Source organism: Musa acuminata, chromosome BXJ2-4 (assembly GCF_036884655.1).
Source record: "Musa acuminata AAA Group cultivar baxijiao chromosome BXJ2-4, Cavendish_Baxijiao_AAA, whole genome shotgun sequence".
Taxonomy (NCBI): domain Eukaryota; kingdom Viridiplantae; phylum Streptophyta; class Magnoliopsida; order Zingiberales; family Musaceae; genus Musa; species Musa acuminata.
The window spans coordinates 40,439,217-40,580,370 of record NC_088341.1 but is presented as its reverse complement, the minus strand read 5'-3'; the positions used below and the strand labels follow the sequence as shown (position 1 = coordinate 40,580,370).

The window sequence follows — 141,154 nt, the reverse complement described above, 5'->3', positions numbered from 1 at the left end:
TTCTAAATCGTAGAGCTACGAGGTGCTCAGAGTAACGAGTAAGAATACTTTCTCATCAATTAGATTAATACTTTAGAGCGAACAAACCCAAATTGAAAAAAAAAAAAATCAAGGTGTCGTCAGCAATTATATATCTCATCGATGATGCAAAACTATGATGAACAATACGCCTATATGGCAACCCTCACAAAAGTTAATTGCTTTATATTGGTTTGTCCGTCGTGCACAACGATGATATATTACTAACGCCTTCCATCTCTACACAAAGTTAAGGCCGAGACTAAACTTTGCCCACATACATAGTTTGAGCATTGCGGACAAATATATTTTGGGCATTACACACGTAAGGCAATCCCTGCAACAAACATGACACTTTGGGTGGGAGCGCTCCACATCTCTATCCGGGCTCTCTATTCGGGCTCGCTCGGATAAATGAGTTGAATTGGGAGCCACCTCCGTCGACAGCATCCAATAAAACAAAACTTATTTACAAGGCAAAGAGATCAACAGTAATTATAGGTGTCAATTTTGTTTCAATTCATCAAGATACTTCACTTGAGAAAACAACTGCTGCCGAAAACATAAGAGAAACATAAAAACGTAAGAAGCGAAACAAGAAATATCACACTACACTTTGAGCCGGTATCCACGACAACGACGCGCTCGTGGAGCCTCAGATGTCAAGGCCAAGTAGTTCTATTATTCATGGCAGATATCCAACAGAAATCAGCAGGCATCTAAATCCCTGCATGGAGGCGGTTTGGGTTCCCGGAGCAATGTGGTGTTCCCTCCGGCTGGTCCACATCTAATCCGATCAGGATTTTGAGTTCCAGCCTGCGCAAGAATAAAAAATCGGTAAGAAACATGTATAGAGTTCAGTAAATGATTAATCTACATCCTCGACCACTTACTGGTAGTTTTTCTCCCTTTCTCAACATCTCCACAATCTCAACAACTCGTTTTGGTGTCACATCTTCCTGAAGAAAGCCGAAAGAAACCACAATTTTAAAATTATTCCTCATATACGTAATTCCCTAGATCACCTAATAATAACATTTACCGCAGTCGAGTAGAAAAACCACAATTTTTTTCAGGTGAAAAAAGAAACATTTACTGCAGTCAAGATAAAGTATATAAACCATCGGGCTTGAATTTTAATCTGATATAGATCAAGTTGGAACTCAGAAATATACTATTTATCATGCTGTTGCAGAAAATTCATACACAGAAAGGTAAAGAATTAAGGTTTTGTGCAGCACCTTAAGAAAAAACAGAGAGCCACAATTTAGCTGTGGTCAGAACTCTAGATACTAGTCTTGCTCAGACAAAAGATCTTCATGCTGGCAGAATTTGATAACATGAAATTTTTAGATTAACAAAAGTGTAACCATTCAGCATCTGTGCCACCTACAGTATTTTTCTTTGCTGCAATCTTCAGCATTTTCCAACTTACTGCCTGTGTGCTTGCTAATATAAACACACTTTAAAATGATTGCACAAAACTGGCAAGATTTTCTTATTGCTTTGCGCATTAATTTTTTTAAGATATAAATACTGTGTGACAGAAGTGACTTCCTAAAGTGCAAGAATTTCATAAGAACGGTAAATAAATGACAAGAGCTGGCAATATATCATGTTAATCAGAATAAGAAGAATGGAGATACTATAGTAGAGGAGGAGAAAGAAAGAGAAGGTGAGAAGGAGAAGGCAAAGTGAGGAAGCTGAGTGGGAGGCCTCCTGTTGACAACTATTTTTGGCTGTCAACAGTAAGCTGGAATTATTAAAAATAAATAAAAATAAAGTTTTGAACTAGACCGGATGAAATTGCCCTAAATACCAACCGATACATACTAGTCCGACCAGTTTTTTGAACTATGCTTTCATTGGCTAATAAAAATGCATCTATTAGATATGAAACTCATCACTTCAACCTTTCACTTACTTTTAGTAACTTGAATAGTTTCTTAAAGAACAAATCTTAAAGTATAAATGTTTGATTAGTTTTAATCCCTATTAACCTACTAAATTGATTGTATACTTCTTCATATTTACTTGCTTAAATATTATTTTATTCAAATTACACATTGTAATCATCAAGGTTGGAGTCATGAAAATAGTTAACAGAAGAAGAATGTGTATATTGATCCTCCCCAAACCCACCTATGGCGGGAGTCGTATGCACCGATCCATCAGCCACCTATATTTAAGTTGCACCATATATTTTACATCTTGATTGCCAGAATAGCAGCCACTTTTTAGAACATTTAGTACATTTCTGTACAGTGTGCACCAAGTAGGTGCATGCTATTCTATCTAAAAACAGGTATACAGAGGTACAAACCTCTATGAGATACATGCATTTCCTATTTTTCTATAGAATGCCTTCTGGATCCAACCCAATGCAAATCAGCCTAGGCTGACAAGTACGTTTCCATTCAGCAAGGACTGTGATGTACCAACATGGCTATAAATTTCATTTGGGAATGACAATTATGATTTTCGTTCAGTAAATATCTCATTCCTTTCTGAAGGAACATTATTAAAAGTATGACCCCATACATGATAAATATGGTGGTGAGAAGAAAATGTTATTGGTTGCTTTTAATCTAGAAAATAAGACAATTTACACAGTGTAATTAAAGAAAGATTTAATGGCCTAAGCTACTCAATCACTTGAAAGACAAACACTACTCTATTTGACCTTTAGCTTGCCCTAAGTGGTAGTTTCAGTGAGGATGCAATAGAAGTAGAAACATCACACAGTAATTGTTCAAAATGAGTTAATGAAGTCAGTAGAATGTTTATAAGGAAGGTCGAAGAGAACTGACATAGTAATTATATGAGTATCCTTCTGAGCCATTACTGTAGTCAGCTACAACAATCATAGGAGCATTCACGCAGCAGCCCTGTGAGGATTCAGAGTTAGAATATGTAAGGACCAAAACATGGGAGCACTTAAGATTACTCATGATTTCTATCACAAAAAAAAACATTTGACCAAAACCACTAATCCACTTAAGAGGTTTTATGATATGAAGCAGGTCTGCAGCAGTATATTAAACATCAGCAGAAATTAAATCCAAAAGCATCCAGCAATTGAATACCTACCATGCACTCCATTTCGCCGACTGAAAACATTCCATCCTTTGTCACTTCTGTAAATATGACAAACAAAATTTTGATTTATATTTCCTGAATGTGCATGAAATAGAGAACTATGAACACTCACCATTGCGCTTGACTCCCAAGTGCTTTAATAGGGCATCTTCAATTTCACGAGATCCACGAATCATACAGGGTGTTGTTCCACAAACCAAAAGGTGATATTTACCAACCTGAAATGCACAAATAATTCAACTATATGCATGAAGCAAGTAAAAAAGAGAAAGACAACATGATTACTAACCTACAGTTATATCAAACAACTTGAATCAGGGAAGAACCAGAAAAACTTATAAACTCACATACCTTTGTCCTATTGAACATTGAATAAAATGTAGCAACTTCATACACACGAATAGGAGCAACTTCCATAATCTTAGCCACCTGAAATATCACAAATTGCATGCATTAAAAGAATCATATACAAAAAAGAACAAAATTGAAAATAATATTGTTCTAGCTGACTGGCAGGTGTGAAGCAGATAACATAAGAGAAGATGTAAATCACATATCCAGATGGATATGACGAGATATATATATCACTTTTCCATGAGAAACTATCCTAGTACCAAGGCTTCAAAGTCATTAAAAGATTAGAATACTCTACCTAGCTTGCTGGACTATGATCATACATCGACTTAACCACTTCAAACACCCAAATCATTCAGAAAAAAAATCTTAAATTGCCACAACCTTAAAAAAAATGGGTCATTTGGAGCATATATTTGTGCTTATTGCACTTTCTTTAGTAATTTGTCGGCTCTCAGTTTGTCAGATAGTCCAACCTGAGACTTATGAAATACTTCATGTCTGGATCCAAGTCTGTGTCTTGTTAATGGGTGCATGAAGGCTAAACAGAAGACTACTTTTCAGAATCTAATCCGATAAAGGTCTGATCTAACATAAGTTGGTAAAAGATCCCCACTTACAAAGAGAAAACAACAAGAATGGCAAATTTCTAAGTGAAAACAATAGGAAAATAAAGATGCAAAAGCTTATTGTCCGAGAGTATCACCGAGATGATTTAGATAGAAAGAGAGAATGGAAAAAGGTTACGAATACAGGTCAGACTGTTACTAACCTCACGGTGTTACCAATCCAACCACTATTCGATGTTTAAACTTTTATTATTTATCCACTGATACTCAGTGGTACAGGTTAGTATACTGGCATCATTCTGACTTATTAAACCAGAATTTGAAAGAAAATGAAGAAAACAAAGATAGAGAGAGAAGCAGGACTCACCAGCTAAACCAATCAACCACTTTTTGTCGAAAGTAGTTCAGTTACGAATAGCTAAATGCCCTTTATGTATAAACATTTAAACTAATTTTAACTAAATTAGGGCCATAAAATAACTTTTAGAAAATTCTAAATCCCAACATAGACCATCAAGTTCCAAACTTGTGTCTTAGCAACTTCATGAATTTCACAATCCAACCTCTACGTAAAATGTGACTTAAAATGAAAAGGTCTGGGTACAGGTGGTTTTTCTTGGTCCAAAAGAGGTCTGGGTTGCAGGCCACGACATGCTATCTAATATACACCATAGATTGCAAACCATTCAACAAACACCACTGGTTTGTGTGTCCTACTCAATTATCAATCTTTTTTTTCTTTATTTGCATTTATTTTTCCTTTTCCCCTCCTCAATCTGCATCAACTGGTCCAGATGATATGCCAGTAAGACAGTCTAAGGAGTGATAAAGATGGTTGTAGTACCAGTATGGAAATCCCTAAATAAATACAAATCGAGTGGGCCTCCAAATACTCCTAAGTAACCAACAGAATACTTTGGTTTGTTCAAGCCATCAATTTGTTCATAAATTAGACTTGTGTCAAAGATCTCAGCCAAGAACACAATTACAAATTAGCCCACACAAAATGTGCAAATCATTTAGTGCTCTGAAATGACTTGAGCACCGAATCCTGGGACAAATATGACTTATATCTGAGGCTTGTTACCCAATTGAAGCTACCCAACAATGGATCCATTAACCAGTTGCTGTGTTGATATTGAGCAATTGCAAGAGATGGTTGCTATTACTTTTATCAGAAAACATGTATTTGAGAGCTTTTTAGACTGCAATCAGAAATATCAGGGATAACAAACCAATATAAAATTTGAAGTCGAGAACAAAAATTAGATATGTTAGACATATTAATCCCAGGAATGTGCCTAGCAACAAACATGTAAAACTGATTACAATGGGCATAAAATGTCTCTTCCTCCATTGCAATCTTCTGTTCCTTTCAGAATTGCTTGACCCATGTTTGAAAATCCTCAATCTACATGAGACCAAACATGTGGAGCGTGGATCAGAATTATCTCCTCACTCTCTCATCTTTGCTGACAAGAGACTGATAGGATCCCTTATTGCTTCCATCATGAGATCTAAGCAAACTAAGAACCCTTGCATCCAACTTAATTTGACATAATATCCTCATAGAACCTGGCCCCTTTAGTTTGACTCAGGGTTTAATAAATTAGAAAAGGACAGATGACCAAAAAAAAGACACCTAATAGGAATAGGGTTCTAAAACAAGATAATAAAGGTTATGAAATATTAGAGAAATTAAGAGTTATGAGTGCATATGAAGAGGTACCAAAACTAGAAACTGAACAATTTGCAAGTAATTTAGGATTAAACCTAAGACCATATGCATAAAATGGTGTTTTCTGTGAATTGTCTAGAACCTAGTTCCTGATCTACTTCTAATGACAAATGTGGTAATCAATAGGAAAATGGTAAACCAATTGAGATTGTTTACATGGCAGCCAACAATCAGTCCAGTTGAAACCATATGTTATGAATATTCTAAGAAAAGATGCCATCGATGAAAAAAGACAGATGATACAGGAGGTCCCTGTAAACCAGAACAACATAAACTACATATTAGATTACAGAATTGATCAATTGCTCCTCCTTCCTTGATTGATCTTTTCCCTTTTGTTTGACTCTCTTGTGCCTCCCACTATCAGATTTCTTATTTTCATTGCTGCTTATCATAAATAGCAATTTATACCCATATCTGTATGTGGGATATAGTGCAGATTACAAGTGAAAGAGTGAATAGAGCTGATCATTGGATTGTTTTACAGAACTGAATGAACTAAATCCTGCATAAATTCAAACCCAAAAGCTTTCTCATGAGCTGGAAACAGAGAAAAATGTCTGTCCTATTCAATTATCAAGTAGTAACAATCAGTTCAAATTGAATCAGTTCTCAGAAGCTAGTAAATATTTTTATAGCTCTCTCAAATAAGCATAGAGAATTATTTTCAATCTAGAAAGAGAGCGAAAATGTACAATAAAGATATGATCCCTTCACTCAAGTCATATCCAAAAAAAACTACAGATAAATGTCATATTGCCAAAAATTTAATGTGCTTCACAATCATTGTAATGTGAATGATCTGACTTTAATCAATAGAAGAGTTAAGGTGAATATTGAGTAATTTACTGATAAGCTAACCTATGGCCCATAGTTAAGATATATCTGGGGTAACATCCAGAAGTTGGCCTCTCATTGGCTCCCTACATCTTGAAGACTTTCCAGGGTCCTTCCAGACCAACGACTTTGGTCCAAGCATTTCTATAGGTGTAGTCACGCACTCCAATCATCCTCTTAAATAAACAAAAGGTTTAGGAGGGGTACCAGATGAGTGTAAGCTATGACACTAGATTACAAGTAAAGGTTCTACTGAAGTATTAAAATTGACCTTTTACAGGCTCTTCATAGTGTCTACATTGTGTAGAAGAGGTGGGAGACTTGAGATCCACATCAAGGGAGGTATTTCAATTCTAGCAAATCAAATGCAGCTCCCTGGATCCTTGGTTAACCTTGTTCCATCCTCTTCATAGAATCAAATTTGATCGGCTCAACTCTTCTTCTTCCACAAAAACAGAAAAAATGAGGATTTCAGGATTCAGGTATTTCCTCCCAATTTACAAGGTCTTCTAATTTCATAGTTTAATTTTGTACATCAAATATTTCCTAACCTAGCCAGCCCCCTCTTTAACAATTAGCAGATTTTACTAAAATGCAAATCTGTATTCAAACTTGTATGAGATCTTTTGACAGATATGGCACAGAGAAAGAGGAAAAACATGGCTATAATAGATTCATGTATTAATAGCACTTACCACAAGTAAACAAAATATTTAACAGCCTGAACAACACCGCATCAAGATATGTAAGTTAAGGTATGTAAAGCTACGAACTTAACAAAGCCCTATAGACGGGTAAGGAATCATTTCGACCATACAGCATTCATTGCAGAAACTGGTAACCATCCACCATGTTGCTGCTGGGCCAGGTCCAGTAGCGGAATAACAGCAGATTGCTTGTAGTTTGAAGGATAGTGGGAGAGTATCTCTTTGACCTAGAGTTACACATGGGCAAGATAATCAACCATTTGATAGCTTAAAATACCAAAAATGACAGCATGGACTTGTCTAAATGAGTAAGTATTCTTAAAACTGAATAACAAATCACAATTATAAAGCTCCACAGAGGTGACCTGAGGCATTAAACAGCGTATCTCAACAAGACATATCCATTTATGCTTTTTCAGGAAAAGAAGATGATAGATAAAACTCTCGAGCGGCCATAAGTGTACATGATCATGATAAGCAATTCTACAGTACACAAAACAATAGGGAAACCTACAAATAATAATAACAAAGATGTGAATTCCACTCGAGATCATTTTTATTCGCGAAAAATGCTACCCAAATCACCACATTTGTTCAAAGAAGGAACAACAACTCCAAGAAGCGAACCAAGAAAACGAAGAATTGAAATCAAGAACAGCAACCCAAGTAACGGACAAAAACGGCGTACCCTTTTCATATTTGCTTCGCTGAACTCCCATGGCATGTCAGGATTGTTATCCGGCGAATCAATGTGCTGACAAAACGATAACAAAAGGATCACAACTTGGACAAGTTTAAGTCAAACCCAACGGGATCCGAAGAAAAAGAAAACAAATTTATCGAATATTCAAGCGTTTCGAGGGGGCTCACGTAGTTGAGGGCCGTGGACAAGGATCTGGCGGCGACAGCGGGCGAAGCGAGCTGGAAGGCGGAAAAGAGATGAGAGATCGAGCAAATGAACGATGTGGAAGATGAAATCGGAGAAGAATCCCCTTACCGCGAGCGAAGGGCGCAGCGCTCGGCGGATCTCCAAGAGTCGCTTGGTCGCCAGGCGCGCCGCCGGCGAGAACATGGTGGGCGATCGAGAACCAGGTACGAATGAGGTGATCCGAGAGACACAGAGAGATCAAGAACCGAGGCGAAAATAAACTCACCCCGCCCCGTACCTGCGAACGCTACCTCCTTGTCGATTCACACGTGAGCTTCCACACACATCCCACCCGGGCCCAAGTTTTAATCCACCAAAAGCAGGGGAAACTTTCGGGGTATTTTGCTTATATGTAACCCAGATAATTGCAATGCATCCCACGTGGGCCCTCTGTGGGATCCACTTCATGGCAAATGGAAACATGACACGCAGATTACCGGTGATATACAATACAATATATATTTTTATCAAATAATAATATAAATAAAAATTTACGTACGTGAGAATTCAACGCAACACATACAACTCCAAGATTCCAACTTTAATCACTAAGTCAATCTTATATTTATTTTTTATATATTTAAAAAAGTATTATTGAAATAATAAAAATAAATAAATATAATATTTGATCGAATGTTCAAAACTCTAATTGAAATTTGTCTCTTGCATCAATACTGATTATTTTTAAGTTTTTATTGTTAGACGTTATATGTTTTCTTATGTGGATGTATAAGTATAAAAAATTAAAAATAAGATTATTAATTTATAGATTTATTAGATATATTTATATTTATTTGGTTATGATTAGTTATATTTGTATTTAAATATTATCATGATGCATAAATTTATAATTATTATTATTTATAGATTTTGGGATTGTTGATTACTTTTGATAAATTTTTTTTAATAATATTAATTAATTAAAAAAATATAAAGAAGTCATAAGGGGATGAGATAGGGAGAAGCATATGAAGTTAATACGGAAAGCTTTATTACTGGGAACAGAATTCATTATTACTGGGAGCATTATTTGATATAGATCAATGCAGCCATATATACCAGTAAATTACTGTAAATATGTTGATTGTTGATATGGAGGGGCACCAAATGAATCAGAGAGGTGGCTGATGAGGGAAATAATGGCGACAAGACTGGGGCTAACGTCACCTGTCCCAGATGACGCATCACGCCTCAGTACCTGGTCAAACGGACTGAAACGTCGACCGAGGCACATTAAACATTCTGCCCAGGCTCGGTCTCGCACGCCACGCCAACGCCAATGCCAATGTCAGACCCAACCTGCCCCTGCAATGGGGCACATCAGGCACAGTAAGCTTCCTTATAAATACCCTCGCATGCTAAAGGGGAGAGGAGGACGAACTCACACACAGCACTTGTATGGAGGCATCTCTTCCTTCAAAACCCTCTCCACATCGCTAACTTGGCCGTCGGAGGGGTTGGGTCGAGCGCCTCGGCCCGACCTTTGTGCAGGTGCCAGAGGGGGTCGACTCTTCCAAGCGTTGTGGCGGAGCTTCCTGTCGCCCCGACCTGCCGACCCGACCCGACCTACCGACCCGACCCGACCTGCCGACCTGACGTCCTGACCCGAACCACCGTGCTCGGCCGCCGGAAGACCCTGAGGGACGTCGCCCGAGACCCCCGACATTCGGACCCCCGAACCGAGCCGCGACGGCCCCGAGGCCACGGCTTAAACAGATGCCCCCGCCGCATCAGTGGCATATCAAAATAACATGGTTGTTGGATAGAATCTTTTAAGGTTTTTTATTGACAGACCACATAGAAGTAGTTAAAATCTAATATTCCACAAATTATATTGATGAGTTGAGGTCTTGAGAAGAAGCTTCACATTATTCCATGAGAAGTATGTGAGGAATTTGATTACATGTCCTGAATTAGTTCCATGCTCATGCTGGCTGCTTATTATATTATTTTGATGAAAGATAGATACAAAGCTACTGTGCCTGTGTTGTGTTGTATTTGTGAATACATCATATAATTTTTTGGGGACCTATTTTTCCTCCAAGTTTGATAGACATTTTTTAGTTCTTGCTGGTTAAAGTCACCATCAAAATACTTTTTATCATGGACAGATTAATTAAACACATACCCTCATGTATTCAACACATTAATGGCAATTATATGAACCTTGAAGTGGTAAAGAAAAAAGGCAAAATTCTTGCTTGAAAGTTTCTGCACAATTATCTGTAAATCTGAATACAAGACTTAAGTCAGCCATAAAAAGCTAATGGAAGAGTGCTAGGAGGAACCAAATGGATCACATTTCTGCTTGACTTGCATGAATTCAGAGAATTAGTAGGAGTATCTTGTGCATGTATCTCTTTTCCTTTGATAAATGCATATATGTTGTGTTGGTTTCTGTTTATACAAGTGACAGAATGCTATCATTTTTAGGATTTGGCTTCTCTACTTGAGCTTGTAGTAATTTGCAGAACAACAACCAAAGCCAAAATATAGTTAGGATAGTGAAACAATGATATGTTAACTAAACATGCTTATGTTTTTAACAGAGCAACAAAAGCAAGCTAACCAAAGTTTATTTCAATTAAAGACTTCCTAGACTACTAAAGAATCATAATTCAGCAAGAGTCAATGTAGAGAAGGGGAGCTTTTGGCAGTCATCAGTTGTTTTGATGCAGGTTCTGGGAGCTCTGTGTTCATGGGTCCCCTGTTCCACCAGCAATTATAGCTTACTCAGATTCAGCATGCTTTGGGTGCATAATTTTGACATAGTGAAGTGGACATCTCTACTTGTGTTCAATGTTTTTGCAAAGTAAAAACCTTCTTTTTTTGTTTTTGTCCAAAAGAACTAATATGTCACTTTGGATTATTCATTCAGGTCAGTGATGTCTTTCTTGACTATTGTGATCACATCAGTCCACAAATTTCCTCAAGTAAATCCACATGAATCATCACCTAAGCATCCAGTTTGATCAAATGCCTCTTATTTAAGTTTCTGGAAATTAAATGTGTATGTTCATGGAATATAGTGGGTTCCAGCCACCGTCTATGTGGTTAAATGGAGGACACATCCTTCTCATTCATGTGCATGACATATAAGTTGTCTGAAATTTGATTCCCTGTCTTCCATTCACAGAATATGTGTGTTGGAACTTGTCTGCCACTGAGCCTTCCCTTCACTTTCACATCCATTATCATAGTGTCAAAAGGATTTAAGGGAGAACACAGTTGCTTGACCTTAGATTTACTGGTTCCATCATTTAAATTGGTTCCTAAACTGGTGCATAATCTGCAAATCTCTGTTATTTAAGATATAGTTTTGTGTAATTTAACAGGATGTGGTTTAGAGGGTCTGTTTCTTAACCATTCTGTTGCATATCATCTCATTTCAAAGGAGACAGTTCATGTATGTATGATTTAGATATAAAATTTATGGAAAAATCAAAGATAAAGACACTGGAATTGTAGGGGAGAGAGAGAGAGAGAGAGAGAGAGAGAGAGAGAGAGAGAGAGAGAGATTGCAAACATGATTGGTCTCTTTTTCATCATCAGATGATGAGACGTGAAACAGTTGGCTATAACTTCACATTCAGGACATGAAGCAAGCAAAATTCTTCTGTACAATCTCATGCTGAAATAAAAAAATCCCTACAGGATAATTGTGACACCAAATCTTGTAGATGTTCTCTTCATGTGTTGCACTTTTCTTCTCTCTCTGGCTTTTAAGCTGTAGGATTGTAAGATGAGCTGTTTGACAGATGCATTCCCAGGCTTCTTTATATTTTTTTTGTTCTTCCTTTTCTTAGCAGACTCATGAACTTGGAAATAAATTCCAAGCAAAAAATAGTATACTCTCATGAAGTAAGATCTCTCATCTCCATTCCTTCTTTCTTGATCTGGATCTCTTGTTAATGTTGTCGTGATTCTAATCCTCTTGCTTCAGATCCTTTCATTATCCTTAGCCTTTTGCAGGAAGAGATGAACATCCTGCAGACATCAAACCAAATGGATGAGAAACAAGTCACACATGTCAAAGGTCTTGGCATGCTGAAGGAGATCAGATACTTACTCCCATGGAACATCACCAACCAACATCAAGTCTCCATCTTTATCCTCATAGGTGATGGCATACTCAGATCCACTGCCTCCTTCTCTCCTTGACAACTCTCCTGCAACAGATAAAAGATGTCGATCATGCATGCTATATACTGATGTGTTACTTGTGTTGTTCTACCTCATATTTATGTCCCCTTACCTAAAGAGAAACATTTGAACATGTTGTTCAGGCCCTCTCTGAGTTCCTTGTAACCCTTGTAAACCCTGAGATCAATCTTCCTCAAGTAAGGTACTCCATCCATGCTGACCTTCACGTATAACCCGGCGGCGGCCTCCGCCTCGGCCTCCACCTTCCTCGCCGGGAAGCTGTTCTTCCGGTACGACCGGATCGGTGGCCATCCCACTACCTGTGCCCTGCCATGTCAACAAGCAGCCGTCAGCAAAGCCTAGACCACATCACATCCTCCTCCAGTCTCCGCGAAGAACCACCCCTGCAAAACCTACTTTGCCGCCGAGGTTCGTCGGAGCTCGTCGTGGCTTTCCTCGTCGCCTTCGGGAAGTGCTCGCTTGGCGCTCCTTGTTGCCGTCGACGTGCCCGGCAAACCGAGCCGCAGCTCCGTGTCACCGAGGCCGTCGCTTCCCTTGATGTCTTCCATTTCCCTTAACCTTGCTGGAAACTCTACGGGGCCTGTGTGGAGTTGCTGAGAAGAGGAGTCGGTCTGTGTTTGCTCTTAAGGTCATGGAGGTAGACAGATTTATAGTGCAATATGAAAGCAATGGCAAGCTTTCTTGCACGAGACATGGGGGTATCGACAGCGACCGCGGTCGGTTGGACGGAGGACATGCATGAGGACGACCGGGCCCGGATCGTGCGGCCAGGATTGCTCCAACGGCGGTGCGGGAAAGATCTCGTCCGTCGAATTGCTTGGTTCATAACATAATGGAGGAGCACATGAGACGCTAGGAAATTGTCGGTAGGCAAAATAACATGTAATTATTGGTATAAAGCTAAAAGACTTGCACATAGAAGTGCTTTGTTTTGTTATGTGTGGTTGATAGGGTTAAGCATCTCCTAAATCAAATCATCAGTTTCTTTTCTTCCTTTCTGCTTTTCTAAACATGTTAAGAGAATCTTTTGTGTCAATTAACTAGAAAATAGTACAAGATTATGCCCCATTTGCTAGTTAGTTTCCCATCACTATGATGCATTAGGTCACAGCTATTTAACATATTCTAAGCAAGTTGTGTTTATGAATGCTAAGTGTATGCAAGGAGGTGATTAAGATATTGATTTAGCAGATGTGGATTGTCTACTACTATCAAGAGCTTATAGTGATCTTCATCTATGTCCATTTTGCACCCTATGTACACAATACGTCCACGTAAAATGTCTGGATTTTTTATGGATTTAGTATGTCTACGTCGAAAACACAATCGCACGACTATAGCAGTGGACAGATGGACACCATACCATACTCGGTAGTTCAATACAATGGAGTGGAAGCTACCTAGGAAGCTGCATCAAGTCGATGCAGGCAATTGACCATCCTCCAGTTCATCTGAAAGAGATGTATATATGCATGTGTTCAACCACATTTGATCTCTCTCTCTCTCTCTCTTGCTTTTCTGCCTTGGAAGTCAATATCATCGATCTCATGCTATCAATACCACTGTACTCCATGAGAGGTTGGATGAGCAGGAGATGGAGGAACCATGCACACGGCCGAGAGGAGGACCAAAAGCTAGTGAATGGTAAATAACGTTGACACCATCAGAAGGATGCTAAAATCAACTCAGTTTGAGTACCACAGAGAGATACCTTAAGCTAAGTAAAGATCGAACTCTATCATATGTGCGCAAGGTTGAGCTCTTACATCGAGTTTACCAGGTGACTTGTCGCATAGGTTGGATAGAGGAACCCCTTAGTCGAGCAAGTCAAATTCGAATTGGCCTCTATAAACCTTATCAAGAGTATGAGAGGTCAAAACGTCAAAATAAAGCCGGATGTTGAGATGTAAACACCGTATGCACTGTTTCGACTTTGCATTCGATGTCACTTCAGTGTCGACATCGTTGTATTCACATCATGTGGGATCGATTTGCCGTTCGATTCTGTGTTCATTTTGCAGCAGCAAATGCTAGCCATATTTACAAGGATCTAAACGAAGTTGCAATATTAAATGATAAATCTATTAAATGACAAATGTTAGCCATATTTACATGGATCTGAACACGTTGCATGCCATAGAATGATGCAACGTGTAACCATGCATGCCTCAAACGGGAGCAACGCGTATCCTGTGCTACTGACCAACCATAGAGGAGAGGAGATATATACAAGTGAGGTATAGGAACAATTGAGAGGAGGCATGCAGCATCATGTCAACATGCACGTGATCTGTCCCATGCACGTGTGCTGTCCATGGAGCTTTCGTTGAGGGTTCAAGTAGTGCTGTTAAAGTGCAAAGTCTTTGTCCTATAAACTATCTTATTTATTTGATGTCCATGTTGAAGCTCAAATTATTGCTCTTATCTGTTCATGCGTGACTCTTTATGTGTCCATATATTATGTCTACATATATATGTATCAGCACACCGCATGTTCGTGTGTTTTCGTATGTCGGCACATAAATGTCTTTGCGTGTCATGCATACATGGAAACGAGATGGCAGCCAACATCTTCCTATAAGCACCAAATCTTTAGCTATAGCTTAGCTGTTGAGACTACTCAGAAGAGAGAGAGAGAGAGAGAGAGAGAGAGGTTAGATGTTGACAAAATGAATGTCATTAATTCTAGTCTTGTTGGATCTAATACGTGATTTGTGGCTAAAGTAGCATATGGATGCAATGTCTTCACCTATGAGGAGAGCCGTGGACACGACGACGAAGTTAAGTTGTTCATGTGTTAATAAGGAATTAGGAACTTCAACCAAAACAGCTCAACTTGGGGTGTTTTGATCTATACTCTAGCTGTTGTTTGCCCTTCAAGCAACAAACGTAGTTATTTTATGGGGATTGTATGACCCAAAAGCACACACCAACCTTACATAACTAGAAAATTGCTACCATCCGCTTACATAATAGCTCTATTCCATCCACCATCACAAGTACTTCATGAAAAGCCAAACTTGTCGTCCCATTAAAACACTCAAGACATTCCTCCTCGTGCCAATTTGATACAACTTATATGTGAATTGTACAAAAGCAATGATGCAAATTATGTTTGCATCGAGTCGTTTCTTTGATCGTTTGCAAGTAGATCACTTGCAAACGATTTACAAGTCTTTTTAAATTGAGATGAACGAGTTGATGGTCAGCTTGTGTCTACTAGAACGAGGCAATAGAATCAACGATGTGTATGTCTAACTAGAAGAGATCGATCATGATGTTTCAAAGTCATGGTTAAATAAAATATTAGGCATTTGCCTAGCAAAATTAACTCTTGATAGCATATTTCAAGCATACTTCGATAGTTATTGCTTCATCATAGATGACACGTTTGTTTGTTCATATTGTCAATAAAAATATCAGTGAAAAAGCATAAGTAATTGGTCTTCATTAAACATAGTATTATTGTAAATCAGATTTATTTTTATTATTGACCCGTTTATGCCCCTACACACAGTAAACATCCACCGTCCACTATTCTCGGCCGTTCTCAGCCGTTCGTTGGTCGGGACGCGTGGACTAGTTGATCGGCAAGGCAGCGCGGGCCCGTCCGCCCCCGAGCGGGACGAGGGCGCGTTCCCGGAACCAGTGCGCCTCGCTTGTCTGCCCTCGTGCAACACGTGTCGGCTTTTTTTCTTTGCCGTGGTTTGGACGTACGACCCACCATAGCAGCTCGGCTATTGTTGCTGCTTTCCCTCATTATCTGTAGATATATACGACTCTATTGGAAGGTTGGGAGAGAAGGAGTGGGTTGCGATGGCGACTGGTTCATTGGCTGGGGAGAAGGATGAGCGCAGCTTGGGCTTCCAGGAGACCGAGCTGCGCCTGGGATTGCCGGGTGGCGGCAGTGGAGGAGAAGGCGATGTCGGGAAGAACTCCGGGAAGAGGGCGTTCGCGGAGACCATTGACTTGAAGCTCAAGCTTCAGGCAGCGGGAGACACGAAAGACATGGCGGCGGAGGCGGCGGCCTTGAAGATGAAGAGATCTCCGAGCCAGATGAGCATTGCGGCTTCCGCCACCGACCCTGAGAAGCCTCCTGCTCCGAAGTATGTTCACCATTTTCTTTCTTCCTCTTTCTTTTTTTTTTTATGATGATTTAAATTTACATATTTGACCCCCCAAAAAAAATCTACAAATTTGTTTTTAACTTAATTTTTGTTCCTATATTCTCCAAATTACTACAATCTGTTATGCTACTTTTGGTCCAGTCATTTTCAGTAAGTACATTGAAGCATGGTAGATATGTTATTCAATGAACAAAGTATGTTATCACAATGATTAATTGTACATGGCTGTTCTTTGTGAGCATATAAGCTTTCTATGGTATTTTTGCTGCAGAATTTGTACTCACTTCAGCTTTGCCATAAGCAAAAACATACAACTTTTTGTGCAAAATGACAAACAGAGAGGCAATATCTGAGACCATTTAAGACCTACAGATCCAACCACCACAAAACATGCTTTGATGTTATTATCTTCTTGGCAAAGTTGTTCATTCTAAACAACTTCTCCACAGGGAAAGATCATCTTGATCTTTCCACCAGGAACTGCTAGGAATTCTTGAACCACTCAAGGAACTTGTTGTGTGCCATATTACTGTCAGGGCACAGGTTGTGGGTTGGCCACCGGTTAGATCACATAGGAGGAGCATGCTGGCTGTCCAATCTGAGAAACCGAGTAAAGAAGATGGAGAAAGACCTGCAGGCAGCTTGGCGGCCTTTGTCAAGGTTAGCGTGGATGGGGCACCTTATCTACGTAAAATTGACCTAAAAATGTACAGAAGCTATCAAGAGCTCTCCATGGCCTTGCAGAAGATGTTCAGCTCCTTCACCAGTGGTATGTATGTATGGATATTATCTTTTCCTTTTCGTCTCTCACATAATCTATATGCCTCAGAGCTAGACATTTAACTGCGTCAGTAACGTCTGCCTGTTTCAACCTCGAAAAGAAGGCCAAAACAAGGATGCACCCTTCTATATTGAGTTTGGACTCATATTACCTATTGTGTCTTTCCCAGTTTCATCGAGCTGTGGGTCTCGAGGAACGAATGGGGGAGAGTCCATGACCGAGGGGAAGCTGGTGGATCTCATAACCGGTTCTGAATTCGTGTCGACCTACGAAGACAAAGATGGCGACTGGATGCTTGTTGGTGATGTTCCGTGGGAGTAAGTTCCTTCATTTGTTTCTCATGGCCATCAAACGATCAACCTCCAGCTTTATCTAGTAATTCCTCATGATCTTCTCCAAACCGATCCCAGGATGTTTGTCGAATCATGCAAGCGTTTGCGTTTGATGAAAGGATCGGAAGCTGTTGGATTTGGTCAGTATATCTCCACGTTTCATTGCACCACCTCGTAGCTCAACTTCCCTACCTCTCCAACACAATCGATCACTTTTCTCCTCGCTTACTGCAGCACCAAGAGGCATGGAGAAATGTAAGAACAGAAGCTGAGGAATCAAGAGATGTGGTCTCTGATCCTTCATCAAAGTCAAAGTGCCAACAGAAGGCGTTGTCGCTGGATCTGCAGCAAGCATCATGTGTCCGTGTGTTTCTGTATTGCTATTATGTCTCAGAATATGCTCCGTAAATTTGTTGCTGTCGAGGATTGCATTTTATTTGCTCAATGAAGTTGTTTATTAGTGCGCTGTTCATTACATGAGATTCTTCGATTAGACTATTATTAGATTCTCAAAATTTTATGTGGTAAGTGTAAAAAGCCAAATCTTCCAACCAATCTATTTGAGCTAATGCTTAATTTTTCTCCCCATCATAAATAAACTTGCTAAGGCATGTTGGAAATTACTTAGGGGAAGCAAATCTTGAAACTAAGAGAACAATTAAGAAAAAAACAATAAAAAAAAATAAACTCAGAAATAATCAAGATGAGATTTTTCAAGGATAAAAGGTAAAATTTTAATCATACGAGAATATATTATAATTTTTTTAGTTAAATCAATCCAAATTCAGAACTTTTGTATATCGCTCATATAAATCTTCGAAAATTTTATCATTTTTTAGATATGATAGTGAGAAATCTTATAAATGCTCAAAGTATTACTCCATATAATTTCCCATCAAAGCTTAGAGATTTAATATTTAAGAAATGGCCACATCTTGATTTGTTGAATTTATCTACATATTTTTCATGTTTAAATTCCTTATCATCCAGTGACGTTAATTCAATAAATATTTATCAATCTCAACAAATATTACTTATACATCACATTAAATTGTTAGCCGTTGATCCAAAAACATTAGTCGCTGATTAACCTCTAATTTGTGTTTCCAATCAAGCAATTAACGACTAATCTAAAATAAATTGAAAAGAAACCATGAACGACTCAGAATTGGATGAATGAAGAGCAAAATAATTAGAATTTGTTTTTACATTGAGATTAGATTATGATATTTTATTTTTCTTTATTTTTCAATAGAAAGAGATCATAAATATGTTATTTATTAGTTTCTAGTTTTATGCGACGCAGGGGGCATCACCCATCCTGTGTCTCGATAATTGCAGCAAACAATACAAAGAAGGCTTCCGATGGCTTGAAGTGTCGGTCAGTGTCAGTCTGACCAATAGGAAAGCCATAAAACCTGTATTGTCGAACCACCCAAACACACGTCATCACGTATATATCTCCAAGCACGCGTCACACTGGAGATACCGTATCAAATTCCTACGTGAAGCAAGTACCCATAAGTACGTGTAGAATTCGCTTACAGCATTTTTGATTCGGAAACTTATGGGTGGGCCCGAGTAGACATCGAATCCTAGAAGAGGGTATCTTCATGGGTATGTGTAAGAGAGAACCGAAAAACGACGTCACGTCAGCCAAAAGGTACACAAATAAAGATATTTCTCGAACCAGAATTCGGTTCCTCTCCCGCCGTAACCCAACCCACCTCGTTCTGCCCACCTTCTCCTTTCTCCATGTATTGATCGTAAAGAAAGGAAATCGGAACTCTAACCTTGGAAATCTATGTGATCCCCTTCGCTGGTCGTCACCGCCGGCCGGAAACATCGTCCACGCGATGGGTCGAGACGGGAGGCCTGCGGCGGCGGCGACGGGGGCGAGAAGCTGGATCTCTATGGATTGCACCGGACGCGGAATTGTCTTGGACGTCGACAAGCACGAGATCATGCGGCGCGCGCAGATCCACGCCCGGGATATGAGAATCATCGACCCGCTGCTTTCCTATCCCTCCGCCATCCTGGGGAGGGAGAAGGCCATCGTCCTCAATCTCGAGGTTTCCACTCAAACCTCCTCCCGAATATTTATGTTATTTATGTTCGACGCTAATGCGATTGTTTGTTTCTCTTATCTTTGAGAAAATCAGCATATTAAAGCGATCATCACCGCGGAAGAGGTACGCTTTCCTGCTTAAAGCTGGGATTTTTACGGTTGTTTTATGTGGTTTCGATATAACATCGAAACTGGGTTCGATTTTGTGTGACATAAGCAGCCGAAATCATTAGAAATTGCTTGTTTTAACGGCGCAGATATTGCTAAGAGACCCTTCCGAAGAGAATGTAACCCCAGTTGTGGAGGAGCTTCATAGGCGTCTACCGCCTAGTGTTGCTCATCAAGCAGAGGGCGAAGGGAGAGGCCAGCATGAAGCAGAATCTGCCGAAGAAGCTGGTGGGCAAATATATCCTTCATATTACTCTTATAGCTTTTACCCACTTCGTTGGGCAAAGTTTATTGGGCTCGATAATTGCACAGGAATGTGCTTTAGGAATTGCTACAAAGATTTTGTGATGCTATTTTAGATTTAGAACCATCCAAAACATATGCAATATATGTTCTGTTCTAGGCTAATTTTGCTTCTGATCCTTATCATTGTCTGTTCCATCGAAGGTTAATTCTGATGGTGTTGCTTGCCAGCCTGTGACTTGACTTTAAGATGAAACAGATGGCGTTCTCATTTTGATTGACAGGCCACCCTAAGGCATCCCATGAATGCATATATACATGAGGGCATATATGCCCAACAATTAAGGAATTCCAAATTATCCTTTTCCTCTAAGGATCATGAGTTAAAATTTTGACGACACTTCTTTGGCTTAGTTTCTGAATATGCTTTCTTTGCTTTTTATTGAAGTAAACTGAAACATAACATGTTAATCTTTTGCACAAAGCATACAAAAAATAAAACCTAGATTGGTTACCAGATTTTGACATGCCATAGAATTATCCTGAAAAAATATGGTTACATACATTGCATACACATTTCATGATTTTGATTAGGTATGACTAATGGTTATCTAAGTAATGTTCTGCAATTCTGTGTGCCCAATGATAAATTTCAAAATGTACATGTTGATCATGGCTTAATAACTATCAAAGGTTTTCAAATTAGATTTATGCTTTTGAGATGTGGAGGATTACAATGTTCTCCCAAAAACAAAGCCTATTATCAACCAAAGATTTCTAAGATGCTCAAGCAAGCTCCTTACTTTTATAAGTAAACAAGTCAATTAGCTATTACTTGTTCTGAGCACAATGTTATGCAGCGTCTCCATTTGAGTTCCGTGCTCTAGAAGTTGCTTTGGAAGCTATATGCAGCTCACTTGATGCACGTACAACGGAATTGGAAATTGATGCTTATCCAGCATTAGATGAGTTGACTGCCAAGGTATGTATGCTAATATCAATTGCTCAGTAACTTGAACAAACAATTGTTATTTGTTCATCTTGTGATTCCACTGCCATACTGTGTGAGAAAATTAAAATTTGCCTTATTGCATCAGTTATCATAGTGAACAAACTTACAGAAGCACTGGTTCCTGTCGACAAGCGCATGATTCTTTTATGACATGGAAATAAATTATTAATTAAAGCATCACACACAATTTAAAAGTCATGTCCTCACCAACTCTAATTAAGCAATAAAAAGTTACAAATAGGAGATTTGGTTAGAAGTTGTATATAGAGTAACTAAAAAGCTTGGTTTGCCATTTACTTCCTGAAATTCCCCTCGACTCTTTTTTATTCATTAGTTGTTGAACTATAGCTAGGGAGTTCTTACAAATGTATTGTTACCTATGACATTTTAAATGTATATAATAAATTGTGTTTAACTTGAAAATCAATTAGGCAAAGGGTGAGCCTTGGTGCCATATTAAGATTGTTTTTTAGGAACTTAGTCACCAATGTTCGAGTCATATAACAGTCCCTTTGCTTGTGTGGAGAAGTATTGTGTATATCGATCCTCCCATGGCAGAAGCCTTGTATTTTGCATACCCTTTTTATGAAAATCAATTAGCCAGTCTTACGCAAAATATGATCACCATGTAGCATGAAATTTTGATCAAAATAATTGTACACATTTTTATATAGGTTGTGTAAATTGATCCTCCCCAAAACCTATATTAATGAGTATTTCATGCATTGGCTGACTTTATTTTAATGATTCAGGAAATTCTTTATTTCTTACTGTTAAATTGTTTTACAGCTTTCCCTTCCTTTTTTTGTTAAATTTCTTTTCACCCTCCCTGTTTTTCCAACATTCACATCAATATGGAGCAACTAGGATTTTATGAGTCTTAGCCAATGTTGCTTCTTTGTGCTATAACCTTTTTCCCTAAACAAAAAGGAGAAATTTCACTTATTAGTATATTACTATTGTGATTAGTATTTGATGCTGCCTTCATCTCAGTAAGCTTATTAATAAAGTTTAGCAGGTTCTGGGTCCAACTAATTCCTCCACTTCTTAAATAGATTATGTGGGTAAAAAAGAACACTTGAGCTGGTGATTAGTTTTTTTTTTTTTTTTTTTAAGGAAAGGATCGTAACTGGATTACTTAAAGTGCCACAACAGCAAATATTTTTGATTTGTAGAATTAAAACTAGTACTGCATAGACAAAGTAAACAGTACCTAGCCACTTATTTAACTTAAAAATATTCTCTAAATAGTAAATATCCTAAACCTGATTTGATAAATTCAAATTGATTCAACTGAAGAAAATGATTCATGCTAATTAATTTGACTACTTACCTAAACAATTGCACCGAATATAATTAAGACAAGATGTACTTTAAACAGGGTCTGCCGTACCGAACCATACTGCCCGGTACGGGCGGTATGTACCGGTCCGAGTACACCGTAGCAGTGAACTATAGCACTGTAGCAGTGCTACAGTACTCGGCACACCTGGGTGTACCGCTCGGTATACCGTACCGTACCGATACCGAGCCCAAATCGAAATACCGATACGGTACGGTATTGCGAACCTTGACTTTAAACAACTTGGTTAGACTTAATTATAGGGACTCAATTTCAAATTTTGATTTGCTTTTGGTTGAGAAACTTTTCTGGCCATTTATTTCAACCACACTGCCCTCTAAATAGGTTGTTTTCCTTTTTTTCTATATGATCTGAATACAATTATGCTTAGTTGTACTCATCATTTTTTATTTTCCTCATCTTTATTTCCTTTATACTTTGTTTACAGCATCCTTGAATGGACTGATCTTAGCAAATTATATAATTTAAGAACAAAAATATAAGTTTTGGAGTTCATCATTATTGATATGATAATGTGCTTCTTTTCATAATTATCACATATTCTTAGAAATAATAACAAGCATCACTTTTTGTTTCTGTATTAGTTCTTTATATGATGCTTTGACCCTGTCTTTTGTGTAATGATCTATAAACACCCCATACAGATATGTAGCCGCAATTTAGATAGGGTCCGCAAGCTGAAGAGTGCTATGACAAGGTTGATTGCTCGTGTCCAGAAGGTGCATATATCACCTCCTTTTATCCATGCAGTTCCAAGTTTTGGTTCACTAAGAAAATCACTTTTTAATGTCCTTTATGACATGCATCTCTTGATACTTATGGTTATGTTTACTTATTGTGCATCACCAGGATACAGTACATAGTTCTCATTTTGCAGTCCAAAGTTTTATTTTTCCTTGAGATAATATATTTAACTGTTTGAATCATGTTTCTTTCCTTTTTGAACAAAATATGAACATTAAGAGCAACTTTTTCTTGAATTTCTTGTTGATGTTACAATGCTGTATCAGAAACTGACTTTTCAATACTTATAATCTAGTGTCTATCTCCTCAAATTGCAGCTAATGCATTATTATGGCATTAGCATTGCCACAGTTTGAACTTAAACGAAGCTTTTCCTAGTTATAATTGCCATGTCACTATGCATGCAATAAGACTATTTAGAACATGTCCACAAGATCTCCTGAATCTAAATCCAGAAGCCCATGCCAATTATATCCATCAGATGGTAAAATAAAAATCTATATGTTGGTCAAGATGTAATAAGTCATATTTTGTTGTTCATTTTGGTCTCAACTCGAAATCAATGCAAGTGCTAGAACTAAGAAAATCAGTATGTTCTCTTCTGCCATCATGATCTACCTGACATTGTCCTCAAGCTGAACTTTGTATAACTTTTATAACTTTAAATAACTCTTGTTGTTGCCTTTTCTTTTGTATAGATGTAATATTAGAAAACCATAGTGACAAAAAATGCTGCTTCCATCAACACGGGACTGTCTCATCTATACATCTATTATTAGAGCAACTGGCATGACAGATATATATATTTTTTAAATCAGTTAGTGCTGTGCTTTTCTTCCATTTCTTTATTTAAATAACAAGCATAATGACAGGCAAGGCTCCAAGTGGAAGTTACAAATTGCATGAAACTATTTTAACAATTTATCTTTTAACTTATTATTATTTCTTGTTTCAATTGTTCATTGATTACTTGCAGGTAAGAGATGAACTTGAACGGCTGTTGGATGATGACAATGACATGGCTGATCTTTACCTATCAAGAAAGATGGCCACAGAATCTCCATGTTTGGTTGACTCGGCTGTTTCTGACTTAGCACCCAACTCACCAGTTTTGGTTTCAAAAACATCTAGAGTAAGCAGGACAAGTGTAGCAACACTTCATGGGAACGAGTATAATGTGGAAGAACTAGAGATGTTACTGGAGGTTATAATAAAAGTTCTATCACACCTGTTTTTATATGCATTTTTGAAAAATCAAGCTTCTCCACTAACACAAATTTAAAATGTGCAATCATCTATTGCTGCAGGCATATTTTATACAGATTGATGGCTCTTTGAACAGATTGAACACGGTAAGGATTTCTTCAAATGTGGAATATAAATTCAGAATGAACTATGGATTCTCTGTCTGCAAGGAAGTATTGACTTGTGAGTTTAAGCGTGTAAAATTTAGGCAGATATATTGGTAAAGTTGGCAGTAGAGTCTTGTATGACTAAACTGACTCATGGAAATTGGATTTGATATTATGATTTCCTCTATTATTACTTTTCTTCCTTGATGTGTTTATATCATTCTGACTAATATCTGCAAACTATCATTCTACGACGGGGATGAATTATGTTAGATTTATTCCAAGTTGAAGTGGGATGATTTATATTCTTCAACTAGATTTTCATTCCTTGGATATTCCTTATGAATCATGAAGCTAATTTACTTTATATGTCCAAAATACAAAGCATATTTGAGGTTCCTTATATATTAGGGTCTTCCTAGATGCCATCATATTGAAGTTGAACTTGAGTGAGTACAAAATGCATGGTTGTGCCTGCAGAAAATTCTTGTATTTACAGATTGAAACTTCGTGTGTATTTTTAGGAAGTTATATTTGCAATATGTACATTTCTCAGAGTTACATCTACTTGCTCTCACCCTTGTATCACCTTCCTTTGGTGGAAGCCTCATGGGCTAACACCCTGAAATTTATGATAAAATAATTTGTTTTAATAAAAACATCCTTTAAAATTTATAGGGATACAGATGAAAGATGTCTCCTTATATTCTACTCTGTTCCTATATATGGTGTGTATTCAAGTTTCAACTAGCCTAAAATGGTGAAGAACTAATAAGGAATCATATTCTTAAACATAAGCCAAATATTGTATTTTCATTACTTTATATTGAATCTTTATTATTCTTTTAAGAATCACCTTTCACAGTTGATCCTTTAAAAGTGGCTCCATGTTTTAACCAAAAAAGAACCGAAGTATCTGTTTCTTTTTGCTACATGACAAGGGATTTTTCAGATTTCCTCAGTTTTGTCTCAAATCTGGTGTTTAAATGAAAAAAATTTGTCATTTGTTGTTATTGTCTCTTAGCTTTTTCTTAAGAATCTTTTTTATGTTTCTGATATTTTCTTTTATTTTTTTCATGTAGCTACGTGAATATGTTGATGACACAGAGGACTATATCAATTTTCAGGTAGCTTACAGATTTATAGAACATCTCATGAACCTAAAGTACTATACTTTGGTTTTTCTTTTTTTCCTATAACTTCTGATTTCGAGTTTTAACTCTTGCAGCTTGACAACCATCGGAATCAGCTGATCCAGGTTATAGCTTCTTTTGATATCTTCGGGTTATTGAATTTTTCTGGCCTCACTAAACACAGTTTTCATTTTCTCTTAAGAATTCGTTTTTTGGCTTGTTTAATCATGTGTTATTTACCTTGCTACTTTGTTTGTATCTTCTTCTAACTTATTATTACCTTGCTTATTTGTTCTGCAGTTAGAACTATTTTTAAGTGCTTGCACTGTTAGTTTAACATTCTATTCATTGGTGGGTGGGATTTTTGGCATGAACATCCCATATTCATGGAATGACAACCATGGATACGTCTTCAGTTGGGTAGGCATCTTTGACTAGCATATACAATCTTACTAACTGATATATGAACCTTTTGAAGTCTTACAAATATTTTTCTCGTCGTCAAACAGGTGGTTGGTATTGGAGGACTATTATCTGGACTTATACTTGTTGTTGTTCTAGTTTATGCCCGTTACAAAGGCCTTATTGGAGCTTGATTCCATAGGTAACCATCTACCAGATATGCATGATTGAGGTGTTTAGTTATCAGCTCTTCCTAGCAAAATTTAAAAGTAAAAGTTTATTACCAAATTATATTGCTTTTGAATTCAGCAGTATTTAAGATAGAAGCACTCTAGTAGGATCTTAAAATGAGTGAGTTAACTTTATGTATCTTCTTTTGAGCTCAAAGATGAGTTTTCGAGCTGTTCAATCAATGAACTAAGTTTTATTATTGCCTAGCTAATGCATCATTGGTCCAAATAAGCTCAAAAAACATACATAAAGAAAAAAAACAATCTATCTGGTACATCCAATTGTTTATTATATTGATTAAAAATAATTCTTGCTTATTAGTCGATATAGATAATCTTTATCTCTAAGAGATGAATGAATCTAGATTAGCCAGTGTGGTAACATTAACTTGAGGCATATAATTGTGAAGACAGCCTTTACATGAAATGCTTGTGAACCTCCTTCTGGTTTGAAGTTTGAACTTAAATAAGCTCCCTTGAGCTTTTCTCAATCATAGATGAGATCATTTTAGATTTAGCTATCCTTTATAAGTTTCTTCATGAATAATATTTCAAATTTAATTTATTTTATCAAGCTCAGTTCATTATACAACTAATCATATTTAAACAAGCCAATGTGTTAAATCGGTGAGATTGTGTTATTAGTTTCATAACCAGACATCCTTGTGAAATTTCCTTAAAAAATGTTCATTATATATTTTTTAAAGAATTTCTTTAATACCACTTTAAGATCAACGAGGCTGCTGCTGATGCTCTCATCGATTCAATCTCTGGTTGCAGGGTTCTGGAAATTGGTTGTTTCACTAGTTTGCTGACTAATGCTAGTGTTGCAGAAAACCATGGAGTACGGAAAGCTTTCGTTAAATGGAAATCGTGTGACTTTCTCATTAATGAGTTGCAATCATCTTCAAATATGTGCACTCGAAATTAATCTTTGCGTTGCTTAAACTTTTCGACTTTTCTTTGAGTTATTGACCTGATGGACCTTGATCAAATTGTAGTTTGGTTTTATTGTTTGAATAATCTAGCTATAGATTGTTCATGAGATTGAAGACTTCGTACAAACCAAAAACGTTGAGGTCAATTGATAATATATATGTTTAATTGTCAACTTAATTAGATTGTTAAGTTGTCCTCGGTGATTGATATTGGTTGTCAAGTGGGCAACATAGAATTATCTATTGAAAGATAATTTCTCACTTTTGTGATAAATTTTGGTATAAGGTATTCATCTTTGCCTTGCGGTATTTTGTTCTATTATCTTGTACAAATTTTAATTTATATGTGGGACGATAATCATAAGATTATAATAAAACTATTCTTATACGAGTGTGTAAAAAGGATGAGACAAAACTAAGTCGATAATAAATTATATTAAATATGATGTTTCAATATGATATATATTCACTTGGTTTTACGAGTGATATCGTCAAACATTACATGTATACTCCTATTCTTTTTTTTAATAAAAATATAAACTTTTATTACTTAATTGTTGATGCACAAAAAAAAATTAAAGCATCAAAATAAAGTATCCAATGATTATGAAGAGCAAAATAATATTCTAACTCGATCCTCTCGTATAGAATCATTGTAATTCAATTTAACCCATCCATTGAAAGAAGGTGTCCATTGAATTTGATAGAATTTATCCCTCCAATAATTCCATCAGCAATTTTCCCGGTAACCTCACCGTCCCACTCATTATTCTGACCTCTACACTAAAAACACATTTGCCCGGTGTGGTAAAAGTCGGAGTTCCCAACACCACCTTAGTCTTGGAGGAAACCACCAGCCCACCACCACATTTCCGGGTTCCTCTCTCTCACTCTCTGTCTCTTGTTTCCTTGTCGTTTCGAAATTTACTCCTCCCGCGCAAACACGATTCGCTCCCTTTCCCCTCCCCGCCACTCTCACTCCTCTTTATAAGCTTCCCTTTTTTTTGCCTCTTCCATCAATTCCTGTCCGATCGGTCCAATCCTGGAGCTCGTAGCCTCGTTTCATCCTCCCAGTGTGAGTTGTTCTCTCTCTAATTAGATCTGATTTCGCATTCGTCTCCAAGCTGAGCTACGCCTGTACCTGGGATTTTGTTATCGTGTGCGAGAGCTAATTAGGGTTCCTCTCGGAGAGGTTTTTAGGGTTTGATAATCTTTTTTTTTTGTCGGTTCGGCCCAAAAAAAAAACAGACATGTGTTTATTGTATAAGAACATATAAAAGACCATGCGGTGGCTTTAGTTTTGTCTTTACCATAAGATCATGGTTAAAACACAACAAGAAAAGATGGCAGTGTGTTTAATAGTTGGCCTTCCCTTTGTGTTTCTGCGAAAGCTTCGTGAATGTTGGTTGTGTATGCTAACATGGATCGGGAAAGTTATGTGCCCGGTAAAAGGGTTTTACGATTAACTTCTTGCAACCAGTAATCCATTGGAAAGCTAACATATACAGTTTGAAAAATGTTATCTCTCACGTCAACTGTAAGTTTGTTTACCTTTGGATTTTTTCCTTGTTAGCTTATAAGCTTAGTTTCAGCTTAGAAAAACATATAATCTGAAAAATATAATCATAAGTTTAAATTATCTTAGTGTTAACTTTGTAGTTTACCAAAGCAATCCATCCTAGTAAATTCGTTGATTTATTTGTTTTATCTAGACTGGTCACAATTTAATATTTAGGATTGCCTTTTTGCCTGGAAGCAAATAATTACTCATAATGTTTACTATCTGTTGTTTTCATGGCATGGTTTTTTCAAATGTTTCACTGAAACGATTTCATAAATGTCTCACATGCATATTAAAGCTTTTGCAATTTGTTATTTTGCTAATAGAAGTTATATATCTAGCTTTTGTATATTTGCAATTTCCTCATGGCTTCAAGCAATTGATGGGTTCTCATTGGATGATTTTTACTGCACATGTTATTTAAATCTGCATTGGATTTCGTGAAAGTTTTTCACATATCAAGTAAATCATGTATCAAATATCTGAAGGACCCCACCCTCTTTGTTATATATTTAACAAAAACACCATCTATACATTTATTCATTGTGCATAAAACATACACCTGAAATAAAAAAAAAATTTCTGAGCTATGTTTCTGAAACTTATCTCTTCTATACAGGGATGTGCATTTTTTGTTCTTTTATTCCTTATATCTAATGTACTTTGTTTATGTTTCCAGATTGAGGGTTTCGAAAAAAGCAACTGAACAGCTGGGTTATGGCAAGGGAACTGATAGGCTTAGATTCCACAGGTTCGTGTCTGAAATATTTTTTGTTCTAAGTTTTCTATGTGCATTAATGTGATGAATTTCCAAATGAAAATTCTAGGCTGTAGATGGTTTAACTTTTTCTAGGTCTTCATGTTGAAAGCATGGACATCTTGATATATTATTATTTGTGTTAGTACAAAAATGCTATTTTGTGACAGTGACTTGTTTAGTCCAAATGAATTGCATTTGGTTGCTTTAGATTTCATCTTCTGTTTACTGTATATCTGTTGCCATGTCATCAAATAGTTTGCCCCATACATTCTGCATACGACAATGCTATGCCCTCAATAGAGCTAATGGCTCTATTGAGTCCATGCTGTTGTTTTTTAAAAGTTGGTATAACTTTGAATGCAAGGGGGAAAAAAAACAAAGTAAAAGGTGTGAAACATGGGATTTATATGAATTTCATATTTGTTTATTCTTAGTTTACTGCTTTTTATCTAATTTGTTACTCGTTTCCAATCATGTGACCTTTTTTTGACCTTTGTTCCTGAATTCTTGCTTATGTCATTACTGACATCCATATCTAGCTGAAAGCATGATTGCTTATTAGCTTATCCTACCAAATAAACTTTGTTGTCATTCAAACGATTACACTAAGCCAAGATCATTACATATGCCAGTAAATTGCATGATTTGCATTTGCTAGGATTGTAATTTCATTGTATATGTTTGAGACCATGAGTGGCCAAACTCAAATTATTACCTCATCTGCTGTGCATGCAAGTTTAGAACTAGGTTTAGCTATGAATAATTTCAGCAAAAACAAAATGCTGTTTCCTCTAAAATCCATCTGGCTTCTGTATTCATGGATCAAAATATGAAAAATCTTGTAATGCATTGGACCATAAGTTGTTTCTTTGGATGCTCCATGTGTCATTAAACTCCAGCTTAAAGCCATGTTGGGCTAATTAAACTGCATACAGCCACAATTTCCAGAATTTGGTTCATAAAACATGATCCAAGCAAGTTCTCGCTTCAAATGTGGTATTGGTGCCATTTTTTTTGCCCACAACTTTATAGATCATACTACGTTCCTATCATTTCTATTCAAGTCCATTTTAACCTTCTTCTCCAAGGAAAGATTGGAATTGGGTGCATCCCAGTATTTAAAGATCTCAAAATCAGTTTGGCATATTTAATCTTTTGCACATGGTTACATTGGAATTGGATCCATTCTATCAGAACTTTTTGTTCTCTCATGAAGTTTTGACTTTTATACAATGACTAATGGAGTGGGTGGACATACAACTTAAGTGAAAAACGGTTCTCAACTGTGGGCATGGTTCTTTTAAAGTTAGCTAAGCATCCCACTAAAAGGGGAGGTGAATCTAGTACACGAGGTTCTTGTCGATGTGGGGTCTGGGAAGAGTAAATGTACCCAGCCTATGTCTAAGAATAGATGTTTTTTTTTCATAAATTAAACCCTTGTCACATGGGACACAGAAGGGCAGCCTTCCTGTTTAAGATCTACTCTCTAAGCATCCCACTTTATAATGCAATCAGACATTCTATTTTATCTGAAAGAAAAGCAACAAACAGACACAGTGGGTTTTCATGCATGATATACTGCTGATATGATGCATACTTGTACTCTTTGTTACTACACTTATCATAGCCCCTGATTAACACCTTTTAGGATCTACTGTATGTCATTATTGTTCTGTCTGGCCCTTGCATTTCCTTTATCATGCAATCAAATAAAAATTTTACAGAATACTACTTACCAGTATCTTGTATATTTTTCATCTTTACATACTCCATACTCTTTCTAACAATGTTTTCAGACATTAATTGGAGGAGTATGTTGTTTAATATGAATTTAACTTTATCTTTTAGGATTATTTTTCTAATCACCAAAAGCTTAATTCTTTTCATTCTTTTTTGTTAGAAGTTTCAGCAATTGTTGATTATTCCATGTAATGTGTTCCATTTTTATTCTTCTACTACATCATATCCTTTATTTGAGATTCACTCTTTGCAAGAGGTATAATACTGATTAAATAACATTTCATTCTGTTAACAATATATGTTGTCTCTAATTTTCTCAAGGTTACTAATAGTAAATTTTTTTCCACCCCTCCATTTATCATTTTACTTCTACAGTTGGTATCTGTGAAGTGGTATTTAAAATTAACTTTTTATCCTTTGAGTCCCTTGAAATAAAGGGTTACTTCTGTTTTCAGAAATGAAAAAGAATGGGAAAGGAAGACCACCAAAAAGGAAAGTAACAAATGATGCTAAAATGGTTAAAGCAGCGGTGGCAAGTGAAAAGCCTCATAACAACCTTGAAAATGGTAAAGTCACTTGCAAGAGGCCAAAGCGAGCTGCGGCATGTTCAAACTTCAAAGAGGAAACTGTCAGGATATCTGAAAAATCCATATTTGTTGAAACCAAGAAAGTTCGAATAGAGGAGGACGAGGAAGTTGCCATTGACCTGACTAGACTTGGTGCAGAAGATCTTCCACCATGTAGAAGGCTTGTTGATTTCACCTTTCATGATGCTGATGGCAATGCACAGCCGTTTGAAATGTCAGAAATAGATGACTGTTTCATCACAGCTATCATCATGCCCATGGATGATAATATGGAAAAAGATAAAGAAAGGGGAATAAAATGTGAAGGATTTGGGCGGATAGAATCTTGGTCAATTTCAGGTTATGATGAAGGGTCGCCAATTATTTGGGTCTCAACAGAAAACGCAGACTATGAGTGTGTGAAACCTGCAAGCAGTTACAAAAAGTTTTATGATCTTTTCTATGAGAAGGCGCGCACATGCATTGAAGTTTACAGGAAATTAGCCAGATCTGTTGGTGGAAATCCAAATCTGAGCCTTGAAGAGTTGCTTGCTGCAGTAATCCGTTCTATGAGTGGAACCAAGAATTTTCCTGGTGGATTAAGTAGTAGAGAGTTTGTAATCTCTCTTGGTGACTTTGTGTACAACCAGCTAACTGGATTAGATGAGACTTCAGCCAATAATGATGTTCATCTAGCCACACTGCCAGCTCTTATGGCTTTAAGAGATGAGTGTAGAAGTAGATCAGAGTCATGCAAGCTGGCTCCAAGAATGCCAAATGGGAACTTGCAAATTAACGAAGGAGAAAAATTGGATGCTACTGAAGATGATGATGAGAAACTGGCAACAATTTTGCAGGAAGAAGAGGATTGGAAGGCTATGAAGCAGCAAAGAGGCCGTCATGCTATGAATTCTCAAAAGAATATATATGTAAAGATAAGTGAGGCAGAGATTGCTAACGACTATCCCTTGCCTGCATATTACAGACCTTCCACAAATGAAATGGATGAATATATCTTTTTTGAGAGTGAGAGCCATGTGTCATATTCTGACCTCCCCAGAAGGATCCTTGACAACTGGGCTTTGTATAACTCTGACTCAAGGCTTATCACTTTGGAGCTCTTGCCAATGAAGCCTTGTGCAGAAGTTGATGTAACGGTTTTTGGGTCTGGGCAAATGAGAGAGGATGATGGTTGTGGGTACTTTTTGGATGAGGGCCTTGGTCAATCTTCTTCTAGTGCAACTAACCCTTCACATAATGAAGGGGTTCCAACCTATCTGAGTGCAATTAAGGAGTGGATGATTGAGTTTGGGTCTTCAATGATTTTTATCTCAATCCGAACAGATGTAGCTTGGTAATTCCTGCTTTCTTAACACTCGTTGCTTATCTTCAATTGTATTTTGCTCTTGCTGTGGCTAATCAATTTCCTGAATTATGAGGAGATTAAATGGAAATTAGCTATGTGTGCTAATTTTATGTATCATGACAGGCTGCCTTTTGTATCTCAGCAAAAATTTACCAGTACTTGTTGTCTAATTACAGGTACAGGTTAGGGAAGCCAACACAGCAATATGTTCCTTGGTATGAACCAGTCCTTAAAACAGCCAGGCTTGCAATTGCTATAATCACTTTGTTAAAAGAACAAACCAGGGTATCAAAGCTTTCCTTTGTTGATGTTATCAAGAAGGTGTCAGTGTTTGACAAAAGTCATCCTGCTTATATATCATCAAATTTGGCATTGGTTGAGCGATTCATTGTAGTGCATGGGCAAATTATTCTGCAACAGTTTGCTGAATATCCGGATGAGAAAATTAGGAAGTGTGCTTTTGTATCTGGACTTTCAGACAAGATGGAACAAAAATGTCATACAAAACTCATTATGAAGAAACGATCTGTGGTGAGAAAGGAAGCAAACTTGAATCCTTGTGCGGCAATCGGACCTGTTATATCCAACAGAAAAGTCATGCGTGCTACTACAACAAGGTTCATCAGTAAGATCTGGGGAGACTACTACTTGAATTATTTCCCTGAGGATTCCCATGATGGAGATCCCTGTGAATCTATAGTTCCTGAAGAGGAGCAGGAGGATAATGATGATGAAGAAGTGGATGAGGAGATGACGTTGGTTCAGGTGGAAAAGGCTCCAATACCACATTCATCCTCACGCTCATGTCATTCTAAATCTAGTTACAAGGAAATACGATGGGAAGGGAAGTCGATTGGTCAAATGGATTCTGGAGAAGCTCTTTACCACAATGCGGTTGTTCGTGGACAAATTATTGCCGTTGGTGGTGCAGTAACTACAGAAGTTGATGAGGCAGATGTGCCAGCTATATTATTTGTGGAGTCCATGTTTGAGAAACATGATGGCATTAAAATGGTTCATGGAAGAATGATGCACAGAGGATCTCAAACCATTCTTGGAAATGCAGCTGATGAGAGAGAGGTGTTTCTAGCTAATGACTGTATGGAAATTGAACTAGGAAATGTCAAAGAATCTATAGTGGTGGATATCCGTTTGCGGTCCTGGGGACATAAATACAGAAAAGATTATGCCAATGCTGATAAGATTGATAGGGCAAAAGCAGAGGAGAATAAAAGGAAGGGGTTGCCTATGGAATATTATTGTAAAAGCTTATATTACCCTGAGAAAGGTGGCTTCTTTGCTCTTCCTTATAGCAGTTTGGGCCTTGGAAGTGGTTTTTGCAACTCCTGCAAAGAGAGGACTTTGCAGGTAGATGAATTCATATTAAGTTCTGAGACCAGTTTTGTTTATAAGAAGATTGAGTACAGTGTTCAAGATTTTATGTATGTCCAACCTCAGATTTTTGCTGAGGGAAAGGAGGAGGATCATGGAACTTTTAAGGCTGGTAGAAATGTAGGACTAAAAGCCTATGTAGTATGTCAAATTCTGGAAATTCAGGCTCCTACAGGGTCCAAGAAGCCTACTACAGAATCAACAAAGGTGAAAGTGAGAAGATTTTACAGACCAGAAGATGTTTCATCATCAAAAGCCTACAGTTCTGATATTAGAGAAGTAAGTCTATCCATGATAATCTTATTTTTTTAATAAAATTATGCGATGCATGGACAGGTGATATGGACAGCATAATATAGATGTGCCAAATTCAGTAATCTTGAAAGAAAGGACAGTAACATGGAAATGGCATGATGATTAATGAATATATTTTCTTTTACATTGTTACGTCTTTATCCATGAGGAAGTATTTTGTTTAACATGGATTGTTTATGTTGATACTAATGTGCTATTTATGACACATCACAATTATTATTTTCAGAAAAGTAGTTCTTCTAACACATAAAAACATTGGCCTTTATTTTCATTACTGTTAAAGGTCCAAATTTCAAGCACATTTCTAGCGCTTGAAAAATCTTCTATTGCCTCATGATAGGGTACATATATGTGTATTTGCTGAAGCATCTGGTATGTGTTGGGAGGTGCACAACTAGTATTGATGCCTAATATAAGCACTACACAGGTGTTGGAAGAAGTATAAAGTAAAAATTTTTTTTTTCTGGTGTATTTGCTGAAGCATATGATACATGTTAGGAGATACCCAACTAGTATTGATGGCAAATACAAGCACTACACATGTTGGAAGAACTATGAAGTCTATTTTTTTTGAGCTAATTATAGATTATGTTGTATTTTCAAAAGTTATATTGGGATCTATATACTTATGAAGGTGAAACATTTAATCTCGTTTCTTTTCATGTTATTGACTTTACTGACAAAAATATCATATGATTTACTACTGAGCATGTGTTGATTTTGCCTCACTTTGGTTTATCGCTGAGCGTGTGTGATATTTCTGTCAGCAAAGTCAACGACATGAGGAGAAATAAAGTAACATGTTTTACTTTTGTAATTATAGGGATCTCAATATAACTTTTGAAAGTATAGGGTTTTGGGATACTAAAGGTAGTTAATTACAGAGGTTAATCTATAATTAGTTTATTTTTTTAGATATTCTCGTTTGTACAAATTAATATAGCATGTCGAGGAGCTATATATATTAGCAGCTGATTTTCATCTTGACAAAGCTTATTTTACCAATGTATTTCTCATGGGTGGTGAATTCAGGTGTATTACAGTGAGGAGATACTCACTGTTCCTGTGGAAATGATCAAAGGAAAATGTGAAGTGCGAAAAAAGATTGACCTACCAAACTTGGAACTTCCTGTGGTCCTTGATCATGTATTCTTTTGTGAATATTCTTATGATCCTGTTAAAGGAACACTCAAACAGGTAGCATGTTTTCTTCCATCTTGATATATTTCCTTCATGGCCTTATTTTCACTCATCCTTCTCTAGTTGACTGAATGTGTTCTGCAATCAGTTACCTGCCAAGACAAAGCTAACATCATTGGCAAGAAAGGCAGATCCATATACTTCTAGAAAGAAAAAGGGTAAGGAGAAGTGTGAAGACAATCAGCAAAATTTTTCTGACAAACGGAAGGATGAACCTTGTGAAAACCGTTTGGCAACTCTCGACATTTTTGCTGGTTGTGGTGGCTTGTCAGAAGGATTGCAGCAATCTGGTAAGCCTTTCAGTCAAGTTCAGAAAGCAAGGAATACATGAAACAAATTATCAAATTATATTTAAATTTGCAGGTGTTTCATATACAAAGTGGGCAATTGAATATGAACAGCCTGCTGGTGAAGCATTTAGTGAAAATCATCTGGAAACCTTGATGTTTGTAGATAATTGCAATGTTATTCTCAGGCAAGCTTTTGCTGTCTAACAACTCTGTGCCTCTGTAATTTGCGAAAGGTTAATAGATGGTCCATCAATGGTCATGCAGGGCTATTATGGAGAAGTGTGGGGATGCAGATGAATGCATCTCAACATCTGAAGCTGCTGAATTAGCTGCTGCATTTGATGAGGAGAAGCTTAAGAATCTGCCAGTGCCGGGTGAAGTAGATTTCATCAATGGAGGGCCTCCATGTCAGGTCTAAATTTTCTGAATTTATTGACAACCATCTTGTTTTAGCTCTGGGAAGATGATGCTCTCGCTACCATGATTGGGTTGATAATGTAAAGTTAATTTTCCTTTTCTTTTCAGGGATTCTCTGGGATGAACAGATTTAATCAAAGCACTTGGAGTAAAGTTCAATGTGAAATGATTTTGGCCTTCCTATCATTTGCTGAATATTTCAGGCCAAAGTTTTTTCTTTTGGAGAATGTGAGGAATTTTGTGTCTTTCAATAAAGGGCAGACATTCAGACTGACTCTTGCTTCCCTTCTAGCAATGGGTTATCAGGTACAAGTCTTTTTCTTGTTATCTTGGTAACTATTACTTACAAAAGATTAATTTCATATTCTTAATTCTTGAATGTCGACATGGTTTCCTTATTTTGATCCGAACTGATGTTTCAAAATCTACTGCTGGCTTTTGTATTCTTTGCCGCTGTGCTTCTTTAGGTAAGGTTTGGAATTCTGGAAGCTGGAGCCTATGGTGTCTCCCAATCAAGAAAAAGGGCATTTATTTGGGCTGCTTCCCCAGAAGAGATTCTTCCAGAATGGCCAGAACCTATGCATGTATTTGCTGGACCGGAACTGAAAATATCGATGCCCATGAATGTGCAGTATGCTGCTGTTCGGAGCACTGCTGGAGGAGCTCCATTCCGTTCAATTACTGTAAGGGACACAATTGGGGATCTTCCTCCAGTTGAGAATGGGGCTTCCAAATCTACCATTAATGTAATTTTTTGGCCTCTAACCTTTTGTGTTATTTATGGATATAATCTTTTAAATTTTTTTCTCATTTTTTCTGAGGTTGTTGAGATAGTAATATCCTTTGGTGTTCTTTTAGTATGGGAGCGAGCCCATGTCATGGTTTCAAAAGAAAATCAGAGGAAGCATGTTGTCCTTGAATGACCATATATCAAAAGAGATGAATGAATTGAACTTGATTAGATGCCAACGTATACCAAAGCGTCCAGGTGCAGACTGGCGTGACCTGCCAGATGAAAAGGTAAACCTAAATTTGTATTTTGTTTATTACTTACTATGCTAGTTATGTGTATATATCTGATCAGTATAATGTATTATCATGAATAAGGTCAAATTGTCAACTGGACAAATGGTGGATCTGATACCTTGGTGCCTGCCAAACACAGCAAAAAGGCACAATCAGTGGAAGGGACTATATGGAAGGCTGGATTGGGATGGAAACTTCCCTACTTCCATCACAGATCCCCAACCTATGGGCAAGGTGGGCATGTGCTTTCACCCTGAACAAGATAGGATTCTTACAGTCCGTGAGTGTGCAAGATCTCAAGTAAGCTCCTAATTTCCTTTCGTTGGACTTAATATGGTACATAATTCTTCTTCCATTTAAGCTGTTAGACAATATTCTCATTTTCTTCAGATATGCAATTCACCATTTAAGTTGTTAGACAATATTCCCATTTAAGTTACCCAAAGAACTCTGTTGCTACAATAAGATCAGCACATCAAAGAATTAGCATCTTTAAGGTGTTTGTCTGACCATTGATGTTAGTTTGACCATGCCCATCAATTTCATGCATGCAGGGGTTTCCGGATAGCTATCGCTTTTCTGGTAACATACAGAACAAGCATAGGCAAATTGGAAATGCTGTGCCACCTCCACTAGCCTATGCGCTTGGAACTAAACTTAAGGAAGCTATTGAAGCAAAGCTATCTTCAGTTTAAACAAATATGGGGCTTTTAATCAACATGCCTCTCTACAATCTACTTACATGTCTCTTGACGTCGTCTGCCATGGTAAAGCAAATTTGGATTGACCTCTATTTCATTTGGCTTCTGACACATGAAACCAAAGTGTCACTGAATCCCTAGAAGCACCATATTAAACTTCAAATTCCCGTGATGTTCCTTTTGATGAAAACAGTTGAGATTGAATCCCTGAGAACTGTTGCAATCTTTTGGAACAGACCTGCAAAAGAGAGCAGAGGCCTTTTGCAAAGTTTCTTGGCAGTAAACATTGGTTGAATCTATGAAAGAAGTATGTGCGCGGCCCAGGTTCCTTCTCAGGTACATTAAGAAGTTGCCCCATTTTTGTGAGAACTGCTTAATTTCTCTAGATTGATACAAGAACAACACGACTATTAACAACTGTTGTTGTTTGCTGTATGCAAATTTTAATGTAATTGAGGTCTTTTTGTTTAGAACTTGATCTCACCCTGATGTGCCTGCCATACAATGTCATGGTGATTGTAAATATTGTCATTGCTTTTTCGATCAGTCATTATGTAATAGCAACAATAGCAAGTTAATTATGACAATTTGTATGTTTGGTGTTGGATATGGTAATTATTTATTAGAGCACATTAAAGTATAAACCATAAAAATTTTCATTTAAATGATGACATCTATACAATCACTTCAAATTTTTGTGCTAATAAGTTACAACCTTCCTCCGAACCTTCGCATCTCCAGAGTAAAAATTCTTTGTGGCCACTTAATGGATTAACACAAGATTATACTCAATGGAAAGCTACTTTTCATAACTACAAGACGATCTAAACGTTGTTACAATCAAGAAATCACAGCTCAAGTTATACTCATTCAAAATGAGGGAAGAAGCACTCACCACTTCATCACGACTTGCCGCTCCAAACTCTTGAGCTTTACGCTTGCGTCAAAGTCTCAGCCATTTGGACCGTCGATGCTCGACGATCTAAGGGTCCAAATTTGAATGGAGGAGCGCTAACAATCCGCGTGTGGCATCCGCGGACCAATCAGCTTTCAGCATTCTCCCCCTTCTTTCCACTATTTAAACGCACTCCCCGTCCGCCGCTTCTCATCTCGTTGCAGACCCTTTCTCCGCTCTATTTTCATCTCGTCGAGTTCGCGACACCCTAGCGATGAAGTCCGAGAAGCCCGTCGTCGACTCCGCTCAGGCGGGTGCCAAACCAGCGAAGACGAAGAAGGCGAAAATCACCACAGCGCCTAAAGCCCAGAAGCCTGCCGCGCACCCTCCCTATGCTGAGGTGAGAATCCCATCCGTTTCCTGCACTAATTCTCTTCGACCTGGTGGTTTCCGTGGATCTGAGATCTTGTTATCTTGTGGCCCTTTAGATGATCAAGGAAGCCATTTCGGTCCTCAAGGAGAGGAGCGGATCGAGCCTGCACGCAATCGGGAAGTTCATCGAGGACAAGCACAAGGCACACCTCCCGTCCAACTTCCGCAAGATGGTCCTCCTCCAACTCAAGAGGCTCGCCGCTGCCGGGAAGCTCACCAAGGTGAAGGGGTCCTACAAGCTCTCAACCGTGTCCGCTCCGGTGAAGACCAGGCCCGCGGCCGCCCCAAAGAAGCCGGTCATCGCTCCGGCCAAGCACAAGTCTAAATCGAAGCCTGCCGTCGTCGCCAAGCCCAAGGCGAAGACGGCCGCTGTGAAGCCTAAGGTGGCGGCGAAGCGCAAGTCCCCCGCGAAGCCGAATCTCAAGTCGGCGGCACGGCCCGCAAAGGCCGCAGCGAAGCATGCCCCCGGGAGGGTGGCGGCGGGTTCAACGAAGTCCGGCAACGCGAAGGCGCCGAAGGCCGTGAACTCGGCGGTCAAGAAACCGACCGCCAAGAAGGCGAAGAAGTAGATATCAATCTGTATATATTCTCATAATTTTATGGGGTTTCTTCAAATCAAATTATCCTGCAATGATTGGGTGGTTAATAGAGGGTGAAGAGGTGGATGTCACTTTGACAACTTCTTTAATATCAGTCCCGTAACCTATTGCTTCTTTAGAAAAATAAGAATGATTATGCAGCCACCGAATCTTATCCCATCCCTCCCTAAACCCTAAATCCTAGGAGAATGATTATTTTACTTTATTGTGACGGATCCAAAGTTGATGTTAATATAGGTATTAACTTCAATTTATTGCCTCTAATTACCACTTGCAAGCCGAATGTATAGCACTAACCACTAGGACACGCTTTACTTAAGAAGTTATGTTAGGAACACTTAGATCCAACTTCTTTATATGTTTTCGTATTGAGTTATCATATATATATATATATATATATATATATATATATATATATATATGATCTAAAGTATTTAAATATTTTTGATCTCGTTCGATTCAATTCACCAATAAGATCATTTCAACTACAAAATAATGGGTTGTTAAATGGATGGAAGCTGAATTTATTGGTGGTTGCGGAGTCAATTGATCGATTGGGCAATAGGTCGCAAGAGAGGATGATACGTCGAAGAATCGGACGAAGCGTCGAGGGACTAATGACATGCTGGACAACATGATTAATGCTTAGTATTAATTGTCTAGATCGAAGTATATTTTTACATGTGCAGGATTAACTACAATAGCAAGGCATAAAGTAAAATGAAGTCCTGGAGTCAAGGACGCGATTTTGTTGGGAGTTCAAGAGTTTATCGGAAGTCCATACGTTTGTCGGAAGTTCTACAGGAACCAGTCGAGAAGTCCAGGAGCTTACCAAAGAAGCTCATCGGAACTCGCCAAGAAGATCATCGTGAAGTCCAAGAGCTTGTCGGGAGTCCGCTGGAACATTGCTGAGAGATTGTCGGAAGTTCGCCGAAAGAAACTAGACTTACGGACTTGTTTAGCTTAGAATATGTCTTAAGAATCATAGTTAGTATGTAATTAGGTTTGGATTTGGGTCAACCCAATTAGGGGTCAGTTGGGCCCATATAAGGACTGTGTTGGGCCCAATGAAAGACCCAAACAGTGACCTAAGAGGTGGCACTGTTGTGGCACAATCTCCGAGACTGTGTCAGGCGGTAGTACTGCCCACACAGCCTCCGAGAGGCTACAAGTGGTGGTACCGCTAGTTGGGCAATGGTAGATGCTGAATGAATGGGGATTGTAGATGTTGAATGAATGGCTTAGAAAAGATTCAATGAGATCTTTTACTGAAAGTATTTCAGTACAACCTACCGATCAACCAAAATGGAAGAATTTATTAACCTTAAATAAGAATGTCAATCGGTGATAGATTACAATAAAATGTTATAGGAGTTATCCTGAATGAATGAGGATTTTCACCTCATAGATTATAATAAAAAGTTTGAGGAGTTATCCTGAATGAATGAGGATTTTCACCTCATAGATTATAATAAAAAGTTTGAGGAGTTATCCTGAATGAATGGGATTTACAAGAAGGTGCTAGTCATAGGTGCCCAGCAAGCCAATCACGTGAGTGATGGCACGTGTGACTTGATACAGAATCTTTTTGCTTATTATATTATGGCGTATATCACTTTATAACTATTGCATAAATGCATATATATTGTGATGTCCTTGGATTTGTGCAATGGGAATCGGATCGTGATGAGATCACGATAATGAGATCGATTCACCTTTAAATACATATCCTAAATAATCCCGGTCATAGGTTACTCGAAAGGAACATCGTGATAACCGGATAGACTGGTGTGCTGTATACCCGTCCATATGATGGATGCAGCTGGTCTCATAGCTGCTCGTGTAGGGACACTAGGGATACAGTACAGGTGCTCATTGGAGAATGAGTTCACTGATTGATCCGCTTACGGAATGCTGGATGGTTGATGATGCCTTATTGTCAGACAACGATTCCGTAGTCCTAGTGGTGTATCTGGTTCTTAGACTTGAGACACCAAGGATGTCCTGTATGAGTGCTCCACTCTTTGATACCAGACTTATAGGTTTGGCTGTTCCCAGATCTAGTACAGCTGGTCATTGGGAGTGGTAGTCGACCTTACGAGGGCTATTGAGTGTCGATAGAGGATCATCCACTCTCGGTATCATGAGAGGAATATCCTATGTGTTCTTGCTCAGACAAATCCCTGGCCAGGGTCATTCGGGTTGAGAGAGAAAGAGTTCTCCGGGAGAATCCGATTAGAGCGAGACTCGAGTAGAAACCGTATGGGTCTGACAGCACCATGCTCGATATACGGTCTTTGGGATATTAGATGGATGAGGGACTATAGGTACATGGTAACTGAGGACAAACAGGTCCAATGGATTGGATTCCCCTGTATCGTCTGGGGACTACGGCGTAGTGGCCTAGTACTTCCGTAGTCGATGAGTCGAGTGAATTATTACAGAGATAATAATTCACTAAGTTAGAAGGAGTTCTGACAGGTATGACTCACGGCCAGCTCGATATTGGGCCTAGAGGGTCATACACATATGGTAGGCATTGCGATGAGTAGAGGTTCGGATATGAGATATCCGACGGAGCCCTTGTCTTATTGGATGCAGATCCAATACCCACTAGGGAAAGGACCCATTAGGGTTTTGACACGGGATCTCTATAAATAGGAGGGATTCACAGCCTCATAGGCTAGAGTCTTTGCTTGCCCTTCCTATTCTCCTCTCCCTCTCCACCTCAGAGTAGGCCTGGAGTTTTGAGGAGCGTCGTCGCAACCCTGCTGTGTGGATCACCGCTAGAGAGGAGGACGCTTGACCTCCTTCACCCTCTCCTAAGGATCTGCAAGGAAACAGGGATATACGATCTCCCTAGGTAACACAATCTCTATACGCAGTTTTGTGTTTTTGCGGATTTTTGCGCACCAATCTTCGCACGACGACGAACATCTTTTTGGGGAATCAGGGATTTTTGTTTTCTTGTTCTTCCGCTGCGCATATGATGTCGCACCCAATGATTTCCCAACAGTGGTATCAGAGCCAGGTTGTTCGTGCGAATGATTGGTTTTGAACTGCGTGTATTGTGTTTAGAAAGAAAATTGACGTCAAAATCGTTGACGCAAAAGCGAGGAAGGGCAGCAACAGTTGCTACCCTCGATCTGCATGCCTGCAGCCACCTGCAGCGGCAGCCGCAGTCGCAGCCAGGCAGCACAGCGCCGGCGCATGCGCAAGCGCTGTGCCTGCAGCAGCCGGTCGGCGGCCTGCTTGCAGCAGGCTTGCGGCCGGCGGGGCTGGCAGCGCGGGCTGAGGCACCGCAGGGCAGCGGCGCCTGTGGCCGCTGCTCCCACGGGCAAAAACCCCGCAGGGGCGGCCGCCAGCGAGGCAGCACCGCCTGCGGGCGCTGCTTCGCCGGCAGAACTGCCCGCGGAGGCGGCGACGCCCGCAGGCGAGGGCAGTGCCCTCGCCCCGCCGCACAGGCCGCCGCCGGCAGGGTGGCGGCGGCGGCAGCAGCGAAAAGGGGAAAGGGCATTAGGGTTTTCTGGGAAAAAGACAGTTTTGCCCCTCGGAATTTGAGAAATTCCAGTTTCTGTCTTTTGTCCAAATTACGAAAATACCCTTAGGAATTGAGAAATTCCCTACATGTCCCTGATTTCAGAAAAATATTAATTAATTAAAAGGTTTAGTTGATTATTATTTTTTATTATTATCTAGTAGTCCTACATGATCATCTGATGTGATTGCTTATACACATACTAGATATGTATATATATTTGCATGCGATGTAGATATATATTAAATATGTATATGTGTGACATGTCATATTAGGAGACCAAATTATAGAAACATCTCTCGATAATATTAAGTCGGTAAACGTGAGGCAATTAGATTGACCCACGTGGCCTTCCATCGTTATGAGTAGGAACCGAATCCCGGTGTAGGTTGAGTTGGTCGAGTCCCTCGAGACTCACCTATATCGCGATTCGCTATCTTGCTTACGACATAGAGATGTCACCGGTGACCTGAGGACATGGTATGCTTGGTCGAGTCCCTCGAGGGTATATCATCAAATCAGACTCATCTTGTAACGAAGGTGTTGACTTAACCGAGCATCATGGTTGGTCGAGTCCCTCGAGGCCATGGTGATTCGGAGGCCGAACAGGACGGGAATCACAAGGAGTTGTGATCGGCAAGAGTTGTCTACCTTTTAGGCTTAGTGTGATTGGTCGAGTCCCTCGAGGTTACACTAAGACGCTGATTGGATCCTGATCCCCACTAGAAGTCTGCCGGAGACTTCCGTTTCATGTGCTGAGGGTGTCGCGTGACTCGTTAGTAAAATAGTGGGAGCATATTAAGATAGAAGTCCATATCTTGATAGTTTATTTCTTGCAAAATCTGCATGTTATTCATTTTGCTACATCTTTATTTTCAGAAAATGTCGCTTTCAAATCCCTTACGTGGCATACTTGATGTCAACCGCCTCACTGGTCCAAATTATACGGATTGGCTCCGTAACTTGAGAATTGTTCTCACAGCGGAGAAAATCGTGTACGTCCTTGATACAGTGATGCCTACGCCCGAAGAAGGGGCAAACGAGGATGAGATCGCTCGCTACGTGAAGTACATTGATGACTCCACTCTTGCTCAGTGCTATATGTTGGGCTCTATGACTCCAGAGTTACAAAGACAACATGAAAAGATGGATGCCAGATCCATTCTCCTACATGTCCGTAAATTGTTTGAGGAACAGGGAAGGACTCAACGATATGAGATATCCAAGAGCCTTTTCCGCGCTAGGATGACTGAGGGGACACCGGTTCAGAACCATGTCCTAAAGATGATTGAGTGGATAGAGAAACTCACAGGTCTAGGAATGGTCCTAGAGGATAACTTGTGTGTGGACATTGTGCTTCAGTCCCTACCAGATTCCTTTTCACAGTTCATAATGAATTTTAATATGAACAAGCTTGAGGTGACTCTCCCAGAGCTCCTCAATATGTTGAGGGAGGCAGAGAGTACTATTAAGAAAGAGAAGCCAGTTCTCTACACTGGTGAGACCAGAAAGAAAAGGAAAGCAGAAAGGTCCCTTAAGAAGGGAAAGGGCAAGGGCAAACAAGGTAAAGCAAAGGTTGCTAAGAAAGACCCAACAAAGGACAAAGGCCAGTGCTTCCACTGTGGTAAAGATGGGCACTGGAAGAGAAACTGCAAAGAGTACCTTGCAGAAAGGGCGAAACAAAAGCTTGATGAAGCTTCAGGTACATTCATGATCAGTCTCCATTTGTCAGACTCTTATGATAACACATGGGTATTAGATACCGGTAGTGCTTATCATATATGCAATTCATTGCAGGTTCTGGCAAGGCCTAGGAGACTAGAGAGAGGCGAGATGGACCTAAAGATGGGTAATGGAGCAAAAGTTGCTGTATTAGCTGTTGGCGAGGTCGCTCTACATCTGCCTAGTGGAGCTTTTATTGCATTAGATGCATGTTATTTTGTTCCTTCTATTATCAAAAACATTATTTCCATTTCATGTTTAACAGTTAGTGGATATAAATTTGTTTTTGAGAACAATGGTTGTTCGATATTATTAGATGATAAGATCATCACGAAAGGAACATTGCATAATGGTTTATTTATGTTAGACACCACTCCACATATCATGAATGTAAATGTGTCTAAGAGGAAACGAGATGAGGTGAACAATGCATACCTGTGGCATTGTAGGCTAGGTCACATCCATGGAAGAAGGATTCAAAAGTTGCTAAATGATGGATATTTAGATCCATTCGACTATGTGTCATATGCAACTTGTGAGCCTTGCATTCGTGGAAAACTGACCAACTCTCCATTTAGTGGAACTGGAGAGAGAGCCACTGAGTTGTTGGAACTCATACATAGTGATGTATGTGGACCCATGTCAACTCATGCCATTGGAGGTTACTCCTACTTCATTACATTTACTGATGATTTCTCAAGGTATGGATATGTGTACTTAATGAAGTACAAGTTCGAGGCCTTTGAGAAATTCAGAGAGTATAAGAATGAGGTGGAGAACCAGACTGGAAAGAGTATCAAAACTCTTCGATCAGATCGAGGAGGTGAGTACTTAAGTACAGAGTTTACTTACTTCCTCAAGGACCATGGGATATTATCCCAATGGACACCTCCTTATACACCTCAGCTCAATGGTGTCTCTGAAAGGAGAAATCGTACATTATTAGATATGGTACGGTCCATGATGAGTTTCGCTGACCTACCCATCTCATTCTGGGGATATGCCTTAGAAACCGCAGCTTACCTTCTGAACAGAGTTCCAACTAAGTCGGTAGTGTCTACACCATATGAGATATGGAAAGGGAAGAAGCCTGATCTTAAGGTTGTTAAGATTTGGGGCTGTTCTGCCCATGTTAAAAGACACAACCCCGATAAGTTAGAATCAAGGACAGAGCGATGCAAATTTGTGGGATACCCCAAGGAAACTTGTGGGTATTATTTCTATCATCTCGAGGACCAAAAGGTCTTTGTAGCTAAGAGAGCAGTGTTCCTTGAGAAGGAACACATTCTTGGCGGAGACAGTGGGAGAATGATAGAGTTGAGCGAAGTTAGGGAACCAAGCTCAAGCACCACTCTACAGCCCGAGTCTGTTCAGGTACCTAATACACAAGTATCAACTTTACGCAGGTCTGATAGAGTATCCCATCCTCCTGAGAGATATGTGGGACATATTAGAGCAGAGGATGTAGAGGATATTGATCCTCAGACCTACGAGGAGGCTATTATGAGTATAGACTCCGGGAAGTGGAAAGAAGCCATGAATTCTGAGATGGATTCTATGTACTCCAATAAGGTTTGGAACCTAGTTGATGCACCCGAAGGTATTGTACCCATCGGTTGCAAGTGGATCTTTAAGAAAAAGATCGGAGTAGATGGAAAGGTAGAGACCTATAAAGCAAGGCTAGTGGCTAAGGGGTATCGTCAAAGGCAAGGTGTTGACTACGACGAAACTTTCTCACCCGTAGCAATGCTAAAATCCATCAGAATTCTATTGGCTATTGCAGCACACTATGATTATGAGATCTGGCAGATGGATGTGAAAACCGCATTCCTCAACGGGAACCTAGAGGAGGAGGTGTATATGATGCAACCTGAGGGATTCGTGTCCAAGAACTGCCCAGATAAGGTGTGTAGGTTGCTTAGATCCATTTATGGACTAAAGCAAGCTTCCCGAAGTTGGAACATAAGATTTGATGAGGCAATTAGATCTTATGACTTCGTTAAGAACGAAGATGAGCCTTGTGTATACAGAAAGGTAAGAGGGAGCGCTATTAGCTTTTTGGTGTTATATGTGGATGACATCCTCATCATTGGGAATGATGTAGAAATGCTATCCACAGTAAAGGCTTGGTTATCTAGACACTTCTCCATGAAGGACTTAGGAGAAGCATCCTATATCTTGGGGATTAGAATCTATAGAGATAGATCCAAGAGGATGCTTGGCTTGTCCCAGTCCAGGTACATAGAAACTATTGTCAAAAGGTTTGGCATGGAAAATTCCAAGAGAGGTCTCATACCGATGAGACATGGGATATCGCTTTCTACGAGTATGTCCCCAAAGACTCTAGAAGAAAGGGCGAACATGGATATGATACCTTATGCCTCAGCAATAGGGTCTATCATGTATGCCATGCTATGTACTAGGCCTGATATAGCGCATGCTCTGAGTGTCACGAGCAGGTATCAGGCGGATCCAGGCTTGGAGCACTGGAAAGCAGTAAAGTGTATCCTTAAGTACTTGAGAAGGACTAAGGATCTTTTACTAGTATATGGAGGTAATAGCCTTAAGGTTGAAGGCTACACTGACTCAAGTTTTCAGTCTGATGTCGATGATAGCAAGTCGAATTCAGGGTATGTGTACACCTTGAATGGAGGAGCAGTGTGCTGGAAGAGTTCCAAGCAAGATACCACTGCTGACTCGACCACAGAGGCGGAGTACATTGCCGCATTAGATGCAGCAAAGGAGGGAGTTTGGGAGTCGATACAGATAGCGACAAGTCGACTTCCTTATATTGCGACAACTATGGGGTGATTACTCAAATAAGGGAACCCGGGTCTCATCAGAAGTGTTCTGAGGAGGTTCCAGCTTATAAGAGAGATCGTAACCCGAGGAGATGTAGTAGTGGAAAGAGTTCCATCCGAAGATAACATTGCAGATCCACTGACAAAGTCGTTGTCTCAGATTGTCTTTGAGCGTCACAGGGGTCTGATGGGGATCAGACACATAGGTGATTGGCTTTAGGTCAAGTGGGAGATTGCTAGTCATAGGTGCCCAGCAAGCCAATCACGTGAGTGATGGCACGTGTGACTTGATACAGAATCTTTTTGCTTATTATATTATGGCGTATATCACTTTATAACTATTGCATAAATGCATATATATTGTGATGTCCTTGGATTTGTGCAATGGGAATCGGATCGTGATGAGATCACGATAATGAGATCGATTCACCTTTAAATACATATCCTAAATAATCCCGGTCATAGGTTACTCGAAAGGAACATCGTGATAACCGGATAGACTGGTGTGCTGTATACCCGTCCATATGATGGATGCAGCTGGTCTCATAGCTGCTCGTGTAGGGACACTAGGGATACAGTACAGGTGCTCATTGGAGAATGAGTTCACTGATTGATCCGCTTACGGAATGCTGGATGGTTGATGATGCCTTATTGTCAGACAACGATTCCGTAGTCCTAGTGGTGTATCTGGTTCTTAGACTTGAGACACCAAGGATGTCCTGTATGAGTGCTCCACTCTTTGATACCAGACTTATAGGTTTGGCTGTTCCCAGATCTAGTACAGCTGGTCATTGGGAGTGGTAGTCGACCTTACGAGGGCTATTGAGTGTCGATAGAGGATCATCCACTCTCGGTATCATGAGAGGAATATCCTATGTGTTCTTGCTCAGACAAATCCCTGGCCAGGGTCATTCGGGTTGAGAGAGAAAGAGTTCTCCGGGAGAATCCGATTAGAGCGAGACTCGAGTAGAAACCGTATGGGTCTGACAGCACCATGCTCGATATACGGTCTTTGGGATATTAGATGGATGAGGGACTATAGGTACATGGTAACTGAGGACAAACAGGTCCAATGGATTGGATTCCCCTGTATCGTCTGGGGACTACGGCGTAGTGGCCTAGTACTTCCGTAGTCGATGAGTCGAGTGAATTATTACAGAGATAATAATTCACTAAGTTAGAAGGAGTTCTGACAGGTATGACTCACGGCCAGCTCGATATTGGGCCTAGAGGGTCACATACATATGGTAGGCATTGCGATGAGTAGAGGTTCGGATATGAGATATCCGACGGAGCCCTTGTCTTATTGGATGCAGATCCAATACCCACTAGGGAAAGGACCCATTAGGGTTTTGACACGGGATCTCTATAAATAGGAGGGATTCACAGCCTCATAGGCTAGAGTCTTTGCTTGCCCTTCCTATTCTCCTCTCCCTCTCCACCTCAGAGTAGGCCTGGAGTTTTGAGGAGCGTCGTCGCAACCCTGCTGTGTGGATCACCGCTAGAGAGGAGGACGCTTGACCTCCTTCACCCTCTCCTAAGGATCTGCAAGGAAACAGGGATATACGATCTCCCTAGGTAACACAATCTCTATACGCAGTTTTGTGTTTTTGCGGATTTTTGCGCACCAATCTTCGCACGACGACGAACATCTTTTTGGGGAATCAGGGATTTTTGTTTTCTTGTTCTTCCGCTGCGCATATGATGTCGCACCCAATGATTTCCCAACAGAAGGGGGATTGTAGATACTGAATGAATGGCTTAGAAAAGATTCAAGTTCTTGGACTACACAATGATTTTCTTGGCGAGTTCTGATGAGCTTCTTTGGCAATCTCCAGGACTTCTCGGCTGGTTCGTGCAGAACTTTCGATGAACGTCTGGACTTCCGATGAACTCTCGAACTCCCAATGAAATTACTTCCTTGACTCCGGGACTTCATTTTACTTTATATTTTGCTATTGTAGTTAATCTTGCAAATGTAAAAATATACTTCGATTTAGACAATTAATACTAAGCATTAATCATATTGTCCAGCATGTCATTGGTCCCTCGACGTTTCGTCCGATTCTTCGGCGCATCGTCCTCTCTTGCGACCTATTACCCAATCAATCAATTGACTCCGCAACAACCAATTATTTTAGTGAGATCTTTTACCGAAAGTATTTCAGTATAACCTACCGATCAACCAAAATGATAGAATTTATTAACCTTAAATAAAAATGTTAATAAGTGATAGTTTACAATAAAAAGTTTGAGGAGTTATCTTGATTTTCACCCATATGATTAGCACTAATGTCTTGAGGATAGATCAATTTCTATAAGGACTCAGAGCAAAAATTTATTAGGATGTGAAGATAACAATGAATGCATTAGATATTTCCTATCCTGTATAGACGAAAGAATATAAAATAAAATCTTTAAGTTTTAAAGATTTATTCGTCATTATGCGAAGATTGATACGCAAAAATGTATGGGTTTGCTAGCAACCAATTATAAAGTGGTGAAATTGGGTTCCTTCTAAACATATAGCGATGACTTTATTGTGTTTGCCAGCAATGGGTGAACTATCATGCATAGTACAGCTGTTGCGGTTTGTCAAAGTTTCATGACTGCGAGAGATATGGGATGAAGAAAATTCACATTGAAGTAGATGCCCAATTCTTGATACAAAACAAGGAGACTCCTTCAACTATCTCTAATCTATTGTATGCATCATATACAAATAAGGAGGCTAATTACTTGATTAATTGGCTATCAAATATTACTAGCGTAAGTTCACAAGAAATTATTTTCATATAATTTTATCTTTTTGAAGTTTATGAGTCTCGAAAAACAGTGACATGAGTTTAAGTTCTTAGTTCTCTTACTCCTTGATTAATATGAGAGTGTTACGTTATGTTTTAAACTTATTTGATTGAAGAGAAATAGTTGCACGTGTATAACTTTATAATCTACTTTGTTTTCTTAAAAAAAAAGTTTGAAAATAACTAAAATATTTTTTAACTCTTTATTTATTATAAAAAATACTTCAACTGAGCATTTGAGTAATATATATTATAAGAATAAAATAGAGCAAAACTTGCATGCATATTAAGCTACGACGATCTTATCATTTTCTTTTATTATATAACAAATATTTTATAATATTATGTATAAGTTTTATATGTTTAACAAAATATATGATTAATTTTTTAATATAAAAATATTAATTTTATAATTCAATCGAATTGACCCACTGATTCGACTAATGATTGGAATTACATCCTCCCTCCCTTTGCCAAAAGAATGAGAAAGCAGGGCAAGCAACTAAATAAAAGATAAAAGTCTTCGATCACAGACCCAATCAATCCTTCATGCAAATCTAAAATGTTCCTTATCAAAAATAGAGGCCATATCCCAATCGATCTATATTCCATGTCACTGTAGATGGACATGAAAATAATATTGCAACAACCTCCCAAGAAGGTCACCAGTCGCTTGTCAAAAGGAAAAAGGAAAGGTCAGAGAATAAAAGATCAAGTTAATGGGGGAAGACAAGACATCACTGTTTAAAGTTGACCTTTGTCCTTGTTGTTTGGTGAAACATACACTTTCTTCCACCTCACTACTTTATCTATATAGGTTGATGAGCAGATGAGAGTAGCAATGCCTCTCACTTATTTAAGGATAAAGACATCAATCTCTCTCTATCTCTCTTTTTTCCTCAGAAAATTAAATTAACTGATATATGGACTCAAATTTAAAATCTATCAACTAAATAACAACATGCTAATAATATAATAAAAAAATTATAAATCTGAGTGTTGTGTAATTGAGAAAAAAAATGCCATTATTGCACAAACAACATGTATGTACTAAAAATATAAAAATTACTTTAGGTATTTTGTAGATGTATATAACATAAATAAGTTGATTGTAATTGTATACACATTTATATCTAAAAAATATAATGGCAAAATATGTTATTTCCAGGACTGCAGCCACACACACACACAAATATATATATATATATATATATATATATATATATATATATATATATATATATATATATATATATATATATATATATGGCTGTGTGTGTAAAAGTCCCAAAATGAGAAAAATAAGTCTCGAGGGGGTAAATTGCAAAATTTACAGGATGACGCGACATCGGATAAGAAAAGGGTGTTTTGGTAAATGTGCGGAGAGATGAGCAGTTCCGCCGCGACGATGGCGATGCGGTGGCGACGGGTTAAGAAATAGGCTTGGTTCGGTTCGGCGTCGTGCGATCAAGCGGATTAGTCGTGGGAGATCCCGTCACCGACGGTGAGCGCCGCTGCTCTTCGCGCTGGCCCGCCTCCGTTAGCTGACGGTGTTAACCTCGGGGGCAGTTATATATTAGGGGAGCGGTCGATGTCGGCTCCGAAGTGGCCGAAGGGGAGGAGAGCGCGGACGAAGGCAGTGGTGGGAAGGGCCCTCAGGGCGAGCTTAAGATCTCCCGGATCGGTGCTTGGAAAGGGATCCGTAAGTAAACCCAATCGATCTCCTCCGTCTCGATCCTGTTCCGATTCGTGTGTGGTGGATTGCTTGGGGGATTTTATTGGGAGAGTCGGATCTGCGGTGGGTCTGAGATCTGATGTTCTTGTCCGAATTTTCTGTTGATTTTTGTCTCCATTTTGAGTTTCATCCACTTTTGGTTGGACGCGAAAAGGGTTTCGGATATGTTTTGGAGTAAATATATGGCATTTGTTGATGTTCATGGAATGTGGTTTCTGCTGTTAGATTGATTCGTTCGTTCTGATGCACACTTCTCTGTAGTTTCTCATTGGCTTGCATTGTATTGTTTTGTTTGGGGATTCCTTCAGTAAAATATTGATTCGAGTGAAATAGGGTAATGAGTTTGGCCATTGCCTCTCGTCTTGAAGAATCCTATAGTGGGCTATTACTTTTGTGTGATTTGGTCCCATTTGCGTTGTCATTTGGTGTACTTTCTTTCAGAAGAATTGCTTGTGTGAGTGGTTTGGTACCTCTTATTAGGTAAATGTAAATGCATTTATTGGGTGTCTTTAATGGATGGTTGAATGGGTATCTTTGATGATTGATTGTTCTATTTCCCCTAGCCAAAAGCAAGTTACTTGTATCAGAATGTTGCTCTCCTGTTGAATGCTTTGGATGGTGAGGTTTTTAATGAAACATGAGCATCATCATGCTTGGTAGATTTGTTTAGAATTTCCCTGCAATATCTATCTGTTCTCTGCATGATGTTGCTGGGATCTCAAGAGAAAGAGTTTTTTGGTCATAATGAACTTAAACATCTAACTTAACCACCTCATAAATCCACAAGTATAGGATTCTATACAATCATAAAATTAACATTTATCGCATGTTCATATCATTACACAAATTAAACTTAACATTTTAAAATCCTAAACATGAGAGGTCATAAGTTCAGATTTATCATCAATATTTCATTAGACACCAAGTGTACGTATACAACAAAAACATATCATCCACTAAAGATTTGCCCCAAAAACATATATATATATATATATATATATATATATATATATATATATATATATATATATATATATATATATATATATATATATATGGTTTTATAGATTACCCAGACAACTCAGGATAAAGATAATGCATGTCATTTGCCATCTTATAATTTGATATCATTGGCAAATTGCTTTAAGTTTTTTTTTTTTCTTGTATACTCTTGGCAGTCTTGAAAGTCCTTTTTGCTGTTCCACATATTGTACATTTTGAGTAACCATTTTCTATTTTCCATATTCTCTTGCTGCTTTATAAGTTATCCAGATAGTTTGCCATAAATATTTTGGACCTTGTCTGCCGTGTTATTCTGATAGAACTAGCATGTTACTTTATATTAAAATATTTCTTTCTAAGTATTCTGGACACAATTGGAAGTTCTCTTCAATGTTCCACATGTTGCAGATTCTGGGAAGGACATTTTCCTTCTTTAGCTGTATTCTCTTTCTGCTAAACGTGGAAAAAAGCTATTACTTCCATGGTTGCCTAGATTTTAGGATAGAGTGATGATACACAGAGCTGGAATATTCAAGAGCAATATTTCCCTTAGTCTCATTACATTGTGGAAAGCTACAAGCCTTCAAATATATAGAAATACCTGTTTAGTCAACATTATTTATAAATATTATCTGCATTCAGCAGACATCACAATCTAGCGGAAGATGACCAATCACTCTTATCTGAAGTATTTGCTTGACTGTTTCCGCATATTTCTATCACTCTTTAATTACAGTTTCTTCATTTTGTTTTTGTTTGTAGAAGCGACCAAAGAAATGCCACACTAAATTGCACGTGCAATTCTACTTTGGAAGACTATAACGCTTTGATTTCATATACACTTCTTTATTAATATTACAGATGAGATGTTATTTTATGTTCATATGATTGGTAATTATCTGGTTTATCTTTTGGCTATTAGAATCATATATGTTGTTTGATCTTTCTACCAATCACTTGTCAATGCAGAAATTTAATTTGTATGGTTCACTTTTTGCAGTCCAATGGGTAAGGAAATTACAGAAGTATCAATTGATGAACAAACAGATTTTGTCATGAGTGCACACAATGGTAAAATTATTCAAATTAGCCCTCGCAAACCTTCCACGGTTGCTGGGTCAGATGAAGCTACAGATAACAATCAGGATTATGCAAATTTTCATGTGGTGCATGTAGTACCTCGTATTAGAAATTTGAGTTTGGATCATGACATGACAGAAAAGAAGTATGGTGACCAGAAATCATTAAAACAGAGGTCAGCAGCATCCAATTCTGCTAATGTAACTGTACGATCTAACCACACTGTTCCTCAGCCATTTGCTCTTGCAACTGAAAAGCGTGCTTCTGGGGGGGCTCGTGCTTTTGTTGCTGAAGCTCCTACCAACGGAGACAGACATCCTAATGAAGATGTGCAAACAGCAAACAACCAAAAGAAGGTTCAGGTCTTTTCTTGTTGCTTTCTATGCCTTATTTTTTCTTCAACTATTGTCATAACATGCTTCGATAGTCAATATAATGTATCATTTCACAGTTTTGTTTGCAAAATTTACTATGAAAACTATAAAGCTTTTATTGCTCTTGGGTCTAATATTCCATATATCTACTATTTAGGTGTTATATGCATGTCATGTGCAATTTATCGTTTTTGTCTGATTAGATAGATTTTCTTCTATATTTGACTTGTTCTAATTAGTCTTCATGTAAAACCGCATATTGTTTTTCTTTTCTGTCAAGATTGCATTATGTCTCCTAAAGCCCCTTGCTTAGTTGCTGATTCTTAGAAGTTCAAAGGCACCATAATTCAGACTACAAATGCATCAAATTAAGTACTATATCTTCATGATTTATCTTGTACAACATCCTCAATAATATTGTAGGTGAAACCTTTCTATATTGGTTTGCGAAATAGCTGTTCTTGATAGCATTTAAATTGTTGTGTGAAGATACTTTAGCACATCCTAAGATTGGGTCATGGAACTTTTTCTTATAGTAGTTCTGCAATATGATTACAGAGTAACTTGACATTCACATCTAGAAGGCCGTTGCATCCCAATGAATTGATGCACCCAGATGAAGAGGATTCTTGCTCTGTTAACTCTCTGTATCCTTTTTGCAACTTCTGTTTTTTGAAATTTAATTGCGTTCTTTGCACAAAAAGTTATACTCACTTTTCCTGAGCTACTTGTAGTACCATACCATCTGTAAAAAATTTGAAAGTCAGTAAAACGGTGGCACTTGCTCCTTCATTCAGATGCAGTGAACGTGCAGAGAAGCGGAAGGAGGTACTTTATTTACTTTATTATTTAAGAATTACTGAACCTTGTATACTCTTTGACCTTTAAATGTAATTTTATTTTCCTCCTACCGTGTAGTTCTACTCGAAATTAGAAGATAAACACCAGGCTCTGGAAGCAGAGAAACTCGAATGTGAAGCTAGGACGAGGGTATGCATTGGTCCAGCTATTATTCTCGAGAGTAATGGTTCAAAAGAAATAAGCTTTGTTGTTAATATATTTCCATTTTGGAGTATCATGGTTAGCCATGAATTTTCTCTGCCCATGGAATCATTGCACAGCATGTATAACTTTCATGTCTTGGTAGTTTACCTTGCAACTTGTAGACCTTTTAATTTCTCTTGTTTGAATCATACATAACTAGTAGCATTTGTGAATATTCTTCTATTGGTCTCTTTACCATCACTTTGGTGTCACGGCGAGACATGTATAGGGTGAACTGTGATCTTATAATCGTTGGAACCCAAATAGTTTTTTTGTTTGTTTGTTGTTTAAACTTTAAGATGATTATTCCTTATGTGACATGCTTGTGAATCACTTTTGAGCTGAACAAGTTCTGGTTATCATACCTTGGAGTTAGTTTCTCATCTTGACTTCTGATATTTTTCAGGAAGAGCAAGAAGCTGCACTAAAGCAACTAAGGAAGAGCTTGAATTTCAAAGCAACACCAATGCCTAGCTTCTACCATGAGGGGCCTCCACCTAAGATTGAACTAAAGAAGGTATTTGGGTTAGGTTTTTACTTAATAAATAGTTAATTCAAGTATTCAACTAAGTCATCACAAATAATAAGCCATTGGCTGGACAAGTTGAATCTAGTATGATCAGATAAAGCTAAACTTGCCAAGGTTGTTGACAGGTAACACATTGCTGATCTCAGTTCTGTTTCCATAGTAAAATTTTCTATTGTAGTAGAGGCTTGAGTCAAACAGATAAAGCTGCATGCTAGATCAGCTTAACTTCATCTCATCGAACATGAAGTTTCCATGAAGTTAAGATAAAGCTACATTTGGATGAGAAAGACAATTGCATCAACATTAACACATGTTCTTTTATGTTCAGACATGGTAAGGACTTATTAGACTGTTATGCTTGACTTTTGACAATTTTCTGAGGCGATTAAGTTATTTGTTCTGCTTGTTGGTAAGAGTTACCATATTGGCATGCAACTGCACATGTTTTGCAAATGATGGAAAAAGGAGTAACCTTGCCACTTCTGAAACCCAATACATAAAAATAGGTGCAATTAATTGAAAAGCCCATGTTTTTGGTGGATTGATTCTTTAATGTTTAAAAATAGACAACCTACTATGTTGCCTGGACTTGGTTAAGATGGGTTATTCGGTATGGATATGAAACATTTGCATTTGATGTGGCTCTTCAAATTAAGGTGAGTATGTTCTGCTGTAAAGGTTTAAAGTTTTTGAAATGAAGTATCATCAAATATGATTATTTTAAAACTATTTCTATCTTTTAAATATTCTGAAGTAAACTATAATTTTAATATCAAACATTATCTTTCTTCCATTTATTCTTTTGTTTCTCGTTCCTTCTCTCATATTCTTTATTCTCTTTACTGGATGGCTAGGATGTGATTTTTTAAATTGTTGAAAAATCAAATTGGAAGGGATCTGGGATTTAATTCACCAGTCTTAAATTGGTTGAAATTCCAAAGGGTTATGGCATTATGCCTTCAACTTTTTAATGTCTTCAGCAATGTGTACTGGTGTAGGCATCAATGATAAACAAATAGCCTAAGATGCTCCCCTTGTCTTCTACCTCATCCTTGTACTATTTTCTTTTTGTTGGTCATTATTGACTAGAATTGGCAGGGGTTGACAAGGAATTTTCAGGACTAGCCTAGTAGAATCGAGTCCATGGTGGGTCCAACCAATTACGATAGTATCAGATCACACCCTATACTGTCACTTGTGTCATGTTGACTCAAGGGTAGTGCGTTGCTAGTAGCTCCTGTCAATCTGAGTTTGGGAAGGTCATATGCAGTGACGCAGTCTTACCCTACAAATGGCTATTTCTGACCTGAGCGTAGATTATTCAGGTTGCATGTGCTGTAAAGTTTGGAGAGGGTCAATATAAGTAGTCTTATCTTTGCAAGCAAAGAGATTATTTAGTTGCTCAAGTCAGAAAGGAGCAAACCTTCCCATGGTGCCTAGGATCACTCTCTTATGTAGACTAGGTATAGTGGGGCGATTTGTTGGTTCTGAACATGCTAGAAAATGAATATTCAGTTTGATCACTCTTCGCATGATATAATATAACATTTCATATGAAGTTCCCAGCCATAGCCTGTTACTAATATCATTTACACTGGATTAACTCTGAGTAATATTCTTATTTGCTATCTAGGTTTGATCTTTATTTTGTAAATCTTGGCATTATTTATGAAGAAAAGTTTCTTCTTCATGTTAAGTTCAAAATTTTTTTTTTCAAACAAAAACTATCAAGAATATGTCAAATTTATACCGAAGGTACTATGTGATTTCTTCCATCCATCTGAGTTACATGGTCTTTTACTGACTGTTCTCAATTTCCTCCAACATTTTTATGTGCTGTGCGTGTAAGATTGTTTACGTTATGAATCTTGCCTAAAACTACTTTTATTCTTGGATAACAAGGTGCCTCCAACTCGTGCTAAATCACCCAAGCTTGGTCGAAGGAAGAGCTACGGCGACGCAAGCAATCTGATTGGAGATAACTGCAGTAAAGCATGTGATCGGCATCAGCATCGCAGTTTAGGTACTAGCAAGGATTCCCCAACCAAATCACAGACCAGCCCCAAGAACATGAACATGACGATCAAAGCCAAGGAAGGTGCCAAATCGACCAGAGAAAGCTCCAAGCCCTATGCCGAGAAGGCAGCTGCTCAGGCTACCAGTGTTATCACTGTGCAGCCCTAAATGTCTGCATTTTCATGCCCTTCTGATCTAAATTTTTCCTTGCATCACAAAATTTACATGATAATTTATTCCGACATTCTCAAGTGTCAATTTGTTGACGTTTGGTAACCAATGTGAGGAGTTAGCATCAGCGGACTTAAGACGTATGATGTAAATTTTTGTACGTATGTAATGATCCCGACATTTGTGTGAACTGCTGCTGGAATTACTCGTCTCGGGTTTGTATCGTTCATACTGGCAACGATACATTCTCACAAGTCAAAAGTTGTAGCAGAACATTTGCTACTTGTAATTGCGGCAACACATGTTTGCTGATCACTAGCATTTTTGACTTTCGAAAACACATAGTTAAGCTTTTTTAATAGCACGGTTTTTTTACGTTTTGGGATTCATGTCTTTTAGTTGACTTATTGATTTAATAGTACATAATGCAACATACGTTTTTTCATGGCAAAAAAAAAGTGAAGTGTGCACGAATTAAGATATCTTTATGGTCTAATTCACAGGTCGAGATTTACAATTGAAGTCTTGGCTTTTATTATACAATACATGATTCTAAGTATCTGTTTTAATTGTAAGTTGGCATCTGTTCCATGCGTTCTTTCTTTTGGAACAGATAATGGATGAGGAGAAACATCCATGCCAAATTCGTTGAAGGCTCCAATGTTAAGCTTGACGTGTATCATCAATCTCTGCATGTTCTTGGAAAGTTGGATCTTACTAAAACCGAAGATTAGTCTGTTAATGTTTCATCTCTGAAATCAAAAGTTTATGATGCACTTGGAATTCCTGGGATGCATCACGGGCTTCGAGCGACAGAGCACGAGGCTCCCGTTGACGGTGACTATCTTAATTTCTCTTTAATATTTGCGAGGAAGAAAGAGTGTTGTAAGATACATGATTTACTATTTACAGTGGGGCGACGACGCAATTGACATACTTTTTTTGACTGTAAACAGTATAAATTATTTATAATAAGGCTGTGTCATCAGCTGGATGGGTTTGGTATAATTCCATTAGCAGCAGTGATTTTTGCGTTAGGCAGACGAGTGCCAATGGACTTGGAAACCGGCGAACCTCACTTTGTCCACACTATATCTATCCCGCACCTGTCTCCGGAGTCTTCGTCACAGAGTGGCTCTTTGGGACGGTAAGCCAGCGTCACTTTCTCCTCCTCCTCCTCCTCCTCCTCCTTCTACATCGCCTTCTCCCATGTCACTGCTTGTGTAGGCAATGTCCTAATATATCCATTCACCTCGTCTCCAGGTTGCCTTTCCAATGTTACAGAAGCAAATTAAGTAGGAGTACTTGGGCAAGCAGCGGAAACCCGGCGCTGGATTGAGGAACATGACGTACGCTGATACTAGAAGAAGAGGAGGTCTCGTCACTCTCGTTTGCTTTTCCGCCATGTTCTGGTTGCTGGTATCGCAGTCCATCTGCTCCGGGCGACTCCAGGGCACCTTCAATGGGGCGTCCGGTTGTGTTATTACTTCGTCTACTGGTTCAAAGAATTGTCTTGGGAACTCGTCGCCGACCACGAACGCCGATCCTCCTCCCACAAGCACTGACCCGTACAAGAAGAGAGTAAATCCACCCGCACACTGACCTTCTACAAGTATGGCGTGATGGTGCGGCTTTGATGCCCTTTCACCACTATGTTTCCCTGTAGTATTTGTCATCGAGTGCGAGAAAGAGTGATGTTCCGGTGGGCAACTCAGTTGGTTGACCGTTGAATCTATGTTTTATTTCTGTGTTAGATTTTCTCGTTAAACGTCAACAATAAAAAAAAAACCCCTTTTAACTTCTGCTCAACACAGGATTTTCCTTTTCCGTAAAACAGCTCCTTTTTTCTCTTTTTCAGTATTACAATTTCTTTTAGTTAATTACGTTAATTAACTTACGAAATTAATAAGTATTATTATCGAGTTTCATTACTGTTTGTATGTGATAATATATGACTCAACTCATTGTTTTCATACCAATAAACTTGTTCCTAATCTATTATAATATATGGTGAAAATAAGTAAGGTATTAATATGATAGAACATCATGATAAAAGATCGATCAGGCACATATGAAAATCTAATATTTAAAGATTAATTATGGATTTGAGTGAGGCGTCTAAGCTTGTATAAATAAATACAATCAATTTCTTTCATAACCTATTTCATAACCTCTTGCCTCAAGCAAGACTTTCTCTAGCAATTCCTCCTCTCTATTAATTATTGTTATCGATTTCCTTCTCTACCTTTTGTTGGTTCTCGTTTGACGAGCAGGACATCTCGTTGACTTGCTATCATCGTTGCAACAATAGTTTTTCAGTAAGAGCACAACCTATCACTGAGTGCCTGCTTCTTCCTCAACGAAACTTCCTCTCTCATCGAACTGTTACGAACTTAGTTGGTTTTGTCTAAGTTATGTGGTATCCTTACATGTTCATCCGTAAATGTCAGCTTCTCCGAAACCTCACATGATCCCTTATGACCTACAAAAGAGAAAACGAATTAGAGAGAACGCCTCACTCAGGATCCACAAGCAAACATTTCTAAAAACACGATTTTTATATTACAAACAGATTTTATAAGTTCTGAATAATTACACAGTAAAAAGTAAAAATGATTCGATTGAAAATCTCTCGCTCCACGTGATATAATTTTTTTTTATTTTTTTACGAGAAGCGAAAAGTCACGACATCACATCACCCACTTTCACTTTCATGGAAACTTGACTTGCAGCGTCAACGCATAGAGTCTATTTCGTGGAAATTACAGTACTCCTTTCCAGTAAACGTTCAAATTTAAGACCGGATATCATTGTCTACCCATGTAAGAAGCCACGGGGAAAAGTCACGAGATCACATCACCCACTTCCACTTTCATGGAAACCTGGATCTGCAGCTTTAATGCGTAATCCTTCCTAGTATTTCCGAACCAATGTTTGTTTATAAGCTCAAAGCAAGCACAAAACAAACCAACAACAACAACAGAACTGTATTAGTGGCAAAAAGAATTATTTATAGATGAGATCAGAAGACAGTCACAATGTGACTGCCAAGCTAAGGTCTAATTCTGAGTTACAAGAGATTATATTTAGTCCCATATGACTTTTTTAACTCAATGACTTTTTAAGAGTATTGAACGGATAATCCTTTAGATTTTAGAAACTACATGATGGATAATGAGAAGTTTACTTTTTCTTAAACTTGATGAGTTTAAAAGATGAGAAAAACATTACGTAAATAATTTATTATCTTTTTGTTTGTCATGGCCATGACATGATTGTTCATACGAGTCTCTGAGACTGCTTTCATTATAACAAATTTATTGGATTGGAAATTAGCCACTAAAGTCCAAGTCTTCCACGAACAGAAGTGCGGATGATCTAAGGGTCTCAATGGCGTATTTGGCACGCAAACACTCAAGTCCAAGTCTTCGAGTGCTCGGAATTATGACTCCAATTTAAATCGTTTGAAATTTGCATCATAATAATTGGATTTTTGTGGAATAATAAGTCAGCATCCCTTTCTCCTCCCTCCAACAGTTATCGCCAACGACCCTCATGGCTCCAATAGAATGGAAGAAGAGCACTGATGTCGTGAGCGACAACTGAAATCCTTCATTTTTCACACATATTTCCATGATGTCTCTTCACGATACAAGCGAAAAATGAAATTGAAGTTATTATCTGATGTTCTCCCTTAAACTTAAATCTATTGCATTCCAAGAAAAATCTCCCATTTGAAGAATAATTTCGGACTGAGGAGTCTGCCAAAAACATCAGCAACAACGACTAATTGATCATCCCATTTGATGTTGCATCCCGATGGAATCTCCTTCTTCTTGAAATAATCTTCACTGGGGCACGGCGTACTGCGCGTTTAGGCCGAACATTACTATCCTATATGTGGCTAATAGTATGTATGAACTTGCAGACGACTAAACTATGAAAACTTTCCACAAGAAAATTGGTGCAGTCAATCACTCACTCCCCTGGAGAAGTCTTTGAAATGTTGCACACGATTCTTCTGATAAGGATAGAGCCAGCCATGTATTTATCCACATTCATCGTCGCGTCGCGAGTAGTGGGCAACGGTGGGCGCCTTGCAGCAGGTGTTTCCATCATCACCAGCTCCTTCAACTCCTCCTCCTTCACCTTAGACTTCACCACCTGATATAACCTTCTGTGTATTTACTGTCTTCTGCAGGCTACCTCTCCAAACCTATACAAGCAAAAGCGAACGAGTGAGGAGCATGGCGTCTCATGATAGCAGAAGAAGAAGAAGAGGACTTGCCGTTCTCGCTTTCGTTGCCTCCATGTTCTGGTTGCTGGCATCGCAGTCCATTTGCGACGGCCGAGTGTTGAACTACTCGATTGATCCGAGCTTGTGGTTGGCGCATCGTCAAATACGCTATGGTCCATTGGGTTGCAGTACGCCTGATGGTAAAAAGAAGTGTCATCCTCCCGTGACGGTCAGGGACCCTAAACCTCATCAACCGGCCACGCTTGCAGTACCAACTCCGCCTTAACCAAGCATGACATGACGGCCGCCCTTTCAAGTCCTTCCGCCACCACCACCACTACTTATCTCTCTCTCTCTCTCTCGTCCATGATCTATCATGTGTCTATGACATGTACGACATAATTAAAATAAATTGGATTATTGTGTTATCATGGTATTCTGGTACTTCTACATATCTATACTCCAACTCCAAACCCAATCTGAAGTCAGATTTGCTTCAGTATTTTTCGACACATAGTGCTGCGCGTTCCACATTTCGCGGTCAACATCGACGCCATAATAGAGCATTGCAAGGTCATAAACCTAATCGCAACATGCATGGAGAAGTACATGTACTTCACCCAGCTACCTGTATTCCCTCAGCAGCGCATGTACATATACAAAGGGCAACAGTGTAATAGTTCAAAATTTTCATTGAGGACTTAGTTTTAAATACAATAATTGCAGTGACTAAAATGCAAAAAAAGGATAAAAAAGGAAATACACAACGATTTTCTTCCCAGCTCTCACGAGGCTGCCTGCGTGGGAGCGTGCGGGAGAGAAAGGAAAACGAAGAGGAGAAGGGGAGGAGGAAAGAGAAGAGGAAGAGTAGGAAGAAGAAAGGGGTGAGAGGAGAAAAAGGCTTTAGGTCTCGGCTGTGAGAAGGAGAGAAGAAGTAAAATGAGAAGAAAAGACGGAGAAAGAAAGAAGAAGAAGAAGAAGAAGAAGAAGAAGAAGAAGAAGAAGAAGAAGAAGAAGAGGGGAAAGGAGAAGAGGGGGAGAAGGGAATGAAGAAGAGGAAAGAAAGGGGAGAGGGGGATCTGCAGTGACCGTAGAAGAAAGAGAGATGAAGAGAAGGAGGAGAAAATAAGAAAGAGAGAGAGAGAGAGAGAGAGAGATATCTGCTGCCGCACGAGAGAAAGAAAAAAAGGGAAATAGAAAATAATAAGAGGAATATTACGGAGGATTCGTTTGGATACGAAATGGATTCACGTTAAGTTCAAAAAAATTATTGTTTCCTATTGCTAACAATTGAATCAAAGAAGTCAATGAAACTCTGCGGTGACTTGGAAAGTCAGAAGTCTTCGCCTGTAATTAAGACCCTCACTTTCGATCGTCCCATTTACAGTTGTGTGTTGGAATTTCGAGTTTTCGAATGTGATGGAATTCGTAATGCCAGCGTTTCAAAGACGACTATATTTATCCACATATGTACATCATCACGCTGCGAGCGGGCAAGCGTGGAAGCCTTGCGGGTTTTTCTTCATCACCATCTCCCTCTCCTACCGCTCCTTTTTCCCTCTTCATTCCTTTTTCTTAGACTTCATGACCTACTATAATCTTCTATATGTTCACTCTCTCATGCAGGTTGTCTCTCTGAAATCATAAAAGCGAAAGAGAAGAAGTGCGGAAGCAAGCAGCGAACGCTGGGTCGAGGAGCACGCATGCATGGGGTGGTATCCTAATGGTAGAAGAAGAGGTCTGGTGACTCTCCTGTGCTTCGCCTCCATGTTGTGGTTGCTGGCATCACACTCCAGCTGCGAGGGGCGAGGTCTGGTGATCTCTGGTTGCGCTGTTGAGTCTGCTGGCTTAAAGACTTGTTCTCCTTCGACGCCGGACCGTGGCATGAATCCACCTCGGGTAAGCACCGCCGCCTACAGGGTCGTAATACAGGCACCTGCACCTTAACCTCGGCCAAGTATGACATGCACGATGGCCTCCCAGCTTTTAAGAAATAAACATAGAGATGTGTAATTATTGTACTCGAGCAAATTCCTGTCCCTGAATCAATGTTGGGATTACTATCTCAAGATTTATTGTACGCTGTATAGAGAGAGTAGTCATTATCATGCCGTGTTATTAGCGGGGAGGTCTATCATGGATCCACGGCGTTGAACAAATGACAATCAAATCAGTTCGAATTTGATCATTTGACATTGTTGAGAGTGATCTACATGATGATTTTAATAACTACCTCAATCATAATTTAGTAGTTATAGGGTGATTTCAATAACTACATCAATCTAGTAGTTATAGGATGGTTGTTAAGTCCTATAAATATGATCGTATGAAGTAAGATAGATAGAGTGTGTGCATTTGGTATCTTGTAAGTGTTCTTATCAATCCTCCTATTTTTAAATACTACATCAGTTTTCTTGAGTGGATTCTTTTTACTCGTTTTTTCTTACTCCTCCATCCCCAACAGACATACCTGGAATAATATTTATTTCTTTCTTTCTCATTTTCATACTCTTATTCTATTTCTACATTCCTTCTAAATCAAGAAACATAAAATTATTACACAATAACAGAAAAGGAATAAACCCATAGGTCAACACTTTGCTATACAATTTTGTTTCGAAGAAGTATTAGATGGGACTTTTTCTCATTTAATATATATTTGAAACCTTGTGTTACTAATTGGTGGAATATCAAACAATTATTATTATTATTATTTTGAATTGTATTCAAGGGAAAAACGTTCTGGAAATATGAAAATATTCATAGAATTAGAAGAATCACACGTATGAGTTATTTAAGACAGTGTTTGAGGATTTGCAGAAGGATATTTTTCCACCGGAAAAATTTGTGTAGTCAAAGAAGCCCGATAGGAAACAAAAGTCTTCTAAATGTTTTTGACTTGCAACATGTAATAAATTATAATATTTTCTTTTCCGTCTTGCAAAGTCATCGAAGCTAGATTGATCTTGTATTATACACTTCCGCTGTATAGAAACTTATCTCGAGTTTATAAAACATGGGTTGATCTTGATGATGGAAACTAAACCAAAAACTTTGATATCGAATATGATATAATCTAGGATAGTACTTTTTTTTTATAATAGAGGAACAAGGAAAGAGGAATAGAAAGATAGTAATAAAAAAACATAATAAAAACTAAAAAGAATAACTATTAGATTCACTCTTGTTTCAAGGTGCGAACTATGAAGATGATAAAATCTATTTGAAAATTACCTATGGTCTCGCACCACACATAAGTAATTATCAGGAAAATAATTATAGTCCCATACCAATCATAGTTATTGAGAAAATAATTATTAACCATATCACTCTTTCTCACAATATGAGTAGCGACGATAGTAGCGACGAGAGATAAGGATTGCTTTACATTTCTATCAATACCGACACAGTTGTTGAGTGGCCCTTAGCTCTCATCATCACTCTCCTCATCTACAATAACCACCCACCACTGACACCATCCATCGCCACCAATTAGAACATTAAAATTATCTTTTTTATCTTTTATTTTTATGTTTTTATTGGTAAAACTAATGACATTAGGGTAAACGAATCCAGATATTTCACTTTCGTTACTATAGGGATGTCAATGTAACTTTTTAAAGTATAAGAACCAAGATGTTAAAGGTAACTAATTACAAGGATAATTTATAATTATTCTGACAAAAACTCTTATGAAGTAGTCTAAAATGGACCCACCTCTTTTATCTTTAATACTTCAAATTCACCCCTTAAAGTTTGGAGTTACACATTCTTCATTTTATATATTCCTTTATAGAAATTTTGAATGATCGGTCATGGTTGCTTTCAGTTGATGGCGATACGAACTTCTCCGATGCTCATATTTTCATAGTTGTTAGTGAAACAAGGGATAAAGAATGCATGTTAGTCATCTTGGATAATTTGACTCTGATATTATTTTGTTAGAAATATGGTGGAATTATGAAAAAAGTATGGTGGAGGAAGAAGATAAAATTCTAACTTTATTATTCAAATGTTCAAACTTACCTTCACAATGGCATTCACTTATCTATTTACAAGAAATGACATTACAAGATCACATTCATAAAAGATTTAAAAATAAAATTAAGGATTCTCTATAACTTTCTAGATAACATATATTTTTTTATAAGATATTTTGATAACTAGACATAGTAACTTTTGAGACATTACAATATTTTCCAAGAGAATTTTACCTTCTTCCAAAATATCCAAGATATTTTTTATCTTTTCAAAACATCTATGTCCTTTTCAAGATGTCTAAAATCTTTAGTCATTTAAGATGATTAAGTAAAATCATCTTTGACTAAATTAAATTTAATTTAAATAAAAGAAGTGCAGCCAACATTTAAGGCCCAAAGGGAACAAAATAGTCGAGTATAGACTCGCAAACATTTAGGAGTAACTCGGAAGTATGATTCCACCAAGAGGATCAAAACTCCTCGTATATGTGAAGAGAGAATGGCATCCTGCTTGCGTGTTGGAGGCAGCTATCACCACCAAACCTCGGATCTACAGTATCACGGAAGAGAACTGATGTCGACAGCGTCACCTCCTTGGTCTTATTCCATGTGATCCGAGTACAGATTCGGCGAACGACTACTCAGAGTGACTTCGGTAATAATATATTACAGTACACTTCATCACGTAGTGCTTTCCACATTCTACGTTCCACATTGGCGGGCATAATGGAGCACGGCCGTCCCAGTATTCTTCTCCCTCGCTGTCTGCCGGAGCGGCTGCAGCTGCAGGTGTCGCCGCCACTAGCAGTCAGCCGCTGTCGTTTGGATCTCGCTGCACCTCACACGGTCCCAGTGGAGAACCTTGCGGGGGTACTATTGACAGCGCAACGCCCCATCGCAACATATCTCCTTCTGGTATAAACCAGTGCAACACCAGGGGGGCAGTGAGAAATCCACCTAAGGCAACACCACCCTGCAAACCCGCATCTCAAGTCAAGACCTGTAGCAGGCGACGCCACCGCTGTCACCATGTGGTATCTTAATTTCTTGGAGCTTGTTTCTCCTAGCCCGTTTTTAATATTCGTGCTTTGAGCGCAAGGAGGAGGATGTGTTGTAAGATACATCATCTATAAATATTGGATCCTCCTACTCCGTCAGTCGTTAATATTTGCGAGGAAGAGAGAGTGTTGTAAGATACATAATTTACCATTTATAGTGGGGCGACGACACAATTGACGTACTTTTTTTACTGTAAAAAGTATAAATTATTTATAAAAAGGCTGTGTCATCAGCTGGATGGGTTTGGTATAATTCTATTTGCAGTTGTGATTTATGCGTTAGGCAGAAGAGTGCGAATGGGCTTGCAAACAGGCAAACCTCACTTTTCCTGCCCTTTTTTTCCACGCTATATCTATCCCGCACCTGTCTCTGGAGTCTTCGTCACAGAGTGGCTCTTTGGGACGGTAAGCCAGCGTCACTTTCTCCTCCTCCTCCTTCTAAATCGCCTTCTCCCATGTCACTGCTTGTGTAGGCGATGTCCTAATATATCCATTCATTTCGTCTCCAGGTTGCCTTTCTAATGTTACAGAAGCAAATTAAGCAGGAGTACTTCGGCGCTGGTTTGAGGAGCATGACGTATGCTGATACTAGAAGAAGAGGTCTCGTCACTCTCGTTTGCTTTTCCACCATGTTCTGGTTGCTGGTATCGCAGTCAATCTGCTCCGAGCAACTCCAGGGCTCCTTGGATGGGGTGTCCGGTTGTGTTATTACTTCGTCTGGTGGTTTAAAGAATTGTCTTGGGAACTCGTCGCCGACCAGGGACCCCAATCCTCCTCCCACAAGCACTGACCCGTACAAGAAGGGAGTAAATCCACCCGCACACTGACCTTCTCCAAGCACGGCGTGATGGCGCGGCTTTGAAGCCCTTTCACCACTATGTTTCCCTGTAGTATTTGTCATCGAGTGTGAAAAAGAGTGATGCTACGGTGGGCAACTTAAGTTGGGTTGACCGTTGACTCTATGTTTTATTTCTCTGGTAGCTTCTCTCGTTAAACGTCAACAATAAAAAATATCGGATTTATTCAATAATAACTATTTATATTAGTCAAGGTTTGCAACCCCGAGGATCCTTTAAAGAACCCACGCAAGCCAAGACCGCCCCACACACCTGCATCCTCTTAGGCAGTGGCCAAGACCCACAGCAGCCACCACTCTCACCATGTGGTGGTGCCTACATTTCTACCTACTTCTCTCTCCTTTTCCCACCTTCAATATTCCTGCTTTGAGTAGAGGAAGAGGGGGTATTAACGCAAGGGTTTGGTTGTATGTCTCTCATCATTTAGCATCTCAATTTCTATGTATTTTCTTTCTTCTTTTCTTACTTTTAATGTTTCTAATTTTGGTGCTTCAAGTGCGAAGAACCAGAGCTATTGCCAGGTCTTCAGGGAAATTAGGGTTTTGTCTATATAGTTTTAACCAAGATGAATATAGTTTATCTTGCAGAAGGAGTAGATTAATTAGTATCATACGATGTTCGTTCTCGAGCGTCACATGCTCCTATAGTCTCCAGGGATTCTCGCATTATAAATGACACAGAATAGTTATTGATGCCATACATGTTATTACCGTGGAGATCTACCGAGGATCCACGGCGTTGAACATATTGCTCATTTAGCCTATTTAATACTCCCCATGGTGGTTTATGAGTTATATAAGATTGTGTTTAAGGATTTGTTTTCCACTAGAAAAGTTCGTGCAGTCAATGATCTGCCAGGAAAATAATACTTTTTTCTTCCCCTCTTGGACAGTCATCAGATCTCCGTAGATCATCAGGTTGCTATTGCTCCAGCAGTGCAGGGAGAAGAGATTAGATTGCAGTCACTTAATTCCTTGGTAAGCGTCCACACTCCACGGTCCATATTGACAGCAAGCCATGGCCAACCTGTCATTCTCTCCCCATGCAATAAGTAATGTCACGTCGTCACATCAGCCATTTAGACTTTCGTGGCGACCGGGACGTTTACGATTAATCAGCTATAATTTGTATTCCTTCTTTGTGTTTCCTCACCAATGCGTGTTTATAAGCATAAGAGGAAGAGCCAAATGAACAAACAACAGCAGCAGAACAACTCTCTGCACAGAGACACACATGGGGCATCATCAAAGATCTCTCTTCGCTGCAATCTGCGTTCTCTGCATGTTGGTCTCACTACCCGGCACTGTGCAGTCGGTGTCGCGCGGTGCTCCTCGCTCACTTATAGTTAATGGTACTGCAGTGGTCTCAAGTCCAAGATATCCTGTTCGAGCTTCGGCAAGTTGCACCATAGTTGGTGGTGTAAGGGTATGTAATCCTCCTAGTCGTAATCCTCCAATCCCGGGAAACCCACCGTCCCGTGAGCCGTAAGCCGTAAGCCGTAAGCCAAGATAGTATCAAGTCTACGAATGAGTAGCTTATGCCTCCAACTACATGTTTCCTTTTGTAATCCTTCGATAGCATCTACTCACTCGGCTGGTATCCCTTCAAAGCCAAAGCTTCCAAAATGAGTGCAGTTACAGGGAGCTAGACAAATAACAGAAGTTACATTTATGTGCTACAGCAGTAATGTAGCAATACGATTGTTAATTATATTATGTTATTTTCCCATACAATCTGTTATGATGTACTGTTGAATATAAAAGAGAAAGTTCTATTCATATAAAGCCAGCCATGAACAACGGAGTATTGGTGTTCGATATGAAGCAGTGTGTTAGTCGGCAATAGGAGTGTTGGTGCCCATTGTCCTGACATGAGCATCAACAACTGTCCTTCATTTCCAGTATTCAGAAATGTGGGCTGATGCCTCTTCAAAGGCTTCTTCTCCTTTGTGATCACCAGTCTCCCAGGTGATGACATAGTACGTCCAAGTCTCCAAGGATGCTCGCATTATGAAGGTGTATATTGCTATTATTATACTGCGTCGTCGATGACAGGGTACAAAATAGTTACTGTATTATATAAGAGCTTGAAGGTGTTTCACAGGGTAACGGCGTTGAACATTTTGCTGCCATGATCCATATGCTATTAGTTTGTAGGGACTTGGAAAATTAGTGATGTCAAACACGCGTAAGAAGGAAAAAAACAAAGAAAAAAAAAACCTTTGATACGGTCTTACTGTATACAATTATAGAATTAATTTATTGGGTATGTTATTAAATATCTTATGAATAGATTGAATATGAGTTGAATTATGTAATAATTATTATGTCAAAATTATAAATTTCTGGTTTTGACAGTGTGTTCTTCTAAGGAAATCAGTAGGAATACCATTCTTGACTTACCGCTGAGTTGGGTTTTTTCTAGACGTTTTCGGCGTGTAACGAAGTAATGTCTATAGAGTGACTCTGATATGCCTAGAAATTATTTCTTTCACCTCTCGTCTCTTCTTGGCGGGCCATCAGATCTCCGTTTATCATCAGATTGCTAGTGGTCACGGCGTAGTAACCTTACAGGTTTGCTAATGTGATGATCTCCTTCTCCTACACTTCTTCCTTCTGATGTAACTCCGCTACCGAGGAGATCCTTCCTGAATCACAGCTTGCCGTGAAAGAGAAGGAGTGCTGTATAGAGCCGCAGTAGCCATAGGTTATTATAATATAGAAGAAGAGGTCTCAGTCTGGTTTCGTACGCCTGCATGCATGTTTTTAGTTGTTGGAGTCCATATCCACATCCATGTCCGACGGACGAGGAAAACGCACCATCGATCCTAATGGCTCGAAGACTGTGTCAAGATATGTATAGATAACTCAACCACATAAGTTTAAATTGCAGTACTCTTTTACTTGGTAAACGTTCAAATGTAAGACCAGATATCATTCTCTACTCATGCAAGTAGTAAAGAGAAAAAGTCACGACATCACATCACCCACTTCCACTTTCAAGAAAACCTGAACTTGCAGCTTTAATGCGTAGTCCTTCCTAGTATTTCCCAACCAATGTGTGTTTATAAGCACAAGAGGAGGCGCCAAACAAACAAACAACAGCGGCAGCAGCAGCAGAACTGTGTTCCTAGTTTGAGGAGCGTACACAGAGACATACATGGGGTATCATCACAGAGCTCTCTTCGCTGCAATCTCCCTTCTCCTCATGCTGGTCACACGACCCGCCACCGTGCAGTCGGTGTCGCGCGGTGCCCCTGGTTCACTTGTAGTTCATGGTGGAAAGGTCTCTAGGTCACTATATGCTTCGGCCGTTTGCACCATAATTAATGGTGTTAAGGTATGTAATCCTCCTACATTTGAGCAGGGAAGCCCCCAGTCCCGGCAAACCCACTCTCCCGTGAGCCGCAAGCCATGACAGTGTTAAGAGTAGGAATGAGTAGATAATGTCTCCAACTATATGTTTCCTTTCGTAATCCTCTGTTAGCTTCTACTCGTTCGGCTGGTATCCCTTCGAAGCCAAAGTTTCCATACATTACTCAAAATGAATGCAGCCATAGGTAGCAAGAGAAATTACATTTATTTTATGTTATTTCTCCATACAAGCTGGTATAATGTACTGTTGAATGTAAAAGAGAGAGAGTTTTATCGCATATAAATCCACGACCAACAGAGTACGACTTGGCATATAAATCGGAAGGCTTCTTCTCCTTTTCACCCTGAGAGATATTTCATGATTGGTTTTCTTTTTGGTTTGTTTGGTGTTGTGTTTCCTCTCCATCCTCATGATTCTCTTCATTTACCTGATTTCACTCAGAGTTTTCACTGTTAGTTTCTCCTTACAGACATGTGCTTCCTGGTCAGGCATATGAAATTAATGTTTGTGATCACCAGTCCGCCAGGGGATGCCATACATACATAGTCTCCAAGGATGCTCTCATTGCGAAACGTTCACACTAATATTATTATACTGCGTCGTCGATGACAGGGTGTAAAATAGTTACTATTAGGCTGTATTATATAATAGCTTGAAGGTGTATCACGGGGCAACGGCGTCGAACATTTTGCTATCATAGTCCATATTGCTACTCTCAGCTGTGGTTTACTGGCTAATAGAATAGTTTGTAGGGACATGCAAAATTAGTGCTGTCAAACACGCGTGAGAAGAAAAAAGAAAGCCTTTTAGAGTTCCTACAGCATTGATTAGTCCTCTGAACTCAATCTAGAAAATTAAGTTAGTACTGCAGACTGCAAGATAAGGCCATCTGATTGTTGATCAGAAGCATGATATGGGTTGACTTTGGTGAGACTTTGCTAGCTCAATATCACAAAGCATATTTTCAAACGCTGTTAATTCAAATTTGTTAACTGCGATGAAATCAACAGTTAAAAGGGTCTCAACTAAATCCATATTGAAAGGAGTACTACTATGCCATATTGAAATACCAAGGATCCTTAGAAGAAGCGAAGGAGTAAAAAGCTACACGGAATGCACCCCTTCCCACCCAAATGTTTTCTTCCCTCTCTATCTAACAGAAAACACAATACAACACTAAGCATGTGAACCACATAACCCCAACAAATGCCCCCCCACCGACCTGCAACTTTAATGCATAATCCTTCCCTACTTTCCGTGGTAAACGTTCAAATGTAAGACCAGTTATCACTCTTCACTCATGCAAGAAGCAACGAAGAAAAGTCACGACATCACATCACCCACTTTCACTTTCATGGAAACTTGACCTGCAGCGTCAATGCATATAGTCCTTCCTAGTATTTCGTGGAAATTACAGTACTCCTTTCCGGTAAACGTTCAAATTTAAGACCGGATATCATTGTCTACCCATGTAAGAAGCAACGAGGAAAAGTCACGACATCACATCACCCAGTTTCACTTTCATGGAGACTTGGAGCAGCAGCTTTAATGCGTAGTCCTTCCTAGTATTTCATGGAAATTCTACTACTTCTTTCATAGTAAACATTCAAAATGTAAGACCAGATATCACTCTCCATTCATGCAAGAAGCAACGAGGAAAAGTCACGACATCACATCACCCACTTCCACTTTCATGGAAACCTGTACCTGCAGCTTTAATGCGTAATCCTTCCTAGTACAATGTGTGTTCATAAGCATAAGAGGAGGCGCCAAACAAACCAACGACAACAGCACAGCAGCAGAACTGTATTGGTGAGGAAAGAATTATCCATGGACAAGATTAGAAGGCATTTCAAAACTATACATGTATTATACTAAGGTCTATTTCTGGGTTATATTATAGACATCAAGTCGTTAAATGAGGAAAGATTGTATTTAGTCCCATATGACTTTTTAGCTCAATGGCTTTTTAGAGTATTGAACGGATAATCCTTTATATTTTAGAAACTACATGATGGATAATGAGAAGTTTACTCTTTCTTAAACTTAAGTAGTTTAAAAGATGAGAAAAACATTACGTAAATAATTTATTATTATTATTTTGTTTTTCATGGCCATGACATGATTGTACGTACGAGTCTCTGAGACTGCTTTCATTATAACAAATTTATTGGATTGGAAATTAGCCACTAAAGTCCAAGTCTTCCACGAAAAGGAGTGCGGATGATCTAATGGTCTCAATGGCGCATTTGGCACGCAAACACTTAAGTCCAAGTCTTCGAGTGCTCGGAATTATGACTCCAATTTAAATCGTTTGAAATTTGCATCATAATAATTAGATTTTTTTGGAATAATAAGTCAGCATCCCTTTCTCCTCCCTCCAACAGTTATCGCCAATGACCCTCATGGCTCCAATAGAATGGAAGAAGAGCATTGATGTCGTGAGCGACAACTGAAATCCTTCATTTTTCACACATATTTCCATGATGTCTCTTCACGATACAAGCGAAAAATGAAATTAAAGTTATTATCTGATGTTCTCCCTTAAACTTAATTTGCTTACACTATTACATTCCAAGAAAAATCTCCCATTTGAAGAATAATTTCGGATTGAGGAGTCTGCCAAAAACATCGGCAACAACTAATTGATTATCCCATTTGATGTTGCATCCCGATGGAATCTCCTTCTTCTTGAAATATCTTCAGTGGGGCACGGCGTACTGCGCGTTTAGGCTGAACATTTCTATCTTTTATGTTGCTAATACTATGTATGAACTTGCAGACCACTAAACTATGAAAACTTCCCACAGGAAAATTGGTGCAGTCAATCACACCCCTGGAAGAAGTCTTTGAATTGTTGCACACGATTCTTCCGATCAGGATAGAGCCAGCTATATATATATCCACATACATCATCGCGTTGCAAACAGTGGGCAAGCGTGGGAGCCTTGCAGCTGGTGTTTCCATCATCACCATCTAATTAAGCTCCTTCGACTCCTCCTCCTCCTTCGCCTTATACTTCACCACCTGATATAACCTTCAGTGTAGTTACTGTTTCCCGCAGGTTGCCTCTCCAAACCTATACAAGCAAAAGCGAACGAGTGAGGAGCATGGCGTCTCATGATAGTCGAAGAAGAAGAAGAGGACTTGCCGTTCTCGCTTTGGTTGCCTCCATGTTCTGGTTGCTCGCATCGCAGTCCATTTGCGACGGCCGAGTGTTGAACTATTCGATTGATCCGAGCTTGTGGTTGGTGCTTCTTCTCCAAGGCCTTATTACACCGCCTACATTGAATGAACCGTCTACGCCATCCGGTTGCAGTACGCCTGAAGGTAATAAGAGTTGTAATCCTTCCTCGGGGGTCAGCAATCCTTAACCTCATCCACCAGCCACGCTTGCAGTATCAACTCCGCCTTAACCGAGCATGACATGACGGCCGGCCTTTCAAGTCCTTCCGCCACCACCACCACTACTACTTCTCTCTCTCTCTCTCTCTCTCTCTCTCTTCCCATGCTCTATCATGTGTCTATGACATGTACGAAATAATTAAAATAAATTGGATTATTGTGTTATCATCGTATTCTGGTGCTTCTACATATCTACACTTCCAACTCGAAACCCAATCTGAAGTCAGATTTGTTTCAGTTACAGTTGTGGATAAGCTGGAGTTGCAGTATTTTTCAACACAGGACTGCGCGTTCCACATTCCACGGTCAACATCGACGCCATAATAGAGCATTGAAAGGTCAAAAACCTAATCGTAACATGCATGGAGAAGTCCATGTACTTCACCCAGCTCCCTCTATTCCCTCAGCAGTGCATGTACATATACAAAGTCCAACAGTGTAATACTTCAAAATTTTCATTGAGGACTTAGTTTTAAACACAATAATTGCAGTGACTAAAATGCAAAAAGGATAAAAAGGAAAAGAAGAAGAAGAAGAAGAAGAAGAAGAAGAAGAAGAAGAAGAAGAGGAAAGAAAGGGGAGAGGGGGATCTGCAGTGACCGTAGAAGAAAGAGAGATGAAGAAAAGGAGGAGAAAATAAGAAGAGAGAGAGAAAGAGAGAGAGGAGACAGCTGCTGCCGCACGAGAGAAAGAAAAAAAAGGGAAATAGAAAATAATAAGAGGAATATTACGGAGGATTCGTTTGGATACCAAATGGATTCACGTTAAGTTCAAAAAAATTATATTAGATGTGGTTTTAAATTCTCTTATATTTTCATTAATTAGATTTGTATACTGAAGCATAGATTGGCTAATCTTGGTATTATTAATTAATATGATATTTATGTTGTGAAGGAAATTTAATTATTTTGAAAAAAATAAGGAAAGAAAAGAAAAGATAAAGACGATATTTGTATCGATGATATGCAATCAGGATAGCTTATCAGATGACTTCATATAGTTTAAAGTATTAATCATGTGTTTGATATTTATAAATTTATTATGTTATAAGTATTTATTGAATTATGTTATCTGATTTATATAAAAAAAAATTATTTATCATTCATTTCAAATAATATGATTGCATCAGTTTTGAAAAGAAATGTAAAAAAAAATTTGTTTAAAATCCTAGTTTTGTAAAAAAACTAATGAGTATGGCAATGATTTGGATTCTATCAATAAGGTTTAAACATAGTTTTATTATCTTGTCATGGCGATGTAACATAGATATAACTATCCATACTACTGTAACTTCTGCTGTGACACACTTTAGCTATAGTTATATTTATGGTCTCTTGACTATAGTTATGTGATTGATAATCTTTGTACTATAATATTTTATGTTCTGACATATTATATTAGTTATATTTATATTTTTATTATGAAAATATATGTAAATGCATTGTGCTTTGAAAAGTATTATTACCAAATCATGATTTGATATACAAACATCATCCGCTTCCACTTTCATGGAAATCTGGACCTGCAGCTCTAATGCGTAATCCTTCCTAGCATTTCATGGAAATTGCAGTACTCCTTTTCTTGGTAAACGTTCAAATGTAAGACCAGATATCATTGTCTACTCTTGCAAGAAGCAACGAGGAAAAGTCACGGCAACACATCACCCACTTCCACTTTCATGGAAACCGGACCTGCAGCTTTAATGCGTATTCCTTCCTAATCTTTCTGTTTATAAGCACAAGAGGAAGAGCCAAACAAACGAACAGCAGTAGCAGCAGAACTCTGGCCCTTGTTTGAGAAGCGTACACAAAGGCAGACATGGGGGGGTGTCATCAAAGAACACTCTTTGCTGTAATCTCCGTTCTCTGCATGCTGATCTCACGACCCGCCACTGTGCTGTCGGTGTCGCGCGGTGCTCCTCGTTCACTTGTAGTTAATGGTGTAGAGGTCATTCATCCAAATCGTTCTCCTTCCCAATGCACCATAGTTAATGGTGAAAAGGTCTGTGATCCTCCGATTCCTGCAAACCGACGCTCCCGTGAGCCGTAAGCCAAGACAGTCTTAAGGGTAGGAATGAGTAGATTATGTCTCCAACTACATGTTTCCTTTTGTAATCAATCCTCCGTTAGCATCTGCTCCTTCGGCTTGTATACCTTCAAAGCCAAAATTTTCTCCATGAACAACGAAGTATCGGTGCACGATATGATGCTGTGAATTAGTTAACGGTAGGAGTATTGATGCCGACTCTCCAGATACGATCATCCACAACTGTATATCATTTCCAGTATTAAAAAATATAAGTTTTATTGATTTATGAGATATTAATATAAGAGTTTAATTGATTTATGATATCTATTTTGAATAAAATTGTGGTGAGTCCAATATATTTGTCATGAGTCTAGACTATAAAAATGGGCATAGTCTCCCCTTATCTCCTCCCTTTTCCGATATAGATTCCTAATAAATAGTATCAGAGTCATGATATTTTTTTATTTATAATGACGTGCAAGATTACAATAAGAAAGGCACAATCTTTAGTTGAAACTTTTAAGAGATGTAAGTTTGCTAAAATTGAAGAACCTTTAAATTTTGACAAAAAATAAGATACAAAACTGATGAAAAATTATTATTTTTTCAAGAAGATATATTAATAGATCCAATCAACACTCAAAGAAGATGAAGAAAGTTTTCTGACAAACCAATAATTATCATTGAAGAACTCAATCTATCATAGATGTTCGAAGCTTCACAGGTTCATGTTTTGTGAAAAAAGAGATCTATCAACCTACAAATATTTTTATACCATTGAAGAATTCTTAGTTTGAAGGGATAAATTTATAATTAGATATATTAGCATTATGGGAAAAATCTTAAGTTAATGCTAACATAAGTTTTATTGGTTTTGAAGATCAAGATAAGAGTTTAATTGATTTATGATATCTACACAAGTCCAATATGTTTAAGTGTTATAAGTTAGACTATAAATAGGGGTGTAATACCCCCTTATGGGGCACCAAGTCAAATTAAGGGAGAGCAACTAATAGACCGCAAAGTATTAATTGAGAGATTGTAATCAAGCTTTCTTGGCTTTTATGTTTTTAGTTATTTAGTATTTGGCTTTCTATCTCATTTATTTTTCGATCCTAGTTGGCAATATCTTCTCCCTTTTTTTATTTCCTCTCCATTCTCATGATTCTCTTCATTTGCTTGATCTTATGTTTATGATCACTTGTCTCCCATGTGATGGCATAGTACGTCCAAGTCTTCAAGATGCCCAATAGTTATTATTAGTGTTGTTGTGTTAATGCTATCAAATGGGGGTTGCCACAACTTGTCTAATCCCAAAGGCATAGAGTTGTCCAATTGAACTATGTGACAATCAAGGGGAGTCGATATTAGGAATTGAGTAGCTAAGGTGGGTTCGAGATGACAGTTGTGCCTCTACACGAGCCTTGATCCCCTCGGGGTCCTACATAAAAGTCAATGTAGAGAGAGATTTCTCGACTTGATCTTTTCGATGATTAAGTTAATTTTTTGTGAGGGTAATCTGAGTCGAGGGTTAAGTGTGTGCCAAATTTGGTCCTTTCTTCAAGCAAGTATCAACTTTTATACCTGAGAAGGCCGAGGGGGGTTGCGATTGACAGGCTACTCATACATACGTCCTTCTTATAGGCCTTAATTATTTGGATGACTAACCCGTATGGCCTCTTATGATGTGTCGTTAGCAGGGGATGATATCAAAGACGTCGCATGCTAGTCGAGTGGGTTTCTCACGAGTTGTCACCCATAAGGATCGACAAAAGGGAGACGTGGGTTGGCTTGGCCGTTCGAGGACCCCAACCATCGATGGTCGAGTAATACCATCCGCCATGGTTTGCGAACCACAATAATTGACCAACTATCATCCTAATACCAAATAGGGAGGGGTGATATAGTCTTTTTCACATCAATTCCCTGACAATGGCTAGCTAACGGGCTCTTATTGGAGCCATAATATTTCCTATCAAATTAGGTTGAAGGTGTATCACAAGATAGGGCATTGAACATTTTGCTACCATAGTCCCTATGCTTCTATCAATTGTGGTTTACGAGTTAACATAATAGTTTGTGGGGACCTTACAGGTCAAACAGTGTAAGAAGAAAAAAAAACCTTTTGAGATGATTTCTTTAAAGAAAACTGCATTAAACTATAACGGGGGTTACAAAAGATGGGAGTCATAATTAAATTATTTGAAATTTGCATAGTAATAATTAGATTTTTTTTGTTTTTTTTGCAATGATAATTCAACATCGCTTTCGCCTCTCTCCAACAGCTATCGCCAACAACACTCACCATGCCTCCATAGAATCATGGAAGGGCACTGATGTCCGGAGCGACAACCAAAATCCTTCATCTTCATACATGTTCCCATATGATCTCTCTTCCCGATACGAGAAAAATGAAATTAAGTCATCTTTTAATATTCTCCCTTAAACATTCCATTCCAAGAAAAATCTTCCATTTGAATAATAATTTCAGATTGAGGAGTCTGACAAAAATATCAGCAATGATTAATTGATCATCCGATTTGATGTGGCATCCCAGCGGAATCTTCTTCTTCTTGAAATAATCTTCACTGTGGCACGGCGTTGTGGATACTGCCCATTTAGGCCGAGCATTACTATCGCATTTATGGCTGATAGTATGTATGAACTTGCAGACGGCTAAACTATGAAAATTTCCACAAGAAAATTGGTGCAGTCAATCACGCTGCTGGAAAAGTCTTTGAAATGTTGCACACGATTCTTCTGATCAGGATCGAGCCAGCCCCATATATATCCACATACACCATCGCGTTGCGAAGAGTGGGCAAGCGTGAGAGCCTTGCAGCAGGTGCTTCCATCATCCACTATCTCCTTCAGCTCCTACAACTCCTCCTCCTCCGCCTTAGACTTCACCATCTGATATAACCTTCTGTTTATTTACTGTCTCCTGCAGGTTGCCTCTCCAAACGTATACAAGCAAAAGCGAACGAGTGAGGAGCATGGCCTCTCATGATAGTCGAAGAAGAAGAAGAGGACTTGCCGTTCTCGCTTTCGTTGCCTCCATGTTCTGGTTGCTGGCATCGCAGTCCATTTGCGACGGCCGAGTGTTGAACTACTGGATTGATCCGAGCTTGTGGTTTGTGCGTCTTCCCCAAGGACCAGTGGGTTGCAGTACGCCTGGTGGTATGAAGATTTGTGATCCTCCCGTGAGGGTCAGGGACCCTAAACCTCAACCCCCGGTCACGGTTGCAGTATCAACTCCGCCTTAACCAAGTATGACATTACGGCCGGCCTTTCAAGTCCTTCCGCCACCACCACCACTACTTCTCTCTCTCTCTCACTCTTCCATGCTCTATGATGTGTCTATGACATGTACGACATAATTAAAATAAATTGGATTATTGTGTTATCATCGTACTCTGGTGCTTCTACATATCTACACTCCCAACTCGAAACCCAATCTGAAGTCAGATTTGCTTCAGTCACAGTTGTGGATAAGCTGGAGTTGCAGTATCTTTCAACGGATAGTACTGCGCGTTCCACATTCCACGGTCAACATCGACGGCCATTATAGAGCATTGCAAAGTCAAAAACCTAATCGCAACATGTATGAAGAAGTCCATGTACTTCACCCAGCTACCTCTCTCTATTCCCTCAGCAGCGCATGTACACATACAAAGGCCAACAGTGTAATACATCAAAATTTTCATTGAGGACTTAGTTTTAAATACAAGAATTGTAGTGACTAAAATGCAAAAAGGCTAAAACGTCAACTGTTTTCTTCCCATTGCTCACGAGGCTGCCTGCTTGGTAGCGTGTGGGAGAGAACGGAAAACAAAGAGGAGAAGGGGAGAGAAGAGGAAGAGGAGGGAATAAAAGGAAAAAGTAGGAAGAAGAAAGGGATGAGAGGAGAAAGAGGATTTATGTCTCGGCTGTGAGAAGGAGAGAAGAAGTAAAATGAGAAGAGAAGAGGGAGAAAGAAAGAGAAGAGAAGAAGTAAAATGAGAAGAAGAAGAAGAAGAAGAAGAAGAAGAAGAAGAAGAAGAAGAAGAAGAAGAAGAAGAAGAAGAAGAAGAAGAAGAAGGGGAGAAGGAAAAGAGTAAAAGGATAGAAACGGAGAGGGGGATCTGCAGTGACCATAGCAGAAAGAGAGATGAAGAAAAGGAGGAGAAAATAAGAAAAAGAAAAGAGAGAGAGGGAATAGAAAAAGAAGAAAATAGAAAAAAAATTTTTAAGAGAAATATTACAGAGGATTCGTTGTGATACTAAATGGATTCAGATTAAGTTTAAGAAAATTATATTAGGTATGGTTTTAAATTTATATATATATATATATATATATATATATATATATATATATATATATATTCATTAATTAGATTTGTATATTGGAGTATAGATTGGCTAATCTTGGTGTTATTAATTAATGTGATATTTATGTTGTCAAGAGAAAATTGGTTATTTTGAAGAAAAAAAAGGAAAAATAATATTTACTTAAAATTATGTGATATATCCTATGACTTCATATAGTTTATTTTTAAAAGTATTAATCATGTGTTTGACATTTATAAATTTATTATGTTATAAGTATTGATTGAATTATGCTATCATTGGTTTCAAATGATATGATTGCATTAGTTTTGAAAAGATATGCAAAAAAATACTTACTTAAAATCTTAGTTTTATAAGAAAGTAATTGATATATTATTTTTTATGACATGACATGACAGTTGTCTAATAATTATGTCTATGATTTGGGCCCTATAACATTGATATTTATTCCATGACATAGGAAGGTATAATGTGATTGTAGCTATCAAAAACTATTATGACTTTGTGTTCACACTTTAGCTATAGCTATGCTTATGAACTCTTGGCTATAGTTATGTTAATGGTAAACTTTGTAGTACAATATTGTATGCTCTCACATGTGACATTACTTATATTTATGCTTTCATTATAAAAATATATTTAAATATATTATACTTTGAAAAGTATTATTAATAAGTCATGATTTGAAATGCACATGAAAATGACGTTTTGTAAACTATATATGCAGTAAAGTCAAATAAATATTTGATATTTATGCATATTTCTTTGATAGCATGCATAAAATGCTATTGATTGAATTATTCAGATATTGATATTTGATTAATTATGAATTAATTATTGATTGAATTATATTATGAAATTTTATTTTCGTTCTGTCCATGTTATTTATTATAAGGAAATGTATATAATTACGATCGGGTGTTACGGGATCATAACTATGTACATATTGGGAAAACCTAGCGGAATAATTCTTTTCCTTATTTATGTATCAAAATGGGTTTCTCATCAAAATACTAACTTAATATTAAAATGCTAATATCAATCAGCATGCATAAATAATAGAACAATAAATCAATTACAAAGTGATAACAGGTTTATAGTAAATTTGCACTAGAACAACTAGAGGATCATAATAATATCAAGAACATATATCTTGACTCAAGAATAGCATATCATCATAAAAAAAGAATAGATCTCAACAGAATTCTAAGTCTCACAAAGTAGGTATAGCACGAAAGTATTTTAAAGAGGGTAAACTATAATCAACACTATTAGAATTATAAAGTTTACCGTAAAGATTCTCTACGTAAAATTTAGACTACAACCATTAATCGTCAAAGTAAAAAACTTCAAATCTTATTCTTTCTCTCTCATTTTTCTCTCTCTCTTTCCTCTCCCTGTGCGCTGCCGCCGTTCATTGTACGAACAAAACACTTCCCACTCTCCTATTGTGTCTTATCTCACATCTTTCTCGTTTAATCGTTGATTTGGGCTCAACAGACCAAATTGTCCAAACTCACGTATGGGCTGGACCCAACAGTACATGGGAGAGCATCATCCAAGAGCTGCCTTCGTTCTCATCTGCTTTCGCTTCCGTTTCTGGCTGCAGGCCTCGCTGCCTGCCGGATCGCATGCGGCTGAAGGTGTCGCCCTCACGAGCAGCGCGCCGCCGGCGTTTGGATCGCGCTCCATCACAGTTGTTTCGGGCGTAAAGGTTTGTGAATCCTCGGGCGATCCATCGCAGCAAAGCTCCCGGCTGCAGTATATCTTCTGGTGTAATGCACTGCAACACTGGGAACCCACATCAGCCAAGGCCGCCTCGCAAACCCGCATCCTCTCGAGCAGCCAACCAAGATCCATAGGAGCCCATCACCGTGTAGTATCTCAATTTCTACGCACTTGTTTCTCCTCCTGTTCCACCTTTAATATTCGTGATTTGAGTGGCTGGAAGCATGATGAGCATTGCAGGGGTCGGTTGAATGATTAAGCCTGCTTGTGTCTCCCTCACCAATTAGCCTCTCGATTTTTAGGTATTTCTTTCTTTTTTTTGTCTCCGTGTTATGGAAGAGAAGCAATGTTGAAGTTCAACATGGAAGCCTTTTTTTTTTTCTTTACCACAAGAAAGAAAAAAAAAATCTTCCCTATATATTTTTTGAAAAATATATTATGAAATAATATTGGCTTAGAATGAACTTAATGTTGACTCAATCCAAAGGAAATTATATGGAAGCCTTATAGAAATACAGAATTATTATGAAGCAAATTTACTTATCACGATTTGTTTTGTTTAGCCAATATAATTTTAAATATATTTCACATACTCAAAACTTCAATATATATTTTTTTAAGTAGAACTGAAACCATATTATGCAAAATCTGAATTTGTGAGAAAGTAACAAAATAATTACCAGAAGAATGTTAGAAGTTAACCTACATACCTAAACTCTAAACAGCTAATCTTGCAGAGTCAAATGATTTGGGATACTAATGCTTGGCTTCTTTACCTGTTAAAAGTCAAATATGAACCTAACGCCACCGGGATTACTAGCCTTGCTGTGGCAAGTGATTGCGGCCTTCGAGCGGTGGCATGTCACCGGAGATTATTATGATTCCATACAGCACAAGCAAACACAACACCTGATTCCATATCGCAAAAGCTATTAAATCCATTACACGAATCTCCAAACCATCCAAGACTTAATACATTATTGTAATGTCGCTACTAAAAGTCTCAGGAAAGTCTTATTGTTGATAACCAGATTGATACTGCAAGGACATGTGTAGTCTCTTGCTAAATACCATGACGCATAACTCACTTGGGCATGTGCAGCTCAATCCTCCTCGGCAGCTCATCCTTGTGTGCACCAACGATCTTGTCCACAATGGTTCCCTCCTTCAGGAAAATAAAGGTGGGCATTGCTTCGATGGCCCAGTCCTCGGCAACAGGCTGCCATTGCATTTTTTTTTTTTGTTAGAATGCGGTGGAACTTATTGCAAACATTGATCACTCTCAACTCCAAGTCATAATTTCGAATGGAATGATCAACTACAGTATCAAGGTAATCAAATCAGAATTCTCTGGGGCCAACAGATTAGGGTCACAAAACTAGTGCTTTCAAAAAGAAAGTAGGGATTCCAAAGAAATAAGGATTCCACTACAAAGTACAGAAACGGAAGAATTCACCGGAGGGGTAAAATAGAAGAAGCAGCTAACCTACCTACTGCTCTATAACAACCTTGTATATGTAAACTTGAATAAAATGATGCTCACCTTCAGTTCATCAACATCCACCTTGAGGAAGATCACATTTGGGTACCTCTTAGCCAGATCAGCAAAGATTGGGGCAATTGCTCGGCAAGGCCCGCACCATGACGCAGTGAAATCAATGACCACCTACAAGCATGCAGATAATTCCCGAGTCAAATGATGGCACTACAAAGAAATTTGGATTTTGTTCGCTTTTTACAAACAGCATTACACAGAACTTGTACTGCTGACATGCAAGATAATACCATCTTGTTGTTGATCAGAAGAGCATGATATGTGTGCACTTTTGTGAGACTTTCGTAGCTCAATATTAGAAAGCCTATTTTCAAACACTACTGTTTCAAATTTGTTAACAGTGATGAAATCATCAGTTAAAGGGTCTCAACTAAATCCACACCTACAATACTATGCCGTATTAAACATCGAAGGATCCTTACAAGAAGCGAGGGAGGAGTACAAAGCTACACAAAAGGTTCCCCTTTCTACCTAAATATTATCTTCCCTCTCTAATGGAAAACACATTACAATACTAAGCAATTTGGATTTTGTTCGCTTTTTACAAACAGCATTACACAGAACTTGTACTGCTGACATGCAAGATAATACCATCTTGTTGTTGATCAGAAGAGCATGATATGTGTGCACTTTTGTGAGACTTTCGTAGCTCAATATTAGAAAGCCTATTTTCAAACACTACTGTTTCAAATTTGTTAACAGTGATGAAATCATCAGTTAAAGGGTCTCAACTAAATCCACACCTACAATACTATGCCGTATTAAACATCGAAGGATCCTTACAAGAAGCGAGGGAGGAGTACAAAGCTACACAAAAGGTTCCCCTTTCTACCTAAATATTATCTTCCCTCTCTAATGGAAAACACATTACAATACTAAGCAATTTGGATTTTGTTCGCTTTTTACAAACAGCATTACACAGAACTTGTACTGCTGACATGCAAGATAATACCATCTTGTTGTTGATCAGAAGAGCATGATATGTGTGCACTTTTGTGAGACTTTCGTAGCTCAATATTAGAAAGCCTATTTTCAAACACTACTGTTTCAAATTTGTTAACAGTGATGAAATCATCAGTTAAAGGGTCTCACCTAAATCCACACCTACAATACTATGCCGTATTAAACATCGAAGGATCCTTACAAGAAGCGAGGGAGGAGTACAAAGCTACACAAAAGGTTCCCCTTTCTACCTAAAAATTATCTTCCCTCTCTAATGGAAAACACATTACAATACTAAGCATGTAAACCGCATGATCACAACAGATCCCCAAAAAAAGGATTGGTGTTTAATACTGAACTATTTAGCAAACATAGTTTTCACAACATAGCCACCTCAAGGCCCAATGATGAAGGTCGATTCCTGTTAAGAATGCAATCCATATATAGCAGTATCCATAAGCAACTCTATGATTGTTTCTAAGTAAAGCAGCTCATGCATACAAAAGTAAAACAGTATTCATAAGCAACTCTATGGTTGTTACCAAGTAAAGCATCTCATGCATGCAAAAGTGTGCATCTGCATGTGCTTCAGCAACATGTTCTTGTATGCACAAGTAAATATGTACATTTACACTTGTTAACTTTTTACAAATATATGTATGTAATAGCTATGTGAAGAAGGTCTAATAAGAGGGCATGCCAAATACAAGAGATGTTTTATTGAAATGGTTGGAGAACAGGCAAATTAATCTAAAAACAGATGCAAAGAATACTTGAAAATTTAAATGGCTTATGCAAGGACACAGGATACAGCCATTATCATACAGAGGGACTTATAAAAAAAAAATAGGTTGGCTAACCACTCGGTGTGTCGACCGAACCTCAATTGCTCCTATGTGAATTGCTTTTCAAATACTAGTACCGCAAAAACTTATCTGGTTCAACATGGAAAGAGTGGATTACATGGGACATCATGAACAACTATTTTATATCCGCCACAAGATCATAATCAAATATGGACTCAACTATAACTATGGAAGAATCCAACCAGCCATCTACCTGCTTCCATGCAAAGCCACTGGAGCAAGAACAGAATGCACACGAGGCTCCGACACAATTCCATGCATATACCAATGGGTTAAGTAAATCTTGGCCCAGGATATCAGTTGGAACAGTTATAGTAATGATTGGTCGATAACCAATAAATAAGACAAGCAGCAAAAGAGAGTAATTAGCAAAAGGCTGTTAAATGCATCAGCTCAACAATGACTTGGCAAACTGTGTTTATGGAGGGAGATTATAGAGAAATAGGGTATCCAGTAAGTTAAAACATCTTTTTTGTGGGTAGTATGTGTGGATATGACCATTGTACCACCTACAAACTGGGGCGCTAGATGAGACACTTAGAACTGAATCAAATAACAAGAAATTAATTACCCCTCAACTGGAACACAAGATCCATCAACAGAAAAAAGAGTCACTAGTTCCAAACATAGCTCAAAAAAACCTAATGAGCATATATGAAAATAAGCATCCAAGAGCCACCAAGTTGTTACTATCCAATTAGAGACAATGTGAAACGCACATCCAAACTCCACAATAATAGTTGTTTCTGTCAAAGGCATTTCAATCTTAAAGGTTCTGGTCTATTTTCCAATAAATGACAACCCACCAACTAAACAAAAACAAATGTCTGAAGAACAAACAGGCTGATCTGCAATCTTAACCTGTGCCCTCAAACTCATATCATAACTACCGTAAATATACGACCAACTATGCATCAGCCAACAATTATCTATTAAGAAATCAGATCGATCATTTAATCCCCGAAAGCAACATTTCTATCTGAGCATAATATAGCTAACCGACAACCAAAATCCTCTTGACCAGTATTACTGAATAAATAACAAAAAAAATTGAAGAACTAAGATGCTTCCTTGGATATTACTGCACACACAACTATAAAACTGCCCGAGATCTTTTCGAAAGCACAATAAATAGGGACCAGAAACATAAAAAGAACATACTCGAATACCCAGAAATAATATCCATCACTTGAGCCCAAAATCAAGCCTTTCAACTGAGCGTTTTATACCTAGATCTCTGTAATAAAAACCAAGTTTTTATAGACCCCGGAAAAGGAGCAGATCAACCAGACCACAAATCAAATCGGTCACACCAGACACAAAATGCAGAGCCCTTAATCCGAAAGAGACGATGAGAAAAGGTCATTTAGATCCAAACGGAAACAAGAAAAGGGGCCATTGATCCGATAGCAACTCCACATCGATGGCATATAAATCGCAAAAGAAAAGGAGATCCAGAAAAAAAACGAGAACCTACAAGAGGAATCGGAAACAAAACAAGTAGGAAAGCGAGGGCATTTACCAGCTTCTTTGATTCATTAGCCTGAAGTAGGTGCTGCTTCCATTCGTCAACGCTGTGGCAACCGATCACGGCACCCTCTTCCGCCATTGCCCTCTCTTACAAACCCTAACCCTCAATCGCAGAATTAATTAAAATGAAATTGAGAACTCACAGGGTTCCGTGAGACCCCTCTCCGCCCCTTATATGGGGAAGAACTTTGGTGAATTACGGAAATGCCGCCTTTGATCTTTATCCCAAACACAAATCTACCCAAACGCATACCCAAACGATCGAAACCGTTCGTTTCACACCACCGGTGATATCAGTGTGTCATCTTTCAGTATCTTTTGCACGTGCCGCTGTAGATGCGAATATGCCCACTATCAATAAAAGCGTGTCGGCGGTTGTCCGAAAAAATATATATTTTGGATGATACCTCTTTTTATAATTCTTAAATAATCATTCTTTAAAATATATATATATATATATATCCTTTGAATGCTATCACATATTTTTTGATTGAAATCCAATTTTTTAAAATATTTTTTAAAATAAAATACTATACAGAATTTTAAAACACTACATTATATTTTTATGGACAAAAATCAGCCCACAAAACACTGTAAATAATTGATGGAATATTTTTTTTAATTTGGACCAAAAAACTGATAACATTTTGAAAGGATATTTTTGAGATATTAAAAATAAGAGATGAAATTATGAAAAAAGATACCATCTGAAAAAAAATAAAAATAAAATATCTTCTCAAATAATCACCCTATATTTATATACACATTTTGTTGAAACAACAAATTATTCTTTTTTATAATTAAAATAAAAATAGTGAAATTTTTCTTTTTATATAAAAAGTTGGATTTGTAAGACTGACAATATCATCTAATATTGCAGTTAACTACAGTTAAATGTTTTATAATAATAATAATAATAATAATAATAATAATAATAATAATAATAATAATAATATGCTAATGGAAACCTAAAGTGATTTAGTTTGGCCAGCACATATTTAAAAAACCAGATGCAGTGACTCTGAAGGGAAGGAATAATACCTAATATAGACTTTCTTATAATAACAACTTAAATAATATTATTTAAAACCAATATGTCACTGCAAAAATATTTTTGCTATGTATGATAACCTTTTTTTTTGTTTAATCATCTATGATAACTCACATTTAGAATGCTCATTTGGTGAATAAGGACATAGCAACAAGCACCTTTCTTAATTTCTTTGTTCAAAAAAATTGTTTATAATGAAAATTAAAGCATCAACTTTAATTTTCTATGATCTATTTTGTCTGCAAGGTTCCCCATAAAAGCCTAAGATTTAATTTAGTCCCCCATCTCTCCCATGCTCTCGTTGTTGATCATAAAGATATTAGAAATAGAGAAGAGACAAAGCAAAGATTTCTTTCTCTCTTGTTTTCATATGTTTGAATGTGACTTCCTCTCTTTGATTGGCTGTGATCTTCTTGTATTTATAACTCAGCCCCATCCCTTGGTTTAATGGTCATAATGTCTGAAGAACATGTATATGATTTTTCTACGAAATTTGAAAACGAAAAGCCATATGTCAAAAGTTGATGTGACAATTCCTTTCTAATGAAGGTAGCAGGTTCAATGAACATGGACATGGTTGCATTCAATGTCTAGGTGGTCCTATCTACCTTGGTTTCTGAAAAGTCAAATCAGAGGAATATCTATATATATATATATATAGATGGGTTTTTTGCTATTTGGACTTTATTCGCCCCCCATCAACTATGAATGGTGGACATGAAGAGGCAAACAAGGAATATATGCAAGTCATTGATTCTTCCTTGTGGGATTGTTAAATATGACAGCATCCATTCCCCATTTTTAAGAATATATGTTCTTTAATTTATCCCCTACCTTTGATAATAGTATTATTTTATTTATGGTGTAGTATAAAGGTAGAATTCGATCTCAATATCTTAGCCAAATGTTCAATCTTGCCAATGTAACGAAATGCATTGCTTTCTTGATGAGACTGACTTTTGGAGATTGTTAAGCATCCTCCTCAAGTTAACTTATGTGACTCATTAATTCTGATATGATTTCCAATTCACTGCCTTAATTGCATGATAGAATTTTGTTTTTGAGTATAAAGTTGGATTTCTTTGACCAATTTCTAATTAATTGATTGCACCTAAATTTTATTTGATTTTATAATGGCAATCAACCACTTGCAGGTTCAATTTAGCTACATCAATCCAATGAATATTAGCTTAAAACCTAATTGAATCCCCAGTCAATTATTTTCTATTTTTCTTATGCTAATAATATATTTTATGAAGTGTAATTGAGACTATTTATTATTCCTCTATTTTCTTCTTATTTTTTGGTTGTCCTTTTCTAATCTTTTCTCTCAAATTAACACATGAATATTCTACTACTACTACTACTACATATTTTTAATTAAGCATGCATTATAATTAATTGAGTCATTGGATGTGCATCAAGTGATGAAACCACAGAATGAAAGAAGAACATTTAATGTTTAGGCTCTTGTTATGTACATATCCATATTGACAACACAATCTATGTATATATACCTTTACAGCCATGGCAGTCCTAAGAACTCTCTCATGCTCTTCCTAACATCACCATGGTCTCCTCCCACATTTTATCTCACTTCTTTCATCACCTTACAGCTTCATGTCAGATAACTGTGGTAATATTTTCTTGGCTGCCAAACAGCAGGGAGAATCCGCAGCTGCCTTATTGATGTGAGCCATGGGGTCCTCAGGAGGGGAACAGGAGGGAGAGAGGAGACGAAGAGGGTTGGAAGATGCCTTGGCCTGTACCCAGAATGAATTTTGGGTCGAATTGGGCCTTACGACGAACGAATCGGGCCCACTTAGGCCCGAAATGTCGAGCCCACTCGGTCCGTGATGGGTGGTGGGGGAGGTACTGCTTCATCTCAATTCCAACCTCGTCACAGAACTCCAAGATCTTCTGGTTTTGTTGGCTGAGATACTCCAAGCTTTGAGTCGGATCGTCGGAGTCCGATAGAGCCGATCGGAGGAAGGCAACCAAGTAGAACACCTCCTCGTCTGGTGTCACCACCGAGCTTCGATCATCCCACCTATAATAAGCACAAATATTGTAGCGTCAACCTGGAGCACGATGAAGTCTTATCCCTACAAACCAAGAGTGCTCTTCTCGATGATTTCAATCATTAAGGCAAAAGATTAGTGGCATGTTATGTTTCTTTGTAGCTAATTAAGTCTCTCGAAGGGTTTTAGGGTTACTTTTTAGGGTTTGTTCAAAGCAACAGCTTTGGCACCATAAAGGAGCAGAACAGGTTAAGGTAGATGGAAGCTGACCAACCACAACTTCTACTTTAGCAGGAAGGAAGCAGAGATAAGATCTTATCCGATTCATAGAAAACATTGGACACTGTGCAAATATGTAAGCTCTCATGCTAATCTAATAGCGTATAGAACGTGTTGTGTTGGTGCTCAATTATCATTCGGCTACATGCGAGTGGACATGGCAGAGACCATACAAGAGTCACATGCATGAGTGCAAGCAAACAAGCGGCGTGGTCAGTCTTCTGCTTACTTGTGCTTGTTCATGGGGTAGATGAGGATGGGGCCGCTGGTCCGGTTGCCCAGGATGCCGCGGAAGACGCCGCGGTCGAAGTCGGCGATCCGGGACGCCGGCACGAACAGGTTGAGCCACGGGTGCGGCACCTCCCACAGCCCCTTGGCCCGGAGCCGCAGCTCTGCCTTGTGGACGCGGTCGAGGAAGTCGACGTACGGTAGGTCGGTCGTGAAGACCGTCGCCGGTATGAAGCTCAGCTGCCTCAGCAGTGCTTCCACCACCTGCGACATGTCCATTGTAGCTGAATAAGATCGATGTCGGTATTAGGGTAGGTCGCAAAGCGAATAGAATATTTGAAGATGATGGAACAAAATCTAGCGTGCAGATCTCCTCCATGTTCTCCATGTGGGTGTAGTTTAGTGCTTCCGTTAGGTGTCAATGAAGCACAAGAAACATTAAGAAACCTTGACCTCATGTTCCTCGTTGTCCATGGAAAGAGACTGGCGCGGACGACATACCTCGTCAATGGTGTCGGCGGTCGAGTCGTCGTAGTTCTTGGTCATCTCCAGGCAGTAGAGGACGCCGCCGTTGGAGCCGACGGAGCTTATCTTGACAGGATTCTTGGGGGAGAAGAAGGACGACCTCCAGTTGTTGATGAGGCCTTCGTCGACGATGACGAAGCCCTCGACGTAGTCGAACCTCTGGCTCGGGAGGGCGCCATGGAGGGAGATGAGGTGCTCCTGGTCTCTGGTGAAGGCACCGAAGTCCGAGTACAGCACGCGGATCCATCTCACCTAACCACAACAACAACAGCAGCAGAAGGCAATGTTAGCCAGTACTGACGATGATGATGATGAGAGATCATATGGAACATGGCTACGGATCCAGCTCTGCTTCTCTGAGTCAATTGGCTGGTTTCGTTTATGTCAGGGCTGCCTACAAGCTGGCTCTCATGGCTTTATCCACTAGATGGGTTGGGTGTCGGCGTCATGCAGGGTGCACACTATTGGAGCAGTGCAAAGTACAAACAGGATCGTGATCTCATGTCCATGTGTCCCTTGTAGGAACCATAAACAACTCGACTGCTCCAAGGCTAGCGTGGATGTGATTAGCCTGCAGATGAAGTGGTCCTAGCGACTACCTCTTTCTTGATCATCATTGAGCACAGTGATGGACATGAAGGCCAAAGTTGATGTTCAATGGAGTTGGGAGCAAGGAGGAATGGAAGAGGGGAGAAGGAGAAGGAAGATGTACCCTCTGGGGAGCTTGTTCCAGTGCAATTCTGGCCCTGGTGATGATCCCAAACTGACCCAGACCACCAAGAACTCCATGGAATAGCTCCGAGTTCTGCTCTTCCGAGCACGTAATGAGCTCTCCTTTACCTGAATGTTTTAGATTTAGGAGATATTATCGATGAGAAAAATTGAGGGGAATGATGATTCTGCTTTGGAGAAGTGACCTGTGACCACATCGAGCTCATAGACGTTGCTACTCTGAGGCCCGTGGTGGAAGGCTTGCCCGCTTATGCCCGCATTGGAGAGCGTCCCGCCGACCGACAGGTAGAGGTAGTCGGTCCACGACTTGGGCGCGAGGCCGCCGTTCGCCAGCGTCCAGTTCAACACATCGATCCATAGATCTCCACCCCAGACGTCGACGTAGTACTCGCCCGTCGACGGCGAGTACGCCGGCCTCGGCCGGGGCTCGAGCCGGCCGCGGCTCATCTCGATCACGACCCCGCCGGGCGCGAGGGCCTGGCCGCCGGTACAGTGACCGTGGCCCCTGGCGGAGACCGGGAACCCACGGGCGGAGCCGTACGCGGCCCGGACGAGGCCGGCGACGTCTCCGGCCGAGCCGGGGCGCATCACGGCCACCGGCTCGGCCCTAGCGAGGCCTCCGAAATCGGCGCCCGCCGCGGCGACCTCAGCGGGGTCCAGACTCAACTGGCCCTCCACGGCCAGCCGGGGCAGCAGCTCCGCGGGCTCCACCGTCAGCCCGACGGTGGACATCAGCCTGCATATGGCGAAAAGCAGCACCAGGGTTTGCGCCATGATGCGGCACCACAAAAGCTTTTGGAGGCTGCGGGGTGGTGGGGTATCTGCAGGCACGGCTGTGTGGCGCTAACGTGCGCCGTACCGTAGGGAGGAGTGAAGCCCGAGGAGGGAGGAAGACGGAGGTGGGCGAACGCTGGATTTATACGGAAGGGGAGAGAGAGAGAGAGAGAGAGAGAGAGAGAGAGAGAGGTGGATGTGGAAGTGTGTGGGGAGGAAGAGAGGGGAGGGGAGGGGGGGACAAAATCTTATGGCAGGGCGTGGGGACTCGCGGGGATTGGGAACGTAAGCCGATATCGCGCTTTAAAGATCTCCCTCGCACTCCCACTCTGCAGGCTTCCTCCGCGGACGACGTACTCACGCTTGCAGAAACGTTCTACGTACCCATACACCTGTTCACCACCTCTTCTCTCTCCCCGTAACCGCCACCTTCCACGAAACATGTCACGACCAAAAGAACGATCCTTCTTGCTTTGATAAAATGAATCACATAGCTTCCTTGCATATATCTTTGTTATAGACGATCGACATTAAACCGTTTGTTGTTACTTTTGGTTATTTGACGTGTTAATGTGGATCATGGAACCAATCTGGTTAGAGTCCGATTCCGTTACGTGGCCAATTGAATGGTCTATAAAATTTGCATCGAAGACATACTCGACAATAAGGAAGAAGGATGATTTCAAAGGAGTAAAAGAAGATGAAACTTATGAGGTTATTTTGTTGATGATTCTGTTAATCATCAGTGTTTAATGGAAAGATATTCCATGAAAGCAACTTCGCGTAGTTATCGGGCATCATTCAAATATGACGAAACATCAGATGTTGTAATCAACATTATCGTGCCTCAGTGGGTGTCGGGATGGCAATAATACAATGCTCGAGCGTTCACATGTCAATTATTTCATATCATATATAAATAAAAAATTCAAAAAATTAGTTTGATCAAATCAAGTAGATAATTATGGTGATAGCATATGGATGGATGGATGGATGGTGGTGGAGGTAGTGGTTGAGATGACCTTATAGACAGACAGACAGACAGACAGACAGGTAGATATGGATGCGACCTAGTGGGACCCGTCCTTGTGACACATTTTGAAGATAAATTATCAATATACGTTTTGATCATAAATAGATGTGGATATGAATTTATATTTATATTATCGAAACAACACAATCACAAATCAAACAGATTATGAAACCAGCCGACATTTTAATAAACCAGAAGGGAAAAAGAAATCTGAAAATGTAAAATAATTTTGGACAAAGGAAATCAATCATCCCTGTTTGTATCACTTTGATAAGTGGGTTGATGTAAGTATGGACATTGATTTATGTGATGTTACCCACCAAAATTGAAACTAGAAGTTAAATCATAACGAGAAAAAGGCGATGAAAGATAAGTTCACCGAGTAGCTAATCCCAAATATTCACTCATGGCCGACGCCAATTTATCTAAATCTTTGATCCATTTTAAGTTGGATTTGCACCGAGTCAAATGCATGTTATTTATTTGAGTCAGAGGATATATAATATTGAGTACATGCACAGAATTTAGTCATTGAATTATTAAATGACAACATCAATAAGATGATGTTTATCATTGACATAGAATTAATCGAGGTATTATATCATGTTCTATCCATAATTAGATTTTCCTTACTGGAGTTCTTCGATTTATTCTCAATATTAGGTCGATTCTAATATCAATTATCATGATATGATCTAATAGGATAATTAATCTATTAATTTTATTAAATCTACTCGAAATATTTAAGTTAAAATTAATAAAAAAAAATATATTATTTATATCGTTATAAGTCAATCTTAATTTTCTTCAATATCTCAATCTCATTCGGTCGACATTGCAACTAGCATTATACTAGTTAGGAGATTGATTCGACTCGATAAAATTAATCACGTCATACACAAATAAAAAGTTGATTAAGTAGATCGTTACTTTATATATTTCGAATTTGACGTTGTATGATCGAACTTATGATCGGAGAAAATATGCAATCATTCAGAATATTTAACTATGATCTTAAATGTAATAGTCTCATATCACATTATTCAAAAAATCCCTCAAGTAAAGTTTTAAAGAATTATACTATTTTAATATATTTGCTTCTACATAGATTCGATATTTAATAGAATCTTCAAATCAACAACTAACGAACGAACCATATGCTCAAACATAATTAATCTTTGAATTTAAGTTCAAAGTAGGACGAAAATCTATTGCCATTCATTACTAAAAGACAGCGAGTGTGACCCAATCAAATCGTGTTCATATATTATATTCGAGTTACAAGAATCAGTACTCACAAGTTATAATGAGAAATATGTGGTTTGTGGGGATTTGGCATGGCAGGAACAGCTACAGCTTTAATGAAGAAGCTACAGCCAACCAAATGCAGTTCATATCTGCTGCTTAAGATGAGAAAGAATAATTTGGCAGGCGGTCACAATTTACATGTCTTCGTGGCCTCGATCTCATGTGGTCTCACCACCAATTCCCCACCACATGAGAATTAGATATTGTGCATCCCGAGAGAAGCACATCCACATCCTTTGGATGTCGAACACTTCCCTGAGGATGACCGATGATGGTTCTTTTCTTCCTATCGTCTTTTTTTGCTAAAGCATTACACTAAGATAGGAAATGAAGCAACTTACCAAAGTTTTCATGTCCCATAACTCGTGCAAAAATACAACATTAATTAATTATAAACTTCCAATAGCCCACTTATTAGATCTTTGCCAAATCCATAACGTCGGTACAAAATTCCAAACTCATGCTCAAAAGCTTGCATCAACCTAAGCTGGCCAAACAGTGCCTGACCACATCAGCTGGCTCTGGCAGCAGCACAACATGGCCATCCGTGGAAGCTCATCAGTGCACGATTTCATGGTAGAAAACCCCACCACCCATGGGCAAAATCCCTTTCCTCCTTCTGTTCCCAAGCTTTGTCTTCTTCTTCTTCTTCTTCCACCCAAGAACAAGACGCCCAACGCTTCCTCCGCTCCTTGCACCATGTTGGGACCATGGCTTCTCACGTTGTCCCTTAAAGCTTCTCCTGTTACGGTCCTCCATGAACTCGTGGCAGCACCTGCATGCTCCAAAGCCATCGACATGGCGCCCGGTGTTGCTTGCAGGAGGACCACCACGCGGAGCACATGGCTTGTGCCTGCCAGCCTTGCTCGTCGCATCGAGGTCGGCCATGGCGGCTGGCCTGCAGGCCTTCAGGGCGAGCTGGTATCGTACATCTCAGTGACTCACATTGCCTTCCCCACCTACGTACTTAGTAGATGAGTCCTCGTTATCGATGATGGAGACATGGGGCTTGTCTGCCCAAATCATCCTCTTCTCTCTCTTCTCATGTACGTGGAATGATCACCTCCTCAGAGCATGGCCCTATACTTTAGTGATTCATGTGGACTCCCCCCCCCACTTACATAATAGATGTGCCTTCATCATCAATGATGGTGACTCGGGACCTTGTAGCCAAATGATTTCTCTCCTCTTATCATGCCTTGGATCTCCTGTCTGATTCTTATTCCAATTGTTTCATGGAATGATCACCTCCTCCTCGGAGTAATCTGTACATCCAAGCCTATGTTTACCCCTCAAGCAAATCAATTTGGTTGGCTTGCAATCACGCACGCAAAATAAGTTTCAGCTTAGACAATATCAAGCGTATATGGTCTCCCACTGGCTTCTACTATGACTTCACAACACCAATATTTATTATATATATATATATATATAATGTTTGTGATAAATGATGGAACTATAAATGAGACAACTTTTAGAATAAGACAAGAAAAAAGAATTGATGGCTGCAAAGTGACCATGATGAACTCCAAACGTACCCTCAAAAGCATAGTTAGACAAACAAGCAAATAGGAAAAGAAGAGAAAAGAAGGATACAGATAACAAGAGGCAAATATGATAGTGCTGCTTTTAACCCACTTTGATACTGTTGATGTGGACCCATATTGGTCAGAAAAGAAATATATGCATCCAAGAAAAGGAAAACAAGATAGTTCAAATGTGAGATTTATATTCAGTAGCTTTATTCCCCGTAATCTATCTTTTGCCTGCATGTTTCAGCTTCTCAAAAGGTGAGACAGCCCCATCCAGTGCCCATTTTTAGGGTTTGATATCATGTGGCCACAGCTAGCATCAGGACTCAGACTTGGAAAGCCACACAGCAACCCAGCTTTGGTGAAAGGATGGTGAGAGAGGCTTCAGATTCCCTCATCTTTTTGAGATACCAAGGAAGATATGGGAGAATGATCTGGTTCCGAAAGAGAGAGGTAGTGTCGCAGACTGTGATGGAATATTGGATACTGGCTTTAAGGTGGCGCGTTTGGTGGCAACGAGCTCATATGATATGGCCATTGGCCACTGTCTTTGTTCTTCTTCTCCCTTTTGCTTTAGCCAGCATTGGAGTGGCCTTCGTAGGCTGTCACCAACTCTGGTGCAGCTCCATGTAATTTTCTTGCTGCATGGTGTGTGACGCAAACTGGGTCTCTTCTTTGCATGCTTTGCTGAATCAGTGGATACCTTAAAGAAGAGAATCCCAAACGATGGTTAAGGAGAAAGCAGCGAAGCTAATGATGCCATTAAGACTCTCAAAAGAAAGCAATATCGAAAGCAACATGATGCCATCAGGACTCTCAAAAGTAGTCCACAGATTTGAGGATCACAGATTGCTTTTTATAATGTTCTAACTAGGTTTCTTTCGGCGCTTTGCTCGATCGATCCATGTGTCGATAAGTCATTGGTCACTTGGCACATTTCTAAGATCAAAAAGCATTGAGGTCATAGTGAAGGGATAAAAATGAGTACTGCATGCCTTTTGCATTTCCTTACTAATGCTTGATGACTGCGGGTGAAGATCCAAGTATTTTTCTCATCTCTGGTTTCATTTTGCTTCTTGTTTCCAATAACTACATCAAATAGCAAGAGAATCAAAAGCATTCAAAGTTATGCAGTACATGCCTTTATGTAATGTCTACACTATAAGCTATCATATACTGCATATACTTTTATGTATTTGTACACTATTGCTGGCAATTCTGCCAGTAGTACATGATGAAATCGATTAAACCTGATGAAAGTGTTAGGCCTTATCTGTACTCTGTTTAATGAAAAATTCTAGTAATTAATTGGATCAACTTAACTATGATAGTTGATGATCCATATCCTCTTTAGACAAATCTCTTTTCGTTGGAGAATTCTAAGAAGTGTTGGGATACTTTTCACTTGCTGTCTACTATCGATAATTATAAAATGATACATCTATTTGGTAAAAAAAAACAAAAAAAACTTGGGCTAGTAAACTTTAGTATCTTTTAAGGAACTCATTTCCTACCAACTTAAATCTTTTGTTTTCTTTCGGCAATAAAGTTCTTTACTTTTTTAAATTTTTATCTTTAAAAAATAGATGTCATTTTCGGGACAACTGATCAGTAGCTGTAACTGAAGTTACATGTCTGCTAAACTTTGGAAAAGGAACCAACAATATTTTGTATGGATTTGAGAGGTGATTCCAATCAAATTGGACCTTCACTGTGCAATTTTCTGCATGCTTTAGGGAAAAAAATGAGGGGGCATGTTACGATAATATCAACAAATAAGTGAGAATATTCAGAAAAATAAAAAAAAGAAACAGAGCCTTGACTCCCAGAATAAACCCAACCTTGCTACTTGGTGTTGGTTGAATCTCAGAAGAACCAACCTTGATACTTTTCATCATGACAAGATCCTGAGTTTGAATTCTTGTGGAGGTGGTGCCCATGTATTTGATCCAATTGATTCAAGTATTAGGACCTTTATGCTTATTGGACTTGCAGGGTATACTCTCTCTGCAACACCAGCTCAAACTAAATTCTTGTACTAGCATGATGGCCTTCTTATGCAAGCATTAGCTTGTAGAACCAGTGAATACATTTTTATATATGGAATAAAGATAAGAAGATAAGGACTTTGTGAATTGAAGAATTATATTTACTGGAAATTTTGGGTTTAAGCTTATAACAGAAATTCTCACTAATCCAAGCTTTAATGGTGTGCACAGACTGGATCTTGAGGCACCTTGAGAGATGTTTCCTTGTAAGAAAAGCAAGGGGAAATTTTGTTTCTCTAAAAAGGCTTTTCTGGAAATGTACATTTTTCCTGTATGTCAAGAATTATAAGCATCAAACACAATTAACTCCAGTGGCTCCTTGTGCCTTCAGTCCTTATAAATCATTGCTGTGCATTCTCACTGTTGTTTGCATGCCCTTTTCTATGGAAATTTGCAGAATCTTTTAACTGATGCCAGATAATTGAAGATCTAAGTGACACTGAAGTATGCACTGAACAGTCTGCTTAAGGTTTTTTTTTTTTCTTGTGTTTACTTACATACAATGACCACTTTTACTATCATCCTCTTTTTTTATTATTATTATTTTGGTGCATGGGGAATATAGCTTCTATTAGCCCTAAAATGACTACTACTATCAGATATTTTTTATAATTTTTAATTTGTAGAGAAACCTGTGTGTCATCCTGGCACAATACCTGTAGGGATATGAGGTATAATAGTAACTTAAAGAAGTTAAAGTATGTGTATGTATATTACTTAGTGTCCATTAAAGATCATAGGAATTCATAGGAATGCTTGGGTAGATGTTAAATGTGCATGCATCACAACCTTGGTGTAGCCTTGAAATTAAATATGCTGAGAATGTTAATTCTTGATGTAAGAGTCCATGATGATACTTGTAAATGTAAGAGGCCAAGCAGAAGTGGCTTTTTAACAGAGCTATCATGTGTTGGATAATTTTCTGTTTGTCAATTATGATATTATCACAATAGAAGTTCTTTGCTTAGGATTTTACAAAAATTACAAAAATAATATATATTTATGTTACTACAATGGCTAGAAATGCTGTTAATATTTTAAATTCAAAGAACAGTGATATAACACCATGATAGATAATAACTGTCATAAGGATCATAATTATGATGAAAATTTTTGATCAGAACACCAATGTCCAAATTGCTACTATTGTCATCCACATTTCAAGACATGGACTCTGTTTTAAGTGCTGAGTGCCAAACTGGTGCCATGAAATCAATTCAGCTTACATTGTCAAGTCAGTTTGATCTGACTAAAAGACTGAGTACAATTCTGATGACTGATAACTTTTCCAGAAAGCTTTTACTCATCTATAAGTAGGATGCCAACCAATGAGTAATTTGACACAAACAAGCCAGAGATGCATCAAATAGTGGTAGTCAAGAAACAATGAGTTTACTAAATTAACAGAAAAAAGAGTTTTATTACAGAATCCAAAGTTGAGACTGCATTGCAAATTGAGACCACAATTTATTCTTCAACATCGTAATCAAGGATCGGCAATTACACTGCTGGGATCTCATCCGCACTCTTCCAGTATCTGTTGTAGAACCACATTGAATCAGCAGCCACTGCATCTCCATCCTGGTTTCTGTGCCAAGTGTAGTAGGCATGGGTTCGATTCTTGATCTCAAAGACAGCATGACCAAAGCTGGCTTCTCTGAAAGCCGAGTAGCTGGGCTGTGGCTCTGACATGCTTCATTTTAGATGCCAAAAGAAAAAAAAAAGGATCAACAAGAAGAAATTTTCCTTGTATTCGTGCGGTCTTAAAATGTTAACAAGCATAGACTATATGTTTCATGTGGAGTCTTACTTGCTAGCAAGCCCTTCTAGATTTCCTCCATCACCAATGGTGATATATACAGGAGCTGATTCATCTCGAACTGGTTTACATTTTCCATTCACTATATTGTAAGCTATATTCGATACTCTGTGCTGCAACACAATGAACATTTAGGCCATTAGAGAGAGATCATATTGAGGTTGGTCTTTAAACAAGGCATCAATTCGGTTATTATGATGATCTTCCATCAAAGAAAATATCATCAGAGCATCAAATCTGGTATCATTATTCTTATACCACCATATCTAATCAAATACTAGTAGAATACACACTACAAAAAGAAGTATAGCATGGTTAATGGCAGTACAACTAGAGGAAGCACCCAAGTCAGATGTAAGAATGGAGAAGAGTAACCAGGATGTAGGAAGGAAAGAGATGGCCAAGAGATACTTACACTGCGTTCATAGGCATGAACATGCCCGGCAAATACAACATCGACTTTGTTTTGTACAAACCATTGCTCATACATCACTCTCATCGATTCTCCTTCCATATAGTGATAGTTGTAGCTGTTGTACCATGGTGAATGCATTAAAACAATCAGCCATGGAGTCTCACTCCTGTTCACTTTGGGTAGCTCTTCTTCAAGCCACTTGTACTGAGGGGTGTACTTTCCTGTTAAAATGAAACACAAACAGTTAAACACCGAAAACCTTGTACAAAAGAAGGCAAAGCCAAATAGATGTAAATTTAGTGTTACCAATCAAAAGCTACCAGTGTTTAGTAAGATAGTAATACACAAATACTGATGACAATCCAACCAAAGAATATCAAATGGAAAAGATTATTCTGAAATATGTGAGATATGTCTGAGTATGTAACATAACAATCTTTTGCACATACACTGACCATTTCATCTCAAAATGAATGCAAAAAATTGAAAAGTCATCTGCTTCTCTTGCATTGTTAAGATGTTGGCAGAGGAAACCTGACAGAGCATCTGCTAGTGTAATTGTAAGAATTTTCCAAATACAAATGTGTTTATTCATCATATTATAATAAGATCCACTTCTTTAAAACAGAAGTGCAAATTATGCACAAGATGGCAACAGAAGTGCAAATTGTCCATGCAGATGAGCTAAATATAAAATTAAAACTTCAGAAAAAGTTCAGATGAGCTAAATGAATCAGGGCAAGAAAGGGTAAAAGAACACTCGATATACAACACTTGCTTGAGTCATTACAAATTATTTTTTATGAAGCAGACAGAAAACAGATGCAACTACAAGAGAGTTACTATTCTCATTTAAATTAGTTATAGATATCATATAACTTCTCACACTCTATAACACTATGTCTTTAGAAATCCATACCATATGCCGAATATGATGCCAAGACAATTATATATGCTGATGCCCGCTTGATAGAGTACCAAAAAGGAGCTGTGCTGCCAGAAGATCTATAGGGAACATGATATCTGTGTATGAATGGCTTAAATGGTACAGTTTCCCCCTGCAAAAATGTTATAAACAATTCAGCTCTTCCAAATTCTTGCAAACCGACAATTGGTCAAAATTTCTAAAGAAAATGTTATCATTTCTAACCTCATTATTTCTCATCCATGTTTATTTATATTTATGTTATTGAAGCTTCTATCTGTGTCAGATACTCTCTATTTAATTCATTAGTGTGAATTTTCAAATGATAAGACCTCCAGAAGATGATGCTATTATTAGAAGCACTTTAATGTCTCAGTTAATCTTTTTCTACTTATTTTAATTTAATTTTCCAGTTTGTGAAACTTTAAAAGCCTTAATATGAGAATATTTTTGCCTTTAAACCTTAAAGAGGGATGCATCTGTTTCTGCTTGCTAATTAGATGCTAAAGCGGATTTGATGGGCACCGATACAAAATCATTACGTACTTGGTAATGTTATTTCAAACCCAGAAATAGTGGACTGTGCATTATCACAAATGGAAAAATGACCAGATAAAAATTATAATATCTATGGATCAATCATCATATGCTCATAAGTTTAGATATCTGCCTTCAGCACCATATAAATATTCTTTCCTCTCAGTGGATAAGTTCTCTATGAGTGAAAGCTATATGGTATCTTCTTTAAAGACTTCCACCAAAATCTTGTGCATGTTTCCCCCAAATGGTCATAGTGAAGAAATAGTTCTCCATCTCTTAGTTGTTGGATTATTTTGGCTTGATTATGTATAATCATGCCATACCATCTCAATCCTCATTTTGACATATTGATTAAATTTCCACACCAATGTGTATCCTCTGTTCATTTGGCTTGTATCTTCTAAAGGCACAGAATTGACAGTATACATTTTCCAAAATTAGTAAAATGGCTTTGTTTTTGCCACCACGTATGTAGCATTTCTGTGTTCTCTGATATCAAATGTTAATGGTGAAGACCACAATTAACAAGAAATGAGTTCAAACACTACGATCAATCTAGTCCATTAAGACACAAAAATGTATGTGAATGTAACTGTCCCACTTACAATTTCCGGAGCGAAGTCAATCTCATGATTTCCTGCGGTCCAAATCCAAGGTTGATATGCTGTACTTCTTTCAACAAATCTACCCCATGTATCCCATCTAACATTGTCATGATTCGGATAGTTATCAGCATAAGAGAGGTCACCTACAAATAGCACTGTCTGTCCTTTTGGATTGGCCTCGTAATGAGTCAGTGTACTATTTGAGTCATAACTCTGTCCAAGATCACCTGCATATCATGCAAAAGGATCAGAAAAAGAATGTAATACTGGAAAGGATTCTACAGGCAGAATACTAAATAGAAAAAAAAATCTATTAACTACTATCCATTGAATTAACCAAAATTTCAGATGCAGAATGAAAACCAAGGATCAAAAGCTTCAGTGTTTGCACCTTAATTAGAGGAGTGTATGATAAGAATGACTATTGCATAGGAACGAACCGATCACCAAATATGCCACATATGATCATGTGATAATTTAGCTAAGTTGAAGTGAAGAGAATCTTAAAGGAAGAACACATTTTAATGAACAGAAAGAAACATTATATTCCCGACAATCTTTTAGAGATATGGACATGATAGTCAACTTTAGATGATAAAATTGAGCTAAAAGCCCATCTTATGTGAACCATGCGTCAATCACATGCCCGCAATCTTTTAGAGGTATCTTCGTGCTTCTTATGTTACAACCTATCACATCAAAAATATGCAGACATTTTCTTTGACCATTTAATGAGTCTATACTCACAAAAACGAAGAAATCCACTTCATTCAAGGAGGAGGTGGGTAGTTAGTTCAGTGAGTAAGAAAAGAACATAGAAAATGGACGTCTTCTGACAAAGAAGGTGCTAAACGGATGCATGAAACACATGCTAATCAAGTTTAATCAGCATAATATCATCATAAAAGTCTTTGATTGCTGTATAACTTTCAGATCCACCTTCCTTTGGAAGTAAGTAAAGAAAGATTCCCGACAAAATTTCTTGGAAACACTATTGAGAAAAGACTCTTCTCTTTCTCTGTTTCTCATCTCTTTTAGGTAAATGTCAGAAACTTTCAGTGTTCAGGAAGGTGATATCAGTAAATCAATTCTTAAATAACAAAATAATGAGAGATACCACTAAAACAACAAAATCAATTCAGTGACTTGCTCTAATACATACACACACAACTGCAGCAAATTTAACAGACATGTCAAATCCAAGTTCCAAAATTTCACTGACATTTAATAGGATGATCGGAAGTCACCAGCAATGGAAGGACTACTTTTGCATGCAGCAATACAACATCACAGTGACATGAATCAAGATAGTATAAGAAAAAATATACCTATAAGACCAAAGGTGTAAGGAACATCTGGACCAACTTTAGGTGGGGTGGTGAACCAGAACTTTCTAACTGTGTGTCCAATGCCAACAGCATAGTAGTATTTAGTATCATGCTGTAGCAAAAGAACAAAGAGAAACAAGTGATGAGGCAGGCGGTGTGAATCAATCATACAGATTAGAAAGAGAGAAAGAAGGAAGAAAAGAAAATGATTACTCAATCACCTTCAATTTCCTGATGGTGCAGTGATGGATGTAGCCTGAGGTGTAGTTGTAGAACTCGTATCGAGTATGCTTGCCTTCAGCAGAGAAGATAAGCTTGTTGCTGTCAGTGCCATAAAGAACCTTACTGGAGCCAGGCTCAGCCTCGGTCACCCATGATATGATCATGGCAGAGCCATCATGGTTCCCTTGGGTAATGTGCACCTTCGAGGAGAGGAAACAACAAGAGTTGCTTATGATGATGCGACAAATCAAATCGAAATTGATCTTCCACTGGAGGAGTATTCTTGTCCCAAAAACAGATGTAGTTATATATAGATTGCAATTATTACATAGAAAGAATACATCATGTAAAAGATCAAGATTTGAAATCAATACACAGTAAAATTGAAGATGGAAAATAGTACGGACCAAGCAAGAACAGGATTGCATTTATTATGAGACAAGACAAGGACATTCTTAGCAAGAGAAAACCCTGGTAAAGGGTATACTCCTTTGATATGAGTTATATTTGGATTTCATTTATTCATGGAAACAAACAATTAGGTAAAAGATCCAATTTTGAAATGTTATCAGTAAGATAGCAAAAGAAAAGGGCATCGATCGACACACGAACATTCTTAGGTAATGCCACAGCAAGGAGAAGTTCTAAAACAAGGCTCGTCTTTTGCAACGAGGAGAAAAAAAGGCAGAGCAGAGCAGAGCGACAACAAGAACTACTATTCGGTTAAAAGATCAAATATTTAGATCTTGACACCGTAAGATGGCAAAAGAAAAGGTCATAGATCAACGCAAGAACAATCTGAGATAACGCCGAACAAAGTACTCCAACAAAAACAATCCGAAGAACGATCAACAGCAGGAAGATGCAACTAGAAATAATAACAGAACAGTGAAAGGCGCCAGCTTTAACCACAAGGAAGAAAGGCAGGCACCTGCTGCGGCGCGTTGTAGCCCGGCGGTACGCGGAAGACGTCGCTGTCGATCGGCATGTCGATGGCCTTCTTCACATTCCTGACGAAGGAACTCGTGACCCCGCCGTCGGACCGGTCGACTAATCCTGCGACAACCACGGCCAGGAGAAGCCCGAGAAGGAGAGGAATCCGTAACCATCTCCCCATCTGATCTCTCCCGTGATCGCTCTCTGTGTCGTCTCTGTCCTCGGCCTCTTGGTGTCACTTATATAAGAGAGCTAGGAAGCGTGAAAACAGGGGAATATGCGGAGGCAGGTGCGGTGGGATCGGCTCGGATGAAATGGAAGGCGAGAGGGGAGGGAGAGATGGGGGATTGGGAGTTGGGACTGAGACTGGAAAATAAGAGATTTGACTTCAAGCTGTGCGGAATCGCGGGCGGAAGCAAGACGAGGAAAGGACAAATCTTGCCGTCGACATACGTAGAAATGAGATGGCGTGACGATGACATTACAACGTTGACATTGAAATATTCTAGTCGTCTGGTCGACAAGAATATATGATTTATATTTTTATTAATATATATGATTTTTTTCTTTTTTTATTAGGAGAGAATAATCTCCTCCATATAAAATGCATTTGTTTGATTTAATTCAGTTGAGTCGGAATATATATATATATATATATATATATATATATATATATATATATATATATATATAATTACTCTTATTTTTTTTTCTCAAATATTATCTTCTAACTTAAAAACTATCCAAACTAGTCCTCCTTCTCTAATACTTTTCATCGTATTTTGATTGCTTTCATTTCTATCATCATTGTCACTATAATTCCATCATTTTGTCTTCCCTCTCCTCTCTCATCTTTCATCTTTCCTCCTCATTTTCCTATCCTATATCATCTCCATAGATAATAAGCAATGGATGATAAACGATAATAGTAGGTGAACAACAGACGATGACGAAGACGACGATAATAATATATAAGAGGAGAAGGGATAATTTAAATATAATATTAATATATTAAAAAAGATATATAATATATATTAAATTCTAATATTTCCTTGTATGATTAAAAAAATCATACTAGACTTGACGTATACTAAATCATGAAGCAAGCAAATAAGAGGAGGGAGGGAGCTTTGCATAAATATCAAACAATGGATAAAACGGAGAGGGATGGATTTATAATTCAAACTGATGACTTCCTCTATGCCACCATAATAAATATTTCATATTTGATAACAACAAATTAGGAAAAACAAACCCTATGTATTTACAAAAGGGACCAACTTATACTAAACTCTAATAATTATAGTCAAATTATTTGGTAATTGTAAATTTATAATTTTAATTAAAATATTCACCATCTTAATGAGTAAAATGAAATAATAGTGAAAAGAAAAATGAGATATTGGGCACACACTGCAGGAACAATTAAAATAGTTAATTTTCCAATCATTAGTCAGCTATGACAATAAAAAAAAAAGGTAAATCAAATAAAAAAACTTACCTACTAAGCTGATCTCAAGGAAAAAAATTTCAATCATTAATTGGCTAGTGACAATAGCTAAAATTTATTCAAATATTTTTCAAGGGGATAAATAATGAAGGTAAAATTTAATTCCAAGATCTTTCAATGATCTGATAAAATGTTTATCAATTAATCAAGCCTTTAATTTTTAGTAAGTGAATCCATTTATCATTGTTATATCAGTATTTTATATGTAAACTAATCAGATGATATTCTATACTTTCAATCTTTAGCAAGTGATTATTGTATATTATCATCCGAGTTTAAGTATAAAATCAAAGTTTCTAACTTAGTATTAGGCTAAGATGTTACTTTTTAAAATCAATGATGAATCTAAGTGGAGGTAACACATAAATTTTGTTGGCTTTGTTTTTGAACTCTCAATCTTTGATAATACCTATTATTTTAGGTGTTTAACATTTTTTTCTACTTATTGGACTTGAATATATATATATATATATATATATATATATATATATATATATATATATATATATATATATATATATATATATATATCAACATCAATAATTAAGTCCAATAAAATTCAGTAGCATCAATCAATTAAAAGGTGATTGAGATTTGAAATATGACATTCCATCAACAGCAACTAGTTGGGATCTTCTTCTTCAGAGTCTGCATAACCTTTCCATGAAGCAACATGATGTACACACCCCATCACAGTGACTTCACTGGTTCTAATGGTCAGACTGGTCTGCTGGCTTCAACTTTCTTGAACTTTGAGATGAGCATATGAGGATGTCTTCTTCCCCTGCCATGTTCAGAAAGGTAGAGTCTGAGGTTTGATGGAGCTGGGTCAAGAAAGGACCCTCTACTATTTGATTTCCTTGGAACATCATCATTGACTCTGATACTAGAAAGTGAAAGATCCCCACTACGATTGAAACTATGGGAACACCATTGGTCAATGGTGTTCTAAAGCCAAAGAAAAAGAGAGACAGTGGAAAAGAAGTTTCTGACAAGGAAAAGAAAAACCTCCCATTTGCCAGAGAAAGAAGAAACATAAATGTTCGTATCATTTTTTCTCTTTGTTTTATGGAAAAAACATGTTTGAATAGAATCTCAAGTTTTCTGAAATGAGAGAAAAACCAATCATAACATTGCCATTGCCATTGCCATTGTCATCTTGATGATAGCAAATTCCAAGCAATCACATCTCAGTGTCAAATAGATGGGTCAACTTGAATGCAGAGTGGTCCTAACCAATTATTAGGTCTTTGGGTTCAAGGTTTAACTCTAAGTTGAGTCGAGTTAGCGTTAGCTCGAGACCAAACTCAAACTTAATCAGAGCCTAGTTTAACGCGATTGAATCCGATTTAGCATTATATTCGTCGTAGCATTTATAATTAGTATTAATTTCAAATAAAAAACATTCGATCCATAAATTTGGTTGTATACAACCTAAGTAACCTAAATTGTAGCACCGCTCTAACATACCCTCTCAATTCGAATCTATTGAACTGTAACGATTGGTGATAACCCTCAAGAATAGTTGAGGAAGAATGGTCCAATGGTTGACTACTTACTTACTATTCAACGAAGTGGCTTGGGAATCTTTTAATCCATTGCCTTGTCACTTTCAAGGATGGGTTCATGAGACAGATAAGATGCCGATGATGACTTGTAGCGGATTGCTTAACCGAGCTCAAAGGGGATGCCACTAAATCTATGGGTGGGGATCTTGGACGATCCACCAAAGCATCAACATGTCACAAAAGACATCCAAATGGTGGATGGATAGCTTTGGACAACCCAAATCATTCAAGCGTGAGAAAACATCAGAGAGCACGTTTATTTATTTATTTGACTTTTTTTTTTCTTTCTAAAACCGCATCCTCAAGAATGAAAAAGATTTGTACTAAGGAATACTTCAAATTAGATGTGTTAAGATCCAATTAGAAAATAGAATCAAACGGGATCGAATCGATTTAAAATTGATTTGATCCGAAATGATTCACTAATGATTCAATTTTAAAGATTATAAACCAAATCAATTTTAATTTGAAAGATATCAATTCAATAAATTCTGAAGCTCTTACTCATTCAAACCGATTAATCAAATCTATTTAGATTCTTAATTTTATAAATAATGTAGACTCAATTTTATAAATAATATCACATTGACTTAAATTAAATTAGTTAATTTGCAGTCATTTATAGCATAGACTCAAACATTTAAAGGTGCCATAAAAAGAGATACAAAAAAAAAAAAAACCCAATCCATGAAATTAACTGTACACTCAGGACTTTATTTACGTGAGATTCCAATACAAATTGTCTAAGCTTTGGACAAGTTAATACCACAAGAGCCATCACCTAAAAGAATGATCCCAAAAAAAGAGGGAGCAAAATAACGTCCACAAAGCACACTGCCATCGGGGGGTTTGCCAAAACATGCACATCATTCTCAACACCATCTCAGATCACCCTTATCTGTGCTGAACAATATATGAGCAGTTTCAAAATTCAACCACACAACGAGCATTCAATCTCAATAAACAGGATCAACATAATGCCCAGGCATCAGGAAACATAAACCAAAGACTTGCATGTAAACAAAAAGGTTCCTCGACCTTCAGCAAGTGGCTGCAATTCAAACTGGTGACGCGTCGGCTAGTTAACACCTTGCTCAAACTTGCATTACAGGCATAGAGAACTTACTTTCCTTGCATCAAAACTAACCCACCCAATGGCGACATTAGAGGAGCACAAGACTAGTTAAACAGGAGCTGATCTAGGAGCATATCAGAATGCAAGAGTCTATACTGATCAGAAAAGTATTCTCAGTAGTCAGTGAATGGTTACCACATCGACCAACACAAAGTGTGCGAGTATCAACAGAAAGAAACTATAACAGCCTGCACTGCAACAATCCACCAGGTCAACAGATGGAAGAATATTAAGACACTGAGTCAATCTGAATGTATAAGACAAACTATCATATAGCTGCTAACATTGCCAGATGGATTCAGATGATTCCAAAAGCAAAAGGACAGAACAGATCTTCCATCCTGATATTAACATAACCAAAAACCACTGCATTGTTCCACAATCAACCCTAGAGTAGCAAAGAGCAAAGTCAGGAAAAACAACTGCAGGTTAACTGTTAACAGCCTACATTCATCAATAGCGAACATCAAAAGATGGTGGGCGCCCACCCCTGCTTGGTCGATCATATGGCCTGGGCCTGTCCCTGTAACTTCCACCACCATCATAACGTGCAGGGCCACCACTCCCGTATCTATCACTGCCACCACCACGTGGTCCATCCCTGTCATAGCCACTGCCTCTTGGCCCTCCCTCTCGATCATAGGTACCACCACCATGCGGACCATCTCGTTCATAGCTTCTTTCCCTGACGTATCCATTCTGCGGGTAACGATCAGGTCCACCTCCATACCTATCACCCGAAAAACGATCCCCAGGAGGTCCGTAACGATCATTAGCATATCGATCACGGCCACCACTATAACGACTGTCCCTGTTACCAAAATGATCTCGGTCCCCATAACGACCCCCATCATAACGATCATCTGAATAGCGATCACTGTAGCGATCTGGCCCCCTACCACGATCCCCACGGCCACCACCCCTGCCGAACTTCGAGCGAGAAGAGAAACGACCATCACTGCCTCCCCCGGCCAAAGGGCATTCACGTGCCCAATGTCCAAGACTACCACACTTGAAGCATTCATCAGAACGCCCTGCGGGTGGTGGCCCATCATCACCACGATAACCAGCTCTGCTGCCTGCTGTGTATCCCCCTCCATTGTAGCCATAGCCAGTGTCATCTGTGCTCATCTTAGGCTGAGCCTTGTTCACTGAGATGACTCGTCCATCCAGCTCATGTCCATGCATCTCACTGATAGCAGTATCAACAGCACGAGGATCAGAAAATGTCACAAATCCAAATCCACGGGGGCGGCCAGTATCTCTCTCCAGCATGACCTACAAGTGGGAAAACAACAATTGGACCATTCTGATCAACATCATATTGCACCATGCTCTCTGCAAGAGTGATATAAAGATGTTGACAAATTAATCTGGAACAGGAATTACATCAAAGCCATTTTAGGAGAATGAGGTTTCTTCTTTCCACAATAATAAAAGGACAGTATATTTGTTTGCTATGGTATAAGAAAATGCCAAGTAGAAAATTTAATAGTAACACCAAACCAGAATCATCTCACTTTGGTAAATGACTGCATAAATAAATGCATGAACCAAAAGGTAATCCTTATTTCAACAGAAATAATATATGATGCATCATTTCCTCTTCTCTCTTCTTTTATATTTCTCAAATACTAGACACAGACTAACTCCATGTCTAACGGAGCCCCTAAGAAAGTATATTTAAGATGAAACAACTGACAAGAATGCCATAAAACATAAAAGTAAAGAGAATAATTTCAGAAGACAATATCCCCTGGGATTAAAAATAAATAAATCTGACATCAGCAATTGAGGTGTATATGAGGACTATATATAAGCAAAATCATGACAAGATTTATCTATACTTATGAAAAGGGGAAAAAAAAGAGAAGATCGAGAAAGTAAGCCTGTGTTAGTTATATGAGAACATCAATTTTTATATGAGAAGTTGTGACATTAAAGAAAACAACTTGCAAAGAAGAAAAAGAAATGAAAAGACATCAGCGTAAAATCGATGTATCATTTACCTGATCATAGCAGAAAGTATTGATGAACAAGGTCACCATAAAAGTCACAAACACCATTTGCTTCATCCAGACATCTCACTATAATAATTGTATAATGAGCCATAATCTGCTATGATTAATGTAGTCCATGCAAATTTTTTACCCAATATCTATATTGGATATGCACAACATCCAAAAAATGGTACAATTCTTGTCTTACATCCAAATGAAAGACACCCCTCAGTGCAATCAACCAAGAGTAGGTGCAACATGTTCTAACGAACACTTCAGCTGGTCTTGCGATTACATCAATTGACAGACTTCAGTGTCATCTTAGTGCATCATTACATAAATTTGAGCAATTCTTTAACACCTAACCACTAGATCTTCCTATGTAGTGAATGAAACAACTGCCGACACGAACTGGCTCAAATATCTCAAGGAATAAATCTTCCAACCAGTCCACATTGGCATACTGTCAGTTAGTATATCTCATTCTTATATGAAACAGTTGAAGAAATTGGGTGCAAGCACTTCAGAAAGAATCATTTTACTGAGTTAAGAGTTAAGCAGATCTGAAGATACATTAAGATCTCCAAAATATCACAAAACAGATAAAATTCAGAAAAGTGTTGCCATAAGACTGACTGCCAGCAACTTTTATAAAGGACTACCACCAAAAATTTGTGAGAGCTAGTTATCTGAAAAACCACAAACTAAATGCCAATACAATGAAAACCATGACAATAAGTGATTTGGTGTCCATCTCCAGTCACTCTTGGCCAACGTAAACATTGCTGCTAAACCCATTAAAATATATGAAACAAAGCTAGTGACAGCAGATACATTGTAAACGAAATGAACTGAAACAATATGATGTCATCTGTCATTCAGAGGACATCAGGTTGTAGAAGGAACATTAGGTTCAAAGGAAAGGAAAGATCTAATTCAAGATGTCCAAGTCAAAGAGGGAAAACAAGCATAAGCATGAATTTGAACAGCTATTTTGTGCGAGCTTTATGATGGGCCAGAGCTTGATATGATTCAGACACTAATCCAAAGACCAATAACAGAATCTGACAAATTGTGAAAAAAAATCAGCATCTATTCTGCATATACTATTTTCTCTCCTAATAATGGCTTCAAATACCAATTCATCGCCAACCAAAATATTAGATCAGGAACACTGTTCTACACCCTTCCCACATTCAGTACATTTTCACATTTTTTTGTTGCATGATCTTGAACCATCACCAAGAAGAAAGTTTTCAACTTCCAGCTGGTTTTCCATGTAAATTGTCCAGTCCCTGTGGTCTCTGTGCTTGTTAAACAACCATCTAAATCACTCTAAAAGACCAAAGTTCAAAAACCATGCTGCATTGCACAGATTGAATGCATGAAGTATAATAAGCCCATCATTCAGTGTTGCCGAGAAGACATTCCCAGATCAAGCAATTTAGATGTATTATGATATTATCTAGAGAAGACACTTGCAATGGATTTATCAGCAGAAAAAAAAAGAAACCAAGAATATGAACTTAGTGACAAAGTACTACAGGAGGCCAGCCATATAAAGAAACAATCAAGCATTGAACTGAGTTTTGAGGTCACACATTCTTTTCCCCTTCTGATGGACAATATTAGATGTGAATGATCTAGTCAAATGCATCTAGCATTCTTCCCTTTAAATTCAAAGTTTTCAGTTAAAGTTAAAAGGCTATTAAACTAAACAAGCCTGACACTAAAATTTAAAACGTTCTATGATCTGCAATGCAGTCCAATGAAGAGTAGATTGTGCAGCATAATCTTGAGATTGTTTTTCTGGACGATCATGCATACTGTAGACAGCAAACCTCAAAGATAACAGGGATCCCAGTAACATATTAAATGCTTTATCACAAAAGCTGCTCTTCTGACAGTGTTTTGGCAAACAATGAAGCACCTTTATCAAATAACAGCCAAGCCTTAGATGACCACTAAAAGCAGGCATCGTGAGTTCCCTTGGATAGTTTATATTTAAGTGCTACATAGAATCACAAACCATCAGAGTATGGCATTGATATAGCATTTTGCAAATGTCGTCTGCCAATATCAAAACCAACGATCCAATCCAAGATATGTCACCAAGGCTATTGTGTTTCAAAGATTTGTCTCGACATTGACTGCTCTATATCAAATATTCAACTCTAAGAACTGGAAGCATCACTCTGAGCCAGCATTCTACTCATAAATGCACTCACAGGTGTCTGTTAACTAAAACAATGCTGACAGAAAGATAACAGAAAGTGGCAGACTTGTCAGCTTCCAAAAGAGTGTCTGTAGCTCCTTGGTTATTCATCAAGAGGAAAAACAAACAACCCTTCCTTTTTAATAGGCAGCTTCAGAAACTTAGACAGGAGTTCTGTTGTCACATGCACCAATAAAAGTGGAACGAAGATTGATATTCATGTAAAGCTAAGCATTAAGAAAAAAAATAGTGGAATCATTATAAGAGTACAAAATATTAGCAATGGAATATAGAAAGGTTCAGAAAACAGATGCCACAATGATACACGACAAACAACATCACGTTAGAAAAGAAATGAATATCATCTAAAACCTTAATTATTTAGAATACATAAGAACTATAGGAAAGAATTATCACATGACATCCAAGTCTATCTGTACGCCTATGACTTGTATACACATGAAAAAGTCTACAACATAACGTGTTTCATATAATAAAATTCTATTTTTTTCTCTAAACAGACGAATATTAAAAAAATAATGTTAAACAAATGATATATTCCTTGAAGTTTCGATCCTTCAAACACACAATAAGTTATAATTTCAATAACCAACAGAAGCATCACACATAACACAAGAAAAAAACTTAATTGCTGAAAAAAATTGAAAGATGAGCGGACGATCAATACTTGAGCCTCGATAACCTTCCCGAAGCGGCCGAACTCCCCCTCCAGCCGCCGCTCCGTGGTGTCCCACGACAAGCCTCCTACAAAAATCCGGTTCTCTTCCTTCGCCGACATCTCCGCTCAAAATCTCAATATCTAAAAACAAGAAAAAGAAACGAAAAAGGGCAACACAATCGATCAAAATAGAACCCTAGAAATATGGCGTTAACCACAAAGATTTCCAGATCGATCCATCTCTCGGTTCCTATATCATCAGGACACCAATAAAAGATCGCAAAAGAGGGTAGACGAAGAAGATGCTGGAACCCTACCGGAACAACGAAGCACGAAGATAGAAACCCTAGGGAGTTAAATCAGAGCTCCGTATACTTATAAGACCATGAGAAATCAGCAATAGGACGCCTCGCGGTGCTCATTTAAGTTTAACCTGGTCAAAAAATCGGACGGTCCTGATTACTAGAATCCGGTGCGGTCCCGTTCGTATTCAACGAACCATGATCATTGATGTCTTTTTTAAGCTAAATTACATATGTCTCTCCCTTAGCCCCAGCAAAACCTATATATACCGTCATAGTTGATCTCCATTAAGTTTACATTGATATCATTTAAAATTTTATTATGATACTAAAAATATTAAGCATACTTTATGTATTTATATTTTAAAATAATAAAACTCAATTAAACCAATATTAAGTAGGCTTAGATTTTGTTAAGATTCATAATCCTTACATCTTAACCTCCTTGGAGATATATTTAATTTAGAGTAATTTTTTTTATTATAAAATATTCATATTTTAGTTTTAAAATTATTATTATTATTTCACTCGTTATAGTGTTTTAACCACCGTACTATAAGACCTACTTAAAAACTTTATAAATAAGTCATATGAAATCAAATACACTAGAAATAATTTAATATATCATATTTGTTAGGAACAAGGTCGACATTAAGAGGGGGGTAAATTAGTTCAACGGTAAAATTACGTCAATATCCGAATTCATGGCCGAAGCCTTTTGTTGATACGTTGACCGATCCTCCGGATCGACGTCAAATCTTCTGACATGTTTTCCTTCCGCCCAACATGATTCTTCTTACTTTAATTGTTTCATCCCGATCGAAGCATCCTGCGTCACTCAAAATATAGATCAAAACATAAATACTATCAATTGGTTTCATCATCAAAATCCGAGATTCAACGATATTATATTCAAACAAGTATTTATAATAATTAACATAATATTACCCAAATAAAGATAAAAAATCGACTTACTATTAGTTCTACTTAAAAATAATATAAATAATCTAAATGAACTCCTTTCATCGGTTAAACTAATTATAATTTTAAAAATATAATATTATAATAATCTATGAGCAATGCCAATTAATGAGACGTAATATTATATCATTTATAGTATTTTTAAATAATTTTTATAGTATTTTAATGCATTAATAAAATATTATAAATGCTATTGAAAACACCATAAGCGAATTAAACAAAAACACAAAATTATATGTCCATCCTTTGTGGGATTGAATTCATGTAATAGATTACTTGAAGTTTGGCTTATGTCAGATATTATTATCCAAATAGACTTGGTTTTCATGTTTAAATTTGATAAGATTGATTTTGATTGTCAAATTGAGTTAGCAAAATTGATTGGATCTTACCTATATTTCGAATATTCAGAAGAGAGAAAATTTTTTTTATATACATAAAAACATAAAAACATTTACATACATAAAAGCATTCACCGATCGGCGGACCTGCGCAAGATAAGGGAGCAATTCCGGAAGATGTCCATCCTGACACACCCCCACAAAGAACCCCTCGGCCGCAGCCAACGGAGCCTTCGAGCTCGTCATGGAAGCGTGGACGAGGCAGTCGAGCAGAGGCAACGCCCAAAACGGCGATGAAGATCACAGTGCAGATTCAAACAGTAATCAGATGGGCCGTAACACCAAACCGACTGCTGACATTTCTCAAGGAGAAGACGACGACGGCGATACTATATGCCTGACGTGCCGCAACGACAGTTGTGGATTCCTGGACAAGGACCGCACCGTTAACAAGTATGAGTGCTGTGAGTTGATCGTCCTTCTCGCGAAGGATCTAACCCTAAGGATTGAAGGCAGCGGCAGCGTCAGCTTCATCTGGGAGAAGCTTGAGATCGGTGTTAAGAACGCAGACACGATTGCTATAGAGGGAGGCAGCACCATAAACATCAATCCTTAATGTTGATTGACGTGAATTTATATGATGTCTAGTGCTTATAGAACCAACAAATGATTCATCACGTGGTTTGGTTTTTCGGTCTCTTTTTCTGATGGTGATTCCTACTTTGTTTAACTAATTGAGACATAGAACACTGTGCATTTGGAGTATTTCAAACTTGGTATTTCTCAGGCAATATAAACTTCATATGTTTTATATTCTACATTGATATCATTATTATATATATATATATATATATATATACTTCTGCGTCATGGGTGATTTTACATACGGAGACCAGTGAAATCATTATGATGGCGTCACGGGTGACTCAACAAGTACAACGGATGGAGTTAGTGACTTGTTTCTGGATTCTAATGCCACTTGACGCTGACCGGTTCACGTGTCAGCCAATATTTATCCGTGCCAGGTGGGTCCCGCAAGCACCATGTACCGCGGATCAAACACGAACACCTTCCGCCCGCTTCTGTCTTAGGCGATAGATCTTACCTGCCTCCACTGGAGCAAGATATGGACCCCATGTGGGCCCAATTCTTTGCCCATTCACAAACGGGCAATCTCTGGCGCGTGAGGAATGAACCGCTGGTTAAAAAAGGAAGTACATCTATACGAATGCTCCGCACCTGTCCGATAAGCTCATCCCGTGGACCATTTCGCGTGATACCCATGCGCAGTACCTGACTCGTGACTGGAAGCAACAATGTAATCGTGGGACCCATGTTACAATCACAGGAAAGGTACCCGATGCGGGTCACATTTTTAAGTAAGGATGCTGTATGTCAGCCTGCGTATATGCGTGTATATATATATATGTATATGAACGAATGATGTGGAGTCCAAACTATACTCATTCCATCTCCCTCCGCCGCCTGCCCAAGCATGCTGCGCTCTTCGCTTCACCGAGGTGACCGCCTTCCCCTCCCCTCTCCGCTCCTTAAAACCCTAATCGTCCGCCGTTAATCCCCGAAATTTCGTTTCTCAAACTCTTTCTCACACCTTCTCTCTTCCTCTGCAGTTGCCGGCTTTCGGGCATGGCGGTGTCCCGCCACCGCCCTTCGGGTCCTTCGCCTATCCACCGCTGCGGAAGCGTCGTCGATCCACGGAACCCATCCCGTAAGCGTTCGGATCTTTTTTCCGATTGATGCGTTTTGCTCTTGATCCTTTCCGCGAAACATCGTGCCCTTCTGGATAGAAGGATTAACTTGATGAGGAATTGCAGCCGAGGGTTCGGAATCTCATCGGGGGAGAGTTCGTTGAGTCACAGTCGGAGGATTGGATCGATGTTATAAACCCTGTAAGTTTGTCGAGTACGGTTCATGTTTGTCTTGGATCAGTTAATCATCGTTCCAGTTTACACATTTCGTTGTCAATTGGATCATTAGATCCCTATTTCTATATGATTATGCTGAATTTTGAGTTTTAAATATTTAATTTGTCATTGCGACTGATAGGCTTGATAAATTTAATGGTCTGCTTGTACCCAAAGAACACGCGGATGCATGTTAATGAACGATCTGAAATTTCAGGATTCGTAGATATAAAGATTGCTTCAAGCATTATTAGTATCTACCCATTCAAAGATTTGGTTGCCTGTTTGATTATTTCACTTGTGTAGAGTGGCTTGGATGATGAGAAATACAACTTAAATTGGACTTGTTTCTTGTAATTTGATCTAGGTGTGATTCTACTTCATTCTACAATGTCAGAGTTATGGTACTCTTGCTACTAATTTTGCTATCTATCACTTCTTTCCATTCTTAAAACAAAGTATATGAAAATGAACTTACAGTTTGTTTGAGACATTTAGCTAAAAAACAACAGTTCATTTTAGCTAAAACACAACCATAATTATTGCTGAGATCATGCCTAAGGATTTAATCCAGTTCAGACATAACCTGTTAACTTGGGAGGGTGTGGATCTTTAATTCTAACTCCATTTAAGTCTGAATTTACAGAATGTATACATGTGTGTACATGTGTGCTGTTGTAACTGAAGGACTTAATAAGTGCAAAGCTAAAACTCTGACCAAAGTTCTTTCTGATACAATTTTTCATGGAAGATGTGAATCTTTTATTTGTGGGCGTGATAGGCAACACAAGAGGTGGTCTCGAGGGTTCCTTTAACTACTAATGAAGAGTTCAAAGCAGCAGTAGGTGCCGCAAAAAGTGCATTTCCACAATGGAGAAATGTACCTTTGACAACACGGCAGCGGATTATGTTCAAACTTCAAGAGCTTATCCGAAGGGACATGGTAATCCAGCTGGAGCTTGAACTTTTATTGGGATTGAATGTTTTAATATTGGATTTTATGTACTTGTTTCAGGATAAGCTTGCCTTGAATATTACAACTGAACAGGGGAAGACACTGAAGGATGCTCAGGGTGATGTTTTTCGTGGTTTAGGTCAGTTTAGATTATAATCTTTATTGTTTTTACAAATTTCACACTCTCTTGGATGCCTTGGGAGGCCATGGTCATGCACCCCTTATGATTCCTTGAATTGTATTTTATAACTGAGATCCGAGTGTGACCAGTCTAATTTTTTGGATGGAAATTTAAGTTCATTAATTTTGTGGTTTCATTTTACCAGAGGTGGTCGAGCATGCTTGTGGAATGGCAACATTACAGATGGGTGAATATGCATCCAATGTTTCAAATGGTATCGACACATATAGTATTAGAGAACCTCTTGGTGTGTGTGCTGGGATATGCCCATTCAACTTTCCTGCAATGATTCCCCTATGGGTATGTGAACATGCCTTTCTTGGATAATATTATAAGATCTACCTTAATTGTTTACACACCTGGACTTTGCATTTTAGAGATCTCATTCAGTTGTATGCCTTTACCATCATTTATCTTTTTATATCTATTCAACACAGATGTTCCCAGTGGCAGTTACTTGCGGAAATACTTATGTTTTAAAGCCATCAGAGAAAGATCCAGGTGAAACATATTTGTCAGTTGGAATAACTATTTTAGTATTTTGATATCAGAATTGGAAAAATGAAAAAAAAAAGAACTTACAAATATTACCAAAATTCATGTTGATGCTTGTTCCTAATGTCTACCTGTTATATCAAATGAAATGATAATCATGTAAGAAACTTTATAGGTCAGTGTTTCAAATATTCAGAATGAGAGGTTGGCTCTGTATGATTATTTTGTCCATGTTTTATCTCATTGAAGGAATATTAACCATGCACTATCAAGATCCTTTATCCTGGCTGTACAGTAATAGCTGTAATAATCTTCTCTATCAGCTATTATAGTACTTGGCATGTGGAAGTTTAGCAAGACTTCATAGGATACTACAGAAAAGGGATGTGGGGCTTACCCATAATAAGACTGTCAATTTTATGTCGACAGTTGTGTTGGACTGTCCATTACACAAATTAACTCTCTTATATTTATATAGTGAAGGGCATCTCTTGAGTAGGTGCTATTCAATCAGAGGCCAGATATCTCTTCTATAAATGCTGTGCAACTTGATCAGAAACCAAATAGCTATCAGTAAATACACATCTTAACCGAGCTAAATGCCATATTGTAGAGTGATGAAGATCAAAAACAGAGTATTATAACTCAAATCCTGATGTTACTTTTTATGAATGTATTACATGATTTTGGTGCAGATGAGCAAAATGAAGCTATCATGAACTAATCCATTATAGTAATCATACTTAAGTTTGACTGTTGAGCTTCTATTAGTATAATTTTATAGTGGTTTTGGAAATCAGTTGGTTTAGTTTTTAATAAGATGAACTGTGGGTAATAGATAAGCTTCCATGAACTGTATATTGAACTTAAAGATAAGTTATTATTTTTTATAATACTGGAGAAGAAAAAGAACCAACTATTAAAATCAGAAATGGAAGAGTTAACATCTCTCAGTATTCTTTCAGGAGCTTCAATGATGCTTGCGGAACTAGCAAAGGAGGCTGGGTTGCCAGATGGAGTCTTAAATATTGTTCACGGCACCAATGTAAGTCTTATTCTGGATGTTTGCATATCTTGCAGTTGCTAAGTGATTCCTAACTAAATATGTGAATCACATAAGGGTTGATGCAGTGCTTCAGATACTTGTGGTACATTGGAGGGTAGATATACTACATGGCAAAATGTTAAGTGTGAAACACATATCTGAGGGTCTGTTGCACAATAGGATTTTCCTACACTCGAGATTTTTAGTTATTTAGACCTTCATATTTAAGTGGCAAGCTATACAACAAATATTGGATTTGAAAGTGTCAAATGGCATGTTTATAATGTCTCTTATGTGTAATACTAAAGTGACCTGTGAAAGAAGAACATATGACGAACGCTGGTGGGGTTCTCATTGGGTTTTCTTTCTTGAAGCTTCTGAATTTTTTTTCAAATTTAATTCTTGGTATTTCATGTCTTTAATTAAAAAAATTCTGACATATGTTATTTGACAGAATATTGTTAACAATATTTGTGATGATGAGGACATAAAGGCCATATCATTTGTTGGTTCAAACACAGTAAGTGATACCTCTGATCGTCGTTTGCCCTACTGCTTAATCACATTTTTTTTGTGCTGGACATTTAACATTACCATACTCTTTTAAGTTCTAGCACTTGATGACATCTCGATGCACTTAAAGCAAATTGTTACATAATATAATTTGTCGCACAGTTTATTTCTTATTTTGTCCATGCATTTCTTTTTTATTTTAATATTGTGGTCCACCTAGTGAATCCTTTAAGAACATTCTTTTGTGAGCAATCCTTTAAGAACATATTTTAATTATTTATGCTTAAAGGGGTGAGCAATTATTACCTAAATGCTGCATTTTTTAGCTATTAGGATGAAATCCTTTTTTGATTATTGAAAATATATTGATGTTTCTAAGTCTTAATTGGTAAGGTTTTGCTGGATGATGATTTTGGATCTTCATGTGTTAATTGAAGAATTAAGTTGTTTGCCAGAATAAAGAAATTCTGACATGAGAATCATATGTAAATGAACTGGCCTAGCAGACATGGTTTAGCACTGAGAATTCAAGACCTATGCCTGGATCGGTACTTGGGGGACTGGCCTGACATAATTTTCTTGGACTAAATTTTAGGAGATCACGTTGAAAATTTCAATGCCAATACCTTCACAGATAGATTAGATGTGAGATATACTGGTATCGAAATGTCTTTAACTAGACAGATCTTAGTTTCACAAGATCAAGCCCACTCAAATCAGTGTTAGCTGTACTTAGTCATATTAAGCCACCTGCAAAATTAAGGCATCTAATCTGGACCAATCAGAATAATGTATTCAGATGGCCCATGCCCAAGTCTAACTTTTAAAAACTGAATTGCTGGAGCAACAAGGCCTATCATACAAATAACAACCTTATGTTGAATAATGTTGGTTTCATAGCAAAATTTGTGACCATACCAAGATGAAGTTTCAGGAACTTGTAGTATAGTTTGTAGTTTCCTCAATTTGCATGTGGAGTTGACTTCTCAGATTTAGATTAGTGATATGATTGTTATTATAGAACACCTACCATTCCTAGTTGTGAAATACTCGTGTATTTAAAAATATTTGACTTGAGGTATATATCATATCTATCTTCTTGATGCTTAGTCCTGGTAGGATAAGTCCCTTATTAGGAGTGGCATATAGTTTTCTTTTTCCTGACAGATGATTGCTAACAAACACTCTAGAAACTATAGTTGATGATTCATAAAGAACTTCAGAAAGTATAACTCAAGTAGGTCTAATTGAATGTATGACTTGACCTTCATTAGGCTTTAACTTTTTCTTTTCTTTTTGCTTGCTTATTTATAGGCTGGAATGCACATTTATGCTAGAGCAGCAGCTAAAGGGAAACGTGTCCAGGTATATTAGTCTTTTTATCGGATAAAAATTCTTGAATGATCATTTTCTTTTTCCATCTGTTTCTTCCATTTAGATGATTGTCATATATTTGCACAAACAATGCATGTACCATTAATGCTTTACTCTCTTCAGTCAAACATGGGTGCAAAGAACCATGCTATTATCATGCCTGATGCAAGTCCAGATGCTACTTTAAATGCCTTAGTTGCTGCGGGATTTGGTGCTGCTGGTCAAAGGTGTATGGCACTGAGCACTGCTGTGTTTGTTGGAGGCTCAAAATCATGGTATATTTTATTTCAATGAATATGATTAGGTAGTTACATAATCATCTTGTGTGTAAAAAAAAACTTAATAATAGTATTTTGGGGCATTAAATTTGTGGCTCATAGTTTGTGTAGACCTCTTTTGATTTTCTTTTTTTGAAATAAACCTCTTATTAGTTTTTAAATTCGCCAGGGAGGATGAACTAATTAAACGTGCCAAAATGCTAAAGGTAAATGCAGGAACAGAGCCAGGGACAGACCTTGGTCCAGTGATTAGCAGACAGGTATTATTATCTAAAGATGTCAACATTCTGCTAAAACATTGTTGTGTAAGCATTCTCATATATTAAGTTTGCCCATGAACTGATCCCATTGAGTCAAACAATATTTACTTATTGGATATGTAGGTTTTTTTTTATGTTTTTCAACATGGAGATATGAAAACATTAATGGGTGATGATTTGATATGGAACCCTTCATAAAAGTTGTGGTTTGCTTGGGGGAGTCTTGAATGTGTTCTCTTATAATGGAAGCCATAATTTTGCTTATCTAGTTGACAGCTATGCTAGGACATCCACATTAGCATGGAACAATATAGAACTGACATTTCAATTTTGCAACATTGTTACAACAGTCATTACATAGAATAACCTTGTTGACTTTGTTCCAACATGGGCAATTAAATATGTCATTACATAGAATAGCCTTGTTAACCTCAGAATGCTGATAAAGCTTTAATATCTTACCTTAGGGAGAATATTTTGTTTTTTGAAGACCGGATATAGAGTCATTGAGCCCTTTATGATATAGAATTTGTGAACTTCAAATTGAAGATTCAATTCTCTTTTAACTGATGGCAAAATTTATATTTTTTTTATTTTGTAAAGACAAGTTTCTTGGTTTTGTTTAACTTGAAAATGTGCATCATTTTTTTCTTTCAGCTAGTTGTTCTCTCATTTATTTTCAGGTTCAATAATTGAATGGCATGTCTTATTTTGTATCTGCATCCTTAGTTTAATTATCATATTTCCTTGGTTTCCCTGTTTTAGCAAGTCTTTTGATTGACTACTGCATACTATTGTTGCCTCAGTTTTCCCTTCAATAAAGCTCTAGATCTTCCATATGATTGACATTTTGTTACTTTTCTCATAAATAATCTCTAACCCTTTTGAAATTTGTTGCCCATTGTGTGGCAGGCGAAGGATCGGATTTGCAAATTAATCCAAAGTGGTGTAGAAAGTGGTGCTAGGGTTGTACTTGATGGCAGAGACATTGTGGTATGCATGTCTCACATGTTGAGCATTTCATCGTGAAATACTATTTTTCTTTCGCATTTAACTGACATGTTCTACTTCATGCTAAGTTTCAATATTTCATCATATTGTTGATTATCAGATTTTTATTCTATAAGATGAGAACCCAACAAAAATACCTGCATGAAATGCTGCAAAGAAAGTTTTGAGCACTGGGTTTACCTTAAGGTGACCCTACCACTTAGTAAAAGTGTGTCTCTTTGGAACAAGTAACAAGCCTAGTATACATGGAATGGGATCCTAGTTGCTAAATGCTGTTGTTGTCTGGACTAGAGAAAGAGCTCTATTGCATTTTTGGTCAATAAACTCTCTCTTTCTGTAAAATTATACTGCAAATAAAGTGGTTAGATCACTATTTTTTTCCGAGGCAATTATCTACCAAATGGTGTCCAAGGGGTTGCTTAGTCTGTATGAAAGTGATAATTAAGTTGAGAGTTGCTTGTTTATATTGCAAATAAAGTGCTTAGGTCACTATTTTGTTGAGGTAGTTATCTACCAAATGGTGTTGAAGGGGTTGCTTATGAAAGTGATAATTAAGTCGAGAGTTTCTTGTTTGTATTCTAATCGATGGTCAACTAATAATTATCATCGATCCTGTTCTGTTAGGTTCGTGGTCTTGAAAATGGCAACTTCGTTGGTCCTACTATTTTAGCTGATACTACAAGTGACATGGAATGTTACAAGGTACATATTTCTCGCCCTCACTGTTGCCTGTTTCCTCTTTGCCAGTTGTTCCAGTGCAACCATAAAAATGTGAACAATTTTCTTTGTTACGAAGTCTGATCTGGTTTGAAGCAGTACTTGAATAATGTGGTTTCGCATGCATGGCCCTCTAAAGTATTAGCTGTAAGGTCCCGACTATATGGGTTTGGCTACATGCACAATGTATTTGCATATATGCTGCTCTAAAATTGAATTGTGCATGTATAACTATATAGTTAGAAACCTTCATTAGCTCCTCCATTTGCTATCTTGAATGGCATTGTGTGTATTAGAACAAAAGTCATTTGCAAAAAAGTTTTATCAACTACTTTTTAGTTTAAGGATGTGAACTTACTGAAAGGTGAGCAGCCGTGGCAGCTCAGTTGTACCATCACATGCTGACAGTTGAAAGTAAAGGAAATCATGAGAGACAAAAGGAGCTGGTGTCAGTGTGAAGAAATAGGAGTGAAGGGCTTGGCGGCAGACAGGCTTGACATGCTCACAAATCTAATTTCCTTTTATATCCCATGACTTGTTTTTGGTGGACTGGAGGAGGGAACATGAAAAGCAACCAGAGGGTCATTAGCAAAGAACAATATTATAAGGGGTAGCATAGTAAGTGATTTGTTGGATTAATCATTGACTTATGTAACTTATACCACCCAACATCGTTCAAATGGAAAAGGAGCATGTTAGGATGTTTATATTTGCAATAAGAGGAATGCATAATCCAGTTTTCGATGGTTACATATGCCAATACATTTTATTTCAAGTGTACATATACAAAAAACAACTGTATCATTGGTGAAATCACACCAGGTGGAATTATTCCATTTTGATGAACAATATCGAAGTTTAATTTCATTGTTTTATTAAATTTAACAGGAGGAGATATTTGGTCCAGTTTTGCTCTTGATGAAGGTAAAATTCATTTTATTACTTTAAAGTTCTTTTTCTTCTCTAGATCTGACAGTTTTTTTGTTTTTGGTGACAGGCTGACAGCCTTGACGAGGCTATCCATATTGTCAATAGTAACAAGTAAAGCTTACTTCTATTTTTCATTTCAAGACTTGGTAACCACTGCTGATTTAACTGAATGGTTCTTCGATATCTCAGATATGGTAATGGGGCATCCATATTTACAACATCAGGTGTTGCTGCAAGAAAATTTCAGACTGAGATTGAGGCTGGACAGGTAAGTTGTACTATTTTAATACATGGATTTTGTATCTGCCTAAACCTTATTCAAAATCACAAAGGAAATTAATGAATTTGCGAAGAGTTCGTATATAATAATTGGTATAGATCATGGATATTATATTCTACTGAAAAATTCATGGATATCACGTGCCATGCTGCCATGATGTTCACTATGATCTTTTTCTGCTGGTTGCACATAAGTCCATACAAACTCTAGATTATGGCTCTGTTTTTGCGAGTGTGGGCAGTCATTCATGTTAGGCTTGTAGGCAACAAGATATCTACCTATACTAATAGGCTCCACAATTTGCACACCTATCCTTTTTTGCTTCCAGTTTATGAATCCTTCTTTGCACACTTTAGCAGTACTAGTCATTAGGTGACGTAATTGTCCTCGTAAAGATTCTAGAATGCAGCATTGCACTGGTCATATATGGTAAATCTTATCCTTGTATATTCTTCATCATGTCTTCTTATGTAAAAAGTCCTAAATATAAATAGTTTGGTAGAAGGACTCCTTTTCCTTTACCTGACATGTTTTATAATGTGCATTAAGGTTGGTATCAATGTGCCAATTCCTGTACCTCTGCCGTTCTTCTCATTCACCGGCTCCAAGGCCTCTTTTGCTGGGGATCTCAACTTCTATGGTATGACTTTGCATGCATTAATTAGGACAAGTTTAGAAGGACCCTCTGGCATAAAAATTCAGAAACTGTTTGTTCCTTGACCAAGTGTGATCCTATTTGCAGGCAAGGCAGGTGTACAGTTTTACACACAGCTCAAGACGGTGACTCAACAGTGGAAGGATGCGCCTGGCCAGGGGATCTCACTAGCAATGCCTACGTCGCATAAATCGTGATCGCGTTGTTCCTGCTCTGCTCTGCACCGTGCCTCTCCTGCGGATCTCATGCTTATGCTTGGTTTGCAGGATATCAAATGATAAATAAGAGTAATGTTATTTGGTAGGAAAACATTGTACAATATTGGTGGAATTTGCTTCTCTTTCATTTTCACATTAGCATGCTTTCTTATTCGCGGCCCGAGCCTACAGGATAATACTGCACACAAGCTTTTCCTTATCAAGGCATCCTTTGCCAGGATAATGTAGAAACGACTTGTGAAGGGGGATGCATGTCATCGTCTGCAATAGCTAGTGGATGCTTCCGTAGGTACGATTGTGTTTCATTACAACTTATATATGCGAGTAATTTCAATCAATCTTACCCCTTTGTTATAACATAATTTCATGAGTTAATTATAGATTATCTTTTATAGGTAGATTTTTTTAACATCTCGATTGTTATAGTTATGAAAGTAAAATATTTAGTTTTATTTATCATAATATTAAAAATAAATAATAATAAAAAAATTTAACATTTGGTGGTGGTGAACGATGTCGATGGTGGTGGCGGAGGACGATATTGCTAGGGGTCACGAGTGATTATTGTGGATGAGAAAAACGACGACGAGAGTTGATGGACGCTCTACATTTGTGCCGATACTGATGCAGTTATCGAGTTGCCCTTTCGTTGCTCAGCATTTGCATCGATAGAGCGATGTCATTCAGCAATTGCATTAACATTGACGCGATGCAAAGTGGCCTTCACCTCCTATCGTCGCTCTCCTCATCCATAACAACCACTTGAGTAGTCCTTTCATCACTTTGCATCTATGTTAATGTCGATGTAGTTACCAAGTAGCAAAAGGGTTGTTGATACATAGCGATGTAAGGGTCGCTCGAGAATTACGTCGGTATCGACGTAGACGCAAAGTGGTTCACACATCTTGTCACCATTCTTTTCATCCATAATAGCTACCCACAGCTTCCGATAGCATCGACGTTTGTCATCACTAACGTCATTCGACATTAATAACTAGAACGTTAAAATTATTATTATTATTTATTTTCATATTTTTATCGACATTAATAACTAGAACGTTAAAATTATTATTATTATTTATTTTCATATTTTTATCGGTAAAACCGATGACGTTTGGATTAATGGAGTCTAATATAATTTTTTTAAATATAGAGATTAGGATACTAAGGAGTTTTAACTATAGGGTAATTTGTAATTAGTCTAATTTTAGTGTGCTTACTTTTTGATGTTTATAATGTTTGCTATAACATAATTTATAGAAAAAACATAATCAAGGTTTGCGGTTTCAGTTTCAGTAACTCGACTTGTATCAGTGTATGATCGGATTGGTGCAGGTCCGATCCGGTCTAGTGCTATGTGTAGGTTCGTTACAGGCAGGAAGATGAGAGGAAAGATGAAACAGCACGAGAACGAGAACAAGAGGTCGCAGGTCACGTCTCAAAGCAGCACGAGTTATATACAGGGCAAATTTCAAATTCAAAGTTTTTATTTTTTTTATTCTCTAAAAAATAAAATTATCTTTGACTTTTATCTCGTTACGATCTTATACGTTGTCTCTACCTACCCTCACCCTCGTTACGGTCGGTCTTTTATGTTGTCTCTACCTTCACCCTCATGAATGATATGAATTCAAAGCTTTTAATTTTATTTAGGGTAATCCCATCTTTAGTCCTCTAGTTGTAGATTAGATGATTTAAATGATTATTTAGGTTCTTGAATGTGAAAGAATTAGTGGTAAAGGACAACAATTATTGTTGAAAAACAAAAGCAAGTTAGAAGGATCTATTTAATGAACTTAAAACCATCCTACTTTCTCAATCTATCCAGGCTGATGAATGTGAAAGAATTAGTAGTAAAGGACAACAATTATTGTTAAAAACAAAAGCAACTTAAAAGAATAATTTAATGAACTTAAAAACAAAAGCAACAATTATTGAAAAACAGAAGTTCAAACATCCATGATATATGTTCAATTGAGAGATTTTTTTTTACAAGTAGTGGATTTATTATTAGTGACCATACTAAGTAAGACAAAGTAAGTTGCAAGTCATTTCTTGACACCAGGGTTTATTATTGTTACTTGAAACAAGGGATCATCAAGTCTGAAATAATAAGAGATCAAGCGGCACCAGATCCTCTGCGGCACTCGTTCAGCATGTCCAAGTAGAACTGGCACTTGCTGATGTCACTCCCATAGTTGTTGATGCACTGTAGAATGGAAACAGAAGCTTTAGTTTCAAACATTCAACAACGGTAACTTCAGACACAGCAGACTCGTAACTCATCAACAGGTGAGAGAGAGAGAAAAGAAAAGGTAAGATCAGAAGAACACGTACATCCTGGAAAGCCTTCGAGTGGATGCTGCATACATCTGTGCCAGCATAATTCACTGGGTTGGCAGGTGCTGCCGCAGTAGGAGCTTCGGATGCAATGGTCTCATGCTGGAAGGTGCGAGGCCCCATAACAGCATCGACTGCCCTATGAGCAACGGCACTCCCCGTGCCAAATGCCACACCTGGTAAACAACATCCCATATGAGCAAGATCTGTCCACAGATTTAGAATGCAGAATTATAGTGAAATGGAAAAGCAGATAGATGACATCATAACCTTGAGCGATGGTGGATCCAATTCCCCCCAGGATAGATCCACCACCCTGAACAGGAGCTGGAGGCGGAGCTTGACGTGCTGCATCAAAACAAATCAGAAACTGTTAAGTTGATTGCCACCACTAAACTAATGTCCTGACTGCCACATATCACAGTTCACAAATATCAGAAAGCATAATAAAGGTTCAAACAATTAAAATAATTAATCTAATCAAACTTCTCTTTCAAGCTGTCATTCCATTTCAATTATCAATTGATCGACTATTGTACAATTTATTTAATTTTTGCCAGTCTTCTAATAGGTTCTTGCAATAACTTATGCACAAAAACAAGATGCAGTGAATGGGTGAAATCTGTGTGGAGATTCTTGGCACCATCAATGGGATTGATATCACTTGATACTAGAAATAGAAAATTAGATGAAATTAAAACAGTTAAAGCAAAATCTAAATTAAAAATAATTATCCAAATACTAAAACACACACAAGAAGTTTGCATGAAAAACTTCGATTCTAATACTATGAAAAAAAAAAATAATGTAGCTTCAACAAATAACCACATAAGATAAGACAACATCAGATGTAAAAACACATTGCACATATTTTAATTATTCAATAACAATACTAACTTAAATTCAAGTATTACCAGGTTGGGGTGGGTTCCTCACAGGAGCAGGACGTCGAGCAGCACGAGGGGCCGAACGACCTACATATTATCTGAGTATTAAATGATGGACAATTCAGTAGCATAATAAAGGAAATAATGTAATTAAGCAATACATACAACCAATATATTGCATCCTAAAAATCACCAGAAAAAAACCCAGATTCGTATCACCAATTAGATTAGCAAGCCTATAAGAAGCCTGAGACAAGAAAACCAAACACAGAATCCAAGAGATCAAATGCAGAAGCAATATGGAAGTAATGAAGTGTTCAAACGATAAGAAACTATTTATATTTAAGAACCAATGTGACAACTTAGAAATCCAATCAATTGCAATAGAAGAACTTGTTTTAATAAAAACCAAAAAAAAGAAAACAAAATAGAAACAGCTGCAAAAAATCAAATGCCAAAATTATCTAAATGGACACATAAGTCAAAGCATATATACATTGATGTCTACTCACAAGAATAACAAAGGACACTAATGAAGACAAACATAGAATAAAAGAACTATTGGATGTATCTGCTGTCGGAGGTAGATAAGTTAGTCTAGCATTTGTATAGATTAGGACAAATCTTACTTGAGTCCAAGACTCCAAGTCTCAGATTACTTTTATATTCTATTATTTTAGCAGCAATTTTCTTATTTTTACTGCCATACAAATGAATTTATGTATTTGACAAATTTCTAAACCACAGTAGGTCTTATAGGTTATGAAAGAGTCAAAGATTATCTTAGGATAATCAATAAGTATCAAGTCATGACATGAATCCTCTCATTCAACTGATTGTTTTGAATGTTTACAAATATTTTTCTTGGTTGTTTAGAGTTATAAATGAAATATCTTGAACATAACTGTATAGGTATAAAATATATTCCTTAGAAACACTTGTGGAACTTAAAAATGAAGTAAGATGACATGTTTTACAATCAGCCTAATATTTCTCTTCCTATTTGTCATTTCTATCTATCTCTCTATCTCTCTCTCCTCTCTTATTTCACTCTCCCATAGATCCATCTTGCTGGAGTATTACTGCAGTTGAAAACAGTAGTGATTCTCTCTCTTCTCTCTTGTTTCACTATCCCCCACATATCTTGCTGGAATATTATTGCAGTTAACAGCAGTAGTGATTCTCTCTCTTCTATTTTATTTCACACACACGCACACTCCCACATCTATCGTTATGGAATTTTGTTGCAGCAGATAGAAGTAGTGATTTTCTCAATGAAGAAAGAACAGTGGTAAGTGCATTTGGTTTGCTACCACATCATTCTTGCATCAAGTGTAAATCCTTCTTATCACAAGAGGATCCCATCATAGACAAAATCTAGAATACACAAATTCTTTTTCCTCAATGCAAACTCATACTAGTCCTCCAAGTTCTTTCTATTTTCTTTTGTCATTACCATGCGTAGAAGACCCTGAGACATATAAGACTGCCTCATCTTCTAGGTCATAGATTTATTAAATAATGCTACGCCTGATTCCAATTCAATAGGAGACCTTACAATTCTAAGTGGCACCATCCTTCCCTCTACTTAGTTATCTTGAAAATCTCATATGTATTGTTTGTTTCCTGTGCACATCTTTTGTTAGCTTTAACTTCAGCATATCCTTTACCTGGCTATAAAGACATCATCATCTTCAAATGTCCCTGACCTAATTGTTAACCCAAAAATTTTCAATGCACAAACCAAGATTTTAAATAACAGGCCCACACGAGTTCCAACACTTGTCGGACATGTATGGCACCAATGCAGAAGGTGGTATACCAATTTGTGGTATCTGGTTATATATCTAAAGCCGATCAGTACATACTGGTCCAATTGGTATTTGAAACAATGAAACAAAAGTATGTACCAACCAGTATTTGAAATCATGAAACATTCCATTATGGTCTTGTCCATTAACAGCCATAGGAAGAAATCGATGAAAAGTTACCAGGCAACTGACGGACAGGCACAGGTACTCCAACATCTGTACCCAAGTATATAATTTATCACACAATGAATACACCACAACATTCAATCACTGCTGTACTGCTCATTTTACTTTAGCCCCTGGACACAGTATGATCACTACCTTTCTGTAATCATACAAGGAACATAAGCCTTTGACGCTAGAAATATGGTGAAGAAACATCACAAGGTTCATGCCTCCACAGAAACACAGTACTTGCAACCTAGGCTCCTGTTTAAACATCAAAGTAGTTAACACATCATTTGCTATTTCTTATCAGCAGATTCATGCCATTATGCCACAAACTTCCAACGCAAACCAGATATCCCCAACAATGTTAGATAGTTATGTCTCCTGTAAATAATCATCAATCTGCCATAATCAATGTTAATCATTCACAAAATCAGCATTCCATGATGGTTGCACCTGTGGAACAACTGATTGTTTTCATACATGGTGAATCAAATGTGGGGTCTAACAAGTTATTGGTCCACATAATTGATGTAATTTTTTGGCTATCGGATGCTTCACCTATATCATTAGATAGGTTTTTTTGTTGGTCCACAACCAAGATAATTAAAGATTCCATGTAATCATCAATACTTCCAATTATATACACAAAACTTTCCACAATCCACTTTTATGAATTTTTCAACAATTTATCCTCGTACCAAATTATTCTTTTTATAATGTATACTTGGTACCAGAATTTCAAGTGTTCAACTATTTATTGGATGAATTACCCGTAATACCTCACTTTGGCTGCATGAAAAGGAAATCATGCCAATTACTAGACTGAAGCACCTCCAATATAATTTATGTATGTAAATAAAATTTAAATATGCCAGTGGCTACTAGTACTCCCAAATCAACTACACCAATGCTATTTTTATTGAAGAAATAAAGAAGGCAGCAAATGGACTAAACCTGAAAGACAACGATAACACTATAGAAAAGAGATTACCATATACAAAGAGTTAAAAAGAAGATGCCTTACTAATAAGGAATAACATACAGAGAATCGAGCGAAGTCATATATATCATGTCATCAGATCATAACACGAAGGCAAGTAATTTGATGGCCCAACGAGTGGAAATCGACATGAATTCGATGAGGAGGGAGGCCAAAAGCAAAGCAACACGGCATCCGGCGATGATCCAGAGCCCTAGAGAGATCTAGAGAGAACGGATAGAAGGCATTCAAGACAAACACGTACCACCAGAGCTTCGACGAGGCATGACGGCGAATAGCGACGCAAGCGAAGAGCCGGAGGAGGTCGAAACCCTAGAAAGGCGCAGCGGTGAAATGGGTATTCGGGAAGCGAGGACTCGGTTTGTATAGCCGAGAAGACGTCACGAGATTTAGTTTCAAGTTTCTTATCGACATGAATGTCCGGATTTAATATGCGATGAGAAAATTATGAGCCGTCCGATTACAATCAAATGGCCACAAAATGAAAGGATGGCTATACTCTTAAGCGGTGCCAACGGAATACCCTAAGGATTTCATCATATGACGCCTCATGTTTTTTTTTTTTTTTTATATTAGGAGTACCCCTATTTACATAATAAGATCAAAATACTCTTAATAACTAATTTTATTGAACCAAACCTTTTCAATATAACTTTTAAGTATTTAATATAATCATCATCGTCCTCATTCATCATGAGCTGTAGCCATCAGGTTGTCGTTCTTGCCAATAAAACATCGAGCATCAATGATGGTGTCATCATCGTCGAGTCCTGTCAAGAAGCGATTGTTGTGTTTCATCAAGAAGCGATTGTCGAGAGGAAGGGGGTCATAATTGTCATCACCAATGGGGTTGATGGTGTTCATTGTCGCCATGGCCATTAGTTGAGTATTAAGCTTTGTGCCATGTCGATGATCAATACTTCATTGTTGTATCATCGTATAGTATTTTGTAACCTAGTTGAATCACTATATAATTTTTTATAGTATCAATAAAATATTTGTAGTATCATTAAAGTATCACCTTGATAATAATAAAAAAAATATATAGTATTAAATGATGATATACATCACTTACTAAATTCTTGAAAAGATAGACCGTAGAGTAATTGTGATGTACATCTCAAAATATTTCTTTCGTAAGAATTTTTGGATTTCTATCGCTAACGATACTTAAAAAAATCATAATATTTTTCGAGCTTAAAAAGAAACTATTCGAATGACACTCTCCCCTCAATCTCCGGTGCTCCAAATATTATAAGAAATAACTTATTAGATCTGATAAGGTATATCTTGGGTCCAAGACACGTCACAACCGATGCCACGTCACAACCGAGTCATGAGTGTCTCAACCTGGGAATTATCATCCGGTGAACGAAGGCGAGCTGCCAATTAGCCTGGAGACGGAGAGACGCTGCTCAACACAAACGACGTCCGAACCGAGAAACGCTGATCAACACCCCGTCGCGAGGCCCCGGCCTATCTCGGTAACAAGATCCATCAACAATAGCTGTCATCATCAATATACCAAAATATTTTTTTAAATAAACGTGTGGCATTTATATCGACAATTGGACGAATGTACTGAAAAAATTATGCAAATATGCATCAAATATCCAAAAAAACCTACCGAAAAAGTCCTTCCTCTATGCTCATTAAAGAAACGATCATTTCATATTTGTGAACTTTCAAGTCTCTTAAGAAATATATTAACTTATCATAAAATCCATCAAAGTCTTCACGACTTCATTCAATATGTGTTTTTATATGAAACTACCAATCCAAATCTTTCTTGTATGTTCGTAATAAATACCTTCAAAGCATCATATTTATTTGTAAGAACTTATTCTTTGATTTCTTCAGCTATAGACTTGCTAGTGCAAGATGGAGGACCTCGATTCTCTCTAAACATACTGTATTGGTGCTCGTTTATAGACTTTGTAATCCGACATATATCACTGCCAAATATTTTAACATTAATATTTAAAGATATCTTTAAATACCTACAAAACATGGACTCAAGTGTCAAATATCACAATAAATCTTTATATTTCATATTGTCATATGAACAATAGCAAATTTCATTTCATTTGGATATGGAGTTAAAATATTAATGTTAAAGTCATGTTCTTCTACAACCCTCCTCCAAGATTGAAATAGATCAGCTCACCAATAATATCATGGGCATCAAATGTATAATGATCTACATCTTCTTCTTCGATTTCTTCTAGTATTCTCTACTTAACCCACTCTTCTTTGAATATCTCATAACTATTTTCATTATCATTACAAATGTTTTGTTTAAATTGAAGCTAGTAAGTTTGAGGTTGTGCAAAGATCCTTCAATTTTTTCTTCTTACTCATGGCCACTTGCAAAAGCAAAGTTTGATGATTTAAGTTGTGTAGAGGTAGATCTTTCAACTTGGTTTTAAAATTATTTCTGATTTCACTATTGACAAAGGTGTTGTTTCATTCAAACTGAATATTTCATTCCAAAGTGAATCATCTATAATAAGTTACTCATATTTAAATGATATTCGAAACTAATAGACAAAATGGAAGTGACAAGAGCACATTCTAAATTCAAGTTTAATAAATGTATAAAAAAACTAATAGAAAAATATATAGAAAACTATCATTGAAATTAAAAAATAGATAGAAAAAGTGGCCAATTATATTTAGTTAACGAATCCGAATCATCAACAGTAGATCCTAATGTGGGGGGTGATGTATAGTTGGTTTGACAAAATAAAATACAAACAAATATGTATAACCAACAAAAGTCAACAACGTCAACATTAACATAACTAGAAACCAATCTAGACATTAGAATTTCTATATTTTCTCTACTATAAAGCTGGTCTCTAAAGAACTTCTCAAAAAGATAACCCAAATCTATAGTTTCAATATCTCTAGTTTCCCATGGAAACCCCGAAAATTAAAGCAATATTATTGGGGTTAAATTCGATCATGACACAAAGGTATCCTTAGATAAATATTGCGATAACAGACCCTAAGGGAAATGTAAATCAGGTGAACTCAAAACCTAACACTAGATTAACAAAAAATAATATCTAAAATAGTTGATGTAATAATGACTATTGACTATGGATTATAAAGGGGGTTTAGAGGTCGTTGAGGAAAGAGGAGGGAATGCATCAAAGGGCAATATAGCAAGGAGTGAAGGAGGAATGAATGTTTAAAGCTTCTTTGACATTAAACCTAAAAATAAATTTTAATTAGTTGTATATAACTTAATAATAATTAATATAAATCTTTAAGTTATGATATATATTGCATGTAATAATGGCTTCTTCCTTTTGGTAAGTCGAATAGATTTGTGTAATGGCATCATTCTATTTATACATATAAAATTATAGGTTATAAATAGGGGATATTATATTCAAAATTTATGAGATAAAAAAAGATAAATTCAAACATAGACACATCACAAAATATATTAAAGCAGTATGCCTAACTAAATAAATTAAAATCAAGTCTGATTGAATATAACTTTAGTGTAACATAAGTGTAAATAGAAAAATTATCCCTAAAGTTATCCAAACTTCTTGAAAACTATTTATCTTAATATGTTTAGTATCACTTTATATAATTATTTTTAATTTTTAAGTCATTAATTAATGAAATAGGGGATTCCTATGTTGAATTTGTGATCTAATGTAATTGGAGTGTAACCCAAACGTAACTTAAGTGTAAATATATTCAATTATCTCCAAACATATTAAAACTTCTCCAAAACTATAATAACATATTTCTAACAACTACTATATTGGTTTTTTTTTTTTTTTTTTGGGTCATTAATTGATGAAATAGGGGATTCTCACATTGAATCTATAATATAGTATAACTTGAGTATAAGTGTAAATATCTTCAATTATCCTCAAACCTACTAAAACTTCATCAAAATTATAATAACATATTTCTAACGGTCATTATATTATTATTTTTTAATTTTTTGGGTCATTAATTGAATAAATAAGGGATTCCTACATTAAATCTATGATCCAATGTAACTTAAGTATAACTTATGTTTGAATATCTTCAATTATTCCTAGACCTACTCAAACTTTTTTACTATTATAATAAAATATTTATAATATCTATTATATTATTTTTAATTTTTTTTATTTTTTAGATCATTAATTGAAGAAATAAAGGATTCCTATATTGAATCTGTTGTTTAATGTGACTCGAGTATAACTTATGTAACTTAAGTTTGAATATCTTCAATTATTTCTAAATCTACTTAAACTTTTTTAAAATCATAATATCATGTTCTAACATGTTTTGTATTATTTTTATATTTTTTTCTCTTATTTTAGAGTCAATAAAAGGCCAAATATGAGATTTTTTTCTAAGGTACATTAGTCATGACACTTATTTTTTGATTATTCAACTCATTAATTCTTTTTTTTTATGGCTATCGTATCGTTTCCAAAGGTATTGGACCCTAATTTACTGTTCATCTAATATTTATGAAGGTATTGGATGCTTAGTTGGATATGAATTATTTTAAATCGTTGAACACTATATATAACAGTGTTTTGGTATCTATGTTTACACCAATATATAACATCGATAACCAAATTTACTATACTCGTCTCTTTATTTGCGTGACCATTTATAATGATCTCAACAAGTAAAATAAAATAATTTAAATAATTTCAAATTTTTAAATAATTAAATTTCTCAATCTTACAAAGTTTTGAGGAGCATTAGCAATAGTATCAAAATTTTGGTTCTTTTCAATATCTTACTTTTATGATTGATGATGTCATGGCCCATTGACGAAATAATGGCACGTTAATGGTTGGAGAGATGAGATCATTGAAGAGGTGACTTAGTTGTTGTCGTTGGGGATGAGATGAGGTCGTCGCTCCTCAATGATGCCATCACTATCGGAGAGGGGAGGATGTTGTCATTGTTCATCATTAGAGAGAAGAGGATCGTTATTCGTTACTACCGCTCCTAAGAGTGTAACCTTCGTCGCGACCCGCTTAGGATCCAACCAGAATTCAATCAACCTAGATCAAGACTCAGATTGAATTGAATCAAGCCTTGAGTCAAATCAAGCTAATTGAAAGATATTTTTGGATTCATCCTCTAATAAAAAAAATAAATATGTGAGCGCCATTCACTAAAACCACATTATTAAGTTTTTTAGTAAAATCTTCAAAAATAAAAAACAATATATCATCCTTCAAATCTTTGACTTTGACTTATCATCATTGAAAGATTGAGCTCGTGCTTACACCATCCATCTAGATATCTGTTTTACATGTTTATATTTGTCCTTATCTCAATTTGATTTAAGCGGATTAAAACAATTTACCATTCCAAAAGATGTTATACGTACAACATATTCATTTTAAAGCTCAGCTAATCATTACATAATCCAAACTTATTTCACATCTGATTCTGGTATTTTTATCATTTTACCCACAAAAATATTTGAAATCCAATTCAAAAGATGGCATCGCAATATCCAATCATAACAATTTTCTTTAGAACTTGCAGGCTTACAAACTGATCCCTGAGAAAGGTCACACCATCTGAGAAGTCTTCCAGTGGTTCTCTCAAAGATATGAACTCCCAACCATCATCACCACATCTGAAGATATGAAGAGAATTCAATCTGTTCTGAGCAGATTATTTCCCTTTTTTGCATAATTTTGAGCAGCACAGATACTCTCCCTTAAAGGAACAAATAAAGGGAAATAAATATCGACATCATCTAAACAATAATCATGGATATAAAACTTTAT

At 37.8% G+C, this 141,154-nt stretch overlaps 14 protein-coding genes and 3 long non-coding RNA genes across 22 annotated transcripts in view; 9 read left to right on the top strand and 8 right to left on the bottom strand.

Moving 5' to 3' along the window:
- Nucleotides 1-472: 472 nt before the first annotated feature.
- LOC103982986 (NADH dehydrogenase [ubiquinone] flavoprotein 2, mitochondrial) lies at nucleotides 473-8,537 on the bottom strand. Its single transcript, XM_009400102.3, has 10 exons — nucleotides 8,320-8,537; nucleotides 8,193-8,243; nucleotides 8,011-8,076; nucleotides 7,433-7,549; nucleotides 3,469-3,546; nucleotides 3,230-3,335; nucleotides 3,109-3,155; nucleotides 2,829-2,906; nucleotides 912-977; nucleotides 473-834 (listed from the first exon to the last, which is right to left on the bottom strand). The coding sequence occupies exons 1-10, from the start codon at nucleotides 8,392-8,394 to the stop codon at nucleotides 727-729; spliced, it is 792 nt and encodes a 263-aa protein (XP_009398377.2). The 5' UTR covers nucleotides 8,395-8,537; the 3' UTR covers nucleotides 473-726.
- A 3,229-nt stretch (nucleotides 8,538-11,766) lies between these two features.
- LOC103982987 (auxin-responsive protein IAA4) lies at nucleotides 11,767-13,052 on the bottom strand. The gene is made up of 4 exons (XM_009400103.3): nucleotides 12,811-13,052; nucleotides 12,506-12,720; nucleotides 12,320-12,419; nucleotides 11,767-12,237 (listed from the first exon to the last, which is right to left on the bottom strand). The coding sequence occupies exons 1-4, from the start codon at nucleotides 12,960-12,962 to the stop codon at nucleotides 12,159-12,161; spliced, it is 546 nt and encodes a 181-aa protein (XP_009398378.2). The 5' UTR covers nucleotides 12,963-13,052; the 3' UTR covers nucleotides 11,767-12,158.
- A 3,140-nt stretch (nucleotides 13,053-16,192) lies between these two features.
- Nucleotides 16,193-18,126, top strand: LOC103982989 (auxin-responsive protein IAA30). Its single transcript, XM_009400104.3, has 5 exons — nucleotides 16,193-16,520; nucleotides 17,078-17,310; nucleotides 17,492-17,639; nucleotides 17,733-17,794; nucleotides 17,889-18,126. Exons 1-5 carry the CDS (start codon nucleotides 16,231-16,233, stop codon nucleotides 17,924-17,926), a joined length of 771 nt encoding a protein of 256 aa, XP_009398379.2. The 5' UTR covers nucleotides 16,193-16,230; the 3' UTR covers nucleotides 17,927-18,126.
- Nucleotides 18,127-19,372: 1,246 nt separating this feature from the next.
- LOC103982990 (magnesium transporter MRS2-I) lies at nucleotides 19,373-27,414 on the top strand. The gene is made up of 12 exons (XM_009400105.3): nucleotides 19,373-19,726; nucleotides 19,817-19,846; nucleotides 19,980-20,118; nucleotides 20,994-21,115; nucleotides 23,153-23,227; nucleotides 24,229-24,456; nucleotides 24,560-24,604; nucleotides 25,687-25,731; nucleotides 25,833-25,862; nucleotides 26,038-26,157; nucleotides 26,247-26,341; nucleotides 27,150-27,414. The coding sequence occupies exons 1-11, from the start codon at nucleotides 19,511-19,513 to the stop codon at nucleotides 26,331-26,333; spliced, it is 1,137 nt and encodes a 378-aa protein (XP_009398380.1). The 5' UTR covers nucleotides 19,373-19,510; the 3' UTR covers nucleotides 26,334-26,341; nucleotides 27,150-27,414.
- A 729-nt stretch (nucleotides 27,415-28,143) lies between these two features.
- LOC135585038 (DNA (cytosine-5)-methyltransferase 1B-like) lies at nucleotides 28,144-39,222 on the top strand. Of its 2 annotated transcripts, XR_010486358.1 has the most exons (14): nucleotides 28,144-28,382; nucleotides 29,548-29,619; nucleotides 31,824-33,288; nucleotides 33,477-34,971; nucleotides 36,040-36,204; nucleotides 36,296-36,497; nucleotides 36,571-36,682; nucleotides 36,762-36,909; nucleotides 37,023-37,220; nucleotides 37,382-37,660; nucleotides 37,773-37,934; nucleotides 38,022-38,240; nucleotides 38,495-38,707; nucleotides 38,878-39,222. XR_010486358.1 is itself a non-coding variant. In XM_065105892.1 (13 exons), the coding sequence occupies exons 2-13, from the start codon at nucleotides 29,586-29,588 to the stop codon at nucleotides 38,633-38,635; spliced, it is 4,620 nt and encodes a 1,539-aa protein (XP_064961964.1). In that variant the 5' UTR covers nucleotides 28,144-28,382; nucleotides 29,548-29,585; the 3' UTR covers nucleotides 38,636-39,222. The 2 variants fall into 2 exon arrangements, 1 of the variants encoding a protein (XP_064961964.1); XM_065105892.1 differs by having other exon boundaries at nucleotides 38,495-39,222.
- A 447-nt stretch (nucleotides 39,223-39,669) lies between these two features.
- Nucleotides 39,670-40,687, top strand: LOC135610882 (histone H1-like). The gene is made up of 2 exons (XM_065105893.1): nucleotides 39,670-39,936; nucleotides 40,025-40,687. Exons 1-2 carry the CDS (start codon nucleotides 39,811-39,813, stop codon nucleotides 40,535-40,537), a joined length of 639 nt encoding a protein of 212 aa, XP_064961965.1. The 5' UTR covers nucleotides 39,670-39,810; the 3' UTR covers nucleotides 40,538-40,687.
- A 12,161-nt stretch (nucleotides 40,688-52,848) lies between these two features.
- LOC103982993 (protein WVD2-like 3) lies at nucleotides 52,849-59,573 on the top strand. 3 transcript variants are annotated; one of them, XM_018824188.2, is made up of 7 exons: nucleotides 52,849-53,230; nucleotides 55,170-55,611; nucleotides 56,182-56,270; nucleotides 56,358-56,451; nucleotides 56,542-56,613; nucleotides 57,074-57,184; nucleotides 59,099-59,573. In XM_018824188.2, exons 2-7 carry the CDS (start codon nucleotides 55,174-55,176, stop codon nucleotides 59,378-59,380), a joined length of 1,086 nt encoding a protein of 361 aa, XP_018679733.2. In that variant the 5' UTR covers nucleotides 52,849-53,230; nucleotides 55,170-55,173; the 3' UTR covers nucleotides 59,381-59,573. The 3 variants fall into 3 exon arrangements, with proteins under 3 accessions (XP_018679733.2, XP_064961961.1, XP_064961962.1); XM_065105889.1 differs by having other exon boundaries at nucleotides 52,850-53,134; XM_065105890.1 differs by having other exon boundaries at nucleotides 52,852-53,134; nucleotides 55,170-55,605.
- An 827-nt stretch (nucleotides 59,574-60,400) lies between these two features.
- Nucleotides 60,401-61,192, top strand: LOC135609206 (uncharacterized). Its single transcript, XR_010485707.1, has 2 exons — nucleotides 60,401-60,530; nucleotides 60,647-61,192. It is a non-coding gene; the product is annotated as an uncharacterized LOC135609206 (long non-coding RNA).
- A 2,233-nt stretch (nucleotides 61,193-63,425) lies between these two features.
- Nucleotides 63,426-64,048, top strand: LOC135609205 (uncharacterized). The gene is made up of 2 exons (XR_010485706.1): nucleotides 63,426-63,489; nucleotides 63,585-64,048. It is a non-coding gene; the product is annotated as an uncharacterized LOC135609205 (long non-coding RNA).
- Nucleotides 64,049-80,814: 16,766 nt separating this feature from the next.
- On the top strand, nucleotides 80,815-81,737 carry LOC135609204 (uncharacterized). Its single transcript, XR_010485705.1, has 2 exons — nucleotides 80,815-81,168; nucleotides 81,274-81,737. It is a non-coding gene; the product is annotated as an uncharacterized LOC135609204 (long non-coding RNA).
- Nucleotides 81,738-85,298: 3,561 nt separating this feature from the next.
- Nucleotides 85,299-89,426, bottom strand: LOC135610881 (thioredoxin H1-like). Its single transcript, XM_065105888.1, has 3 exons — nucleotides 89,266-89,426; nucleotides 85,924-86,046; nucleotides 85,299-85,599 (listed from the first exon to the last, which is right to left on the bottom strand). Exons 1-3 carry the CDS (start codon nucleotides 89,350-89,352, stop codon nucleotides 85,465-85,467), a joined length of 345 nt encoding a protein of 114 aa, XP_064961960.1. The 5' UTR covers nucleotides 89,353-89,426; the 3' UTR covers nucleotides 85,299-85,464.
- A 2,314-nt stretch (nucleotides 89,427-91,740) lies between these two features.
- LOC135610880 (cytokinin dehydrogenase 5-like) lies at nucleotides 91,741-95,098 on the bottom strand. Its single transcript, XM_065105887.1, has 5 exons — nucleotides 94,295-95,098; nucleotides 94,090-94,217; nucleotides 93,354-93,629; nucleotides 92,854-93,116; nucleotides 91,741-92,374 (listed from the first exon to the last, which is right to left on the bottom strand). The coding sequence occupies exons 1-5, from the start codon at nucleotides 94,881-94,883 to the stop codon at nucleotides 92,032-92,034; spliced, it is 1,599 nt and encodes a 532-aa protein (XP_064961959.1). The 5' UTR covers nucleotides 94,884-95,098; the 3' UTR covers nucleotides 91,741-92,031.
- A 7,076-nt stretch (nucleotides 95,099-102,174) lies between these two features.
- LOC135610879 (purple acid phosphatase 2-like) lies at nucleotides 102,175-107,965 on the bottom strand. The gene is made up of 8 exons (XM_065105886.1): nucleotides 107,590-107,965; nucleotides 106,658-106,858; nucleotides 106,437-106,548; nucleotides 105,109-105,335; nucleotides 103,958-104,096; nucleotides 103,039-103,259; nucleotides 102,615-102,736; nucleotides 102,175-102,497 (listed from the first exon to the last, which is right to left on the bottom strand). Exons 1-8 carry the CDS (start codon nucleotides 107,773-107,775, stop codon nucleotides 102,305-102,307), a joined length of 1,401 nt encoding a protein of 466 aa, XP_064961958.1. The 5' UTR covers nucleotides 107,776-107,965; the 3' UTR covers nucleotides 102,175-102,304.
- A 3,395-nt stretch (nucleotides 107,966-111,360) lies between these two features.
- LOC103982997 (glycine-rich RNA-binding protein RZ1C) lies at nucleotides 111,361-117,112 on the bottom strand. Of its 2 annotated transcripts, none has more exons than XM_009400117.3 (3): nucleotides 117,019-117,112; nucleotides 116,711-116,842; nucleotides 111,361-113,085 (listed from the first exon to the last, which is right to left on the bottom strand). In XM_009400117.3, exons 2-3 carry the CDS (start codon nucleotides 116,819-116,821, stop codon nucleotides 112,261-112,263), a joined length of 936 nt encoding a protein of 311 aa, XP_009398392.2. In that variant the 5' UTR covers nucleotides 116,822-116,842; nucleotides 117,019-117,112; the 3' UTR covers nucleotides 111,361-112,260. The 2 variants fall into 2 exon arrangements, with proteins under 2 accessions (XP_009398392.2, XP_064961957.1); XM_065105885.1 differs by lacking the exon at nucleotides 117,019-117,112 and adding an exon at nucleotides 113,817-116,196 and having other exon boundaries at nucleotides 116,711-116,843.
- Nucleotides 117,113-119,773: 2,661 nt separating this feature from the next.
- On the top strand, nucleotides 119,774-129,313 carry LOC135610878 (methylmalonate-semialdehyde dehydrogenase [acylating], mitochondrial-like). The gene is made up of 19 exons (XM_065105883.1): nucleotides 119,774-119,845; nucleotides 119,957-120,054; nucleotides 120,161-120,235; nucleotides 121,032-121,193; nucleotides 121,266-121,344; nucleotides 121,532-121,686; nucleotides 121,824-121,887; nucleotides 122,847-122,926; nucleotides 123,381-123,446; nucleotides 124,754-124,804; nucleotides 124,937-125,088; nucleotides 125,261-125,351; nucleotides 126,264-126,344; nucleotides 126,987-127,064; nucleotides 127,968-128,003; nucleotides 128,077-128,120; nucleotides 128,199-128,277; nucleotides 128,839-128,929; nucleotides 129,032-129,313. Exons 1-19 carry the CDS (start codon nucleotides 119,821-119,823, stop codon nucleotides 129,139-129,141), a joined length of 1,617 nt encoding a protein of 538 aa, XP_064961955.1. The 5' UTR covers nucleotides 119,774-119,820; the 3' UTR covers nucleotides 129,142-129,313.
- A 1,761-nt stretch (nucleotides 129,314-131,074) lies between these two features.
- LOC103982999 (uncharacterized protein C6C3.02c) lies at nucleotides 131,075-135,801 on the bottom strand. Of its 2 annotated transcripts, XM_065105882.1 has the most exons (6): nucleotides 135,616-135,801; nucleotides 132,555-132,636; nucleotides 132,417-132,476; nucleotides 131,773-131,850; nucleotides 131,500-131,678; nucleotides 131,075-131,371 (listed from the first exon to the last, which is right to left on the bottom strand). In XM_065105882.1, the coding sequence occupies exons 2-6, from the start codon at nucleotides 132,568-132,570 to the stop codon at nucleotides 131,282-131,284; spliced, it is 423 nt and encodes a 140-aa protein (XP_064961954.1). In that variant the 5' UTR covers nucleotides 132,571-132,636; nucleotides 135,616-135,801; the 3' UTR covers nucleotides 131,075-131,281. The 2 variants fall into 2 exon arrangements, with proteins under 2 accessions (XP_064961954.1, XP_009398394.2); XM_009400119.3 differs by lacking the exon at nucleotides 132,555-132,636 and having other exon boundaries at nucleotides 135,616-135,772.
- Nucleotides 135,802-140,871: 5,070 nt separating this feature from the next.
- LOC135610876 (uncharacterized) overlaps nucleotides 140,872-141,154 on the bottom strand; it is a 5,894-nt gene continuing 5,611 nt past the window's right edge. Inside the window, exon 5 of the mRNA XM_065105881.1 lies at nucleotides 140,872-141,154. This exon is cut by the window's right edge and continues 378 nt beyond it. Within this exon, the coding sequence (XP_064961953.1) occupies nucleotides 141,151-141,154 (4 nt within the window). The 3' untranslated portion in view covers nucleotides 140,872-141,150.

Coding starts and splice junctions, on each gene's coding strand:
- LOC135585038 (XM_065105892.1), top strand. CDS start 29,586: ATGGCAAGGGAACTGATAGGCTTAGATTCCACAG. Junction 37,221..37,381: donor TTCTAGCAATGGGTTATCAG/GTACAAGTCTTT, acceptor GTGCTTCTTTAG/GTAAGGTTTGGAATTCTGGA. Junction 37,935..38,021: donor GTGACCTGCCAGATGAAAAG/GTAAACCTAAAT, acceptor ATCATGAATAAG/GTCAAATTGTCAACTGGACA.
- LOC135610878 (XM_065105883.1), top strand. CDS start 119,821: ATGCTGCGCTCTTCGCTTCACCGAG. Junction 121,345..121,531: donor TGATGTTTTTCGTGGTTTAG/GTCAGTTTAGAT, acceptor TCATTTTACCAG/AGGTGGTCGAGCATGCTTGT. Junction 128,121..128,198: donor CATATTGTCAATAGTAACAA/GTAAAGCTTACT, acceptor TCGATATCTCAG/ATATGGTAATGGGGCATCCA.
- LOC135610879 (XM_065105886.1), bottom strand. CDS start 107,775: ATGGGGAGATGGTTACGGATTCCTCTCCTTCTCGGGCTTCTCCTGGCC. Junction 105,336..106,436: donor TTACACCTTTGGTCTTATAG/GTATATTTTTTC, acceptor CATGATATGCAG/GTGATCTTGGACAGAGTTAT. Junction 102,737..103,038: donor TTCATGCCTATGAACGCAGT/GTAAGTATCTCT, acceptor ATTGTGTTGCAG/CACAGAGTATCGAATATAGC.
- LOC103982999 (XM_009400119.3), bottom strand. CDS start 135,637: ATGCCTCGTCGAAGCTCTGGTG. Junction 131,851..132,416: donor GAGGAACCCACCCCAACCTG/GTAATACTTGAA, acceptor GTTTTGATGCAG/CACGTCAAGCTCCGCCTCCA. Junction 131,679..131,772: donor TGGATCCACCATCGCTCAAG/GTTATGATGTCA, acceptor GTTGTTTACCAG/GTGTGGCATTTGGCACGGGG.
- LOC103982989 (XM_009400104.3), top strand. CDS start 16,231: ATGGCGACTGGTTCATTGGCTGGGGAGAAGGATGAGCGCAGCTTGGGC. Junction 16,521..17,077: donor GAGAAGCCTCCTGCTCCGAA/GTATGTTCACCA, acceptor TATTACTGTCAG/GGCACAGGTTGTGGGTTGGC. Junction 17,795..17,888: donor ATCGGAAGCTGTTGGATTTG/GTCAGTATATCT, acceptor CGCTTACTGCAG/CACCAAGAGGCATGGAGAAA.
- LOC103982993 (XM_018824188.2), top strand. CDS start 55,174: ATGGGTAAGGAAATTACAGAAGTATCAATTGATGAACAAACAGATTTT. Junction 56,271..56,357: donor TCTTGCTCTGTTAACTCTCT/GTATCCTTTTTG, acceptor AGCTACTTGTAG/TACCATACCATCTGTAAAAA. Junction 57,185..59,098: donor CTAAGATTGAACTAAAGAAG/GTATTTGGGTTA, acceptor TTGGATAACAAG/GTGCCTCCAACTCGTGCTAA.
- LOC103982987 (XM_009400103.3), bottom strand. CDS start 12,962: ATGGAAGACATCAAGGGAAGCGACGGCCTCGGTGACACGGAGCTGCGG. Junction 12,420..12,505: donor GTTCAAATGTTTCTCTTTAG/GTAAGGGGACAT, acceptor TATCTGTTGCAG/GAGAGTTGTCAAGGAGAGAA. Junction 12,238..12,319: donor GTTGGTGATGTTCCATGGGA/GTAAGTATCTGA, acceptor TGATGTCTGCAG/GATGTTCATCTCTTCCTGCA.
- LOC103982986 (XM_009400102.3), bottom strand. CDS start 8,394: ATGTTCTCGCCGGCGGCGCGCCTGGCGACCAAGCGACTCTTGGAGATC. Junction 3,156..3,229: donor CTTGGGAGTCAAGCGCAATG/GTGAGTGTTCAT, acceptor TCATATTTACAG/AAGTGACAAAGGATGGAATG. Junction 2,907..3,108: donor TCGGCGAAATGGAGTGCATG/GTAGGTATTCAA, acceptor GAATCCTCACAG/GGCTGCTGCGTGAATGCTCC.
- LOC103982997 (XM_009400117.3), bottom strand. CDS start 116,821: ATGTCGGCGAAGGAAGAGAACCGGATTTTTGTAGGAGGCTTGTCGTGG. Junction 113,086..116,710: donor GGAAGGTTATCGAGGCTCAA/GTATTGATCGTC, acceptor TCCCACTTGTAG/GTCATGCTGGAGAGAGATAC.
- LOC135610880 (XM_065105887.1), bottom strand. CDS start 94,883: ATGGCGCAAACCCTGGTGCTGCTTTTCGCCATATGCAGGCTGATGTCC. Junction 94,218..94,294: donor TGAGCTCGATGTGGTCACAG/GTCACTTCTCCA, acceptor TAAAACATTCAG/GTAAAGGAGAGCTCATTACG. Junction 92,375..92,853: donor TACCCCATGAACAAGCACAA/GTAAGCAGAAGA, acceptor TGCTTATTATAG/GTGGGATGATCGAAGCTCGG.
- LOC103982990 (XM_009400105.3), top strand. CDS start 19,511: ATGGGTCGAGACGGGAGGCCTGCGGCGGCGGCGACGGGGGCGAGAAGC. Junction 21,116..23,152: donor TAGATGAGTTGACTGCCAAG/GTATGTATGCTA, acceptor CACCCCATACAG/ATATGTAGCCGCAATTTAGA. Junction 23,228..24,228: donor TGATTGCTCGTGTCCAGAAG/GTGCATATATCA, acceptor GATTACTTGCAG/GTAAGAGATGAACTTGAACG.
- LOC135610881 (XM_065105888.1), bottom strand. CDS start 89,352: ATGGCGGAAGAGGGTGCCGTGATCGGTTGCCACAGCGTTGACGAATGG. Junction 86,047..89,265: donor CTAATGAATCAAAGAAGCTG/GTAAATGCCCTC, acceptor GCATGCTTGTAG/GTGGTCATTGATTTCACTGC. Junction 85,600..85,923: donor TGGATGTTGATGAACTGAAG/GTGAGCATCATT, acceptor ATGCAATGGCAG/CCTGTTGCCGAGGACTGGGC.
- LOC135610882 (XM_065105893.1), top strand. CDS start 39,811: ATGAAGTCCGAGAAGCCCGTCGTCGACTCCGCTCAGGCGGGTGCCAAA. Junction 39,937..40,024: donor CGCACCCTCCCTATGCTGAG/GTGAGAATCCCA, acceptor GTGGCCCTTTAG/ATGATCAAGGAAGCCATTTC.